Source organism: Tamandua tetradactyla, chromosome 7 (assembly GCF_023851605.1).
Source record: "Tamandua tetradactyla isolate mTamTet1 chromosome 7, mTamTet1.pri, whole genome shotgun sequence".
Classification (NCBI taxonomy): Eukaryota; Metazoa; Chordata; class Mammalia; order Pilosa; family Myrmecophagidae; genus Tamandua; species Tamandua tetradactyla.
The window spans coordinates 88,413,545-88,557,723 of NC_135333.1; the positions used below are offsets into that span (position 1 = coordinate 88,413,545).

Consider the following 144,179-nt stretch of genomic DNA (forward strand, 5'->3'; position numbering starts at 1 on the left):
CTTATTTCATTCAATATGATGTCTCTAAGGTTCATCCATGTTGTTGCATGCATTAGGAGTTCATTCCTTTTTATGGCTGAATAATATTCCATTATAGGTATATACCACATTTTATTTATCCATTCATCAGTTGATGGACATTTGAGTTGCTTTCATCTTTGGGCATTTGTGAACAATGCCACTGTGAACATCAGTGTGCAAATATCTATTCAAGTCCCTGCTTTCAATTCCTTTGGGTACATACCTAGTAGTGGGATTGCCAGGTCATATGGTAGTGCTGTACTTAGCTTTCTGAAGAACCACCACACTGTCTTCTACAGTGGTTGTACCCTTTTTACATTGCCACCAACAATGACTGTGTGTTCATATTTCTCCTCATCCTCTCCAATTCTTGTCATTTTCCATTTTTTTTAAAAATAGAAGCCATTTTAACGGGTGTGAAATGGTTTCTGGTTGTGGTTTTTATTTGCTTTTCTCTTATGGCAAATAATGATGAGGATCTTTTCATGCGCTTTCTGGCATCTGTATTCCTTCTTTGGAGAGATGTCTGTTCAAGTCTTTTGCCCATTTTAAAATTGGGTTTTTGATCTTTTGTTGTTAATTTGAAGGATTTCTTTCTATATTCCAGATAGTAATCCTTTATCTGACATGTGGTTTCCAATTATTTTCTCCCATTGCATAGGTTGTCATTTTGTTTCATGATAAAGTCCTTTGTAGAACAATAATTTTAGTTTTGATGAGGTCCCATTTATTTATGTCTTCTTTTGTTACTTGTGGTGCTTTGGGTGTAAAGTCTAAGAAACCATGCCTTACTCAAGGTCCTGAAATCCCCATGATTTCTTCTAGGAGTTTCACCTCATATGGTAAGGTCTTTGGTACATTTTGAGTTGGTTTTTTTTTTTTTTTTTTTTTTTTTAACATGGGCTGGCACCAGGAATAGAACACAGGTCTCTGGCATGGCAGATAAGAACTCTGCCACTCAGCCACCATTGCCCACCCTCCTTGAGTTGATATTTGTACATGGTGTACAACAGGGGTCCTTTTACTTTCTTACTCTTTTTTTTTTTTACAGAAATAGGGATCCAGTCTTTCCAGCATCTTTTGCTGAAGAGATTATTCCCAATTCAGAGGTCTTTGCCCTCTTCAGTGGCCAAAAATCAGTTAACCATTATATGAAAGTTGACTTATAAACTCTCAGTTCAATTCCATTGCTCTATAGACCTGTCTTTGTGTCAGTACCATGCTAGTTTGGTAACTGTGGCTTTGTAATAAATTTAAGATTGGGAAATGTGAGTCCTCAAACTTCACTCTTTTTTTTTCAAGATGCCTATAGCTATTTGAGGCCCCTTACCCTTCTATAAAAATTTGATGATTGGCTTTCCCATTTCCAGTACAGTGTTGAATATTAGTGGTGACAGTGGCCATCCTTGTTTTGTTCTTGATTTCAGAAGGCAAGCTTTCAATCTTTCACCATTAAGTAATATGTTAGCTGTAGGCTTTTCATATATGCCCTTTATCATGTTAAGGAAGTTTCCTGCTACTCCTAGTGTTCTAATATTTTTTATCAAGAGAGGGTATAGCATTTTGTCAAATGTATTTTCTACATCAATTGTAATGATCATGCATTTTTCCCTTTCATTCTCTTAACATTGTGTAATAATGTGTAATACATTAATCGATTTTCTTAAGTGGAACCAACTTTGCATACCAGGGATAAAGCCCACTTGATCGTGGTGTATAGTCTTTTATTATGCTGTTGAGTTTGGTTTGCTAGCATTTTGTTGAGGATTTTTGTATCTACAGTCATAAGAGATATTGGTTCGTGTTTTTCTTGTGTTATGTTTGTCTGACTTTGCTATGAGGATGCTGTTGACCTCATAGAATGAATTTAGGAGTGTTCCTCCTCTTCAAATTTTTGGAAGAGTTTGAATAGAAATATTTGAATATTTGATAGAATTCTCTATCTATAGAATATTTGATAAAATTCTCCTGAGAACCATCTGCTCCTTTGTTTTCCTTTATTAGGAGGTTTTTGATGGATGATTCAATCTCTTTACTAGAAATTTATTTATGAGATCTATTTATTCTTGAGTCAATTGTAGGTAGTTTGAGAGTTTCTAAGAATTTGTCCATTTTGTATAGGTTATCTAATTTATTGGCATAGATTTACTAAAGGCTTTTCAATTTTATTTATCTTTTCAAAGAATCAACTTTTGGTTTTGTTGATTGCTTCTACTGGTTTTTTGCTTGCCTGTTTTTATTTCATTTATCTCCACTCTAATCTTTGTTATTATCTTCCTTCTGCTCACGGTGGGTTTAGCTTGCTCTTCTTTTTTTTTAATTTCCAGTTTTGTGGTTACATATCTGATTTGAAGTCTTTTTTTCTTTTTTAATGTAAGGATTTAGAGCTATCAATTTCCTTTTCAGCACTGCCTTCACAGCATGCCATAAATTTAGGTATGTTGTATTTTCATTTTTATTCACCTAAATTATTTTCTAAATTTGCTTCTGATTTCCTCTTTAACCCATTGGTTGTTTAACAATATTTCACATAATTTCCACATATATGTGAATTTCCCATTTCTTCCTGTTTTATTGATTTCTAACTTTAGTCTCTTGTGCTCAGAGAATATATATTGTACAATTTCAGTATTTTTGAATATTGAGTCTTGTTTTGTGCCCAACATATGGTCTGTCATGAAAACGATCCATTCAACTCCTGTACTTCTTTATTGATCTTCTAATTGAATGTTCTATCTATTACTCCGAGTGGTGTGTTAATATCTCCTACAATTAATGTAGAGCCATCAATTTCTCCCTTCAAGTCCATCAGTATATGCTTCATATGTTTTGGGGCTCTACTGTTACAAGCACATATATTTATGACTGTTTTATCTTCCTGTTGAATTGTCCCCTTTATCAGTATATAATGACAATGCTTGTCCCTTAAAAGTATCTTTGACTAAAAGTCAGTTTTATCTGATATTAGCATAGCCACCCCGCTCTTTGGTTATACTTGTGTATTTTTTCCATCTCTTCACTTTCAACTTACTTATACCTTTGAATTTAAGGTGAATCTCTTGTAGACAGTATATAGGTGGGTCATGGTTTTTATCTATCCTGCCAATTTCTGCCTTTTGACTGGAGAGTTTAATCTATTTACATTTAAAGTCACTATTGATGATAGAGGACTTCTTTCTACTATTTTGCTATTTAGCTTTTGAATGTTTTGTACCTTTTTTTGTCTCTCACTTCCATTAATACCTACTTTTATATTTATTTACTTTTTGTGTTTTATATATAGAGAGAGTGCCATCTCATGTCTATTTGGATATATTTGCCATCTATTTCCTTTATGGTTACAAATGGGTTAAAATTTAACATTATAAGATCATATTTGGTTTGATATTAACTTATCTTCAATAACATGCATATATACTTTTCCTATACCTCTCTATTCCCCAAGCACTTATTTGTACTTTTTACCACTTATATCTTCCTACATTGCATGTCCAAAAACCTAATTTATCATTACTTTTTATGCATTTGAATTTCAGCACCTACAGAAAGAAGTGTATTTACCAAACACTACAATACAATAATACTAGTATTTTTAATTATCTAAATGATTACTTTTACTGCATGTCTTTATTTGTTTATGCAGTTTTGAACTACTATATAGCATCCTTTCTTTTTAGTCTGAAGAACTCCCTTTAGCATTGCCTGTTAGAGCAGGTCTAGTGCTAATGATTCTGTCAGCTTTTGTTCATCAGAGAATGTCTTAATATCTTCCTCATTTTTAAAGGAAAGTCTCACTGGATTTATAATTCTTGGTTGGCAGTTGTTTTCTTTCCCCACTTTACTTCAACTCACTGCCTTCTTGCCTCTATGTTTTCTGATGAGAAATTGGAACTCAATAAATTTGGGACTCTTTTCTGTGTAACATGTTGCTTTTCTCTTGCAGCTTTCAGAACTCTCTCCTTGTCCTTTGACATTCAATAGTGTGATCAATATATGCTGGCATGTATATCACTACGTGTCAATCCTGCTAGGTGTTCTCTGAGCTTCCTAGCTATGCATATTCACTTCTTTTTGCTAAGTTTGAGAAGTCCCTGTCATTAGTTTTTTGGTCAGTTCCTTATTCTCCTTCCTCTCTTTCTTATCCTTGCGGAACTCCCATATTACATACATAGATGTCCTTGATGGTCTCTTATTTGTCTTAGTCTGCTTTCACTTTTTATAATTCTATTTTCTTTTTGCTCCCTGGCTCATTTCAAAGGACTTCAAGTTCACTGATTCTTTCTTCTGCCAGTTCTAGTCTGTTCTTGAAACCCTCTTGGGCATTTTTCATTTCACTTATTGTGGTCTTTAACTCCAGTAATTCTGTTTGACTCCTTTTTAAAATTTCTATCTCTTTAATAAGAGTCTCAGATTGTTAATTCATTATTTTAGTGATATCCTTTAGTTGTTATTCTTTACTTTCCTTCATCTCTTCAGGCATTTTAAGATCATTTTTTTAAAGACTTCATTTGGTATGTCTACATTCTTGTGTTCTCCATTGGTGGTTTCTGGATTCTTATCCTCTCTCTGTGGATAGACCATCATTTCCCACTTCTTTGATTGTCTTGTACTCTTTTGTTGCACACTGTATATTTTAGTATTTTTAAATGTTAACTCTGGTATTTATTTCCTGAGACATCTGTTTCTTGATTTTGTAACCAGCTGGTGATAACACAGAGATTTTTCTTGGGTTCCACCCTCCTAACAGGAATGTCTGCCCAAGGTGTTTGCAGAATTTTCCCTGTTTTTCTGGGCCTGTGTCTTACTCTGGGCGTGTGCTTGTCAGTTGTTTCCCCAACAGGGGAGTTGTCAGAGACAGACCTCTCTCTTCTAGGTGTTTGAAGCTGCTAGGCCTTTTCCCCAAACTTTCTGCCTCTATAAACTTTTGCACTCTTTTCATTGTCTGAAGCTGCTTTTGCCTTAGAACTAATTCTGGGAAGAGTGTTACCGAGAGAGGACTTAACTGAACCAGTCTTTCTCAGCCAAAACATGACCAGGGATCTATGCAAGGAGCATGGACCAACTTCAAAGTGTCTTGGGGAAGGGATCTATCCAACAGTTCTGGGAAGTTGAGCTTTCCTAGCTTGCCCAGCAAATGCAGTGTTTCAACTATCTGTCCCCTGTGGCCCTGCAGAAGTGCTGTGTCCTATAAATCTTCATCACCTTCAACCTTGGCTGAAGTTGAAACAATTTGCTGTTACCTCCTTTATCTGGAGAGGAATGAAACAATAGCTGCCTTAAGATGTTATGCCTAACAATACAAATTTGCTAATCAAAAGCCATGATCACTTATCAGCTGTGCCCACCCATGATCTTGGGGAAGAGCATTTTTATATCCTTTTCTGTCATCAGTGAGCTAGCCAGGGACAGGGCCCCAAAGGGACCTGCTGTGAGGGTTGGGGATGGACACCAGTAGCTTCAGTGAGGAGACAACAATTTACTGTCCTTTATCATTGTTTATCAGCCTTTTCTTCTTGCTCTTCCCTCAATGCTGTACTATCTTCTTCTGGACTCTGGAGTTTCAAAATCGTTGCTTCAGTCAGTTCCTTCTTGTTTAATTGTTTTGGTGGAGGGCTGACTCCTGGAGCTCCCTCCTCTGCCATTTTCCCCAGACATCAACCTTTAGCTCTGTTTTTGAGAAATATTTTCTCCAGTATAGAATTCACGATTGGCAGGTATTTCTTCCAGCACTTTGGGGTGTCATTCCATTTTATTTTTTTTATTTTATTGAAAATTTAGCTGTTAGTTTTGTTGTACTTTTGAAAACAGTTATCTAGCTTCTACAGCATTCTATTTTTCCTTTCCTTTATAGACAACAATTAAACCCATGTTAAAACTTGTTATTATGTTCTGTATGATATGTATTAGTTTGCCAGGCTGCTATGATAAATACCACATAATGGCTTGCTTTAAATAACAAGCATTTATTTTCTCATGGTTTTGGAGCCTAGAAGTACAAAATTTAGGTATCAGCAAGGCTATGCTTTGAACCAAGGATCTATGGCATTCTGATCCTGGCTTGCCCCAATTCTTGCAGTTCCTTGGATTACATCTCTACCTTCTGTCATATGGAGATCCCCTTCTCCTTGTGTCTGCTCTTTTGGTTTCCACTGACTTCTGACTTTGGGATCCTGTGTGGCCACCTCTGACCTCTGGCTCCCAGCTTCTTTTCTTTTCAAGACCTTCAATAATATGGATTGAGAACCATGCTTATTTAATTGGCCACTCCTTAACCAAAAATAACTTCTCACAAAAATTCTATTTACAAATGGTTTCATACCCACCGCAATGTGGATTAAGATTAAGAGCATGTTTTTGTTGGCCACCTGATTCAATGTACACATGGTTCTTAATTTTTTTTTCTTGGGTTTTCCACCCATTTATTTCTCTATGCTTCTGTTTGGATAGTTTCTTCTAAAATTTTAATCTATTTCAATCTACCAATTCTCTCTGCAGTTATGTCTATTCTGTTTTAAACTCATCTTTTGAATTTGGGATTTATTTCCATTTGTTTCCTTTCATTTAATTCATAATGTCTGCCAACATTCTCAAGCTTAATTCATGTCTGCCAACATTCTCAAGCTTGTCTTTTATTTTTAAAAATATTTTAATTACATTATTTTCAAGTTTGTTTCTGATAATGTCATTATCTGGGTTTCTATTTCTATTTTATGTTTTTTTTCCATTTGTTTCATACACCTGTCTTTGTTGCCTCATGTTTCTGAGCATTCTTTATGAAAAATTGTACAGATAATTTAAGCCTAGAATGGTGTAATCTTCCTTCAGAGAGACTATATTAGGTAGCTAGACGCACTAGAGAGACCATATTAATTTAATTCAATCAGGGGTTAAAGCAACTTGAAGCTGGGGGATCTGTCCCCGCGAAAGTCAATCTCTTTCTGGTTGGACATAATCTTCAAAGTTCCAGTCCCATGCTGGTATGAATATGTTACCAGGTCTTCTTCTCATGGCTGGGCCATGAACACCAATGCTTGTCCTTCCAGTTCCATATATCTATAAAAGTTCTGCTTATTCTCTCAACCAACTTATCGTAAAATAACCTAAAACCATTAGGAGAAAGCTGCCACAAAAAAAAAATGGGCTTATCCTTCTGGTATTTTTTTGTCCTTCTGGATCATAGAACCACAATTCTTAGCAGATCTGAAAGTTTTCTGCTGTTCTATGAAAAATGATGTTCTATAATTTTTGATAGAACAGTAAGTCCAAATTACCTGGATATAATTACTATGGTAGTTAGATTCAGTTGTCAACTTGACCAGGTGAAGGTGCCTAAATGTGTTGTTGTGGATATGAGCCAATGGCTTGTGAACCTCATCTGTTGCTGATTACATCTGTGGTCGGCTAGGAGGTGTGCCTGCTGCAATGAATGATGTTTGATTTAATTGGCTGGTGCTTAAATAGAAGAGCTCAGTGTAGCACAGCCCAAGCAGCTCAGCATATGTCATCTTAGCACTCACATCTCAGTCCAGGCCTTTGGAGATGCAGAAAGAAATCACCCTGGGGAAAGCTGTTGGAACCCAGAGGCCTGGAGAGAAGGCCAGCAGAGACCATCCTGTGCCTTCCCACTTAAGAACAATGCTCAGTTGATGTTAGCTGCCTCTCCTCTGAAGAACTAATGAAATAAATCCCCTTTTATTAAAAGCCAATCCATCTCTGGTATGTTGCATTCCGGCAGCTAGCAAACTAGAACAATTACCAAAACCGAATCTTCTTATAATTAAAAAAAATTTTGCATCCTTTAGTCTCCTTTTATTATATTAGCATTTTATTTCAATAAAAGATATCACTTTACTGCTGTATTTAGACAGAAGAGTTGGTTCTATAACCCATAGGTTCCAGGAAAATTAAAGGTGAGATTCAAATTTATTTTGCTACTTAGCAATTTTTTATTTTGTCTCATTATTAGTTCTTTTTATAGTTACTTAACTCTTCTTTTCCTACTTGTAGAGGGTGTTGTAGATAGTAAATGAGAAAATTTCTGTGAAATATCTTTGTAAATGTTTAAAGAATGATACAAATATAAGATAGTATTACTGTTATATAGTCACAATAATTTATCCTATAAAAACCTTTAAACATATGATAGGGTCTCTAAGAAAGTTTTGGTGGGCAATTCTCTGCAGGGTGGGGGTGGGGGTGGGGTTCATATTGAATGGTGACAATTGACCTAATCAGATCTCCTAGAAAGAAGGATCACAAAGTAAACAAAAAGAAATTGCTTATCTGTAGATGGAACAAACATGATTAAGTAACTTGTCAAAAGCATATAGCTTATGCTTAATGGAAAAACAATAAAGCTAGTAAATAATAATAAGGACTGAATCCAGGATGCTCTTATTCCAAATTCCATAATCTGTCAACTACACCATCACTGATTAGAAAACATATGTAAATCACTTCTGCTCTCCTAGGCCATTCTCCTATGGATGACCCTAGGGGCTCCTCTTGGTTCAGTCTTAGCAGTCTTTGCATTTTCCTGTTTGTTTTTACCCCTCCCCTATTTCTTTCAGCAACTTTATATCTTATGATTACATCTTTGTTTATGACTGCAAAATCTAAATCTCCAGTTTATAATTTCCTTTTAGTACTAATACAGCAATTCCAACTGCTTACTCCAAGTCCAGATTTATCCAACCCTGCTTAGCAATCTCAATTGGTTAGGGACCTTCTTAAGGGAAAAATAACACATCCAAGTTCTAGAATTAATGGGAATTCAGGCTGGCAGGAAATATCAGCTCCCTCCCAATGAATATTTAGGATCTGGAAATAATATACAATCTTTTCACTGCCCCAAACCTGATGTCTGAGTGCTTTGAAATGAACACAGCCCTTAAGTGACTGATATGATCACATTTCAGTTTCCCCCTCAAACCCTTCTGTTCTAGTTTGCTAGCTGCTGGAATGCAATATATCAGAAATGGAATGGCTTTCAAAAGGGAGAATTTAATGAGTTGCAAGTTTACAGTTCTAAGGCCGAGAAAATGTCCCAATTAAAACAAGTCTATAGAAATGTACAATCAAAGGCATCCAGGGAAAGATACCTTGGTTCAAGGAGGCCGATGAAGTTCAGGGTCTCTCTCTCAAGTGAGACGGCACATGGCAAACACAGTCAGGGCTTCTCTCTTGGCTGGAAGGGCACATGGCGAATACGGCATCATCTGCTAGCTTTGTCTCCTGGCTTCCTGTTTCATGAAGCTCCCTGGGAGGCGTTTTCCTTCTTCATCTCCAAAGGTCGCTGGCTGGTGGACTCTCTGCTTCGTGGTGCTGCAGGATTCTCTGCTCTCTCTGAATCTCTCTCTCCAAAGTGTTTCCTCTTTTATAGGACTTCAGAAACTAATCAAGACCCACTCAAATGGGTGGAGACGTGTCATCCCCTAATCCAACTTAACAGCCATTCTTGACTAAATCACATCAACCAGGTAGATGATCTCATTACAGTTTCAAACATACAGTATTGAATAGAGATTATTCTACCTTTATGAAATGGGATTTATATTAAAACATGGCTTTTCTTAGGGGGCATGCTTCCTTTCAAACCAGCACACCTTCACAGAAGGCTGTTCAGCTGGCTCTTCTGCCTAGGTCTGCAAGGCCCAAGTTTTCTGTCAGTTCATCAGAGGGTAGACTGGGGAGTATCGGTTTTGGAGGTCAAGCCTGTACCGGGGGAAATTGGAAACTGGCTGTGGGGAAGAACTAGCTTCTGTAGCCAAATGAATCCTTTTCCTTGGGTTTGATGTTTTTGATTTTTTTTACCTTGGCCTGAAATGTTCTGAATTGCAATAGTCCATGCCATAAGGATCCCCTTTGGACTTCATGTACGTACTTGGACTGGACCTGTGTTTACCCTACCCTGGTCTAGATGACCTAAGACTATTAATTCCTCCAGAGGAGGCCCTATCCATCATATTCAGAACTTTTAGAAACCCTATCACAACTAATTACCCCTGAGACCTTGCTTGACCCTTCTTCTGAACCCTTTCTCTACTATCATAGCCAGTGTCAGGATATTTATAAAGTATTTAGGATGGGACTTGAATGTACCATATTACCTTGTGTTTACTATTTCTTCTCATAGTACTATATTCTCCCAAACAACAAGGCCCAAACCACTTCCTTATCTTTGAAATCTTTCTCCTTTTTTACTCTATAATAAAATATTTGTCAGGTTTTTTTTTAATCTCCAATAATAACTCCCATATATTCCTCCATTACCTGGCTTAGACAAAATATTTAGTTTTATCTCCTTTGTTACTTACCTTCATGCATCCAATGCTCCACATTCACACCTTTGCTTTCCCATGTTCACACCTTTGTTCTAACTAGTCCCACTGATAAGCAACACCCTTCCATGCACTGATTCTGCCTCTATAAACCTATTCATTCTTCAGAGCTAGTTTTATCATCTGTTAAATGGAATTAATATCTACACTGAGAAGATTTAAAAATATAATGTGAATAAAACACTTTAAATGGTAAATATTATTATGTATATTATTATTATTAATACCCATTTCTTCCATAAAGTGTTTTTTAATTCTCCCAAAGCTAAAGTGACTCCTTTCTCTCCTGAGTATCCATGGAGCATTTTTCCATGTCTTTCCTGTGGCATCATCAACTTCCATATTACATTAGTTTATTTTTGTACATGCCTTATCTAATCATAATAGAGTCTAAGCTCCTCAGGGCAGGAGCCACGTGATGGGCATCTCTGTTCCTTTCCCAGTGCACAGAATAGACATTTTATAAATATTTGCAAAAGGAATGGACATAATAGCCACAGTAGTACAATTTTATTACAATTACAAATTAACAATTCCCATTATACCTACAAATTGTATAGTGACTCATTCACCTGGAGGGATATTACCTCATCCTTTTGAGAGAGTTTGCAGGATCTGAGAGACCAGCAAAAACCTGAAGAAGGTGAAGCAGCTGCTCAGAAGAATCTTGAGCTCCCACAACCCAGGAAGGCCGAGCAACTTTGCTTCCAAAGGTAAGAAACTGAGAGGATATTTCATCCTCAGCGAATCTCCTCAATTCCAATAAGAATTTCTAAGACACATCATTATTTTATCAATCACTGTTTTAGTTTCCTAGGCTGCCAAAAGCAAAAAGGTTTGGCTTTTAACAATGGGAATTTATTGACTTACAGTTTTGAGGTTGAGAAAAATGTCCAAATCAAGGCATCATCAAGACAGTGCTTTCTTCCAAAAGACTGGCTGCCAGCGATCCTTGGCTCCTTTGCCATATGGCAAAGCATGTGGCTGGGTATGATGGTCTCTCCTTTCATGTCCCTTCATTGCTTTCAGCTTCTTGCCTCTGTGGCTCTGTCTCTGTATTCATCCCATAAATAAATGCCTCCAATAAGAGCTTTAAGACCCATCCTGAATGAGGTGGGTCACACCTAAAATGAAGTATTCTCACTGAAAGATCCTACTCACACTGGGTCCACATCCACAGGGAGGGATTAATTTTGGCCACATGCTTTTCTGGGATACATACAGTTTCAACCCCTACAACACCACGAAAATAAAAAGGCCAAATTAGGGAGTTTAATAGGAGACTCTGACATAAAACCCCCAGGGGCAGCTTATGTTTTTTAACTTTTACACTGGGAGAAGGGATAAAAGAAAAAATTTTTATGAGGTTTTGAACTACAAGGCATTACACACAGCGGTATGAGTTCTGAATTCACACTATCGGTGTGATACAAAAAAACCATGAGCAGAGAATTTAAATTAAAGTTGCCACAGGTTGATAGTGGCCCTATGGAACTGTTGGAGATAGATATTTCTGTAAGAAAGTCAATCTGGGCCAACAGCAATGTCATAAGATGCCATTGCATATAAGATGTATCCCAATTTTAGAAGTGATAAATTGTGAAAAACATTATCTTAGAATTTGTGCAATCTGATGTTTCCACTAAGTATTGAGAGGCTCTGTATAAAATAAAAACAAACTTCTCCCAAAGACCAATTAGAAATTAATCCTGCCTTCAGAAAATAGAGTCTGAGAAGATGAAAAGTCCTACTGGTACCAATGCCTGTCACACCAAGCCCATTCTGAGAGTATCTGGGGCTTTGGAGGAGATGGCAAAAACCAATTTCTCTAATCTCAAAGGACATCTTCTACCTACCAGTGCCTTAGCTTCAACCACAGACAGGTTTCTTTCCCTATTCGCAGCATAGTGATCCTCCTTTCCTCTATCTCACAGAGCACACAGGAAGCAGCTCATTCTTGCAAGCCAACATTCTACAGTAAGGGACACACAAGCATTTATACACACCCTGGGAGGACTGGACATACCTTGGAAGGATTGGTCAATCATTTTTATATTACTGTGAATAAAACTAAGATCCTAAATTTGGGTATGACAAAAATGAGAGTTCAAATGATACCAGAGAGGAGCAGGAAAGGTGGATATATGTAAGTACAGGTTTAAAGGGAATACTGCAGTAGTGGCCTGTGGGCAACCAGAATTAGTTTAAGGGCTTCAAGTTCCTCCAAAAGGACTGGAAAACTGTGAGACCAGGAGGTGAGAATTTGTCAAAAATAAACCATTGAACTTTGTCTTTTTTTCCCCCAAGGACTCTGGTGGTAGAAGGTAAACAAATAAAAATAAAACCTGCTTGAGAGGACTGTGGTAAGATAATAGGGAGCGCCAGGACTCAGTCATACCAGAATAATTATTAAATAGGCAGGAACTGTCTGAAAACAACTATTCTGAAGCTCTGGAGGCCAGAAGAACACTGTACAGCACCCAGGGAAGAGCCGGAGGAAGCGGCTGATCGATTGTGCTAAAGAACAATAAACTGCTCTAAGTGACAGCTAATGGCGTGCATCCCCTATTCAGGTGGCAGGCTGCTGGGGGTCCAGCCCTTGGTTTACTTGCTGTGACAGAAAGGGGCGTAAAAAATCCTCTTCCTCAAGACCAGGGGTTAGCACAGCTGATCGCTGACCATGGCTGTTGATTAATAACTTCAGATCACGAAGGGCCTGGCCCTGAGGGCAGACAGTGCTTCAACCCACCCAGACAGAGGCCGTGGACACCATCGTTTCAAACCAACCCAGATAGGGAAGGTGGCCGTGGAGACTTAGGGATGCTGCATTACCTCAGGGTTGCGGGAGACAGTTAATTGAAGGGCTGCATTTACTGGACAGGCTAAGGAAGCTCAGATTTGGGGATCTAAACAAGAAGCCCTTCATACCCTTCTTGATTTCCTCCTCAGATCACCGTGGAGCCAATCTGTGCCCCTTTGTGGGTACCTGGCCCTGTTTCAGCTGAAAACAACTAATTTGGGAATGTCTTCATCAGTTTTCCTCTCCTCCTAGAATGTGCCACCCAGCATATCAGCTTGAAACAATGAAAGGAGTGCAAAAAGCTCTAGAAGCAGAAAGTGTGGGGAAAAAGCTTGCTGGCTTCAAACTCTTGGGAAAGGGAGGTCTGGTCTCTGGGAAACAGAGGAGACAAACAAACTCCTGTGAACAGAGGAATGCCTAAATAACTAACAAGCAAAGCCCAAAACAGGCAGGTCCCAAAAGACAGGGAAAACCTCACATACTGCGTTCAACTTGGACAGACCTTCCAGATAGGAGGGCTGAGGCTCAAGAAAACCTGTCTTTTCACAAGCTGCTTACAAACTCAATAAACAGATCTCAGGAAATAAATCCCAGAGTTAATATTTTAAAGCACTAAAATATACAGTGTGTAACAAAAGAGTACATGACAAAGAAATGGGAAATGATGGTCTATCCATAGAAAGAAGATAAAAACCCAGAACACACCAACCAAGAAGATGAGAATGTGGGCAAACCAAAAGAAATCTTTTTAAAAATATGTTAAAAATGTGCAAAGAGGGCCGCGGTGGCTCAGCGGGCAAAGTGCTTGCCTGCTATGCCGGAGGACCTCGGTTCGATTCCCGGCCCCAGCCCATGTAACAAAAACGGAGAAACAGAATACAATAAAACAAGAAAATGTTTAAAAATGTTTCCCTTCCTTCCTTCCTTCCTTCCTTCTATCCTTCCTTCCTTCTCTCTGTCTTTAAAAAAAAAAAAAAAAAAAAAAAAAAAAAAAAAAAATGTGCAAAGAGATAAAGAAAAGTACAGATTAAGAACTAAAGGATATCAGGAAAACAATGAATGAGCAATATGAGAATCTTATTAAAGATATAGAAATTTTAAAAGGGAACTAAACTGAATTAGTAGAGTTGAAGACCACAATAACTGAAATGAAAAATGCCCAGGAGGGTTTCAAGAGTAGATTGTAACTGGCAGAAGAAAGAATCAGTGAACTTGAAGACCCTTGAAATGAACCAGGTCTGGGAGCAGAAAGAAAATAGACTTATAAAAAGTGAAAACAGACTAAGATCTCTGGTATACCAATATATGCATTATAGGGGTTCCAGAAGGAGAAAGAGAGAAAGGGGCAGAAGGAATATTCAAAGAAATAATGTTAGGAAACTTCCCAAACTTAGCCAGACTTGAATATGCACATCCAAGAAGCCTGGGGAACACTGAACAGGATGAGTATGAAGAAATACACCCTGTCATATACTGATCACACTTTGCACTGATGCAAAAGACAATGAGAAAGTTCTAAAGGCTGCAAGAGAAAGGCAATGTGTTACATACAAGGGAGTCCCAACTAGATTGAGTACTGATTTCTCATCATTAACCAAGGAGGCAAGAAAGCAGAGGGTTGAAATACTTAAAGTTCTGAAAGAAAACAGCTGCCAACCAAGAATTCTATATCCAGTGAGCCTTTCTTTCAAAACTGAAGGAGAGATGAAGACATTCCCTGATAAACAAAAGTTGAGGGAATGCATCACCATTACCTGCCCTACAACCAATGCTAAAGGGACTTCTTCAGACTGAAAGGAAAGGACACTTGACAGTGGTTCAAACAGCATAAAGAAATAAAAGCTGGTGGCAAAGGTAATCACTTGAGTAATTATAAATGCCATTATTATAATATTGTGTTGTTTGGTATGTAACTACTCTTCTTACATCCTACAAGTGTTAAAATGCAAATGCATAATAGTAATGATAAAATCTATGTTTTTGGACATAAAATGTAGGAAGATATAAGTGGTGCAAGCACAAAAGAAAATGCTGGGAGGATGGAGGGGTATAGGAGAAGTATATGTGTACATTATTGAAATTAAGTTATCACACTGTTTTTGTTTGCTAAAGTTGTCGAAATGCAGTATAACCAGAAATGGGAAGGCTTTTACAATAGGGATTTTTTAATTTACAAGCTTACAGTTCTAAGGCCATGAAAATGTCTGAATCAAGGCATCATCAAGACAATACCCGGACTCGGAAGACAGGCTGTTAATGACATGAGACTCCCCTTTCAGATAACAAGGCACACGGCAATATCTGCTGGTCTGTCTCTGCCAGGTTTTAGTTGCATTGATTTCAGCTCCTGGCTGCTGTGACTTTCTCTGTTGGCTTTTTCAAATTTTATCTTTTATAAAGGACTCCAGGAAGAGGATTAAGACCCACCGAGGACATGCCTCAACTGAAATAACCTAAACAGAAGGTTCCACTCACAGTAGGTCTACATCCACAGGAAAGGCTCTGCTTTCAGAACATAATCTTTTTGAGGTACATGTAGCTTCAAATCACCACACAAACCAAAAATGATTGTTATATATATATATTGTTATATTGTAATATAAATATAATTTATAATGGTAAACATGGGGTTAAAATTTATCGTTTTATCTATTTTTCCATACAAGGAAAATAGATATAAAAAAATATATCCAGATAGAAATGAGAAGGCATTCGATATGGTACAACACAAAAATCAAATAATTATAAAAGTAGGCATTAACAAAAATTGAGGGTTGAAAAATGTATAGGACACACAAAGGCTAAATAGTAAAATGGCAGAATATAGCATTATCAAAACTGACTTTAGATATAAATGGATTAAGCTCTCTAGTCATAAGGCAGAGATTGACGGAATGAATTAAAAAAAAAAAGCATGCTCCAACAAATATGCTGCTGCAAGAAACTCAATGTTCTAGTTTGCTAGCTGCTGGAATGCAATATACCAGAAGCTCAAGGGCTTTTAAAAAGGGGAATTTAATAAGTTGCAAGTTAACAGTTTTTAGGCCATGGAAATGTCTCAATTAAAGCAAATATACAGAAATGTCCAATCTAAGGCATCCAGGGAAGATACCTTGATTCAAGAAGGTCAGTGAAGTTCAGGGTTTCTCTCTGAAGTGGAAACGCACATGGCAAACACGGTCAGGGTTGCTCTCTTGGTTGGAAGGGCACATGGCAAATGTGGCATCATCTGCTAGCTTCCTCTCCAGCTCCCCAAGAGGCATTTTCCTTCTTCCTTTCCAAAAGTCACTGGCTGATGGACTCTCTGCTTTGTGTTTCTGTGGTGTTCTCTGTTGTGGCTTTCTCGTGGCTCTGTCATTCTCTGCTCTCTCAGAATCTCCCTTTTATAGGATTCGAGTAAAGTAATCAAGACCCACCTAGAATGGGTGGAGACGTGTCTCAACCTAATTCAGCTTAACAACCACTCTTGATTGAGTCACATCTCCAGGGAGATGATCTAATTAAAGTTTCAAATATATAGTGCTGAATAAGGATTAGAAGAAATGGCTGCCTTTACAAAATGGGATTAGGATTAAAACATGGCTTTTCTAGGGTACATACATCCTTTCAAACCACCACACTCAAATTCAAAGACACAAAAGGTTGAAAGTGAAAGGATGGAAAAATATACAAGGCAAGTAGTAATCAAAAAACAGCAGGAGTAGGATATTAACATCCAGAAAAACAGACAAGTCAAAAACAGTTAAAAGGGATGAAGATGGTCATTATATATTGAAAAAGGTGACAATTTGACAAGGAGATGTAATGATTATAAAATATATATGCACATTACAGCAGAGCCCCAAAATATATGAAGCAAACACTGAAAGATTTGAAGGAAGAAATTGATGGTTCTATATTGTCATGGTCAAGTTCATGTGCCAACTTGGCCAGGTGGTTGGTCTGGTTGGGCAAGTGCTGGCCTGCTGTTGCTATGAGGACATTTCATAGAATTAAATCATGATCATGTTGGCTGCATCCACAGCTGACTGCATTTATAACCAACCAAGGGGAATATCTTCTGCAATGAATGATGCTTAATCTAATCACTGGAAAGTTTTTAAGGAGATTCAGAAGAGGCGATCTTTCTTCCTGCTTTGGCTGGCGAGCCTCTCCTGCGGAGGTCATCCAGACCCTTTATCGGAGTCATCAGCATCACAACTTGCCCTGTGGATTTTGGACTCTACGTTCCCACAGTTACATGAGTCACTTTTATTAATTTTATATCTACAGATATTTCCTGATGATTCTGTTTTTCTAGAGAAGCCTAGCTAATACATATATTAATAGAAGGAGACTCTAATCGCCACTTATGATAATGGATATAACATCTAGTCAGATGAACAATAAAGAAATTCAAGACATGGGGTGTGCAGGCGGTTCAGTGGTAGAATGCTCAACCTCCATGTGGGAAACCTGGGTTTGATTCCTGGACAATGCACACCATCCCCCCACCCCCCCAAAACAGAAGTACAGGATCTTGAACAATATTCTAAAGGAAAAAGACCTCACAGACATATATATAAATGTCACCTAACCAAAACAGAGAGTACACATTCTTCTCAAATGCACATGGGTCATTCTCTAGGATAGACCATATGTTAGGTCTCAAAACAATTCTCAATAAATTTAAAAATATTGAAGCTATACAATCTATATTCTCTGAACAAAATATAATGAAGCTAGAAATCAAAACAAATGGAAAAATGGAAAATTCACAAATATGTGGAAACTAAGCAACATGGTCTTGAAGAACCAATGAATCAAGGAGGAAATCACATGCACAATTAGGAAGTATCTTGAGGCAAGTGAAAATGAGTATACCACATGCCAAAAACTTATGGGATGAGGGCGGTGCAACAGTGGCTCAGTGGCAAGAATTCTTTCCTGCCGAGCTGGAGACCTGGGTTCAATTCCCGGAGCCTGGCCATGACAATAATAATAATAATAATAATAATTATTATTATTATTATTATGGGATGTAATGATGACAGTGCTGAGATGGAAATTTATAGCTTTAAATGCTTATATTAAAAAGGAAAAAAAATTTCTATCAGAGACCTAACCTCAAAACTGGAAGAACTGGAAAAAGAAGAGCAAACAGAACCAAAATGAAGCAGAAAGAAGAAAATAACAACAAATAGAGAAGAGAGATGAAATAGAAAAAACAATAGAGAGAATCAGCAAAACCAAAAGTTGGTTCTTTCACAAGATCAACAAAATTGACAAACAATTAACTAGACTTACAAACAAAAGGAGAGAGAGAGAGAATACAAATAATGAAAAACAGAAATGACAAGGGGAATATTACTACCAGCTCCACTAAAATAAAAATGACTATATGAGGATACCGTGAACAACTATGTGCCAATAAATTAGATAACCTAGATGAAATGGACAAGTTCTTAGAAATACACCAACTATATTGACTCAAGAATATACAGATGATCTCAACAAACCAACTACTAGTAAAGAGATTGAATAAGTCATCATAAACCTTTCAATAAAGAAAAGCTCAAGACCAGGTGATTTCTTAGGAGAATTCTACCAAACATTCCAAGAAGATAACTCCAATTCTGCTCAAACTCTTCCAAGAAAAAATGAAGAGAAGGAAACACTTCCCAGCTGATACTATGAAGCTAACATTACCCTCATATAAAAGCCAAATAAAGGTACATAAGAAAAGAAAACTACAGAACGATATCTCTTATGAATATAGATGCAAAAATCCTCAACAAAATATTGGCAAACTGAATCCAAGAGCATATTAAAAGAATTATATGGGCGGGCCACGGTGGCTCAGCAGGCAAGAATGCTTGCCTGACATGCCAGAGGACCCGGGTTCGATTTCCGGTGCCTGCCCATGTAAAAAAAAATAAAAATAAAAATAAAAATAAAAAAGAATTATACACCACAATCAAATGGGATTTATCCGTATTATGAAAGTTTGGTTCAACATAAGAAAAGAAAATCAATTAATGTAACACACCACTGTGCTGGCTTAATCTATTAGGTATTCCAGGAAAGCCATGTTTTAATCTTGATCCTATCTTGTGGGGGCAGCCATTTCTTTTAATCCCGATTCAGTATTGTAGGGGAGAAACTTTGATTAGATTATCTCTGCAGAGGTGTGACATGCCCAATTGTGGGTGTGACCTTATGATTAGATGAAGATGTGACTTCACCCATTTAAAATGGATCTTGGTTAGTTTACTGGAGTCCTTTAAAAGGGAAAACATTTTGGAGAAACCTCAGAGCAGAGCCTACAGAGAGAGCAGATATAGGTGCTTGGAGAACAGTTGCTTCAGAGAACAAAGACACAGATGTTTGGATATGCTTGGAGCCCAGCAGACATTGCCATGTGCTTTCCTATGCGATGTTAAGCAAGCCAGAACCTGGAGAGAGCCAAGGGAAGCCAAGAGATGAAAGCCAGCCCCCGAGAAGCAAAGTGAGGAACCCCCACAGGAACAGAGGCTGAAAGCAACAGAGCCCAGGTACAAGGGACCTCTTAGATCACCCTTCCTTGAGTTCAGGTATCTTTCTCTGGATGCCTTAGTTAGGACATATTTATGGCCTTAGAAATATAAACTTATAACTTATTAAATTCCCTTTTTAAAAACTGTTCCACACAAGGAGCCCAGAATAAGAATGAGGGCCTTTAATCCTGTATAGCTTAATGCAATGCCTGGATACATCCTAGAATATATTAAGCAGATAATCAAAAAGTATTGGCAAAATCCCTTGAGGGATAAGAGAAAAAGTATGGAATTATTAAACTTTATTACCAGAGAAACCCCCTGATATTGGGTCAAGCATTAGGGACACCAAAATCAATAGACCAAGCCCTTGATCTTGAGGCTTGCTCTTTTTTTATTTATTTTTATTTTTTTATTATATAATATATACACAAAGCAAAGAAATACAAAAGCAATAGTTTTCAAAGCACTCTTCAACAAGTAGTTATAGGAAAGATCCTAGCTTGAAGCTTGTTCTTGTAAAACTTATATATGTAGCAGAGAAGCTTAGCCTACTTATAGGTATGCCTAAGAATTACTTCTGGAAGAGCTCTATTGTTGCTCAGATGTGGTCTCACTTTCTCTAAGTCCAACTCTGCAAGTGAAATCATTGCCCTCCCCACTATGTGGGACATGACATCCACGGGTAAAAGTCTCCCTGCTGGTGTGGGAGATGACTCCCAGGGATGAGTCTGGCCCTGGTACTGTGGGATCAACAATGCCATCCTGACCAAAAAAGATAAAATAAGTGTAACAAATAAGCAATCAGTGGCTGAGAGTGTTCAAATAGAGTTTAGAGGCTACTCTGGAGGTCACTCTTACACAAGCTTCAGTTACACATTGCTACCTATCATAACTTGCCAACCCCCAACCAAAACCATTCCAGCCAATTCTAAAGAACACCTAAAGCAATATATAAGATTCTACAAAGGCTCCATGCAGTAGGGTAACTTTCCAGAAACCTACACACTCCAGATGGGTTCCTGGACCAGATAAGTCCTGAAACCTAAAGGGGCCAGCCTCTCCAGAGCATAAGCTAGTTCCATCTCCCTAGCTCACATTATTGACAGCCCCTTCCAACATGAAAAAGTTAGAATGGACATAGTTCAAATACGCCTAAAGAGTGGGAGAAAAATCAAAAGTAATGATGGAGTTATACAGTGAAGGTAGGGTTAACAAAAGAGTTTGACTGCTGAATCATTATGTTGGTATTTCTTTTAGTCTCCAGTATCTTAGAGCAGCTAGAAAAATAACCCAAAATTGTGGAATGTAACCAATACCAAACTGAAACCTGTTCTACAATTAATTGTTGTGCTGTGCTTTGCAATTAATGCTTTTTTGTATATATGTGACTTTTCACAAAGAAGAAAAAAAAGTTGACTGTGATGATAAGAAAAATATTTATTTCTTCTAGTCTCCAATGTTCTGGAGCAGCCAGGAGGAAAAATCTGAGATGATGGTATGGTAGGCCATAAAAAACTCTGGGATCTTTCCTGTAACTACTTATTGAAAAGTGCTTTGAAAACTATTGCTTTTTTCTTTCTTTGCTTTGTACATGTGTTATATTATACAATAAAAAAGTTAAAAAAAAAAAAAAGCCATTCCATTTCTGGTATATTGCATTCTGGCAGCTTAACAAATTCATACAACCACATTAACAGAATGAAGGGAAAAAACAGATAAGCATCTCAATTGATGCTGAAAATGTATTTGGAAAAATATAGTACACCTTCATGATAAAAACTCTTAGAACACTAGGAATAGAATGAAACTTCCTCAACATAACTGGCATATGTGGAAAGTCTACAGCTAATATCCTACTTAACTGTGAAAGACTGAAAGCTTTCCTACTAAAATCAAGGATCTCTTTTTTCCAGATTTTAATTACTTTATTGCATATGATGAAAAAGGGTCAGGATGTCCTCCTCGCACCGTAAAAATTTTCAAGCAAATTCCAATGTGAAAAACTTCCTAATTTTACCTCCAACCAAATTCCAAAAAAGCCACCTGAGATTAAACCAGGAGAGCATTTTATCCCCCCAATAAAGCTGTAGGTTTCCATGTACCAAACACATTTCTAGAGCTAATTTCAGTGCTCCTCTTTTTAAAGAACTAATTTTACATCTATACCACAAAGCATGGAATTTTAAAACACTGTCACCACTGTTATTCAACATTGTACAGGAAGATCTTGCTACAGCAAATATGCAAAAATGAAATAAAAGGCATCCAAATTGCAAAGGAATACATAAAACCTTCTCTGTTTGAAGATGACATGATTCTACTACTGAAAATCCAGAAAAATTCACAATACATCTCAGCTCCCAGAGTTAATAAATGCATTCAGCAAAGTGATGGGGTATACAATAACACCCCAAAATCAGTAGTGTTCCTATACACAAGCAGTGAACAATCATAAGAAGAAACCAAGAAAAAATACCCCATTCCCAACAGCAACTTAAAGAATCAAATATCTAGGAATAAATCTAACCAAAGGTAAAGTAAAGGACTTGTACACACAAAACTACAAAACTCTGCTAAAATAAGTCAATGAAGACCAAAATAAATGGAAGGACATTCCATGTTTATAGATTGGAAAACTGATATCCTTAATATCATTAAAATGCAATTCCAGATTGAATGTAATCCCAATCAAAATTACAACCTAATTTGTAGGAATTTTCTATTCCATATAAAATCAAATTTATATGAAAGGCTGAGTCCCCAAATAGCTAAATCCATCTTGAAAAAGAAGACTGAGGTTGGAAGATTCATATTTCCTGATCTTAAAACTTATTATAAAAATCAAAACAGCATGGTACTGGCATGAAGACAGACATATAGACCAATGGAATAGAATTGAGAGCTCAGAAATCAAACCTCATGTTTATGGCCAACTGATTTTTGACAAGGGGGTAAAGACCATGCGCATTGGGAAAGAATAGTCTCTTCAACAAATGGTGCTAGAAAACTAGATCTCCATTTCCAAAAAAACAAACAGGACCCCTACCACACATATTATACAAAAATCAACTCAAAATGGATCAAAGACCTAACTATAAGAGCTAGAACTAGCAAACTCTTAGAAGAAAACATATAGAAGCATATGCAGGTTGCTCTGTTAGGCATGGTTTCTTAGACTTTATACCGAAAGCACAAGCAACAACAACAAAACATAGATAAATGTGACCTCATCAAATTAAAACTTTTGTGCCTCAGACTACTTTATCATGAAACCAAAAACACAACCTACATAAGGAAAAAAATATTTGGGAACCATGCATCTGATAAAGGTTTAATATCCAGAATATGTAAAGAAATCCTCCAACTTAACAACAAAAAAAGACAAGCAATCCAATTTAAAAATAGGCTAAGACTTGAACCATCATTTCTCCAAAAAAAGGTATACAAATGGCCAGAAAGTTGATGAAAAATGCTCATTATCATTAGTTATCAAGACCACAATGAAATAGCTACCAGTTCACACCCATTAGAATGGCTGCTATTAAATACTTGGAAAATAAGAGCTGTAGAGGACGTGGAGAAATAGGAACACATGTTCATTGCTGGTGGCAATGAAAAATGGTGCAACAGCTGTGGAAGACAGTTTGGCAGTTCCTCAGAAAGCTAAGCACAGAACTACTGTACGACCTGGCCATCACACTACTAGGTATATCCTCAAAAGAAATGAAAGCAGGAGTTTGTATAGATATTTGCGCACTGATGTTCATGGTAGCATTATTCGCAGTCACCAAAAGATAAAAGCAATCCATGTATCCATCAACTAATGAATGGATAAATAAAATATGGTATGTAACCACAATGAAATATTATTCGAGCACAAGGAGGAATGAAGTCCTGATACATGCAACAACATGGATGAATCTTGGAGACAGAATATTGAGTGAAGTAAGTCAGACACAAAAGGACAAATACTGTATGATCTCTAGAATAAAGATTTCCTTGGGATATGGTGGGGATAGGGAATGGGAAGTTAAGGCTTAAAATGTACAGGTTCCTACATGGAATGATGGAAATGTTTTGGTAATGGTTATGGTAACACAACATTGGGAATGTAATTAACAGCCCTGAAATATATATGAATGTAATCAGAAAGGAAAATGTTAAATTGTAGCTTTGGTAGCAGAATAAAAGTTAAAAATAAATCTAGGTAAGTATACTACATAAACTGTGAACCCTAAGTTACATCATGGACTACAGTTAATAGGATAGTTATAAAAATGTCCTATTATCAACTGTAACAAGTGTTCCACAGCATCGCTGTGGTTAAATAAGCTGGTATATGGGAATGCTGTATTTTATATATGGTTGTTCTGTAAACCACAACTTCTCTAATAAAGAAAAAAAAACAAGCTTTCAGTGTGACTTCAGATACTGATCACACAATAGATTACATATAGATATGAATTATTTTCCTGTAAAACTGTATAAATGTTTGAGCTTTTAAATAGTATTTTGCTTAATGATATGAAGATTCATTGACACTAATGTTGACTAGTGAAGATCCAGACTATGAGCTAATACTGGCCCTTTCCCCCAGACATCATTTGACAGATCAGCACTGGAGTTTTATGTGCAGCCTGATACCTGCGATCCTGGAATTTACTAAGACATAATTATAAAAGCACTTCAAATATCTGTGGCAGGGATATTTGCAAGTCAAGCTTACCTATAAAGTAATCATGGCCCAACCTCAGGCTTATCACCATGATGATATATTCATATAATCCAATTTGGTTTTAGAATACATTTTGATACTTATAAAATATGATACCCTATATATAAATGGACTCAAACGAACCATTAAACTAAATCAAACTGATGTAATTCAGTAAAATCTGTTCAGCGTTCCCATTTTGTCCTTTGGAGAAATGAAAACATGCTGGGAAAAGACAGCCTCATGCTCAGACAAAGCACCAACCTAATAAATATTATTTTCAACCTGATTTTCCTAAATCAGAAGAAATTAAATAGTTTAGTTTCAGAATGTTTCTCCCTTAGGGTGTCAGTTGTCTTTCATGTAAGAGCATATATAAGGCATCAAATGATTTAATTAAATAGCATGCTACTGCCAGTCACCTTTAATATTTCCAACTGCCTATTTGACATCTCCATCTGGATGCTCTGCATGATGTTCTAGGTCCAAAACCAAACTCATTATCTTGCTCACTAGCCATACTTACTGTAGATGTTATCTTCATCTGCCTGTATTATCTCAGTAAAAATTAGGGAAGTTTCTAAGGCCAAAATCTTTGGCCTCATTCATAACTTTTCCCTCTTGCTCTCTCAGCTGTATCAACCTGCCCTTATGTATAGTCAAAATGTCTCCCCTTCACGTTGCAACAAAACTAGCATGGGCTTTCATCATATTTCTTCTAAGCAATAGTGTTCTAGTTTGCTAGCTGCCAGAATGCGACACACCAGAGATGGATTGGCTTTTAATAAAAGGGGATTTATTTTGTTGGTTCTTCAGAGGAAAGGCAGCTTAATTTCCACTGAGGTTCTTTCTTTACGTAGGAAGGCACAGGATGGTCTCTGCTGGTCTTCTCTCCAGGCTTCTGGGTTCCAACAACTTTCCCTGGGGTGATTTCTTTCTGCATCTCCAAAGGCCTGGGCTGAGCTGCGAGTGCTGAGATGAGGTATGCTGAGCTGCTTGGGCTGTGCTATGTTGAGCTCTCTCATTTAAGCACCAGCCAATTAAGTCAAACATCATTCGTTGCAGCAGGTACACCTCCTAGCCGACTGCAGATGTAATCAGCAACAGATGAGGTTCACGTACCATTGACTCAAGGCCACAGCAACAGAACAAGGTGCCTTCACCTGGCCAAGTTGACAACTGAATCTAACTACCACACGATAGCCTTTAAATCTTCCACCAATTATTCTCTACAGTGCTATCAAAATTATCTCAAGCACAGATATAATTGTATAAAACACTAATGGTTCTCTGATGCTCAAAGAAAGAAGCACAAATTCCTTAGCTTAGTTTGGGGCCTTCATGATCTGGTCTAAGATGTCTTTCATCTTTAGCCATTACTCCCCATGAACCCTATAATCTAACCATATTGGGCTACAAAGTCTTCCTAACTTTTGTCCAACTGCTTCTTCTGCCTAAAATACCCTGTTCTCTTGTCTTGTGGAAAACTCCCACTCATCCTTCATACATCATGTTTATTTTGCTATTCATGACCACTTCTACCCCTTCCCCACCTGTGTTTCCATATATCTCTATTTAAGAACTGATAGCATTGTTAAAGATAAATTTGATATGCAATCAACAAGTCTTTGGCCATACTCACTGCAGATAGCTACCGTCTATTCTGATTGATTGGTACTTGCTCAGGGAAGTCATTAAACATTTTGTATAGCACCCATGATTAGAGGTATAACTCCAGGTCTGTTTTTACCTTGAGGCTATGAGATTAAAGGCAGGGGCAGGGTATGTTTTATTCATCCTCATTTCATCAGGGACTTTCCCAGGGTCTGCATATATATGTGCCTCAGAGACATTTGGTGAAATGAACAAAATATAGACAACCTTTACAGTAATTTTTTTAAAACAGCATTAATTGGATCTAAATATTTATTTTATGAAGTTTGCCTTATTTATAATAAAATGATCATCAAAGTCTTGGAATTTTTTTTTCCTGGGGCTTTTGAAAATGACCTTCTGAGCTATACTATTGATTTGATAATTTTAGGAGTCAGGTATATACCTCCTTCACACAGTTGTTATGAGGACTAAATGAGATTATGTATTTAAGGCACATGGCATATACTTCACCATAAATAGTAAGCATCGGACTGCTTGGAACTAATTTAAGTTAGTAGATAAGCTTTACATTCTGGACAGCAATCTTTCCAATCAGAAAGAGAGCTGGAAAAGGTAGATGAGGTTCATATTCCCTGGCAGTTTCCCGTTAGAAGTACATATAAGCTGTAAGGATGGACAGCGCGGTCATTACTATGAGCTAGTTCTGACTAATTTGCTGAGAAAGGACCATATGGAGGGTGTCATGTACTTGAGATAAGTTAAAGTCCCAAGGCAGCACTTTATTTGTCAAAACAAGAACTGCTGTTGTTTTATTTCTTTAAGTATCTGCTTTTGAAACACTGAATCCATTTTCAACTGGAATGTATCTTTTACTGATAAAATGTGAAGAGCAACTAGGCAGAACAGTTGCTAGGTTAACTGTTGAGATTGGTAATATAATCATAATGATCTTATTTCTTGTTTCTTTGAAATTATTAGGGCTTAGAAAGGTGATTCTGTGGCAAAATAGGTTGAATACCTCTAAATCATGAAATTTAGTAATGAGTCCAAGTAAACAAAAAGTGTTCCAAATATATACTCTTTTGATTAAATATTATTATTCTACATGTTAAATTCTAACATGGAAAATTGACAAGGAAGAATAATTGATATTATAAAGGGTTAAATTTAGATCAGAATATATATTTACTTTTATTTATATCTAACTTCTCTCCCTCCTCTCTATTTATTCCACCCTCATCAACCTGAGGAGATAAAAGCCTTGTACCATGGGTCCCACAGACAACCAGTATGAAATATTTCTTTGCTGAGGCAAAGAAATATTATATGGGGTCTCTATATGATTTTCAGGATTTAAGTTCGATGCTAGAGTGGCCAAAAAGAGAATTCCAGGTAAGAGCCTGGTGTGGTTTCCTACCTTCATCTTCAGTCAGATACTGTCTGTTTCACATTTTCTGTAACTCGGAATAGTCCAGTCTATTTAACTGTGTCAATAGAGGATGGTCGAGGTGATGAGCAAAGTTTACTTCCAAACTAATTCTAGCTGTCATTTTCTTACCTTTTCATCAGTGAATTGCATACAAGATACAGTTCACCTTACAGAGGTCTGCCTACAAAAGGTATCTTGCCTAGAAGCCTATAAAGAATCAAACCAGATACTTACTTAGATTCTATAATTAAGAATAATTTCAGCCAGAAATTAAGAATAAATTCAGCCAGAAATAGGTATGAATCAAAGGGAAATCTGCATGTTTCTGAAAGATTTCTTGAGACCCTTGCTCTTGCTTATTGCCCTGATCCAGGTCCTATAAATTAGAAGTTTTCACCAAAGCAGAGGGTGTTATTGGCAGAGAAGCCTTAGATTATTTGCTTCTCTTGTCCTTTGATGAAGCTGATATGACTTTCTGGTGTACCTATTGGGAACCTACACACAAAGATACACTTTGGAGTTTCTCCAAATTCAGAGCTGAGATGCATACTGTATATAAATATAACATTGTCTGAAAACCTAAAATTGAGTCTTAAAAACTATGAAGGGGTCCTGGAGGGGGACTAAATTATGGGCAGTCCACCCCTTCAAGAGACAGAAAAACCAAAGTAGTCCTAGGAGGCACAAATTGTTAAAGAAGACAAAAACTTGCTAAATATGTAGAGGGTTCCATTAATCACAACCCTTTAGGGAGTAATGGGCTACTGAGAGACTCTGGCAATTACTTGTTAAACGATCCAATTATAAACCAGAATTTCAAATAGGTAGGATAGATAGATCAATGGGAGAAGTTGGGATCCTGAATAAGTTAATAAATGACTTCTTAAAATACCCTTCCAGTAAATATTTGCTAAGTGAAAGAAGATTGGTTTGGAACTTATTCTGTATTCATACCAGGAATTTTCAGAAAAGTCTGAAAAATAGAGGAAAGGAAGTGACTTTCACAAAGAGATTTTACCTTATTTGATCTTCAGTTAATGTTTCCTAAAGCAAGTTTTATTCCCATATTGTGTTAAATGCCAAGGACAGTATGGCCCTAACTCAAGCAAGAAATGCCCCTGCCTGGCTTCTCTTTGGCTGTAATCTGGCTGCACATTCACTACTCTCTGGGCCTCCATTTCTTCATCTGTATTTTGGGAATAATAATTTTTTTTTACCTAATATGGCTGTTTGTAAGGAACACATGAATTATTATATGAAAAGTGCTTCAAACAATGCCTGGCCTAGAAACAAATTCTAGAAAGCTAGCATACTGTAAAACTCTTAGAAGAAAAATGAAGGGTAAATCTTGATGAGCTTGGATTTGACAATGGTTTCATAGACCTGACACCAAAAGCACAAGCAACCAAAGAATAAATTAGACTTATCAGAATCATAAAGTTTTGTGCTTCAAAGAACATTATTGAGAAAGTGAAAAGACAACACACAGAATGGGATAAAATAATTTTGAATCATATATCTGATAAGTTACTTGTACCAAGAATATATAAAGAACTCTTAGAACACAATAATAAAAAGACAAATAACTATTATGAAAATGGGCAAAGAATATTCCTTCAAAGAAGACATACAAAATGGCCAATAATCACATGAAAAGATGCTCAACATCATTAGTCATCAGACAAATGCAAATCAAAAGCACAGTTACCTATTTATACCAACTAGGCTGGCTTTAATTAAAAACAAAACAAAACAAAACAGGTAATAACAGCTGTTGGCTAGGATGTGGAGAAACCAGAACTCTTATCACTATGTAACAATGTAAAAACAGTCAGGTAGTTCCTCAAAAAGTTAAACAAAGAGTTATCATTTGTCCCAGCAATTCCACTCCTAAGTATGAATGCAAGATAAATTAAAACATGTCCACACAAAAATGTGTATACCAGCATTCCTAGCAGTTATTGCTCATAATAGTCAAAAGGTAGAAACAACTCAAATGTCCATCAGTTGATTAATAATGGATAAACAAAATGTGATATATCCATAAACTGAATATTATTTGGCCATAATATACATATTACAACTTGGATGAATCTTAAAATCATTATGGTAAGTGAAAGGAATAGTCACAAAGGACACATATTATATGATTTCATTTATAGGAAATGTCCAGAAAAGGAAATCTTTAGAGACAGAAAATAGAATAGTGATTGCCTAGGGCTGGGGGGTGGGAGGCAGGGTGGAAATGGGGAGCGGTATTGGTACCAGAAATGATACCTAAAGGGTATGAGATTTCTTCGTGGTGTGATAAAAATATTCTCAAATTGATTGTAAGTGATGGTTGCACTACTCTGTGAATATACTAAAAACTGTTGAATTGTACATTTTAAGTGGGTGAATTGTATGGTATGTGAACTATATCTGAATAAAGCTGTTAACAACAACAACAAAAATAGTGCTGTATTCCCAGTGCTCTTAGTAATGCCTGGCCCAAAACTTGCACCAGATGTGTTTGTTAAGGAAATATTTCTATATAATGACTCAGAATCCTCAAGTAATGCTCATTAGGAGTTCATTCTAATGCTCAGAATGGAATACAGGTTCTTTAAATAATCTTCAAATTTTAATGTTACTTAAGTCAACGAGGGGAGCTTGTTAAAATGCAGATTCCTGGGCCCCGGACGCAGAGACTACATATCAGAAATTCTGGCATGAGGCTCAGGGATATGCACTTCAGCAAGGCCTCTTCTAAAGTGCTATGCAAGTAGTTCCTTTAAGAAACTATAGCAGGCCCCGCAGCAGCCGAGCCGCCCGCCCTCCTTCTCCCCTCCCTTTCTCCGCCGGCCCGCCGCGCGGCGCCCACGCCCCGCAGCAGCCGAGCCGCCCGCCCTCCTTCTCCCCTCCCTTTCTCTGCCGGCCCGCCGCGCGGCGCCCACGCCCCGCAGCAGCCGAGCCGCCCTCCCTCCTTCTCCCCTCCCCTTCTCCCCTCTGCTCCGGCTGCTCTCCAACCACCACGGTGCCCTCTTCCCCCGCCTTCACCGTGCTCCTCCGCCACCAGCCTCGACAGCCTTGCCGCCCTCATCTTTCCTCCTCCAGAACAGCTACTGGGGGAGTGGAGATAATACAGAGCAGCTCCCAGAGCCACGAGGGAGATCAAAGGGACAGCGTACCCCATCCTGGAACGGCTGACTATCTGGGAGAACCAGCTCCGGTGAGATCACCAAGGGGCACGGGCTTTCCTGGGTGGGACGGCAAGCGACCGGAGTCCCTCCCTTCCACCTTCCCAGGCCAGCTGGTAGAATTGGACAGGCGGTCCCCTTAGGCTGCGGCGGCTGGTGCCCCCACCACACGAGGCCCCCCGGAACAACTGAGATAGTTGGGTCGGAAATCCCCAGACTGCGGAGAACAGTGACCGGGGGATCCCTTCCAAACACGTGACTCCCCCGTCGGCTGGGAACAGTGCACTCTCCCGGGCTGCGACAGCTGGCGCCCTCCCGCCACACTTGGTGCCCCGGGCCGACTAGCTAATTTGGCCGGACGCTCTCCTGTGCTGCGACGGCCGGCGACCCTCCCCGCATTCGGAACCCCAGGCCGGCTGGCATTCTTCCAAGACGCTTCGGCTGCCGAACCTCCCCTACGGCGAGAATTTTCCAGAGTTAAAGGACCCACAGCAACTTTCACTGGTGGAACCCACAGACAAACGTGCGCCACGAGCGACACCTACTGGGCAGGATAAGAAAAACAGAATCCAGAGATTGCACAGAAAAATCTTTCAACCTGTGGGGTCGAACACCCGGGGAAATCTGACTAAATGCCCAGACGCCAGCAGAAGATAACGGATCACGCTCAGAAAATTGAACATATGGCCCAGTCAAACGAAGAAACCAATAGTTCAAATGAGATACAGGAGCTGAAACAACTAATGCTGAATATACGAACAGAAATGGAAAACCTCTTCAAAAACGAAATCGATAAATTGAGGGAGGACATGAAGAAGACATGGGCTGAACATAAAGAAGAAATAGAAAAACTGAAAAAACAAATCACAGAACTTATGGAAGTGAAAGATAAAGTAGAAAAGATGGAAAAAACAATGGATACCTACAATGACAGATTTAAAGAAACAGAAGATAGAATTAGTGATTTGGAGGATGAAACATCTGAATTCCAAAAAGAAACAGAAACTATCCGGAAAAGAATGGAAAAATTTGAACAAGGTATCAGGGAACTCAAGGACAATGTGAACCATACAAATATACGTGTAGTGGGTATCCCAGAAGGAGAAGAGAAGGGAAAAGGAGGAGAAAAACTAATGGAAGAAATTATCACTGAAAATTTCCCAACTCTTATGAAAGACCTAAAATTACAGATCCAAGAAGTGCAGCGCACCCCAAAGAGATTAGACACAAATAGCCATTCCCCAAGACACTTACTAGTTAGAATGTCAGAGGTCAAAGAGAAAGAGAGGATCTTGAAGGCAGCGAGAGAAAAACAATCCGTCACATACAAGGGAAACCCAATAAGACTATGTGTAGATTTCTCAGCAGAAACCATGGAAGCTAGAAGACAGTGGGATGATATATTTAAGTTACTAAAAGAGAAAAACTGCCAGCCAAGACTCCTATATCCAGCAAAATTGTCCTTCAAAAATGAGGGAGAGGGCGGGCCGCGGTGGCTCAGCGGGCAGGGTGCTTGCCTGCTATGCCGGAGGACCTCGGTTCGATTCCCGGCCCCAGCCCATGTAACAAAAACGGAGAAACAGAATACAATAGAAAACAAGAAAATGTTTAAAAAATGTTTCCCTTTCTTCCTTCCTTCCTTCCTTCTATCCTTCCTTCCTTCTCTCTGTCTTTCCTTTAAAAAAAAAAAAAAATGAGGGAGAAATTAAAACATTCTTAGACAAAAAGTCACTAAGAGAATTTGTGACCAAGAGACCAGCTCTGCAAGAAATACTAAAGGAAGCACTAGAGTCAGATACAAAAAGACAGAAGAGAGAGACATGGAGAAAAGTGTAGAAAGAAGGAAAGTCAGATATGATATTTATAATACAAAAGGCAAAATGGTAGAGGAAAATATTATCCAAACAGTAATAACTCTAAATGTCAATGGACTGAATTCCCCAATTAAAAAACATAGACTGGCAGAATGGATTAAAAAACAGGATCCTTCTATATGCTGTTTACAGGAAACACATCTTAGACCCAAAGATAAATATAGGTTGAAAGTGAAAGGTTGGGAAAAGATATTTCATGCAAACAACAACCAGAAAAGAGCAGGAGTGGCTATACTAATATCCAACAAATTAGACTTCAAATGTAAAACAGTTAAAAGAGACAAAGAAGGACACTATCTACTATTAAAAGGAACAATTAAACAAGAAGACATAACAATCATAAATATTTACGCACCGAACCAGAATGCCCCAAAATACGTGAGGAATACACTGCAAACACTGAAAAGGGAAATAGACACATATACCATAATAGTTGGAGACTTCAATTCACCACTCTCATCAATGGACAGAACATCTATACAGAGGATCAATAAAGAAATAGAGAATCTGAATATTACTATAAATGAGCTTGACTTAACAGACATTTATAGGACATTACATCCCACAACAGCAGGATACACCTTTTTTTCAAGTGCTCATGGATCATTCTCAAAGATAGACCATATGCTGGGTCACAAAGCAAGTCTTAACAAATTTAAAAATATTGAAATCATACACAACACTTTCTCGGATCATAAAGGAATGAAGTTGGAAATCAATAATAGGCGGAGTGCCAGAAAATTCATAAATACATGGAGGCTCAACAACACACTCTTAAACAACAAGTGGGTCAAAGAAGAAATTGCAAGAGAAATTAGTAAATACCTAGAGGCAAATGAAAATGAAGACACAACATATCAAAACTTATGGGACGCAGCAAAGGCAGTGCTAAGAGGGAAATTTATTGCCCTAAATGCCTTTATCAGAAAAGAAGAAATGGCAAAAATGCAGGAATTAACTGTCCACTTGGAAGAACTGGAGAAAGAACAGCAAACTAATGCCAAAGCAAGCAAAAGGAAAGAAATAACAAAGATTAGAGCAGAAATAAATGAAATTGAAAACATGAAAACAATAGAGAAAATCAATAAGACCAGAAGTTGGTTCTATGAGAAAATCAACAAGATTGATGGGCCGTTAGCAAGATGGACAAAAAGAAGAAGAGAGAGGATGCAAATAAATAAGATCAGAAATGGAAGAGGAGACATAACTACTGACCTCACAGAAATAAAGAAGGTAATAACAGGATACTATGAACAACTTTACGCTAATAAATACAACAATTTAGAAGAAATGGACAGGTTCCTGGAAAGACATGAACAACCAACTTTGACTCAAGAAGAAATAGACGACCTCAACAAACCAATCACAGGTAAAGAGATTGAATTAGTTATTCAAAAGCTCCCTAAAAAGAAAAGTCCAGGACCAGACGGCTTCACATGTGAATTCTATCAAACATTCCAGAAAGAATTAGTACCTACTCTCCTCAAACTCTTCAACATAATCGAAGTGGAGGGAAAACTACCTAATTCATTCTATGAAGCCAACATCACCCTCATACCAAAACCAGGCAAAGATATTACAAAAAAAGAAAACTACAGACCAATCTCTCTAATGAATACAGATGCAAAAATCCTCAATAAAATTCTAGCAAATCGTATCCAACAACACATTAAAAGAATTATACATCATGACCAAGTAGGATTCATCCCAGGTATGCAAGGATGGTTCAACATAAGAAAATCAATTAATGTAATACACCATATCAACAAATCAAAGCAGAAAAATCACATGGTCATCTCAATTGATGCAGAGAAGGCATTTGACAAGATTCAACATCCTTTCCTGCTGAAAACACTTCAAAAGATAGGAATACAAGGGAACTTCCTTAAAATGATAGAGGGAATATATGAAAAACCCACAGCTAATATCATCCTCAATGGGGAAAAATTGAAAACTTTCCCCCTAAGATCAGGAACAAGACAAGGATGTCCACTATCACCACTATTATTCAACATTGTGTTGGAAGTTCTAGCCAGAGCAATTAGGCAAGAAAAAGAAATACAAGGCATCAAAATTGGAAAGGAAGAAGTAAAACTATCACTGTTTGCAGACGATATGATACTATATGTAGAAAACCCAGAAAAATCCACAACAAAATTACTAGAGCTAATAAATGAGTACAGCAAAGTAGCAGGCTACAAGATCAACATTCAAAAATCTGTAGCTTTTCTATACACTAGTAATGAACAAGCTGAGGCGGAAATCAAGAAACAAATCCCATTTACAATCGCAACTAAAAGAATAAAATACCTAGGAATAAATTTAACCAAAGAGACAAAAAACCTATATAAAGAAAACTACAAAAAACTGTTAAAAGAAATCACAGAAGACCTAAATAGATGGAAGGGCATACCGTGTTCATGGATTGGAAGACTAAATATAGTTAAGATGTCAATCCTACCTAAATTGATTTACAGATTCAATGCAATACCAATCAAAATCCCAACAACTTATTTTTCAGAAATAGAAAAACCAATAAGCAAATTTATCTGGAAGGGCAGGGTACCCCGAATTGCTAAAAACATCTTGAGGAAAAAAAACGAAGCTGGAGGTCTCGCGCTGCCTGACTTTAAGGCATATTATGAAGCCACAGTGGTCAAAACAGCATGGTATTGGCATAAAGATAGATATATCGACCAATGGAATCGAATAGAGTGCTCAGATATAGACCCTCTCATCTATGGACATTTGATCTTTGATAAGGCAGTCAAGCCAACTCACCTGGGACAGAACAGTCTCTTCAATAAATGGTGCCTAGAGAACTGGATATCCATATGCAAAAGAATGAAAGAAGACCCATCTCGCACACCCTATACAAAAGTTAACTCAAAATGGATCAAAGATCTAAACATTAGGTCTAAGACCATAAAACAGTTAGAGGAAAATGTTGGGAGATATCTTATGGATCTTACAACTGGAGGCAGTTTTATGGACCTTAAACCTAAAGCAAGAACACTGAAGAAGGAAATAAATAAATGGGAGCTCCTCAAAATTAAACACTTTTGTGCATCAGAGAACTTCATCAAGAAAGTAGAAAGACAGCCTACACAATGGGAGACAATATTTGGAAACGACATATCAGATAAAGGTCTAGTATCCAGAATTTATAAAGAGATTATTCAACTCAACAACAAAAAGACAGCCAACCCAATTACAAAATGGGAAAAAGACTTAAACAGACACCTACCAGAAGAAGAAATATGGATGGCCAAGAGGCACATGAAGAGATGCTCAATGTCCCTGGCCATTAGAGAAATGCAAATCAAAACCACAATGAGATACCATCTCACACCCACCAGAATGGCCATTATCAACAAAACAGAAAATGACAAGTGCTGGAGAGGATGCGGAGAAAGAGGCACACTTATCCACTGTTGGTGGGAATGTCAAAGGGTGCAACCACTGTGGAAGGCAGTTTGGCGGTTCCTCAAAAAGCTGAATATAGAATTGCCATACGACCCAGCAATACCATTGCTAGGTATCTACTCAAAGGACTTAAGGGCAAAGACAGAAACGGACATTTGCACACCAATGTTTATAGCAGCATTATTTACAATTGCAAAGAGATGGAAACAGCCAAAATCTCCATCAACAGAAGAGTGGCTAAACAAACTGTGGTATATACATACGATGGAATATTATGCAGCTTTAAGACAAGATAAACTTATGAACCATGTAATAACATGGATGGACCTAGAGAATATTATGCTGAGTGAATCCAGCCAAAAACTAAAGGACAAATACTGTATGGTCCCACTGATGTGAACGGACATTCGAGAATAAACTTGAAATATGTCATTGGTAACAGAGTTCAGCAGGAGTTAGAAACAGGGTAAGACAATGGGTAATTGAAGCTGAAGGGATACAGACTGTGCAACAGGACTAGATACAAAAACTCAAAAATGGACAGCACAATAATACCTAATTGTAAAGTAATCATGTTAAAATACTGAATGAAGCTGCATCTGAGCTATAGGGTTTTTTTTGTTTTTGTTTGCTTGTTGGTTTGTTTGTTGTTGTTGTTTTTTACTATTACTACTACTTTTATTTCTTTTCTTTATATTAACATTTTATATCTTTTTCTGTTGTGTTGCTAGTTCCTCTAAACCGATGCAAATGTACTAAGAAACAATGATCATGCATCTATGTGATGATGTTAAGAATTACTGAGTGCATATGTAGAATGGTATGATTTCTAAATGTTGTGTTAATTTCTTTTTTTTTCTTTCCGTTAATAAAAAAATAAAAAAAAATAAAAAAAAATAAAAAAAAAAGAAACTATAGCATATTGCAAAGGCAGGAGCTTTGCTCACAGAAGAGGTTATTGAGAAGCTAGAACATTTAAGTTTTTTTTTTTCCTGACAGTTAGTGGGGAGGATAGGAAAAAGAGAGTCTTTCTATACCTGCTCCATGTAGGTTGCAAAATAGTTTAATTTTTTTTTAATCAGCCTTAATTATACATACAAGAAAAATTAGACAATTGAATTCTCCAAAATTGGACACCCATTTTTTATGCTTACAGATGAATTAATGAAGTCATTTTAAAAATAAGTATATGCATTCTGTCATGAGAAAGGGGGAATGCTCCAAATGAAACCTAAATATGCAGGGAAATTAAAACAAAATCACTTCACTGATTCTCAAAGTTTTGAAAGTAGTAGAAGGTTTCTCATAAGACCATCTATTTGAATTTTTTTTTAAATACAATACCCTAAATATAGTATATAAGACTATATACTAGACTGTTATGTCAATAGTCTATAACCACAGTTATATGGGAAAATATATCTGTTTGATTTACATAATAATTTTTATAGCGTCTGTTAATTACAGAATTTCAGCATTAGAGGATATTTTGAAATGCATATTAATTCCATATCTGAAAATCTGGATATATAAACTTTTAATAATATTTGCTATATATACAGTTACATAATATATAAGCTAATTAAATAATGCAAGAGAATATTTTTAAAAATATTTTTAATTAATAAAGGAACTTAGATTCTGGTTATACCATTTTTAATCCCATTGCTCAAAATTTTCACCAAATCTAATAATTTCTCATACTTAATGTGCTCTGGACTTACTGAACCTTTGTCATTCCCAGTGATTCCAGTCTAATCTTTTGTTCTTATTAACTCATACCTGCATTGGTGTTTCAGTTTGCAAGCTGATCTCACTGCCCTAGTCCCTTCTTGCTTTAATTCTACAAACCTTTACTGGATAAAACTTTCTCTAACACACTGCTTTCACCCACCATTTCCACACTTTCCAGAACTGAGCCCATCCTTGACTAACCGGCACTGAGCTCAGACATCATTGATGTGACATTGCTTATTTTACCTAGACAGGGTGGATTCAGTAAATCTGGCTGGTTAAGTGGGTCTCTCTCCCTTCGTTGTTTCCCATATGTTCTTTTACCAGCGCAAAGTGATGAGCCCGCCTCAGCCAAGAGCACATACGTAGCTGCTCTCAAATCCCACTCACCATTTCCCCCAACACCAGCCTTTCCCTCATCGCATGGTTCCAGGCACTGCATCCCACGTATGTCACAGTGAGTTTCACCTCTGTGCTCATGTTTCCCTCACCGAGGGATCTCCTTTCTCCTTCCTTCTAACAACCACAATGTTTCCCACCCGCATTTTCTACAAGAAGCTTTTTCACTATCCTTTCCTGGAGAGCTCTCCTTTTTAAAAGCCACTTAAATTTTGATCAGTATTATATATTTTAGCTTTGATATTAGTTTTTACATGTCAGTTTTATCTCTAGAGTTAGACAAGAACTCTAACCTCTGATTTAACTATATGATTTTTTTCAAAAATAGGTAATACATGCAAAAGATACTAAACTCAAAGTGCAGACAGGTGAAAATGACCCTTCCTCTCCCTCTACTCAGACAACTGGTTACCTTCCTTAAAGGCAGTAATTGATAACCAGTCTTTTGTGTATCCTTGCAGTGCTTTTATGCATATATAAGCATGTATGTATGTAAATAAGAACATCCTATAATTACTCTGTACCTTCTTTCAGTTAATACATTTGGCAATTGTTCCATATCAATATGTATAGCATTGCCTCCTCCTTTTTAATGGATCCATTGAATGAAACTTATTTTATCCCAGTTGAGGCACATTTAGGACATTTCCAGATTTCTGCCCATCAGAAAATCCTGCAGGAGGCATCCTTGCGCATCCAACATTTCACACATGATTAGTATATCTGTAAGATAAATTTCTAGAAGTCACATTGTTGGATCAAAGGTATATAAAACTTTAATTTTGACTCCAAATTGTCTCCATGGAGCTTATACCAATTTCTACGTCCACCAGCAATGTATGAGAGTATCCATTTCCTGATAAGTTCTATTAAACTTCTCCTGGGTCCTTTAAATATACCACAGGTATTACAGAATGGAAACACAGTAACAGCGTCATATGATTTGTCGATTCAATTATTAATCAGTGATATCCTTGGATGACCAGGAATATTAACAAATTGTGCCTATGATATCTATTTATATGTTTTTCTCAAATTGCTCTTCTGCTTAATTTATAGCAAGGGTTTGCAAAATTTTCAGAATGATAATTTGTACCTCTGTTTTGCAAACCTTTCCAAGCCTGAATATAATATGTTTGTGGGACTATACAAACATACACAAGAGTTAAATTTGGAGCTGTCTGTGTTGAGAACAAAGGTGTCATCATAGACAGTCCATTAACCTGTGGATTTAATCAGCCATTAAAGTGGTTTGCACTTTCCTCATGAAAGTTAAAAAAAAAATCATTAAATTGAATTTCAAATTCTTATCTTTTAATACAATGTTATGGCTATTGGGAAAATGAATCTTGACAGAATGCAGTTACTTCCAGGATTATGCCCAGCTAATAAGTTTAATTTCAATTTAAGCACCAAATTAAAATTCTAAAGTTGAATTTGTACACCAAAACCAAATGTAAAAAAATTATCTTCCTTCAACAAAACAAATGTAATTTTTAAAATAAAATATATTTTTGACTGTAGTAAGTAACTATTATAGGAAAGCAAACAAACTTGTTGTCTTAAATAAGTTAATTTATCTATATGAACTATCAGTGGAGACTCAGAAATATTTCTTCTATTTTTCTTTGTGTGCTGTATGGCAGGGGTCACATTTCATTCTTTTTCCATGTGAGTATCCCCTTATTGCAGTACCATTTGTTGAATTTTTTATTGTTTGTTTGTTTGTTTTGCTTGTTTGCTTGTTTTTTGGGAAGTACATGGGCCAGGAATTGGGGCCGGGAATCGAACCCAGGTCTCCCGCATGGCAGGTGAGACTTCTACCACTGAACTACCCTCGCACCCCCAGAAATATTTCTTGAAAATGAGTGTTTTATAGTGAAGGCAAATGTATTGATAAAAATACAAACTTCCCAAGATCTTCATAAGATTTTGTTCCTGTGTTTCCCTTGATATTTTCTATCTATTAATTAGCATTAATATTTATCTGTGCTTAAAGTATACTTCATCATTCATTCATTCATTCATCCATCCATCCATTCATGCATTCTTTTATTTGGCAAATATTTAGGGGTGTCTACTATGTGCTAGGCACTGATCTGGGTAATAGAAAGTAATAGGCTTGGTCAAAACAAGTACTAAAGAAAAAATAAGGCAGGAGGGGGATAGATACTACCAGGAGGTTGTGATTTTGGGCAGGATGACTATTCCTGTCTACAGATACTTTTGGTGGTACATGTCCAAGACAGAGACATATGAGTAAGTCTTGAAAGAGGATTGAGAGCACTCTTGGAAATACCTACGGGCATGTCTTTGGAGGGGGAGGGAATAACAAGTGCAGAGGCCCATGGCAGGTGTGTGTCTATTAAACAGGCTAGTGAGGCTGGGGCAGAAGGAACAAAGATGGGGGGGGGGGTGGTTAGAGAATGATAAGAGATAGTGAGAGTCATTGGAGAGGCCCCATACAAAGGTTTTGCAGATCATGGAAAGAACTGACTTCACTCTGATAGATAGGAAAAACTAGTGGAGAGCTTTGAGCACAGGTGAGACAAAGATCTGACTTCATTTTAATAGCACAACTTTGGCTTTAGTATTGAAAACAGCCTGAAGGAAAGCAAGAAGCAGAGTTGATGGTGCCATGCACGGGGGGAAACAAAGCAGGTGAAGAGATGTGGTCAGATTCAGCATATATGTTGAAGGATGAGCTGACAGCACTTGCTGGTGGATTAAGGGTAGGACATAAGAGAAAGGGAAGAGACAAATATGAGTCCAGGGTTTTAGACCTAGACAACTAGAAGAATTGAGTGGCCAAGTTAGACATACATTCAAAATGCATGAAACATGTCCATTAATTTTATCACTTAAAGTGCAAATGACTGGAAATGAACTGTGAGAGAGGCTAACTGGCTCACCCAAGGTTATGCTGTTAGAAACAGACAAGCTTGGATTCATACTGCTCAGTGTAACCACTGAGCCTGTTCTCTTCACACCATAATGCACTGACTCCTACACACATTTCAAAGTTTGGGTAAGCAGAAGAGCTATACACTGTTTAGGCTTTTGAGCATTCACTTCTAATTTATGAATTTTACATAGATGAAGCTATTTTATTGACCTAATTAGGAATGCATGCCAGTGGTATCACCTGTAATCCAGAACTCGAGGTTCCACATTCTGCAAATACACCTAAATGTAAGACTTTGACAACACGTAACACATTTGAGTGTTAAGGTCTAGTTTGTTATATGCAAGGAGTGATTAATATAAAAATACAACTAATAGGGCTGAAGATTATTTGGGGACTTGAGGAACATAAAACAATGGCTTCACAGTTGATTCTATCATCATGATCTTATTTGCATTTGTTTACTTTGAGCCACCTAGAGCATGCATGCTTTCATCATAGTCTGAGATCTAATGTTTATTCAGTAAGGAATATTTTTCTGAAAAAATGCTAACTTGGTGCTAGATATAATTTCTAAAATATTATATTAATATCAGATTTCCAAATGTTTTGTATCAAAAGAAATACTAGTTAAAGCACTTTCTAAGTAAAATGAATGATTCCTGTTGAAAGCATTACTGGTTCTCATTTAAGTTGCTGATTTTTAAAAAAGAGTTTGACCTTGAGTACAGCTGCCAGTTGGCACAAAGCACATTTGAAATGAGAAGAGAGACCAGGGCCAAAGCAAACACCTGAGTCTACCAATAGTTTTTATGGTTTTGTAAGGCATTCAAGGTTTTGGGTTTGAACATTCCTTCCAAAGGCTGATCTTTGACAATCTCCTATATTCTGGATTCATCAGAATGTTACAAAAATTGGCAGCATCCTTGAGTCCTGCTTGTTAAGACTTGCAAAGCACTAGAGATTTAGGCTGCAATCTTCAGCTGAATTAGGGATATAGGAAATTAGCAATTACAAAGTGTTCTTTCTGCCAAAAATCACATGCTGCTGCCATTACTTTGCTCTGTGATCAGGTCATTTTAATCCTTTGTAGTAGGTAGAACAGTGTGTATTCTACCAACCAAAAGAGAAAATACTTCTTCACTCAAGGGAGATCTTTTCAGCTACCACGTGTAGGCTTATATGCATAATAGGAAAAATAATCCTTTCCCCCCAAGTAAACCTTTTAAAGTAATTTGAAATGCAATTGGCAAAATCTCCTTCACTTTAATAAGATATTTTGTAAATCCACCAAAATTTAATACCATAAGACCACATTAAACTAGGTTTCAAACAACCAAGTGAAAAGAGAAGTCAGGCAATGAGGCAGGAAATTGTATTACTTGAATTTTAAAGTACTGCCTCAATTACTTTTACTCTATTGGTAAGGAAAGTGTGGCTGGAACAACACAAGGTTGTTCCCTTTCATATTGTTGATTAACATAGGCAATTGGTGGGTAAGTGAATAAAATAATCCTATAACTGGATGAGACCTTAGACATCATATCGTCCAACTTTCTTATTTTATAAACTAAGGCCCAGAGGATCACTCACTTACCCTTGGGCGTTTATCTAGTTGGTGCAGTCAGGTTTGGCATTGTTCCCTTATCTCACTGTCTTGAATCAAAGGGAAAGGCCCAACATCCTATGACATTTGGATGCTGATAGCTCTCCTTCTGCTTATAAGCAGAATCTGCACATTTGGAAGAAACTCTGGGAAAAGGGTAGTGTCAAAGGCAAGAAAATCTCATACAGAAAAGGTACTACTTTGATTTTTTCTTATTTTGTTTTTGTCTTTTTCCTTCCATCTGTTTTATGATGGTGAAAGTTCCCTGTGGTGCTACCTCTATCTACTCAGCCACTCAAGCCAGAAACCAAGAGGCATCATCCCATCCCCCAGATCACCAACCCTCATCCACTCTGCTTACTGAATCTCTCTCAACTCTTGCCTTCCCTCTCTGCCCACACAGACACGGCCTGATAAAGGCCTTATTAGCTCTCACTGCAGTACTATAATAGTCTTCCTATTGTCCTCCTTTGCTTCCAATGCTGTATTTTTTATTATTTATTTATTTATTTATTTATTTTCATAGGCAGGCTCCAGGAAACAAATCTGGATCTCCAGCATGGCAGGCGAGAATTCTGCCACTGAGCCACCCTTGCACCATGCTCAGTGCTTTAAGTGGCAAAAATGGCTGGTTGTGTTCCACTTCTTTTTTCTTTTCTTTTCCCTAGTACACTTTTCAGCTTGTTTTGTGGCTAGGTGTAACCAGATGACTAAGTTCTGGCTAATGGAAAACGTATCCGTTTCTGGAGGATCTTCTTAAGAATGCAGTTGAAAGGCACACTTCATCCTCTCCTTCTCTGCTTGGAATGTGTATGCTGCCATTACAGACATCACATGAGGACCTCAGGTGAGACTACAATATGGGAAGAGACTGAGTCTTTGACACCATGACGGCTCTGACACCGTCCCAGCCCTGAACTGGATATCTGCACGAGCTTCTGGAGGCAGCGTTATTTTGGGTTAATGTCACTCAAGCCAATCCTCATCTTTACTATCCAGCTGCCAATCTAAATTCCACAGGATCTCGAAGGTTATATTTCTTAAACAGAGATGTGATCATGCCACCCTACTTAAATGGCCTCCCTATGATCACTTATAGAATAAAATCCACTCTCCCTGTAAGCCACACAGCACCCGTGAGGATCTGAGTCTGAAGGAAGTCGTCTCACTTTATTCTCCCCCTTGTGGTTACAGCTCCAGCAATTTCAAATTACCTTCACCGAACTCATTTTAGCCTCGAGGCTTTTGCCCATCCTGGTTCTCCTGGATGGAAAACTTCTCTCCATCCTTTGAAAACCAGTTTGGGATGATTCCTTCTGTAATATCGTCCCCAAACACTCTGAAATCTAATAGAGTTCATCACTTTCTCTTCCATGTGGCTTCTACCCTGTCCTGACTTCTATTATGTCCCTTACACGATATGGTAATGATTTGTCTATATGTATTTCTTCTCTCCCAGATGATGAACCCATCAAAGAATAAATATTTTTTTCTTTCTGTGTTCCTTTTTGCCTTAGTTAGGGGAGAGGGTATCACCTAGAACTTCAATAATTGTTGAGACCACACCCTTATATTGAACTCTGATGATGTTTTAGGAAAGACAGAGAAAAGACTGAATGAAAAACAGTAGTTTGTTAAATTTAGTTTATATAGAATTGGCAGCATCCTTGGGTCCTATTCATTAGTATTTACTAAATGCAAGGAGCTTAGATAGAAAATTTGAAAATTTAGGCTATAGCTTGTCTATTTCATATTATGTTTTCACAAACCCAGAAGACGGTACATATTCAGGCTACTGGTATTGGACAGAAAAGAATATAAAAGAAATGGCACTGCCTCAAAGATAGTAGATCTGAAGTGTGGGGTTATGAAACCTAATTAATGATTATACCAAATGCAAAATGTTCAGGAATAAGGTAGCAATAAAATGAAAATAAATTTGCTACTATGGCAACTAGCAATTTGATGGAATTTCCTGACTCATGGAATTAACATAGAGAGATTTCTAAATTGGGGGAAAATGGAAGACATGAATGAATTTAGAAGGTTATTATTTTGTTTCAGGTTTATTTAAGTTTCAACTCAGATAATCCAACATAAATGTGAGTTAGCAAGCAAAGCTATAGGGCTAAAGTTGGAGGGACCCCAGATCACAGACCCTTCAAGATGGGATATGAGATCAATATACATCCCATAAACATGTGTTGATCTGAAGAAATATTCCCTCTCCAAAATATACACAGTGCAATGTTCAGAATAGGCCACATTAAACTACATTGTTTAGGCATTTATACATATATGGTAAAACTATAAAGAAAAACAAGGAAATGATTGTCAAAAAAGTCAAGACAAGAGCAAAGGATGGGGTTGAATTTCTTAGAAAGATACATGTGTGGGGCTTCTGGGGTCCTGGAAATATTTATTTCTTGACAGGGATTGTAGTTATACAGACATTTCCTTAAAAGTATTTGTTAGGCTATACATAGTGCTTTTTGTATTTCTGCATATTATATTTCACAATTAAAAAGGATGAAAAGACTATATAACAATAAGTGAAAATCAACCACCCCAATAGGAAAATGAGCAAAAAATTGTAATAGAATCATCATTAAACATATAAAATAATGTTCAACATTATTAGTACTTGAGGAAACACAAGTTACAATGAGATAACATTCAAAACCCATTAAATGTGCTTAAAAAGTGTGAAAATATCAAGTCTTGGCAAGGATGTGGAGAAACAGAAACTCTAAGTGCTGCTGAAAACCAAATTAGAAAACGGGGGCCAGTATCTAGCAAAGCTGTAGACATGTGCACCCGTTAACCCAGAAATTGCTGTCCAAGGTCCATGTGCAAGGATATTCATAACAACATCATCTATATTAGGGAAATTCTGGAAACAACCCAAATGTCCATCAATAGAGGAAAAATAAAATATCCATTTACATTGCAGTCAGACATGAATTAACTAGAACTACACACGTCAACATGAATGAACCTCATAAACATTGCCAAGAAAAACAAGTCAATGGAAAAAAATGTATGATGTCTTTGACATCAAATTAAAAACTCACAAACTATATACATACACGTATACACACACATCAAGGATACATGCAAGTGGTAAAACTGCAAAGGAAAACAAGGAATAAACACAAAATTCAGGATAATGGTTGAGGTTGCCTTTTAGGGAATGGATTGGGGATATCGTTCAGGTTCTATTCCTTAAACTGGGTGGTAGGTATACATCTGCTTATTTTACTTATTTTTAAACTATATACATATTATATATACCTTTTGAATATATGATATATTTCTCACATTTTTTACATTAAAAATAAGGGATCTGCCCTGGCCATGCACCCCTCACCCCCCAAAAAAAAATCTCAAAAAAAAGGAAACTGTCTGATCATTGTTTTGAATTACCAGGTGCCAGTCGCGTTTCCGTAAAGGGATTATGAGTTAAAGATCTTTATGGCAGGAGTATTCCACAGGGAATATTTATAAATAGGCTTTTAGTCTACAATTAGGTTTCAGAGAGTCCAGGCCAGTGTAAATCAATTATTCAGCATGCAGATATGCGCTGCTTGCTTAGCCTGTGGTCCCTGAGCTAGCAGAGAAGTGCTATAGACCAAGGCTGACCCTTAAACAGTCTCTGCTTCTCCTACCCACATTACTACAGGGAGTTGGTACTTTGTGGGGGATTAAAACCCAAGAGAAGATTCAATTTTCCTGCAAAACAAAGATAATTCCTTCCAAACACAAAACACAAGTTTATAAGAAAAGAAAATCAATACTTATTCATTTTTAAAATTAATTTTAATTATAATAGTAACTTATTAATGGTATCAGAAAAAAGGCGTGTAGGGTCATACCAAATTTCAATCTCTTTTAACCTCTTCATAAATCTATTGGAAAAGTATGAAACCAGACCTGTAACTGGGCAGTATGACTCTGGTTATAACTTGGTAATCCTAAAAATTTCTTTAGGGCTTGCATCCAACTAAAAACGAAGTCCACAACCTTTCTGCTAATTGTGCTTGGCCCACATCATACTGACTTTCCTCCAGGTAACACAGGGAGGGAGGGGAAACTATAGAATGAAAGGGCAAGTAGCAGAAAGCATAAGATGGGCCCAGAGGGAGATCATTGATTTTTGTTCATTCCTGAGGTGCCATCACGCTCAGGGAGTCACAGGACCTCCTCTTCTTGGCAGCTGCCTCAGACCCATATTGAGTAGCTTTCTCTCAGGCTTTTTTTGAAGATTTTTCAACCTTATTGGCAGTCAAAAGATTCAGGTTATTTCCTGAGAAGCACCAAAAGTCAAAGACTCTTACTGCTGGTCTGCCGAAACTACCTCATTTGACTGCAGTGAATTTAGACTTTCCTGGAGGCCAGAGCCAGGCCTTTCAACTCACAACTTGGCTTTCAGTCCCTCCTTAAGTCGGTCACTTGAGAAGTGAGCACAGATGGGAAGAGCAAAAGGGAAAAAAAAAAAAAAAAAACAATTGAGAGAAGAGTTCAGGCTTATTTTTCCAAGTAAGTTGCTCTGGTCTTTTTCTTGCTTTATCAAATCTAGTGCAACAGCCCTTTTTTCTCTGAATTTTGGACAGCACAAGTTTCTATCACTTCACACTGAGAAACATCTGGACTCTTGGCAGCAATTTGCCAAACAGAAATCCGCACCAATGGAAATTTCCCATATTACTGTAAAGAGCAGGAAGAAATGGTAGCGATAAATGGGTGGTAAAAACTTCTGATAGATTGCAAAAAGATGTTCCCCTTCTTGAGTCTTTCTAGATTCCATTGTTTACCTTCTGATGTTCTTAGTTATACTACCTTTAACTGTGTGGAGCCCTGATCTAGTGCCAACTAATTTCCTAAAAATATAACCAGATGTACAGTTCTTTTAATGTTCAAAATTCTATCAGGAACATGTGTTGAATATCACAGTAGGAATGTTGCAAAAGTCCTTGAAAGACAAAGTTATCTCTCTTTCAAAACCAGATTTAAAAATCATTCTTATAAAACTACTTTGACATCAGCATATTTGACAACTCGTTTTCATAGTCAGTATGCAAAGGGGGTCTTTTTATTAATAATTCAAATAAGTTCTAGAACAAGATACATAGATTTTTTTTAATTGGAAGGCCCCTTAGCATTTATTTAGTCTAGCCCAAGATGAAAAAATAATGTGTTTAATGAACAAAGAAAGGAAATCCATTATACGTGGTCCTATAGGAGACAACCCTCAGGAAACTGACATTTCTTTTCATTTGCATGGGCAGGCACCGGGAATCGAACCCGGTCTCCGGCATGGCAGGTGAGAACTCTGCCTGCTGAGCCACCGTGGCCCACCCAGGAAACTGGCATTTTAGGAGGTAAGAGAAAAAATACATACAAATAACATGAGGCAGAATATTAAGTGCCTCAAACTCAGTAATGAAATCTTGGAGTAGATGAACAACTCACCTATTTGTGGTGGTATCAAGGTGGGATGAGGGAAATTTTCCTAGAAAAGGTGATACATGATTTGGCTGTTAAAAATGAGATAAAATTTTGATAGGAAAAAGTAAAAATCAAAGAAAATTTCAGATATAAGTAAAAATCAAAGAAATTCCATATATACATGAATATGTATGACCATTGGTAGGTAAACCTGGAAAAGCAGGTTGGTTTTGCATGCCATACTAAGACAGTGCTGACCAAGCAAAGAAAAAGCAAACAGCACAACCAAAATGAATTATATTCTTGAATCATTGCTATAATATTTCCACAAAGCTCTCTAGTTTTAAATCACCATATCTAGTAACAGAGAATCTGCTACTTCTTGAGACTATCTGTCCCAAATTTTAGCTCTTTATTTTCCCTATATTCAGATAAAATTATTTTTCTTATAGTTTCTATTTATTTGTTCAAGCTTGGCCCATGGAACAAAGGAGGTCCTCTGCCAAATGACAATTCTTCAAATACTGAAGTTAACTATCTTTTTCTTTTCTTTCTTTATTTATTTACATGGGCAGGCACCAGGAATCAAACCCAGGTCTCCAGCATGGCAGGCAAGGACTCTCTGCCTGCTGAGCCACCGTGGTCTGCCCTCTTTAAATTTTTTATTTTGAAATCATTTCAAACTTGCAGTACAGTTGTAAAAGAAATACAAACTCATACAGAAAATTCCAGAATACCCTTCCCCACCTCCAGGAACCTGGATCCACCAATTCTAATATTTTGCCACATTTGTTTTATCATTTGTTTGTATCTATGTGCCTATCTATCTATGTTCTGAACATTTGAGAATAGGCCATATACATCACACTCCTTGAATTCATACTTTCCTGTACATGTATTAAGAACAAGAATATCCACTTATGTAACCACCTTAAGTATTTTTTAAAATAATTTTATTGATAAAACTTAACATACCAACATACAAACATTCTTAACATACAAACATTCATACATGATGTACGATATCAAAACATAGGTGTATATTCATCACCATGACCATTTTTTTTGAACATTTGCATCACTCCAGAAAAAGAAATAAAGAAGAAAAAATAAAAAAATTCATATATACCATACCCCTTACCCCTCCCTCTCATTGACAACTAGTATTTCCATCTACCCAATTTATTTTAACTTTTGTTTCCCCCTCTTATTTGTTTATTATTATCCATATTTTTTACTCATCTTTCCATACCCTAGATAAAAAGAGCATCAGACACAAGGTTTTCACAATCACACAGTCACATTGTAAAAGCTATATCATTATATAATCATCTTGAAGACATAAGGCTACTGGAACACAGCTCTACAGTTTCAGGTACTTCCCTCTAGCCACTCTAATACACCAAAACTAAAAAGAGATATCTATATAATGTGTAAGAATAACCTTCAGCATAATCGCTTGACTGTGAAATTTCTCAGCTACTGACACTTTATGTTTTTTCATTTCTCTCTTCCCCCTTGTCATGGTCAGGTTCATGTGTCAACTTAGGAAGGTGGTGGTGCCCATTTGTCTGGTTGGGCAAGTGCTGGCCTGTCTGTTGCTATGAGGACATTTCATAAAATTAAATCATGATCACGTTGGTTGCATCCACAGCTGATGGCATTTATAATCAGCCAAGGGGAGTGTCTTCTGCAATGAGTAATGTTTAATCTAATCACTGGGAGGCTTTTAAGGAGGATTTAGAAGAGACAGTCTCTCTCCCGCTTCGGCTGGCGAGCCTCCCCTGTGGAGTTTGTCCAGACCATTCATTGGAGTCATCAGCTTCATAGCCTGCCCTACAGATTTGGACTCTACGTTCCCATGGTTATGTGAGACACTTTTATAAATTTTATATCTACAGATATTTCTTGCTGATTCTGTTTCTCTAGAGAACCCTAGCTAATATACCCCATTTGGTCAAGAAGGTTTTCTCAATTTCTTGATGCCAGGTCCTGTCCAATCCCAGGACTTCTGTCCCACACTGCCAGGGAGATTTACACTCCTGGGAGGCATGTCCCATGCAGGAGGGAGGGCAGTGAGTTCACCTGCCATGTTGGCTTAGAGAGAGAGGCCACATCTGAGCAACAAAAGAGGTTCTCTGGGGGTGACTCTTAGGTTTAATTTTAAGTAGGCTTAAACTATCTTTTGCAGGAATAAGTTCCATAGGGGTGAACCCAAATATTGAGGGCTCAGCCTATTGCTTTGGTTGTACCCACTACTTGAAAAAATGTCAGAAATTCTCCAAATAAGGAAGTTGAATATTTCCCCCTTTTTCCCCATTCCCCCAAGGGGACTTTGCAAATACTTCTTTATTCACTGTCCAGTTCACTCTGGGATTTATAGGGGTATCACATTAACCTGGAAAAATTCAAAAAATATCTCATGCCCTATTCAAGATTCCATGTACTTATGGTGTTCAACTAAACTGACCATACAAGTTAAATATAGGAAATGCACTACCCAAAACATAAATTTTGCACCAAATAAACATCTCTCTCTTCAGTCTCATACAGAAGTTGAAGTTTTAAAATATGGATGATATCATCCTTTACTCAGTTTCCTGATATATATTAGTCCTATCTAGAGGAGCTTCATTCGTATCTCTACTTGATGTCTGATCGCTTTTTCAACTTTTTAAATTCCTATATGGGGTACTGCAGACTTTCATAGCTTCAGAGCTCTAACTCTGAGTCTCAGGTATCACATAAATACTCGAAGTTTCTGGGAAAGACCATGTTATATGCAAACAGCTCAGTACCTCAGAGTTTAGAATTAATAGTTACACCTCCTGAATATATGTGACTGCTGTGAAAGCTTACAATATAGGCTCCATTACAAGTATATTTATTAAGTGCAAGAAATGTAAGATTGATAGAAAACTTATAGTGTATATTCCAATTCTTTTCATATGTCACACTAATGGCTTTAGCTATCATTTTAAAATCATAGTTCTCATGGCCAAAATATCATCATTTCTTTAACCATTTGTTTTGTGATGTGGCCACGGATCTTTCCCTGTTCTGAGCATTGTACTCTGTCAGAACTCTACATTTCCCAAATTCCCCTTGTTATGGATTGAATTGTGTCCCCTCAAAAGATATATTCAAGTTCTAATTCTTGGTTCCTGTGAATGTAACCCCACCTGGAAACAGAATCTTTGAAGATGCTATTAGTTAAATTGAGACTAAACTGGGTTAGGGTGGGTCCTTAAACCAATATGACTGGTGGTATAAGCAGAGGAAATCTGAACACAGGAGTAAGAGAAAGAACAGAGGGAGCTGGCCATGTGATGGAGGCGGAGATTGAGGTATGCTGCCACCAGTCAAGGAGTGCCCAGGTTGCTGGCCAAGAAGCAGAATCCCTGAGAGAGGCATGGAATGAGTTCCCCCCTTTTAAGAGGGAGCATGGCCCTACTGAATCTTACTTTTGGACTTCTGGTCTCCAGAACTGTGAGACAATAAATTTTGATTGTTTGAGCTAACCAGTATGTGTACTTTGTAACAGCAATACTGGCAAACTAATAAGTGAAACAGCCCAATTGGACACAATTCTGATGGCATTAATGTGCAGTGGAGCCGAGTACTCCCACTCTCATTCTTATTCTAGATATTATAGTTCAACTGATACAGTTTAAGGCCATATTCATTTGGATTTAATTGGGTAGGCAATATAAGGCCATTGAAGGTTTTTAGCAAAAGCTCATAGCTGTTCATGCATTAAGGATGGATTGAAGAAAGAAGATAATGGTGATGGAGAGATTATTAGGAAACTAGGATAATAATCCAGGAAAAAGACAATGAGAGGCTGAATTAAAGTGATAATAGTGTAAATAGAATGGAGATGGATGCAGAGGGAAATAGACACTATAGGGCTTGGCCTCTCATTAAATGGGGCAAAGGGAGAAACCATAGAAACTCCCAAGGTTATTAGTTGGGACTGGGAATGGTGGTCTCAAACAGATATGAGGAAGTCTCAAGGCACAGCTGTCTTCAGGGCAAGATGGTGGGCTTGGTTTTGGACAAAATAACTTAAGAGTGTGGCAGAGATTCAGATTGAAGGAAAATTGGGAAATCATCTGCCTTTAACCCTTGAAACTGTAGATCAGGTAAGATCCTCAAAGAAATGTTTTTAAGGAGAGAAGAGAGCCTCAGGAAACATATACTTTTAGCAGCTTATAAGGTCAGAAAAAGCAGAGAGGAGTGAAAGAGAGGCAGTAAAGTACAGGGCCAGGGATGTCAAGACAAGGAGAAAGTTTTATGACTAAATGTCAGAGAAGTCAAGGAGAATAAGACTGAGACAAAGCTTCTGTGTTTGGTAATTAAGGAGGCATATCATCAAAAGAGCAATTTTAGTAGAGTATCAGGGATAGAAATAGTATTTTAAGGAGCCAGTGTGTGAGTTGGTAGTGAGGAAGGGGAGACAAAAGTAAAAATCAGTTTGTTTTTTTTTTAAATTGCTAGTCAAATTAAAGAGAAGACTAACAGGAACAAAAGAAACTATCTTATTTTGCTAGAGGTGGGGATGGGTTGTTTTGTTTAGGATGGGGAACCATGAGATGAAGGAAATATTTACATATCAGAACCCTTGACTATGTACATGAGTTAAGCTAATTAAATATAATCCCACCCATAGAGTTACTCAAACATAATGTCTAGCATTCAAGTATTCCATTTCAGAACATTTACAATATATTACCTTAGAGGAAAAATGAAAAAAAAATTTTTTTAAAAACACAAAAATATGGTTGAGAAATAGAGAATTGAGACATAGTGGACGGCTTCTTTCTCTCCCTCCTTCTCTCTTTCTCTTTCCCTCCCTCCCCCACACTGGCCCCACACAGAGTCAGGACCACTTCCTAAACAAATATTTTTCTAACTCAATTTTTCCAGGCAAGTGGCTTGATGAACCAAGTTAACTACATATTAACCACAAAATTATTTCATACAGACAGGTAAATTAAGTAAAATATGAGCATTTTCTGTGCCAAAGCCTGATCCCAGTTCCTGAGGGAGCAAGAGCTTTGCATTCAAAAATTACACTAAAATGGGACATTTTATGCCATGATTTATTATTATTATTAATTATTAAAATAATGTTTTTTATTTTAATCATTCTTCAAAAATTCAGATTTCCTTTGCTCACCCATTTCTGATTTCCTAAAATTTCCTGTTTTGTCTCTTTCCCTTCTTTAGGTGGTGAAATTAAAGAGCAAATGTCTATCAGTTGAAAACTTGAATCCAGGGATAGAGAGTGCTTATTAAGCTTGTTTTACTATCTTAGTCTTTAACATAATTGTACCTATTTAAAGGTTTTTGTGTGTGCTCAGTGAGGAAGAGCTCTTATTTCCATTGCTAAAGGCTAAATAAGAAAAATATTGTGGTATTTAATGAAGAAATGGCAAAATTAGAATTTTTCAAAGCAACTCAAATGCTTCTTGTTAAAAAAATGAATAAAAAAGCTGAAAAGGACACACCATTTCTTATAATCGGCCAACTCTACCTGAGGTCTCTGAGGGTGCTAACAAATGCACTTTACCAGCAGTGCTGAATTGCCACTCATAGTTTCTAGAATACACCAGGGGTTTCACAGTCCTGGGCTTTGAACAGTCTCTGTCCCTTTTCCTATAATACTTTTTTACTTGTTACCTGCCTGACAAACTCCAACTGCCATTCAAGACTTAGTGCAGCCAATTACATGTCTATGAAAGCTTTGCTGAGTCACCTTAGCAAAATCTAATCATATCTTCTACATTATTATATGTCCAGCCTCTGGTATGGTGCCTGCCACACACAGAAGTCTAATAATGTTTGCTGAATAAATGACTGGCTGAATGAATGAAGCACTGATGAATCTATCTGGATGTAGGAAAATGGAAAAAGGGAGCCTGGGGCCTGAAATGGCTTTAAAAAATAGTTTCCTAAATGTACAATTTAAATGATGCCCTGCATGGCAGGCTGCATTATGGTGTCAAAAGATACCCAGGTCATAATCTTTAGAACCTGTGACTATTTCCTTATATGGCAAAAGTGACTGTACAGATGCGATCAAGTTAAGGGTCTTGAGATGGGGAGATTATCCTGGGTCATCTGCCTAAGACATAATCACAAATATCTTTAAAAGGAGAGGCAAAGGGAGATGTAAGAAAAGATAAAGCTGAAGTGACAATGGAAACAGGCAGAGAAAGGTGATATGTCCAAGTCCATGAGCCAATGAGTGAGGACAGCCTCTATAAACTGGAAAAAGTAGGAAAAAGATTGTCCCCCAAGGCCTCCAGAGTGAGTGTGACTCTGCCAACCCTTAATTTCAGCCCGTGAAACCTGTTTCAGGTTTCTGACCTCCGTAACTGTAAGACAATAAATGTATGTTGTCTTAAGCCACCACATTTATGATATATTATAACAGCAGCCATAAGAAACTAATACACCATGAAAGCTCCATCCTCCCCTGGACTCAAAATACCCTCACACCTAGCTCTGACATTGTGATGGGAACAGGAATTAGCTTAGGAGCCTCAGGGCCTGTGTTCAAGTCTTGACTCTACCATTTTTAAATCAGACATTTTAGTCAGAACTACTAAATCTTGATTTTTGTAGGGTTAAAATGATGTGGAGTTGTTAAGAGTAACGCATGTGTAATGCATATGGAAGCAATATGTCAACTGTAACATAAATGTAAACTACTATTATTGCTACTTACTCCTTTGGACTTAGGAATTGAAGGCTTCTGGTAAATGTTAGCGAGTCTCATTTGACCATTTATGTTGAGGTTCAGCTCTGAACAGTGCCAGGCACAGGACACCTTGTACATATTCATTGGGGAAATGAATGAATGAATGAAATTAGTTTATTAGGAAAAAATATTTTTCAATAGAATCTTTTTGAGAACAGGTCATGGAAAACGTCAAAACTGGAAGGAAATAGAGTATTTGGAAAGGTTTAGGGCATAGAGTACGTCTATGATGGGAAGGGGAACTATAGTGGTGGCTGATGTGGGAAATGTGTGTTGCCTGAGGAGTGGGTCTAGGACAGAGACCCAATTAAAGCAGATATTTGAAGAGTGTTTAAAGGAGATACTAAGAAGTAATGGGAAAGTGATCAAAGGATGCAAGGAAAACCATAAGTGTGAGTTGCTACAAAGGAAGAGAATGTTACAAAAAAGGAAGGAGGAAATGACTATCTGTGTCAAGTGCTGCCAGTGAGTTAAAAAAAAAAACAAAACTGATTGGGTCTAAAAAAAGTGTTCCTTGGGTTTTCTGACATAAGTCACCAGTGGACAGTTGGGTCGGGATTTGGGGGGATACAGATGGGGAGAACGGGAGACTGGCTCTTTTCCTTTCTCTCTAGTTATTTATGGTGAGCTCCTTCAGCATTTTTTTTAGTTCTATTCCTGCCTTTTATGACTCCATTTCTGACTTGTCTTGCTCTTCCCTCCCCAACCCTGATGCTTTCTATAGCTCAGTCCTTGATATTATCTACTCAGAGCAAATGCATTCCCTTGATAAGTTCATTTCATTCCAAATCCAAAATTATTGAGTCCCCATGTGACACCTTTAACGCTGACCTCCAGCCCAGCTCACTCAAAATGGTTCTCAAGATGCAAACAAGACAAGTTGCATCACCTTCCATGATCCTGCCATGCCCTTTCTTTGTGCCCATTCTTATTTGGCTGTTTTCCTTCTAGAATTAATTTTCAGAAACCCAGAAAAGAACAGGGCCTTGGAGATAAGCTGCAGTAGAAGAGCAGATTACAATGTGTAGGCAGAATCCAGCATCTTGGGAGAAATGGTTAAAAATTCAAAGTGTGCTTGTTAAACAGGAAAAATGGCCAAAGACAGAACAAGGCTCAGTTAAGAGGAAAAAACTTAGGTAGCAAAACTAAACTCCTTTCTCGCCAGGTGAGGATGGATTGTGTATGTGCAAACTGGGCAGACGAGCTTCCCGAGGTCATTGTGGATAACCTGCTGACCATGAGTCAGCGATGCAGCTCAGGAAAACACATAAGCATAATTCCTGCATATAAATATATAGGAAAACCGCAGTAGAACCTGTGAGGAAACTCAGCGATTGTGCTTTGTGGCAGTCAGTAATAAAGTACCCTTTCCAATTCTGGGCTCCAAACCAGAGACGGATGTGAAGAATGTGGACACGCTTCAGGAAAGAACCAGGCAGGCAGAAGACTGAAAGTTCAGGAAGTAATGATGACAAGGAGGTGTTAGAGATATTGATATTTTTCAGCCCAGAACTGAGAAGGATAAGGAGAGATTTACTAAAACTGTTTAACTAGCAAAAGGTCACTTGGAAGATAGTGACCAATGGATCTCCAATACACAAATTAGAGAGTGTGAGAAAGAGCTTTAGTCATCATAAATGATTTCTTAATACTGGCAATTTATTTGCTATAAGAAAATATTCCTTAAGACTGTAAGTTGTTAGAAACTGGAACAGTTTACTGAGGTGGACTTTAAAAGTAAGGTAAACAGGCTTTCATTTCAGGTGATTTTAGCATGATTCTGCCTAAAGTTATGAGCATGGGGAATATATTCATTCATTCATTCAGCAAATGTTTATGAAACATTTTCCAGACCTGCAGTGAATCAACAAAGTCCCTGTCCTTGTGAAGCTTACATTCAAGTAGAGGCAAAAGATAAATAATTTTAGGTAATGATAAGGTCAATGAGGAAAATAAATAAGACAGGATAAAAGAATAGACAGTAACATGCTTAACATATTTTTGTAGCGTGGTCAGAGAAGATCAGAGAAGGTCTCTCCAAGAAAGAAATATTTAAGCAAAGTCTTGGATAAATCAATAATAATAATAATAGCCAATATTTATCTACTAACAAGAAATTGAAGATTGAATAAGGTTAAATAACTTGCCTAAGGCCACAAGCTAGTAAGATTCACAAGCTCTCGCTATCTTTTTTTTTTTGATAATTGTTATTAATATTCATAGTAAATTTAAAGTCATTAAAGTTACAAAAAAAAAATTGTATAAATTTGGGTGGTGCAACACTGGGTCAGTGGCAGAATTCTTGCCAGCCATGCTGGAGACCCGGGTTCGATTCCCAGAGTCTGCCCATGCCAACAAAGAAAGAAAAAAGCCATTCGAGTTGAGATCCTGCTGGATACAAGGCTTTTATGTATTAAATGGGCAGTACCTAAGTAACAGGTGAATTTCTAAGAAGCACCAGTGTCTCTATGCAGTTTGGGGCACCATCTGCCTCTTGGTTTCAAGGCACCACCAAGACCAGGCACCTTGTTGACCTCAAGCCCCGAAGGCAGACCATTACCCCACAGCAACTTAAGTCCCATAGCATAAGCAACATCACAAAAGACACCCGCTCACTTCTGCAGTTAGAAAAGAGCACTAGCCCAGGCAGAGATGGCACTTTAACAGAGCATCCTTCACTGGGGCCTCTGAAGGACAGAGTGTTAGGTCCATAATGGGACCAGGGCATCTTAAGTGGCTAAGGATAGAATCTAAACCTTTTTTCAGAGAAACCCCTGTTTTGTTAAAATACGTCATGTCCTAGGAATCTATGAAAATCTTCCTTGGGTTCACCATTTTCTAATAAGTGTCTAGTTTAAAGGAGGAGGAGAAAAGCTTGCCATGCCTCATTCCTCTTGCTTTCTTTAGGGAGCTCCTTTCTTTCCCCCAAAGAAAAACAATTTCTAAAGTTTTGTTGCCTAACTTATGGCTTGGGTTTAGTCTAGAAGTTGTGTGTTCTTTATACACAACTCCTAAAGTGAAGCCACACCATAATATTGAAATATATTGAAACATAATTGAAAAATATTGATAACAGATGATCTCCCTGTGCTTCACTTTTTGACTAAAACGTAAGATTAGCTTATGAATAAATGTTCTTTTCTCTCCATTCCTTTCTCATCTCCCTAAAGACCTCTGCTATGAAGATTAAAGACAACCACCCGAGTACTTTAGTAAAAGAAAATGTTTTCCCTTTGACCCAGTTTCTCCTCAGTTATTATTCGGTATATTTAGCATGCTCTGAAATTATTTGGATAACTTAAAGCAAATTAAACAGATTTTTACATAGCTTAAAACTAGCTAAAGTCATATGCTGAATTAAATACACAGATACATGGTTTTTATCACTACAATTTCTTTTTTTTTTTTTAAATACAAATAAAAGTTTATTGTGCAAAATTAAGGTCTTCCTTTTCCACACACTAAAGCTAAAGAAAGACTGGATAATTTTTTTTTTTTCCATTCTACAAATGCACTCAGTAATTCTTAGTATCATCACATAGATGTATGATCATCATTTCTTAGTACATTTGCATCGATTTAGGAAAAGAACTAGCAAAACAGCAGAAAAAGATATAGAATGTTAATATAGAGAAGAGAATTAAAATAATAATACTAATAATATATATATATATATAAAAAGGAAAAAGAAAAAAAACAAAAACAAAAGATACAAACACACAAACAAACAAAAAACCATATTTCAGGTGCAGCTTCATTCAGTGTTCCAACCTAGTTACATTACACTTAGGTATTATTGTGCTGTCCATTTTTGAGATTTTGTATCTAGTCCTGTTGCACAGTCTGTATCCCTTCAGCTCCAATTACCCATTATCTTACCCTGTTTCTAACTCCTGCTGGTCTCTGTTACCAATGATATATTCCAAGCTGATTCTCGAATGTCGGTTCACATCAGTGGGACCTTACAGTATTTGTCCTTTAGTTTTGGGCTAGACTCACTCAGCATAATGTTCTCTAGGTCCATCCATGTTATTACATGCTTCATAAGTTTAGTCTGTCTTAAAGCTGCATAATATTCCATCATAGGTATACGCCACAGTTTGTTTAGCCACTCGTCTGTTGATGAACATTTTGGCTGTTTCCATCTCTTTGCAATTGTAGATAATGCTGCTATAAACACTGGTGTGCAAATGTCCGTCTGTGTCTTTGCCCTTAAGTCCCTTGAGTAGATACCTAGCAGTGGTATTGCTGGGTCGTAATCCATTCTGCCATTCTATGTCTTTTGATTGGGAAATTCAGTCCATTAACTTTTAGTATTATTACTGTTTGGATAATATTTTCCTCTACCATTTTGGCTTTTGTATTATATATATCATATCTGATTTTCCTTCTTTCTACACTTTACTCCATACCTCTCTCTTCTGTCTTTTTGTATCTGACTCTAGTGCTCCCTTTAGTATTTCTTGCAGAGCTGGTCTCTTGGTCACAGATTCTCTCAGTGACTTTTTGTCTATAAATGTTTTAATTTCTCCTTCATTTTTGAAGGACAATTTTGCTGGATATAGGAGTCTTGGTTGGCAGTTTTTCTCTTTTAGTAATTTAAATATATCATCCCACTGTCTTCTAGCTTCCATGGTTTCTGCTGAGAAATCTACACATAGTCTTATTGGGTTTCCCTTGTATGTGACAGATTGTTTTTCTCTTGCTGCTTTCAAGATCCTCTCTTTCTCTTTGACCTCTGACATTCTAACTAGTAAGTGTCTTGGAGAATGCCTATTTGGGTCTATTCTCTTTGGGGTGCGCTGCACTTCTTGGATCTGCAAATTTAGGTCTTTCATAAGAGTTGGGAAATTTTCAGTGATAATTTCTTCCATTAGTTTTTCTACTCCTTTTCCCTTCTCTTCTCCTTCTGGGACACCCACAACACGTATATTTGTGCGCTTCATATTGTCATTCAGTTCCCTGATCCCCTGCTCCAGTTTTTCCATTCTTTTCCCTATAGTTTCTGTTTCTTTTTGGAATTCAGATGTTCCATCCTCCAGTTCACTAATTGTAGCTTCTGTCTCTTTAGATCTACCATTGTAGGTATCCATTGTTTTTTCCATTTTTTCTTCTTTGTCCTTCACTCCCATAAGTTCTGTGATTTGTTTTTTCAGATTTTCTATTTCTTCTTTTTGTTCAGCCCATGTCTTCTTCATGTCCTCCCTCAATTTATTGATTTGGTTTTTGAAGAGTTTTTCCATTTCTGTTCGTATATTCAGCATTAGTTGTCTCAGCTCCTGTATCTCATTTGAACTATTGGTTTGTTCCTTTGACTGGGCCATATCTTCAATTTTCCGAGCGTGATCCATTATTTTCTGCTGGTGTCTGGGCATGTGATCAGATTTCCCTGGGTGTGGGACCCAGCTGGTTGAAAGGTTTTTCTGTGAAATCTCTGGGCTCTGTTTTTCTTTTCCTGCCCAGTAGGTGGCGCTCGTGGCGCTCGTCTGTCTGCACGGCAGTCGGCCCGGGAAACCGCGCGTGGAGGCGGGGGTCGCTGGCCGCCGCGGCTTGGGAGAGTGCAGGTCCTAATTGCCCAGCTGGCCCGAAACGCCAAGCGTGACGGGAGGGCCCCGCTATCCAACGTTCCCAGTCAGACCAGGGAGCCACGTGCGTGGAGGGGACCCCAGTCACCAGCCGCCCCGGCTGGGAAAACGCGCGCCCCTCGGGTATCTCACCGCAGCAGATTCTCCCTGCCCGTTCAGCTGTTCCAGAATGGGGTACGCTGTCTTTTTGGTCTCTGTCGTGACTCCAGGAGCTGTTTCGTATTGTTTCTGTTTCTTTAGTTGCTTTTCTGGAGGAGGAACTAAGACCCGGGCATCTTACTAAGCTGCCATCTTCTCCGGAAGTCCTCTTTTATTTTAAAAATTTTTCTAATTGATTAAAGACACTGAATTCTAATTTCTCTTAAATGGTGCTCATGACTCAGATACTTACATCATTCTTTTTCCCTTCCTCTCTGTCCCTTTACCCAATGCGAAGTCAAGTTATCAAGTGCAAAAATGAGGGAATTCCTACGGTAAAGGTCATTTTTCTTTGAAGTCCCTAGCACAGGACCAAAATTATGAATATTTTTTATTACTATTTTGGTTTTAGATTTGGGCAGGTTTGCAAATGACTTACACTAATTCTATTTAGGTAAATGTTTATATTACAGCAGAATAAAATAATTTCCCATTCATTTTTCTAGCTCTCACATTACCCTCTTTCTCTTTATAATAAAATTCCATGGGGCAAAAAATTACTCACATTCCTCCATTTTCTGCTATTTAGCGTCTACCTGAGCCATCCTAAGGACACTGATCCTGATAAGATCCTCTATAACTTATCTGTGGACAAATTTAGTTGATAGACCAATGATCCCATGGGAATTTGAATATACTTATTTCATTCTACCAGGATTATTTGTACTTTGTTCCCACACTTTCCTTTTTCCCCACAGTAGGCACTAAGTTTATCTTACAGTCTTATTTATCTCAGTGTCTAGTATCACTGCAAGAAAAGCAAAATATCATTAGTGGGAATATGTTACTATCTGAACTTTATGAACACTGAAATGTTTGAGAAGAACTAGAGGCTAAAAAATAGTATGTTGAAAATGGAGGGCCATAAGAAGTAATCACAAGAATAATCTAAACTGAAAAGAAGTCTGTGAAGCACTTAAGTGTCTTCCATGCTCACAACCCAACATAAATCTGGGAAGAATTATACTATGCATGTCAAGTAAAATCAACACTTCTGGCCTCAAGTAAGTGTATCAGAGAGAGATGTATTGGCCAAAGGTAATCAGTGGGAAGTGAAATATAAACAAAGCCAACCATAGCTGAGGAAGCATAGCAGGAAGTTCTGCCCCACAGTGCACTCCCCACTACTAATTGAGAATGGCCTGCGTTTTGGTGAATAAAGGCTAAAAATATGAATGGTGTTCACATAACATGGACATCCAATAAGTGCAGGACTGAGAGGGATATAACTAAGCTCTGTATGAACGCAATATGATCTTACCTAACCAAATAGTTATTTTTAGAGAGTCCATTCCTTAAAATTATAGAATTGGAAGGTGTCCTTAAGATATCCTCAAAATGAGGGAAACTGCAGTGTAGGCAATAGTTGATAACACAAATGTCTTCTGGGGCCAGCAGGTAAATAAATAGGGAAAGTTCTTTAGGGAATGGTGGGTCATATTTAGCAGGCATTCCAACAGAAAATATTCAAGCAAAAGAAATATTATAGCATGTGCTGGTTACCCAAGTATCTTTGAACTGAACTTAGTCTACTGGCTGCCCTGTTGGAATCTCTGGAAACAATTAAAACATGGGTTCTAGAGTAAAAACAAAACAAAACAAAACAACCTGGAATAGAATGCTGGTTCCATTACTTAGAAATGTGTGATCCTAGGCACTTCATTTTTGTCACATGTAAAATGAAAATAATGATACCACAGAGTCATTGTGGAGATAAATGAGATAAAGTATACAAGCATTAGCAGAATGCCTGACATGCAATAAGCAAATAATAAATAGTAAGTTCCATGATTGATAGTATCACAGTTATAATCATTATTAACTTAATCCAGTGGTTTGGGGGGAAGAGTCTATATTAAACCAAAACTTGTTTGCTTATCCTATTAGCTTTCAGAAAAACTTCCAGTAAGAACATTTATATATAACAGTATAAAATGGCCCAATCTTTTAGGAAATCAGTATTTGTTTCCTACTGATGCTATAAGAAATTACCAAAAACTTGGAGGCCTAAAACAACATACACTTATTATCCTTAAGGTCCTGGAAGTCAGAAGTCTGACATGGGTCTCACTGGACTACAAATAAGATGTTGGCAGGGCTGTATTCCTCCCAAAGGCTCCAGGGGGAAATCTGTTTCTTTGCCTTTTCTGCCTTCCAGAAGCTCCTGCTCATGACCCCCTTCCATCTTCCATAGCTGGTCATGGATTCTCGTGTTGCGTCACTCTGGCACTGACCATCCTGCCTCATTCTCTCACTTCCACAAATCCTCGTGATTATATTGGGTTCACCAGATATGCAGGATAGTCTTCCCATCTCAAGACCTTTGATTTAATTACATCTACAAATCCCTTTTGCCATGTAGAGTAATACACGCACAGGTTCCCGGGATTAAAACATGGTCATCTTGGGAGGCCATTATTCTGCCTACCACAATGACAATTCTTAAGGAAACCTCAAAGTGTGATCATTTGATCTAATAATCTCATTGGAGGAAATTCATTCTAATAGTTATGATATCTTCCACTTATTGAAAACTTTCCATTATTCAGGTACTGTGTTAATTAATTTATATGCTTTTTCTCATTTAACCTTCAACACTGCAAATTAGGTACTATTCTTGAAGAAGCTCAAGTTGGTAGTGTTGAGTGAGCAGTATTATTTAGAAGGAAAACTTATTGTGATGTAGATGAGAAAGTTACCAACATTAACTAGAAGAAATAAAATGGGTGAGGTCAGTAGATTCAGGGTGAAAAAGTGAAACGTTGTCAGTGAGACCTTGAAGAGAAACATAAAACAAGATGGAGACAATAGAATTAGAAAGCTTACATGACTTTTGGTTGCCTTGGTAATGGAGGATGGGGAGAAGGTTTCTTATGATTGCCACATTTAAATAAAGTAAATATTCATTACATGTTGAACAAGATGTGGCTGAACAAGTTATGGTTTATCTAACTCCAAGTTGAGGGAAAAATTTGGATTAAAATTATTAGGGGAAGAATTTGGTTAGGTATAAAATAATTACTTCATGTCTACAGGCTCAGATATTTCATGGGGACTACAGACCTTGCATACGTGCTACTGATTTTGTCCTTTCAATGTAAATAAACCGAATTCTTTGTGCACCTCATTGCCTCACCTGTCTTGTCCCTGATCAGTTCCCTACAGTCCCAGAGAGGGATGAGATAGTATTCAGTTAGTATGTTAGAGCTGCATTTGAACTCAACTCTGCTGATTCCACATTTCACAAAGATTGATATTTCCATAGAGGTGGAAGGGAGGGCCCAAATACAACCCAAATCTTGGAATAACATTTTCCTCAAACACAATTAAACAAATAAAAGTGACAGACAGTTGATTTGGCCACCCATAAAATAACTCAAGTTATCAGCCTATATATGGTCATGCATTGCAGTATTATTTATAATGCAAAATGACTGGAAATCATTGAAATACCCAGAAACAAAGTAGTTGTGTAAAAAATTATGATACAACATTTGATGAAATAATAGAGAGCAGGGTTGGCAAAGTAGGATAGGTGGGCCAAATCTAGTCCAATGCCTATTTTTTATGGCCTGTAAGTTAAAAATGGTTTATACATTTTTAAATGGTTGAAAAAAAATCAAAAGAAGAATAATGCTTCCTGACAAGTAAACATTATACAATATTCAAATTTAAATATTCGTAAATAAAGGTCTATTTTGGAACGTAACTATGCTTATTCATTTACATTTCCTGTGGCTGCTTTCATTGCTACAATGACAGAATTGAATAGCTGTGACAGAAACGGTGCTGCTCACAAAGTATATAATATTTATTATCTGTTCCTTTACAGGAAAAGTTTTCTGAGCCTTAACATAGGGCCTTAAATTATAAATATAATTTATAGCAAAGTAGAAAAAGACTATTTTCCATAAAAAGTAGACATCCAAAGACTGCATCAACATGATACTATCTTTGTTGACATTATGTGTGTCAACTCTGCTGAAGTTGGAGTTGACTGAAAGGGAATATGTACAAATGGAAAGTGTGAAACAGTCAAACAGCCTAACTGGATGACTTTTTTCTTTTTCCATAATCCTGTAATATAACAATATGGGAAGTCTTTAGAAAAATATTATCTAAACATTCCTTTCCCTTAAATTCCAACACAATAGTTAGAAAATAGTGTGGGAGATTTCCAGTGTGAACATGGCCATCTACATTTAATCATCTCCCATCTCCTGGAAACAATACAAAAACAAAGAGGAATGGAAAATAAAACTGATGACTTCATTTTTGGTGAAACTTGAGAAACAGATTCCAAAATATTTTGTTAAGGATGCCAAAAACAATTGATTTGTGTAAGAAGCACTTACCCTAAAAAGTACATCTTAAAGTAAAGGAATACACCAAAGATGGACAAAAGCTATAGCCTTTGGCTATAAAATTTAGCAAGTAGATAGAATAGGATAGAAGGAGAAGCTTCCCTTAAACCTGTTTAGGGTCAAAGATAGAGGACAGGGTACCTGGGTGGTTCAGTGGTAGAATGCTCCCCTTCCATGCAGGAGACACAGGTTTAATTCCTGGACCATGTACCTGAAAAAAAAAGATAGAAAGACAGCGAAGCTACATGAGGAACCAGAGACAAATCATACCTGCAGGAAGAAGTCTGGTTTCATGGCAGCTGAAGGGAAGAAACTTTTGCTTTGTAAAAATCAGCTATCCTTGCTTTGTGCCATGGTCCTTTCTAACCTCCAGGAATTTCTTGCTGATTGAGAAAACAAGGATTATTCCCATATGAGTAACTAACTAAATAAATAGGTTCAGCATTTATAGAAGAGGAAGGGCCACAAAATATTAATATAGGTATTCAGAAAAATGATGACAAACTGGCAGGAGAAAACAAAATGTGAGCTGGCAGAACTCAAGAAAGAAATAGAATAAAAATATCATCACAGAAATGAAGATTAATTTGTGAGAAGTACAAAGGTGAATAAACATTGGGGAAAACACACTGAAGGAAATAAAAATGAGGAAAGCACAAAATTAAATGGAAATAAAGAGTTATAAATTAGAGGGATAATTATAGCTATAGAAGTTAGACAAGGAGGTCCAAATAAGCAAAATCAGGTAAAAAAAAATCCTCCTCCGCCCATTAAAAAAAGAATGAAACAGAAAAGTTATTTTAAAATATAATAAACACTTTCTGTTGTAGAAAACAACTTGAGTTTTTGTATTAAAAGTGCCCACGTGTACCAGAGAAAATAGAACTAAACTGATCAACACTGAGACATCCTAGTCATTTTAAAGATAAAGAAAAACTCCTTTGGGAAGCCAGGTGACAAGATGAGGTCACATTTAAAGAGGGAAAAATATTTCTGGCCTCAGACCTCTCCACAGAAATCTGAATGCAGATGACAACGGATTAACACCTATAAGATTCATTCAGTTGGCCAGTCATTCGCTTCACAACTCACTGTTGACTGCCTACTTTGTGTCACACTGCTCCTGGCACTAATGATATCACAATGATGTAAAATCAGGTAGAAATCCTTGCCCCAATAGAACTTGCAGTCTGGAGAGAGGAAAATGGTGAACAAACAAGCAAAATAAGTATCTTACTTATGATACATGCCATGGAGAAAAATAAAGCAGAGAAGAGGGATAAGGCATGCAGACGGCTGTGTTACTCTTGTGAACAGAGTGTCTTACAGAAGGTAACACAAGGACAAATCCCTGAAGGGGAAGAGTAGGGCTGGGCTACAAGCATACCTGAGGGAAGAGCCCAGGGAGCGCTGAGGTAGGCGTGTGCAGAGCACCCGGACTGCTGAGGGAGGCGTGTGCAGAGCACCCGGACTGCTGAGGGAGGCGTGTGCAGAGCACCCGGACTGCTGAGGGAGGTGTGTGAGTGCTGAGGGAGGTGTGTGCAGAGCCCCAGGAGCGCTGAGGGAGGTGTGTGCCTGGCAAGACTACTGTGCCTGCAGCAGTTATCAAAGAGGAGATGAAGTCGGCAGGGTAAGCCTAGTAGGCTTCCAGGAGTTCGGCTTTTCCTATAAATAAGTCACTGGAAGATTTCGATCAGAAGAGAAACAATATCTGACTTTTAGTAGGATTACATTTAATGTCAGGGGATCAGCTGTTGTGAGGAAAATAAAGAAGAGTAAAAGGTCCAGAAGGTTTCTTATAATGTCAATTTTTGTCAAAGGTAAAGAGTATTAAGCTATCACTTGCATTACTTAGGTGTGCGTTCTTTGGTTCAAGACTAATTACACTTAACCATGTGATCTGGGCTTCAAAAGTGTTCAGAACACAGACTCACTTTTTTTTAAAAAAAAAAGCAGTTTTATTGAGTTATATTCACACACCATCCAAACCATCCGAAGTATATAATCATCACATAGTTGTGCAAACAACCTCATGATCAATTCTAGAACATTTTCATTACTCCAGAAAATAATAGTAAAAAAGAAAGCTCAAATCCTCCCACAAAAATAGATTTTACAGAACAAGTTACCCGTATCCTCTGTCCAAAGGCAGATAAAATGGCAAGCGTCCCCATGCCAACAAATTGCTCTTGCAACTGAAACTTTCTTGTTGTTCTCAGTTGCTATAAGGAAAAGCTGACTCCTATAGACCATAAGTAAATAATAGCATTACAATAGTCACAAGAGATCCAAGAGTCTATTGAGTCTATTGAGATTTGTTCACACAAACACACACACCCAACACACACATCAAAGTAGGGTTACTGACACATCTCCATAGGCCGACCCTTTTCATTCACACTTTTCATTTTTTCCTATCCCACTGGGCACAGAGCTAAGTGACAGTCTCTGTTTTAGTAATAACGTGGCTTTGATTTCACAGTGACCTTTCAAAACTCCCTCAAAATACAGCTTTTAAAACTGTCAGGCCCTAAGTTTTCAATTTGTGTTTTTCAGGCTTTGAAAGCTATCATCTTTCCACCATAACCCAGTAGCACAAACTCGTCAAACAATCTGTCTTGAATAATAATAAAGAACAAAATGAGCACCTGGAAGCCACCATTTACACCCCTGGGACCAGGAACTCCCCTCCAGCCTGTTTCTGTATCTATAATGTCAGAGACAGCACTGAGCAATCTCTCTTTACAACGGGCCGCACGCCTCACTGCTCGGTCCGTTAAACGTACTCTTTTCAGACTCCCTGCTGACTCCTTACCGTCCTGCCATCATCTGAGCCTGGGCCTCAGCACCAAGCCATGCCCAGGTGACAGTCCAGAGAAAGCTGCAGACAAGCGCGAGTCAGTGCTGGGCCCTCTGCCTCCCCCTGGTGGTAGCTTCCTCCTGCCCAGGCCATGCACAGAGCCAGTTTCCTAATGTCAGCTTTCAAGTGCTGTGAATTTAAACCTAATGATTTAGACCTCCTCACAAATTAATCATTTCTCTTGTAGTTTTCCATGAAGTCCCCCTACCTTACCGAATGGAAAAGAAAGTGAAGACATACTTATCTCTTTTTTCCCTTTCATTGTACATTTTTCATCTGTCTGAAAGTGCATGCAAATAATTTCAGGTCCATTTAAACTGCCTAAGAAAAATATGTCAGAAAAATGACTATTCACTTAGCCTTTAAAATTTAGAAACAAGTAACATCAATCCCTTTTTTAAAAAAATATATGAAGGGGCCTTCTTGGATCCTGGCAATATTCTATTTCTAGATACGGGTGCTAGTTAGGCAGGTGTGTTAAGTTTGTCAAAATTAATAAGACTGCATTCCTTTGATAGCTATATTTTGCATGCATATTATATTTCAACAGAGTTTTTTTTTTTAAGTTAAATCAACAGACAACAATTTCAATTTGCTACTTATTTTTCCCCTTTTCTAAAATAGGTATAACTCATTTCCATGAGAGTAGGGGTTGTTATAAAATTTTTGTGAATTTTTATCAAGAATAATTTTCATTAATATACCTAGCGATTCTCCAGACTGAATATCCTAATAGCATTGACTGGAACCTGAAAGTTTTGTCCTTTCCCACGGGAAAGGCAATGTATAATATTTAAAAGACAGAGCACAATGGAGACTGGAAACCTTATTCTATAATCTTTTAGTAAGTGTTGTACTCTACTTAACTACATTTCCATGTTTATTGCCAGTCCAGGAAGTTCTACTCAGATGACAGAACTTATAGCCTTGTAACCAGAAAAGATTGCTCCCATGTAACCATTACCCCATCCCTGAAACCTCAAAACCATATTCTGAATGAGCTTGAACTTTGCTTGGTAACACATCAAATAATGGCTTTTCTTGATAAAGGAGATTAGTTTTATGATTCCTTTAAAGGAGTCTTTAAATGCAGTCATTTGAGAGAATGTTTGATGTACACTTGTACAGTATTTATAGAATCATAGTAAATTAGAAAGTCTTGTAAAGAACATTCTACAATTAAAAAACAAGCAACTCTTCCAGAGAACCCAATTTTCTGCATAGACTACAATCCCATGCTACCCTTTTTCTGAGCTGATACTACAAGTGGAAATTTACATACTAACAAGAGGTTCAGGTCAAAATCTACTTGTCAGTGTAATTTATTCCTTTCCAGGGTCAGATTCTTTCTCTGTAACCACTCCTCACAATGGACAGTAGCGTATTGTTACACTTCTCTGTGCCCTTTTCCTTCTTTCTTTCTAGTGAAATGGCTTTGAAAAATCCAAATGCAGACGTTGTTAAAAGAACAGCTCCAACTCCTATGATGACTTTTTCTCCTAAATGCCATGTGCAACCATTAGTCAGTTCTTTTGATGGGTAATTTTACGTCACAAGAGAAATGTTAACACGCCCTGAATGTCTTACAGGAGCTGGGAGAAAAAGACAACCCTAGAGAAAAGCACTGGAGAGAATCACACTTTACAAACTTGAATTAGGGAAAATACTGTTTTGGGAGAGCCCCTCACATACCACACGGTAAGTTTTCCATGTTCCTTCTGAAACTGTGGATTTCTCTCATTTAGAATCACTAAAGGACACATTATCCACAGATTATCCAAATGTGCATATGTTTATTCCACAGTGCATACGGTAAAAACTATGTTTTATTGCACATATTCATGAGCGTGAATTTAGATTAACTTGGGGAAATAGATTCATCTTACTTGCAGCCAACCCTTGTCTTTTCAAAGGCAAGAGATGTTATGAGATGAAATTTTAATACAATGACTGAACTGCATATATTAGTTTAAGTTGGCTCCTGATAGGTTTTGATAAAACCAATTTTGTGCTTTCAGAATTCACCATTATTAAATCAGGTGCAGCATCTATAAATAATATGGATTTTATTTTTGTTTGATTATTCAGACTCTATGTTCTAAAACGAGTTCAGAGACCAGGTTCTAGCTCTATCACAAATTAGTTTTGTGATCTTCAGTATGACTGTAAGCAATCCAAGCTACCATTTCTTCATCTATAAAGATTAAAGCTCCTTCAAAACACTAATAGTGTGCAATTTTTAAGACCATATGTAGTAGGCTGATAATGGCCCCTCAGAGATGTTTATATTCAATTCCCTGGGACCCATGAGTATTACCTTATATGGCAAGAGGGGCATTGCAGAGCTGATCATTAAGGATCTTGAGATGGGGGGTTATCGTGGGTTATCTGGGTGGGTCCAATTTAATCACAAAGGTCCTGAAAAGAGGGACACAGGAGGAGTCAGAATCAGACGTGAGGCACAGCAGTGAAGGAAACAGAGATCTAGGTGAGGAAGCCACAACTCAAAGAATGTCAGCAGTCTCTAGAAGCTGGAGGAGGCAAATGAGCAGATTCTTCACCGGAGCCTCCAGAAGGAGCCAGCCCTGCTGACACCCGATTTTAGCCCAGTGCAACTGATTTCAAACTTCTGGCCACCATGACTGGAGGAGAGTAAATTTGTGTTGGTTGAAGTCACCAAGTCGATAGTGATTTGTTACAGCAGCCATAGAAAATGAATAACATGTACTAGAGAGAAGCATTTCTGAATGGAGTTGTGATGAGCTCTGAGGACCCCCTCACTGGTGAAATGATCATAACTAGTGTCAATGAAAGAAATAACCAGGGGGATTTTCTGAAAAGGCAAGAATGAGGTTTTACTGAGCAAAAGCCACAGGCAATGTGGAGTGGTCTCAGAATGGAGGCCAGTTCAGAGAGTTGCAGTTTGGAGGAAGTTTATATGGCCACTCCTGGATAGGAGAGGAGGCAGGTATGAGACACTGGAGCAGAATGTCTTTGGGCAAATGGTTGACTAATCAGCAAGCCCCAGGAACTGAACATTTGGGAAAATGGTTGTTAAGGAAAATGATCATTAATTAGCAAGCGGGGGGAGCAGACATTTGCGCAAAATTTTGGCCATCTGGTGAATGTCAACAGACTCTCTGTCACCAGCTTTGACTAGTTTTTCTCATGGGGCGGAGGTCTTTGTTGCCACTGCAAAGGATCATTGGTATGTCAGCTCAATGAATCTCTTTCTGTTCTCTGTTTCCTGTCTAAAATGGAAGCTTAACCAAACCACGATAGTTAATATAGTCATTACCAATTCCATTTTCACACTAGTGAAATTATGAAAATGCAACCATTTAAAGCCTCTGGAAATTGTCCCAAGGACAACAGCAAATGGAGAAACATTTATTCAAGGAAATCTACTAAATCTTATCAAGGACAGTGAGAGTCTCTTTTATTTGAGCCATGACCTGGTCTTGGTTTCCCCATCTCTAGCGCAGTGTGATGGAAGCTCTACTCTAATTGGGTGTGGCCACAAAATGAATCCCCTTTCCCCTGTCAAGTCTAGGGTTACAGTTTCTCTTGATGTGGGACATACCATTAACATTTCTCATCCTCCCCAGTTCCATGATGCAAAAGCTCTATTCCAGTCATGCATAATTGAAAGATCTGGGTCTGCTTTCACCTGTGTAGCTCCCACTTTTCGGATAGAAGATTTACCTCAAGTGTGGCAGGTCGAGAACCCTGCCCCCCACGTGTTCATGGAATGAAGGTTTCATACCAGGAAAGGCAAGCCAAGAAAATGAGAGACTACCAATGCTATCCAGTTCCCTGGTCACTGAGCACAGGTGTCACCCTGATAGAAGCACAGTGCTGCCCCTCCCCCAGCTCTGGAGCAGTGATGCAGAGTTTCTGCCCAGGGGGAGAGGCAGGCTATAAAAACAGCTCTGTAGCTCTCCCTTAGGGGGCTGGTTTTATTTGGAACAGAGTGTAGGGAGTTGCAAGCCTAAGGGCATTATCAAAAACAGGGGAATTTTTATGGTGAGCAATTAAGAGGAGACTAGTATCTTCTTCCTGATAGCAATAAGCAAAATGATAGGTCAGGTAGAAGTTTAACAGAGTACAGGAAAAGAGGCATCTAAGAAAAGCCTTTCTGGAGTTGGGCAAAAGCTCAGAATAGTTCTCAAAGACTATCCCTGCAAAAGGGCCTGAATTTAATTAGGACATTCTGTGGAATAACTTGTGCCTCAGGGCTTCTTATAAGCTATGAGTGATCAGCTAGCAAACAGTGGAGGCTGATAGCTGATGTGACACCAACACTAGCAAGCTGGCCTGAAGTTTATTAGGGAGATTAAAGAAAGACACTTAAGCAGATCCTGACTAAAACCACCACCATTCCTGGGAAGGGGGGTGGAAAGGAGTGGTCAGGTTGACTCTGGGTAAGCCCAACTATGCCTTCCAAAGAGCAACATCAGATACTGTGCGCCTGGGAGAAAAAAACTTCCCTGAATTAGTCCAGCCAAGTCACTGAACATATAAATAAGCAAAGTAAACAACAAGCCCTGAAGAGAGGATTAGTATGAGAGTTGCTACAACATTTTATCTTTTAAAACTATAGTTTCCAACAAAAAATTATAAGATCTAAAGAAACAGGAAAATGTTACTCGTACATACAGAAAAGAAAATTGAACAGAAACCGCCTTTGAAAGGGACAGTATCTTGGACTTAACAAAGGGCTCTGAAGCAGTTATAGACGCTTTCAAAACACTAGAGAAAACCATACTTAAAAAATTACAGAAAGGTGGCTCAGCATGTAAGAATGCTTGCCTGCCATGCCAGAGGATTTGGGTTCAATTCCCTAGTGCCTGCCCATGTTAAAAAAAAAAATACAGAAAGGTATGATGACAGTGTCTTATCAAATGGGAATATTAATAAAGAGATAGAAATTAGAAAAACATAGCCAAAAGGAAATTTTACACTTTGAAGTATAGCAACTGGAATGAAAAATTCAATAGAGGACCTCAACAATAAATTTAATCTGGAAGAAAAGCGAGCCAGTGGAATTTGACGATGAATTAATAGAGATTATGCAGTCTCAAGAACAGAGAAAAAAGAAAGAATGAGGAAAAATAAGTGGAACTAGGGCTGGAGAGTCTGAGAGGAACTAGGGAGTGTCCCAACCCAGCTCTCGGAGAGCTCGGGTCGACGCAGGCTTAAGACCAAAGAACACACTAGGCAGAGAGATATGAAATTTATTGGGACATAAGAACAGGAGAAGATTCTTCCATAGGGCAGCTGGTCGGGAAACAGAAGTCAGTGCTCTGCAAAGGGGCGGGGGAGCACAAGGACTTAAAGGGTTTAGGACAGAGTATGAGAACAGTTTCAACAGGATCTCATGACACAGGGGTTTGTTATCACATTTATCAAGGGAGGGGAGCTTTAAAGCTTTGTCTGCAATACTGTCTGTACATTCTTTCCTGCCCTGAGGAGGTCTGTTGACGTTTAACTTCTGTCCCCGTCATTGTGGGTGGCTACGTGCAGTAACTTATTCTCGGTTTGGAGGGGGCCAGGCCCTGGGTCTCCACAGTCCACCCCCACGCAGCAGACAGTTACACTGACCATAGGACAGACACTGCATCCATATTCCACAACTTTTCCCCAGAGGGGGCAACATACGACTATCCATTGTTTCTGCCTCCAGGTTGCCATCCAGCTTGTAAGGGCTTTGTGAACAGCCAGGCTGTCAGTACAGATAGTGCCTCTCCTGATTCATCCACTGTTACTATCCATACTGCTCTTACCTCAGCCCATTGACTGATTTGCATAGTGGCAGTGGCAGTCTCCTACCATATAGTGTCAGTACTGAGTTGTACTGCCACAGCTGCCCATGTGGGAGACTGACCACTAGTGTACCAATAGGACTCAGGAATGGTACCTGTGCCTTCTGTAATGAGCATTTCAACAGCTATTTCAGGTGCAGTGACTTTAGCTGTTGAATCTTCCATATAGAACACTGGTCTGAGAATCTTCTGCATTTCTGCCCTCAGAGGGCTGGTAGTGAAAATGTGCACTGTAGCAGATAGGCTTTCCATTTGGTCAGTATGCTTAGATGGGCACTGCCAGAGCATGGCTTAGAAGGCATGTCAGATATCCACCCTTTAATAGGGATGGCTATTGTTCTAGTTTGCTAGCTACCAGAATGCAACACACCAGAGACAGATCAGCTTTTAATAAAAGGGGATTTATTTTGTTAGTTCTTCAGAGGAAAGGCAGCTAACTTTCCACTGAGGTTCTTTCTTACATGGGCAGGCACAGGATGGTCTCTGCTGGCCTTCTCTCCAGGCCTCTGGGTTCCCACAACTTTCCCTGGGGTGATTTCTTTCTGCATCTTCAAAGGCCTGGGCTGAGTTGCGAGTGCTGAGATGAGGAATGCTAAGCTGCTTTGGCTGTGTTACGTTGCACTCTCTCATTTAAGCACCAGCCAATGAAGTCAAACATCATTCATTGCAGCAGACATGTCTCCTAGCCAACTGCACATGTAAACCAGCAACAGATGAGGTTCACGTACCATTGGCTCGTGTCCACAGCAACAGAACTAGGTGACTTCACCTGGCCAAGTTGACAACTGAATCTAACTACCACAGCTATTTTCAAGGTGATTTGGCATCTTTGTTGTTAGTTCTTCCACTTGCAAAAAGGTATTATATGCAGCACACAATTGCTTTTCTAGGGGGCTGTATCTTAGTTTTGCGCCTTTCCATACTTGTGACCAAAAACCAAGGAGTATTCATTTAGAATGTTGCCTCTGCCACAGATCTCACCCAAAGCCAATATCAGTGCTGGCTACATCCAATTCATAGGGCGGGTCTGGATCTATACCCCCAGTGCTTGTGCTTGTGCTATGGCCCTGTTTGCCTTTTCAAAAGCAGCCTGCTGGAAGCCCTCCCATTTCCAAGTATGACCTTTTATAATTAGCATATACAAATGTTTTAACATTTCAACCATGTGAGGAACAAAGTTTTCAATACCCCAAAAAACCAGTAGTTGTTTGGGCATAGACTTTATCAATTATTGCCGAAGGAATAATTTTTGTCTTACTCAACTGTACAACACCCAAATATTTGACAGAACGACCAAGGCACTGTAGCTTGTTGCGATTAATTGCCCATCCTGGACTCTCAAGGTGGGATAACAATGAACCTGAGACTTCTTTCAGTTCTGAAAGTGAGTTACTGGTTAACATGACATCATCAATATACTGAAATAGAGTTACACCTCAGGACTTTTCCACTTAGCCAAATACTTTGCCATGAGACCGTGGCAGATGGTTGGGTTATGTGAACAGCTTTGTGGGATCCTGGTGAAAGTCCTTTGTTCTCCTTCCCAGGCGAAGGTGAAAGCAGGTTGACTGCCCTTATTTAAAGGACTACTAAAGAAAACATGAGTTAAATCTTAAACAAAGTTATAACAACATAATTGATTGCTAATTATTTGTGGTAAAGAGGAAACCTCTGGATACAAAAGTGGTTTTACTTTATCCTCTGCTTCCCAAACTTCTTCCTTTTTCTTGTCTTCAACATCAGAAGAAGAATCTATGTGATCCCAAGCTTTTGAGTCCCAACCCAGATTAGTTGGTATTCTCTAGACTTGAGCCCAAGGCAATTTACAACTTCTGACTCAGGTATATCTGCACATCTCCTTTTAGTTGCCCTAGTATCTGTTGCAAAACAATTGGCAACCTTTCTGGAGTTTGCAGGGCATCCTCATACTCTTGCCATGATCCCTGTTTGTCTAGGAGGGCAGCCACTTCTCCCCACATGAACAATAGAGGATTTCACCCATGGGTAGTAGTCCTGCTATCGCTTTCAAGACAGCAAGCCCACCAGAGTTTTCAAAGGGTGTTCCCATACTCTCACAGTGGTTCTCATCAATCTAGGAGGGTAGCCATCCCTCTCCAGATGGACTATATAGGCCAATTTAGAATGACCCCCCCATGGATTCTCCCTTCTCAAGACTCATGCCAACTATAGCTTTGGCTCTTTGATCTCCTGGCTGGCTTGCCAATTGTTCCAACTCAGCTGTTGAAGAGTCTTAAGACCAAAGAACACACTAGGGAGAGAGTTAGACATGAATTTTATTGGGACTTATGAGCAGGAGAAGATTCTTCCTGATGGCAGCTGGTTGGGAAATAGAAATTAATGCTCTGCAAAGGGGCAGGGGAGTGCAAGGGCTTATAACGGTTTAGGACAAAGGTGTGAGGACAGAGTTTCAGCAGGGTCTTATGACACAGGGGTTTGTTATCAACATTGATCAAGTGAGGGGAGATTTTATGCTTTGTTCATGATATTATCTATACATTTTCCCCCCTCCTCCATGAAGAGATCTTTTGTCCTGGTCATTGTTGGCAGCTATGTGCAGTAACTTATTCTCATTATGGGGGGAAGGTGGTCCCAGGCCCTGGGCCTCCATAGGGAGTGTCTGCTGATGGGTATTGAGTTTCTTTAGGGGTGATGAAATGTTCTAAAATGAGATTGTAGTGATTGCACAATTCTTTGAACATAGTGAAAATCATTGACTGTATCACAATAAAATTATTTTTAAAACTCATTAGTTAACCAAGACCTCACTTTGTAATAAAATATCAGTTTAATTAAAGAAGTGGTCTTAAATTTCAGTCTTTTTTTTAGTTGTTTTTTTTCTGTTCATTTGTTCATACAACAAACATTTGTGGGACCCCAGGTCCTAGAAATACTTAACAAAAGATAGTTTCTGCATCTATTATTGTACTTGTTATATGGTAGGTGCTTAATAAATATGTTTTGAATGGGTGGATAGATTACCATAGAAGAGATTTAGTGAGTACAGGAAATAATAATATTCTGTTAACTTCTATAAAACTGTATCAAGGTTATCAGCATTTGAATTTTACCAAGCCTAATTAACATTTATATGTTATATATATATATTTCTTTTACAAGTTATGAATTATTAAACTAGTAGTCTGACAACAAAATAAGAAAACAGCATCAGCAATATCATTAGTTGATACAGTAAGCTAGTGCAGTAGAATGGTTCTGGAGCTTATCGTCAGAAAACACAGGGTTTAAATATTGGTTCTACAACTTACTACCAATGTAACCTGAGATAGGCTATTTAAGCCTCAGTTCCTTCATCGGTTAAAGGGGATTAATAATATCTCCCCTACCAAGCAAAGATTTTTAATAATGTATATTTAAAAACCAATACAGTGTTCAATAAATGGAAGGTATAGTTATTAAGTTGAAATCAAAATGGATTTGCCGTAATTTAGCAAGAATATAATAATTGTTTATACTATTATTTGTCCACAGTGGCAAACATTTTACATGTATATTTGTTATGCCATGTCATGTTTTGTGATAAACAGTAAAGGAAACTCTCTGAAACTGCAGGGTTTCATTGAAAATAATTTGAGATACACAATTTAGAAATTAAACAATTGCTGGAAACATGGCCTTACCCATTGAGGCTTCTCTGCTTTCCACTCTAATCTTTTACTGTTGATTAATAATTATATGATTATTACTTGTACCACCATTTGTAACTATAATAGGACTTTTAATTTTCTTTAAGTAGATTGGAATTACTTATACTAAAAAAAAATTGTGATTGTCTGAACAAGAAATTCTAAAACTCAATTCTGCAACCCAAGGACTTTTTGCTCACTGTACAATCTCCTTATTAATCCAACTACCAGGCTTCATCCAAAACTTAAAATAGATGTAAATATTTTTCTAAGTTTAATTAGAGTAAATCTTATGGCTCAGGTATCATTTAAAAAATAATAGATGTTAAAACAAAGAAGCCAGGGTAAGAAACCACAGCTTGTTTCATCTGGGGCCATAAGATTAGGAAGTTCGTTATACGCAATGCCCTCATTTTGCTTTGGCCATCTGTGCTTCAGCATTAGAGGTGAGAGAGGATAAACATTAGCTCTATTCACCAAATATAAGTTTTTTCTCCTTTCAAAAAATCTATAGCATGAAGGTTTATCTTTCTATCTCATTTCTCCCCTTCTCACTTCAGAAAAAGATTGAGAGGCTATTTCTTGAGAATTTTCATTTTGAGTCAGCGCTACCCTAGTTTATGCACAGTGGATTTATTTCATTCTGGCACCATGTCTCCTATCTGAGATCAATCATAACCAATTAGAATAATATATATCCTGCCCAGGATTGTATTTTCAAAGGTACTAGTTAGTCATGTCATGTCTAGCAAATATTTTTACTACTAGACTACAGTACTAGACTGAGTACACAGTCAGTGACTCAGCAAATTCAATATGCCAGCACTGTTGTAGACATTGAAAGTATAGCCCAAAGTCATTGTCTTAAAGGAAGCTTAGTATTCCCTCACTAATCAGCTTCTCAATGATCTTATATTCTATTGGGTAAGACAGAAAATAAATGTGTAAAAATAATTTTAGATTGGGATCAGTTATATAGTAAATAAATAAGTTATGATAGAAATAGAGTATTATAAATTGCACTATCATTTAGAATTATAATGGAATGAGCAAGAGAAGCCTTTCTTAAAAGAGGACATTTGAGTTAAATCCTGCATGACAAGAATTTTTCTTTGCAAGCTATATAAAGAACTGGAAGAAAGGCATTCCAAACAGTGGCCCAGAAATGATTAAAATCCTGACATCTTAGGACGTCTGAAAAATAAAGAAGAGGCCAGAGTGGTAAGGAAACAAAGGAAAGAATGGCATGAGATAAAAAAAAAAATAAAGACAAAAGCCAGATTTTATAGTGCCATATCAACAGTAGGGCAGCAGATAAACAGGGAAGAGATAGGATCTGGTTTACAAATTCCTTTTTAATAGCAAGGAAAATGTTTCCTGAAGTTCTGCAGCAGATTTCCCTTTTAATTCATTGACCATAATTTTGCTATATGCATATTTATATTTTTAAACCAATTTCTGGCAATAGGAATTTAATTCCTATGATTGAGGCCTAAGTTTCACCTGGATGTACAATCACCACTGAAAACCATGGGCCTCAAGTAACTGCACAAAATCAGGGTTTTGTTATTAAGGATGAAAGGAAAGATGGTTGTTGAGTTGGATAGGCACCTAATAAAAAACGCCACTGACAATATACTTTTGTTATCCAAGTGGAGGTGCAAGCAATCCACTGATCATATAAGTCTGGACTTCAGGAGAAGTGTGTTGGATAGATGGCAGTTGGAGACATCAGCATATAGTTGGCAATTAAGGTCATAGAATTGGATGAGATCATCTAGAGTTGTGATTGATTTAGAAGATAGTCAGGTATTATGTTCTGGTACATCCCACTATTTCAAGATCAGGTAAAGAAGGAGAAAGGAACAGAGGAAGGATTGACCAGAGCTAGGTACAAAAGAGTGTCTCAAAAGAGAAAAGTTTTCTAAGAAAGGACTGGACAATTGGGTCAGTGGTTATTAAGAGGAAGGAGGCATACACATGATCTAGCAGTGATGACATTGTTGGTGTCACTGACAAGAGCAGATTCTGAGAACTGTTAAGCAGAAACTTGATTAGAGTTAACCAGAGAGTGAATAAAAGCTGAGTAAGTGAAGATGGTATGTAAGCTATTCTGAAAAGGTTTGCTGTGAAAGAAAATGGAGAAATATGGTAGAGGACAACACCCTGAACACCAACATGTTCAAGGGAGAAGTTTTTGTTTCAGTAATTTGGGAGATTAGAGAACAGATCTGTATTTTGGTGGGAATGACCTAATTCAGAGGAAGACATTGAGGCTGTACAATAGAGAAGGTTGAACTATAAGAACAAAATTCCTTGGAAAGGTGAGAGTGAATAGGGATCTAAGGACAAGTGGAAGAACTGATCTCTGAAAGGACCAGGCACATTTATTCCATTTCAAAAAGGGAGAAGGTAGAGAGAGTATGGAAACAGAGATTTGTGGGTATATAGACTTCATAAAATGAAGGCTTTCCTGTCTGATAGCTTTGATTTTTTTTTTTCAATGAAGTATGAGTCTCGGTCATTAGATACAAATGGGGAGGGAGAGAAAGTGGGAGGTTTGGGGTGAGAAGAAATATGAAATCATCATTTCAAAGACTGAAAGGGAACTGTTTTAGAGAAAGGTAGTAGGACTCTTTGGCAGTACTGAGGGCCTATTTGAGGCTTGATATCACAAACTTAAAGTGCAGCCAAGCAGACAATTCTGAAATAATCTTTGCTGCAGGCACAGAGACGATGGCTAGTTGAGCACATGGAGGGTGGGGATTTAGCCAGGCAAGTTCAAGGAAAGTGAAACAAGAGAATTGAGTGTGCTTTCAAATAAATGACTTCACCAATGGATCATGAATTATAAGCTGGGTGAAAAGAGAAGCAAAGTTAGGAGAGGAGCAAAAATTATGAAAAGTGATAGCATCAATGGATTGTGAATGTCAATAAGATTAATGAAAATTGCAATGGCAGTGCTAGAGTTAAGGTTGCTAAGGAGATGGGAGATCATTAGAACAAGTTCCCACTTTGAAGGTTTAGATTGTTCATACATTATTACTTTGCAATTCCTGTAGTGATTTTAAAAAGATCGAAGTACCTGCTGAGCTCAGCTTGCTAACATAGAGCACAATTACGTGTGGCTAAGAAGCAGCCATGTGATCAGGGAGTTGGTAATGTGCTGATTCGGCATTGGCCTGGTAAAATGTGCCACATAACGTTAGAGCTGCACATTAGGACAACATTCCAGCATTAGGAAAAGAGCTTGGGCTGGAAGTCAGAGCAGTCTGATTCAAATCCCAGCTCTACATGTAGTGGCTATATAAATCTTGGGGCATATTTATTTCTTAACCACTCTGAATCCTGGATTATCATTTTAAACTGGGATAATATTACCTTCTTCACAGGGTTGTTACAAACATTAAGAAGGATACTATATGTAAAGTGTCTGGTAAATAGCAAGTTCTCAGAAAATATTACCCACTGTAAAAATACAGTCATGTCCTTAGTTCTGTGTGACAGTTTTGTATCTATTTGGGGAAGCTTCACATAACCAGCAAGCAAAGAAAAGCCTCTCCTTATAGGGATATAATGGGTGAGGATGAATTCTGGGTTGGTTACCTAATAATTTTGATGATAGGATTGAAGGCCTGTTTGTTGGCTATTGACTTGCTAGAAGTTTAGAATAAAATCATAATATCTGGATAATAAAGGATTGAACAAGTGGCCAAAACAAAATTCCAATATTAGCATGCTGCAGAATATTTTCAGATATTAGTAGCATGCTGTAAAATGTTTTCAGATATAATGGTCTGGTGACCTTAGAAAATACCTGTAAAGTAGGTGAGGACTCAATGAACTTAGAAAGATTAAGTGCAAGACATATTTTTTCTGGCAACTTTGCATTCAGGGTAAGTATTTCCATTTTAAGTATTACAAATTTATCATTCAAATAATATGAAAATGTCAAGTAAAAAATATGAGAGGAAGTTAACATGTCTAGTCTAACACCCACCAACCAAGAGAAAGCAAAATGCATTTACTGGTATTATGAAATGTGAAAAAATTTAGATTTTCTTCTGATTATTTCCATCATTTTCTAAAATGGTAGGATAGGTTTTTGGTGCTTTTATATTCAACAGATCATGGGATCATGTCCACAGTATTATATTATCTACAACAATAAATATTTCTTTTATAGAATTTTCACAATCCAGCACAAACCATTTTTAGAAGTGGTAACAATATAAGTAAAAAGATAAAATAAAATGTATAGTTAAATCTGTGACAGAGGTTCTGTGTCCATCTCATTTACTCTTTTATTCCTAGCATGTTGCATAGTTCACTGCACACACAAGTCATTTAATAGATACTTTGAATTAATAAATCAATTAATTAACTTTATCATCTTCTGAATTCCCACTGTTTCATACCAAAAAAAACCCCTTTTACTATTGTATTTAAATGAATTTAGGTCATTTAAAGCCTTGAAACTGTGTAAATTGTCTCCATTTGACCAAAATGGTTCTTCATGACTCTTGTGGACTGTTGAAAACAGTCAAGTTCATAACAACTATCAAATTATTTCAACAACTGCTAAAAGTAGAGAATTTAGAATAAATTTGAGGATGGTGTTACTCTTTCTTTCTTTTATTTTTCTCTTGGTTTACTGTATTATGTTTCATTATTGCTACCAGAAGGTATAGATTTAGTTATTCAAGAGAGAGAATGTAGGTTTTAGAAATACAAAGATTTAATTTTAGTGTAAAAGTAAGGCATATTTATTGGACAAAATTTGTAAAACATAGGGAAGCCAAAAGAAAAACATAGAAATCACCTATAATTCCACTTCTGAGATACCTCTGTTAATACCTCTGTTAATACTTTAATTTTTTCCTCAGTTTATTCTATACATTCCTGTTTATTTTTACAATCTTGGGATCATGATAGATAGATAGATAGATAGATAGATAGATAGATAGATAGATAGATAGATAGATAGATGATAGATAGATACAGATACACACACATATATTTCCACACATATACACACAATTTATAACTATATTTTTCACTTCACACTAAATTGTATACAGGGTTACCTCCAAGATATTGTAGGTTCAATTCCAGACTACTGTAATAAACAAATATTGCAATAAAGGGAGTCACATGAATTTCTTGGTTTCCCAGTGCATCTAGAAGTTATGTTTACACTATACTATAGTCCATTAAGTATGCAATAGCATCATGTCTACAAAAACCAATGTACATACTTTAATTTTAAAATATTTTATTGCCAAAAATGCTAACCATCATCTGAGCCTTCAGCAAGTCATCATATTTTTGCCGGTGGAGGGCTTTACCTTGATGTCGATGGCTGCTCACTGATCACAGTGGTTGTTGCTGAAGGCAGGGGTGGCTGTTGTGATTTCCTAAAACAAGACAATGAAGTTTGCTGCATCAATTGACTCTCCTTCCATGAAAGATTTCTGTTTGATAGAATTTTACTCACAGAACTTCTTTCAAAATTGGAGTCAATCCTCAAATCCTGCTGTTGCTTAATCAATTAAGTTTATATAATAGTCTAAACCCTTTGTTGTTATTTTCAACAATGTTCACAGCATCTTCCCTAGGAGTAGATTCCATCTCAAGAAACCACTTTCTTTACTTATCTGTAAGAAACAATTCCTCATCTGTTAAAGTTTTATCATGAGTCACATCTTTAGGCTCCAATTCGAATTCTAATTGTCTTGCTATTTCCACTACATTTGTAGTTACTTCCTCCAGTGAAGCCTTGAACTCCTCAAAGTCATCCATGAGGGTTGGAATCAACTTTTTCCAAATGCCTAATCATGTTGATATTTTAACATCTTCCCAGGAATCATTAGTGTTCTTCATCTACCGTGGTGAATCATTTTCAGGAAGTTTTCAGCTGGTTTTGCCCAAATCCATCAGAGGCCTCACTATCTATGACAGTTACAGCCTTTTGAAATGTATTTCTTAATTAATAAGACTTGAAAGTTAAAATTACTCCTTGATTCATGGGCTGTAGAATGGATGTTGCATTAACAGGCATGAAAACAACATTAATCTCATTGTACATCTCCATCAGAGCTCTTGGGTGAACAAGTACATTGTCCAAGAGCAGTCATATTTTGAAAGGAATCTTTTTTTTCTGAGCAGTATGTCCCAACGGTGGCCTTAAAATATGTTTTCAGTCATGTTGTAAGCATGTACTGTCATCCAGGCTTTGTTCTTCCATTCATAGAGCATAGGCAAAGTCGATTAAGCATAATTCTTAAGGACTCTAGGATGTTCGGAATGGTAAATTACCACTGGCTTCAATTTAAAGTCACTAGCTGCATTACCCCATAACAAGAGAGCCAAACTGTCCATTGAAACTTTGAAACCGGCCATTGACTTCTCTTTAATATGGATGTCCTAGATTGCATCTTCTTCTAATAGAAGTCCATTTTATGTGCATTGACAATCTGTGTTTAGTGTAGCCACTTTTGCCAATTATCTTAGCTAGATCTTCTGGATTACTTGCTGTAGCTCCTACATCAGCACTTGCTGCTTCACCTTGAACTTTTATGTTATGGAACTAGCTGCTTTCCTTAAACCTCATGAAACAAACTCTGCTATATTCATCATCTCTTAGTCTTCTTCATCTCTCTTAGTCTTCATAGAATAAAAGAGAGTTAGGGCCTTGCTCTGGAGAAGGCTTTGGCTTAAGGGAATGCTGTGGCTGGTTTGATCTTCTATCTATTTCACTAAAACTTTCTCTATATCAGCAATAAAGTTATTTCACTTTCTTATCATTCTTGTGTTAACTGGAGTAGCACTTTTAATTTCCTTCAAGATTTTTACCTTTGCATTCATAACTGGGCTAAGTGTTCGGTACAAGGGGCCTAGCTTTTGGCCTATGTCAGGTTTCAACATGCCTTCCTCACTAAACTTAATCACTTCTAATTTTTGATTTAAAGTGAGAGATATGTGACTGTTCCTTTCACTTGAACACTTAAAGGCCATTTTGGGGTTATTAATTTGCCTAATTTCAATATTGTCGTATCTCAGGGAATAGGAGGCCCAAAGAAAGGGAGAGAGACAGGGGAACAGCCAGTTGGTGGAGTAGTCAGAACATACACATTAACTGATAAAGTTTGCCATCTTATATGAGCACAGTTGGTGGCAGTCCAAAACAATTACAATAGCAACATCAACGATCACACATTGCAGGTCACTCTAACAGATACAATAATAATGAGAAATTTTTAAATCCTTAAGAATTATCAAGACATGACTCAGAAACACGAAGTGAGCATGTGCTTTTGGGAAAATGAGGTCAACAGATTTGCTTGATGCAAGGTTACCACAAATCTTCAATTCGTAAAAAATGCCACATCCGTGAAACGCTATAAAGCAAAGTGCAATAAAATGAGGTATGTCTGTAATGTTTTGCTCAAAAACAACATCTCAATTCATGCCATTTTCATTACTTTAGAAATTTCATTTCCACATACTTGAAATATATCCTTGTTACATATCAGTCGTGATGACAAATATGTTAATTTTCCAAAGTGTCAGGTGTTAATAAAATAGTGCAGTAGGGAAATGTGGTAAGTCAGTTAATTGCCTGATGGGAAAAATCCAGCATTTATTTCTCATTTAGTATACTATATATGGACTCTGGAAATGCCAATGCTTCATGCGCTTGCTGGAAATTGAATTTAGCTTCCTCAGTCCTCCTGCAAATCTGGCACACAGAGCTGTAGTAACACAACCAGCCAGCTTTTGTTAGCTATGCATTAGTGGAAGGACAGGGTCGCTGCCTAAGTTGCCTGCCCTTGACTGAGTGAGCTGCCTTGGGACACTCAGCATGAGGTGAAAATGTGTTTCCAACTCACCCAGAGGGGCATTTTCCCCTGAGATTCCTTATCACAGCCTGGCAGTGATCTAACATGCTTGTAAGAGTTTTAGAGGCTCACATCTGCTTGGTAACCCAATTTAATCACACAGAAAATTTATTTTGTTTAATTTTACCTTATAAAATTAAAGCGAGCCTGCAAGCAAAGGACCTTTGGGGATTATTTCCTAAGTGAATTCTTTCTACATTCCGTATCAGGATAATGAGTGTAGCAGGCATTATAATGATATGTGTATGCCGTGGGGTCTATTCTTCATCTTCCAATAGTACATGCCGCATTTTTTATTTCTTAAATAATTTGACAAATATATACCAGGAACTGTACTAAATGCTGGGGAATTTTAGAAGGAACTCAGCATACTTCTCAAGGACCTCAAATTCTAGAGCTGCACTGTTAAATACTGTAGGAATTAGCCACATGTAGCAATTTAAATGAAAAATTGTAATTGATTAAAATGAAACTTTAGTTTCATTTAGATGCATGAGCCACATTTCAAGTCCTCAATTTTCACATGAAGCAGGGCTACCATATATCTGCAGCACAGATAGAGAACATTTCTGTCATTACATAAAGTTCTACTGGACAGTGCTGGTGGATTCACTAAGAGCATAACAAGTCTGTCAATAAATTGTTGCTGAGCCTGTCGTTTTGGATCCATCCTTCAAAACATTTTATGAATCACCCTTGTGGTTTCCTAATTGTAGAACCAATATGCTAAGGAAGCTTAAGGAGATATTTAGAAGAGTATGATGACTAGTGTTGCTCATTGTTTAGGCAACTGGTCTCCAAACTTTTTCTAATTGTACACTTCTATCAATTAAAATTTTGTGCAATCACCTCCAATATCAGCATAAATATCTATAAAATAATTAATATGAACTATTATCAGCTAATATTTCAAGACAAAGCATATACTTAGAGCTCATTAATGGTAGTTGATTCAACTCCACATTTCAAATAATCTTCTTGATCATTTTGAATTTCAGGGGCCAACTTCATATTGAATTAAATTATCTTATTTTTATTTCAAAATGTAGCTGAAAAAGAGGTTTGTCTTTTTTTCCCTAGGACTAGAAATGTCAGCACCACAATTTTCTCTTTCACTTGTGTTTACTCTTCATCTTCTGTCCACACTCCTTTGCAGGCCTCTTTTCAGGCCACTTGTCCATTTTGTGAGGGTAAGCTTAGTTAACACTAGTAGTGTAACTTGGAAGTCCAATTTCAGTGGGAATATTTCGAGGGCAATAGTCTATAATAGGCAGTTTCCAAGAACCAGTGTGTGCACCACTGCCAGCCACACAAATTGTGGAACTCTTACTCTTCCATCAGAAGGTCTCACAGTCAACAGCTCTACATAGGGGACAAGTGAGGGTACCATTGCCAATACACACAGTAAATATTAGGAAAATATATTTTCTTGCCTTATTTTTTTGCTAAATAGAAATAGAAATACTAGTTTTAATATTTTCTTCCTTCAGCTCAACACATCATCTCATAGGGTGCTGTTGAGACCACTCATTTAGAACCACAGTGGATTGTTTCCAACGCTGTCACATAATTTATGGATAGTTTTCTATTGGCATCAGTTTTATCTAAAAGTGTGTTTATTTATAACTTTTAACTCCCCTTAATTTAAAGCAACTTACAAAAGTCTGTACATGCCAAAAGATTTTTAAACACAACAGAAGCATGCCTGAGATGCTATATTCTTGGGCCACAGATTTGGTTATTAACTTCCTATCACCCAGTGTAAACTGAAACACACAAATCACAATAGAATGATCTCCATTTTACATAAGGAAAAATGCAGGTTTAAAAAATTTATCAAAGTGATAATAACTAGTGCGTGATATCAAAAAGTGAATCCAGTTCTATCTGATCCCAAAGCCATTTGTTTTGGGAAAAGGCAAAGTATAAATAAATATATTCTTAAAATGGGGCAAACAATATTCTTGTAAGGATTAAATTAGACGTATATAAAATACCTTTCCTCCTGCCTGGTATATAGTAGGTATTCATTGTAGTTGATTTTCCTTTATCCCCCACCAGACTGAACTTCTTAAGAGCAATGACTTGACCTTACTTCTCTTTGTGGTCTCAATACCTTGCACACACATAATAAGTGTTTATTAATGTATTTTGAATAAGTGGTGAACCAAAAACTAGGAGAGACAGCTCTGGTCAAGGTGGTGGGGGTAGCAGGCCCACCTCCAGCTCACCAAGAATGGGCTAGTTGTTCATAGTTATATGGTAAGCGGACTTCAATGTTTCTAAGTGGGTCTGAAAACATCCTACTTTTACTTCCTGAGCACCCCCTGATCTCTCACAGCCGTCTCCAGTTGCCTTTGACTCTCACCTGCTGCACGTTTGTCTTTGATTGTTCTATCTTCCCAGTTTACCTAGGTTTATAGTATCTATCTCCCACCCCCCACCCTACTAAACAGTCTTCAGTTTTCCTGTCAAGGGACTTTCAGTAACCAACCTGACTCCTAGGATGGTATTTTTACTTGTGATTTTCTCAAAGTCCCTTAGAGGGGATGCTGGGTTGGGCATGGTGATATCTTCAACCAAAGACATCCAAAGTCCTTGGTTATGCATTACTCCCTGGCTTTGATTATTACAGTAGGAGAAAGCAAACTGAAAAATATGCAGCAAGGAAACACCAACCATATTTCAAAGTGAGATCATCATTAAGTAAATTCTCTGAGGTTTTATATTATGATACATTTCTAATACAGGATAAGTAGTGTGTACAATTAGTGATACTAATGATTAAGATCAACTTTAGCACTGCTGGACTTCTACTTCTGTGGCAGTGGCTATATTTATATGTAAATGGAAAGCTCTTGCAAATAAGTAGATTAAATAGGTAAACTTTCCCCATGTAATTTTCATACACCACATTTGCTTCACAAACTTCTTTTCTATCAGTGCAACTAACTAAATCCTTAATCTGTGAAACTCCAAATGAAATAATTATTGAATTACCATTTAAGAGAAATGTGACTGATGAATAAAAAATTCAGTTGGGAAATGATGCTGTATGGATTTGTATATATGAAAATAAAATTAGAATAATGTTTTTCCCAGTTAAATATGTCTTCTTATATATTATACTGCAATGAACTGGATAAAATAGATTTTTAATTCTTTAAAATTTCTTTTACAGATGTGAATGCACCTTCCCTCCTCCATGGAATCAAGTCTCTCATAAACGAAGTTCTTGTTCCAGTGTTGTTACCAATTTGCAAGGAGAGAGACCTTGGCAAGTCCCTTGCTCCCTCTTGGACCTTTCTTTACCTGCCTGTCTAATAAGAGAATCAGAATATGTTATTTGTAAAGCCTCCTTCTAGCTCTATAGTCTCAGATTCTGTGACTAGAGAAGTAGTTTTAAAGTATATTATTCATCATTTTACTGAAAGTTATTTTTTAAGCTATATGAAGCTTACACATTTTTAATTGGCCAAGAAATCAACTGTGTATTCAGAAATAAAAGAAAATCCAATCCACAAATCTATCTCTGCAAACAGTAATTATAACAGAAAAGCACGCCAGGCATAGACCCCGAAAAGGTTTCTACAGGGTGCCTTTATAAATTGTACACTGATTTTCTTAACTAAATGAGGGCCTTCAGGTTATGCTGTGATTTTCAATATGATGAGAGAAAAGGGTATATTCAGTAAATTTCTGTAGTCGATTCTGCACAAGTCATTCTGCATATACAGCAAGCTGAATCTATTAAAAGACAAAAATCCAGTCATCCACAGTACCTTCACAAATTTTAGCAAATGTGTAGGTTTAAGAAATACAGTATGCTGGATTTATTAGAATTTTTTTAAAACCTTGAAATTACACTGAAGTTTGAACTAAAAGTGAATTAACAAGCAATATATGAGATGAGCAGACCCTTTCCATGCTGATTGCTGATTTGCTGAGAGACAAAGAGTAAAGTGGTTTGTTAGCTCCTAACGGAGCAATTAGGTAAAAGTGCTGCAATTTACCAAATGTATAATGCATGATGCCTCAGAAGGAAGAGTTTCAATCTGTGCAAAACAAGTCAAAATAGTGACAGATATTTCTTGAAGGGATACTGACACAATTCAATATACATTCTATGTGTGTGTGTATATATATTATATATTTTTTTAAAGTTCCCTTTCTATAGGACGTTAATTTTGAGACTATATCTTTCCTCAAAAATACAATTTCTTTAGTGCTGATGAAAATGCCATATTACATAATTTAAAATTTTTATGACCTAAATTCCTATGTATCTTCCTTTTTCTATAGAGCAATATTTTTAAGGCACTTGTTGCCAACATGTTTCACCTTTATACATGGAAAAGAGAGAAACACCATTTAATGAGCCTGGAGGACATTTCAAAATTACCAGCAATCCCATCAAGCCAGAAGTACAGCATTCCAGACCTGGAAATTTCCTTCTAGAGCTGATTCTGCAAGTCATTAAAAATTAAGGAGATGACATGTGGTGAGAAAATTGGGCAGTGAAAACATACCATGCACTCTAGAAGGCTGGCTTTAAAAAAAAGGTTATCATTGGAATTTAAGGAAACAATGGGTAGAAGTCACTCCCCAGAGTGGATAGATAAGTGCCTATCAACAGCAGAAAAGGAGGAGCCAGAGGAGAGGGAGATTTTGCCTGTGCTGGAAAGAGGACAGAGGTGTGAGGGAAATGGTGGGGAGAGCTGGGGGTGATAGCTCAGCACAAGAGGTGGTGTCAGCCTTGGGGGTGGGCTCTCCTTTCTTTGAGATAGAATATGAAAAGGAGAGACGGAAGGAAAAAGGAGCTGCTATTTTTTGAGCTGGGCACTCTTCAAGTTACTTTCCAAAAATGATACATTTAGTCATTGTAAGCACCCTGATAGACTGCATTCCTCATTTTACAGATGGGCCTTTAAATAATGTGCCTACTGCAGCCCTTTAGTAAGTGAAAGATAGAGCATTTTTGGTTCTAAACCCATGAACTTTTCCCATTTCACCACTCTGTCTCCCAAAGAAAAATGACAAGGGGCCAGTTTAGAGTCATTGTGAGTACAGGAAAGAAATGAAGGGTGAGACTGACAATCGATTACTTTGTTTCAGTAATTGAGAGGACATGGAGCTGGAAGTTTAAGGAGAACACAGAAATTTTCACAAATTAGTCTCTAATATGGCTTAGAGTCACCTTAATATGGCTCTTTCTGAAACTGTGACCAAATAAACTTTGAAATAAAATCCTGTTTGCTTTCAAGATGCTTTATCTTTATATCTGCCTGATTTTCAAAAGGCAATGTTCTTGGCACTGTTTCTCTATCCCTCCTCCCCTCTGTTAGTGGTTAAGAAATGGACCCAAAAAGTTTTATATAAAGGAATATTCTATTGAAATTCTATTAAAGCCATTAACTATCACCCAATTTATTTGTTGTGCTGGTTTGAAAGGATGTATGGACCCTAGAAAAGCCATGTTTTAATCAAAATCCCATTTTATAAAGGCAGAATAATCCCTATTCAATACTGTATGTTTGAAACTGTAATCAGATCATCTTCCTGGAGATGTGATTAAATCAAGAGTGGTTGTTAAATTGGATTAGGTGACGACATGTCTCCACCCATTTGGGTGGGTCTTGATAAGTTTCTGGAGTCCTATAAAAGAGGAAACATTTTGGAGAAGGAGATTCAGAGAGAGCAAAGAAGAACGACATAACCATGAGAAGTAGAGAGCCCACAAGCCAGTGACCTTTGGAGATGAAGAAGGAAACATCTCCTGGGGAGCTTCATGAAACCAGAAGCCAGGAGTGAAAGCTAGCAGATGACACCGTGTTCGCCATGAGACCTTCCAGCTGATAGAGAAGCCCTGACTGTGTTCGCCATGTGCCTTCTCACTTGAGAAAGAAACATTGAACTTCATCAGCCTTCTTGAACCAAAGCATCTAACATTTCTACAGACTTGTTTTAATTGGGACATTTTTTTGGCCTTAGAACTGTAAACTAGCAACTTATCAAATTCCCCCTTTTGAAAGCCATTCTGTTTCTGGCATTTTGCATTCTGGCAGCTAGTAAAGTGCCTAACTTATAACAAGGTACACTACAAGTTGGCAAATTCAATCAAATTGTTTGAGAATAATATTTATTGAGCACTAACATTTATTGAGCAACTTAACCAGATTCACCTGCCTATGCAATGATAGCGGAACATACCAGGATAGTAAACAGTAAATAAAGAATCATTAAGAACAATAATGGCCTGGAAAGACTTTCTTTCATGCTAGGACATAACTTGTTTCAGGACATGTTCAGCTAGGAGAGCCAGGTCCAGGGACCAGCCAAGTAGGAAAGAGCTGGCAAGGACTACCGCTAGCAAGAGGCAGCATGAGGCCTAGGCAATGGGTCAAGCTAACAGAACTAATAAGCAGAAAAGAATGGACCATGTTCTTGTGCAGATGCAGTGCAGGCATGCTGGGACCTCAGCGGCACATGCCAGCAGGTAGGTGGCAGGGAGGGGAGGAAACAAGAGCTGGAGAAGGAAATAAAAGCCACGGCCGGGAAAACTGACCCAGCTAAGGCACTCGCCTCCCAGAAAGTAGCCAAAAGCCTAAAATACGCAGTCAAAAGTGGGTGTGAAAAAAAAAAATAGAGGAAAAAAGAGTGGGTGTGGCCAATTTAAGTTTGAATCTAGTCTTCATAGATACCCAGTAGGGTACCAAAGCAACAAGAACTCAGAGTCTGGGGGTGGGGTAGGTGGGTGGCTGTTGATGCAAAGCAGCTTTCTGGGTCCAAGGGGTGAGCCTGTTTAAAGTAAGACTATAGATGAAGCACAGGACTGAGCAAAAGCTAGGTAGGGTGACAGGACCCAGTCCCCCAAATGAGCTGAGATTTAGATATGGGCTTCAGGGGACTGAAATGTTAAACAAGAGACCAAAGCTTAAACATATTCAGACAGAAGGGGCCAGCACACCACAGTGAGATAGAGATCAATCTCAGATTTCTGGATCTCTCATCTTCAGCTGCAAGACTAATTCTAGAATTCCCGTGCTGAGGTTGAGCAGGAGGAATGGGAGAGGACAGAGACACCTGCACTCTCTGTCCAGGTTTGATTGGCATAGGTACTAGCCCAAAGTGAAGCTTAAGGGGAAATGCGTCAGCGAGTCAGGGGAGGGAGGCTGAGGAATGTGGGGGCAGAAGGAACACAAACAGCTTCTGCTTTCCTTCAGGCTCCCTGTTAGGTGTGGTAGGCAATGACAGCAGCTTGAAGGCAAACCCTGGTGGGGACTTGGGGCTTGGGGAATGAGAATGCTTCCTCAGCTTCGGGGCCCAGGCATTGTGGGAGAGGACATGCCAGGTCAGCTGTCAAGGCACCTGGGGCTCAGATCACCTTTCACCGTGGCCCTTCAAAGCCTGGGGTCATGGAACCAAATTAGGGAGGAACAGTGGTGATCCCAGTTCACTGCCCACACAGTGGCCCCAGAAGCACATTCTAAGCAGGATCTCCTGTGTTCCTCATTCCAGCCCTTTTGGGGTGCTGGCACTGGCTATCGATCACTCTGCCTAACTGTTGCTTGTGGAACTCTGGGAACTATTTTAAAATACTGTATTTGTACATATTTTTTAATCCTCACCAGAATGTGTTTTTTTAATAAGGATTAAGCATGTTTTTAAATTAACAGATATTTTCTGAGCGCCTCCTATGCACAGAGCATTCACTTTCAGTGTGCATTCACTGAAAAGAAAGATCTTGACCTACTCGTTTCTATGCATTTTCCAATCAATAACATTTGAACATCTATTTAATGCTTCTCTATGCCCATAGCATCCCTCCTCCCCACACAGAAAAGTCTTCTGGGAAGATTTTAAAAATTAATCATTTTTATCAGCCTAACATCTTAAAACATCCTCGTTAGGTTTGAAGGTTTACCAGAGTAAATCCCTCTTTCCACAATTCTCTTTGCTTTTATTTGCCATACAGCCTCAAGATTCCCTGGCTTTGGAAAGAAACCCTTGCTAGCCTGTAATGAGATTTCCCCGGGAAATGTCCTGTTTTCTGGAAAATCGCAGCAGGAGGTTGCCCACTTCCTTTCTAGAGTCCACCAAGGGGTGGGAGGGCAAAGAGGTGGATTTCAAAGACCTTGGATTAAGAGAAGCTGCTGATACCACAGGCACTGAGAAAGCTTCACCCCTCTCTTCACAAACTCCTACACCCGGGGTTTTTGTTCAGATGTGAGGCCAAACTGTCTCCACTGCTTAATTTCTAACCAAACAGAATCACATGCAAAGATGTTACAAAAACAACTTAAGAAATGATGCAGTATGTCAAGATAACCTGAACAAAATAATATAAAATGGTAAAGTATTAAAAGAAGACAAGTTTTTTAAAAATGAAGTTAAAACTTTGCTCTTCCGACAACTAAAAGACAGTTAAAAAAAAATAGTTGCGCATTATTCTGAGCTGTGAAAGAAGTAATACGAAAGAAACATAAATGAGCTCATATCTAGGCTAGCCTGGAAGTTAAAGGAAGCAAAGAGACCTTGAAAGAGGCAGATCAATTCTGTAAACTGGTAATAAGCCCAGGACAGTGTCAAGAGGATGTAAATTATAATTTGCACAATCCCCATTCTACAATTAGAACTCCAAAGATTATCTCATGTTAGTGTAAAAATAGTCTGTACATTTCAAAATAAATTAATTAATGTAGAAAGGAAAGGAAGAAACTGTGAATTCTGCAATTAAAACAAATCATTTTCCAAATCTGAAAAAAAATTACAGTCAGGCTTATTTGCTTATTAACATTTTGACTTCAATTTTCCTGGACTTTTTAGAATGTGAGTAGAAATAACCCTTCAAAGAAGATATATCATAAAATCCTTTGTGCAGATCCCAAACTGTGCTACCAATTAACTGACTAATGGGACCTTCTGGAGGGCTGCTGTGGCCTGCCTCCGTACAGGCTGTAATGTGAGAGGAAATGGACTGAAACAAGGTGTGCCGCCACCCAGAACTCGTGCTAATGCGATGGAGCTCACGTTGTCAATGCTCTTTGAATTGGAAAGGACCAAAAAATGTTCCCGTGCAGGGAAGTAATGGGGGCAGGGGCGTGGAGGACTGAAAGTAGAAAAGAGAGATCTGAGCATAGGGCTAGAGTCCAACTGCTCATGTGTGAATAGTTTTTTCCTAATGTTTCATCAGAACTGTTACAGGTTTCACTTTGCCAACTGTTCAACTCCATGAGGTTCTCAAGGGCACTCGATCCAATAGAGTTGAGTTCCAATCTGAGCTAGCGAGATTAACCCAAACTCAATAGGGCATTACTCTGAGAGTCTGAAGATTAACCAGCACTTACACCAAAACAAGGCAAAACGAGAAAACCCTAGGGGGGAGAGGGCAGCTCCAAACCCTTACAATTTTATCTATGTGGCCTAGAATCTTGATTTCCAACACTTTTGTGTCAACACCCTATTTATTCAACCCTGACTATTGTTGTAAAAATAAACATCACTCTGTTGCTGCATACAGTGTTTATAAAGCACCTCAGAGTCATTTGCGGAATATTATCTTCCATGAAGGCAAAGAAAGCAAACAGTTCAATTATAATCCGTGCTGAATGTCGATAATCGAAAAGGCAGCAAGCACGCTTTACCACTGTCGTTGCAGAGGCTTCTTGAATCACAAAAATATGATGCCAATGTGTAGGTCAGCAGAGCTGCCAGGACAGTGCCCGGCTCTTTATGAGACAGTAAAGAACAAACACAATCCGAGAAGAACACAGGAATTGCCACTCTGGGTGGTCCATGTGCATGCTGCTCGGTCATCTGCTTCCAGGACACCCTTGGCAGGAAGGCAGTGCTTGTCTGGCCTTCCTAACTGTAGGGCCGTTTCCTTATTCTCTTAACCCCAGAAGGGACCTCTGCTTATAGACTCCTTAGCAGAACATACCCTAAAGACCTTTAGCTTCTCTTAGTTGCCAGGAATGGCTCTGCCATTTACAAATCTGTTCAAATCCTTTCCAAATCCATTTATATTTTCCTCCATTACTACCTCCTGAGGTCATAAGTCCCATAAAGGAAATTGCCGGTGAAACTGTAAGCCAGAGAGTGAATTTTTAAACTTCCTTTTCTATGTAAGAAACATCAAAATACCCAAAAGGCATTATTTAGATCAGTTAAGCATATTTGGAAAACTTCAGGGAATTTACCCAAAGGAGCTGAAAAGTAGAGTCCAGATAGAATTTAAGACCCCAGATTTTGAGGCCTTATTAAAGGCGCTGTGAAATTTTAAACACTGGAACAGGGCTGATATCTCCCTTTCCTTAGCACTTATCCCAGTATTTGGTAAACGGAAATATGGGTCAGTCAATATTTGTTAAATCAATGAATTACTGAGCATATTCATATATAATCAGTCTACCAGGCCTAGTTACAGGTAAATTAAAATAATATGGTTCTCTTAGAAATTTAAATTTTTTAGCACTTCCCTCTTTAAAAAATTTCCTATTACTAATGTTAATCTGTTTTATTTGTCCTCAGTAGCTTCTACTATCTGACATAATGTATGGGTTTATTTGTTAGTTTATGGCTTATCTCCCCAGCTAGAACGTGAGCCTATGAAGGCAGTAATTTTGTCTGGTTGTCCAAATGTTAATACAGTATATAGTACGCATTCAATGAGCACTTGTAGATTGGTGAAGGAATGAATTTTCATCCACATGTTATCACCAACTCGGATTCCCCAGACGCGAAATAAGCACCAGAGAGAGAGCAAGACCCAAGCGAAAGGACTCAGGAGTCCAGGGAGGCCAACCAAGAAATCTCAGTTCCACCACTGCAGATGGCAAAGTCCGCTAGGCCTGGCTAGCTTTTATTCTAAGTCCCTTGCCCAACTTCTCTTTTGCAATGTGTTCTTATTATTGACCTGTATTTCCAACCATCCAAGAGCTTAAAAACATTGACATTTAAAAAATAATAATAATAAAATGTTCCTTCCTTCTCCTTTAATAATCATGAGAGTTAGAGAAACTCCAGTGTTCAGACAATCTGCTGCCATAGTAACAATAGCAAGCTGGATTTCTCAGAGAAGGGAAGAAACCAGTTTTTTTTCAGCTGATCTACTGAAGAAAATAATAGTCTCTCTTTTTTTTATACTTGTAGTCATTTAAATGCCACCTCATCCCTTAAAAAACTTAGTGGCCATTTTATTCATGATTGTTCTGTAAACTCACAGCTTCTGTAAAAAAACAAACAAAAAAAACCCTTAGTGGTCATTATAAAGTATGATTGCCTGGATGTTTAATTTTCCTGAAGGCCTTGCTTTAGAAAAAGTACTTTTTTATCAGTAAGTGGAAGATAGCATCACCTTTATCTGTAGCTCCTTAATGAAGAGAGATGATCCGTCTTATTTCAGTTCTATAGATGGTAAAGAGAGCTATCACATTATAGGTATCTACCTCAGCCCAAAAGGAAAATGACTGACATAAACTAGCAAAACCGCAATTAAAATGGGTCCAATCATAATCCAAAAATTGTTCTTAAAGGTCTTCAAACGCAGTCCTTTTCTTTCTTTCCATTTGGTTTGGTTTTCCACTGATTCCATAAACAGCGAGACTCAACATGGATGCCTATTAGTGGGATGCGTAACAAACGAAGAGGGGGCATAATTGAAGGAAGGGTGAGCATTCATAAATGTTTGGAACAATTTGGATTCTAAATTGTTCTAAACACTAAATGCCGTTTTGGGACAACTATCCATAATGCTTTATTTATTTGGGGGTAACATATCTCACACTCTAAGATATAGTCAGATTCTAAAAATCAGTGAAATTTTTCAATGTATTTATTGAAGTAGCATGTGGCACAAAAGAATATTAAAATTTCTGTTTTAACATGAAAAACATTGGCCTTTATAATCATGATCAAATATTTATATTTTTTCCTGCCATATTTTAAACTTTATGAGGACATGGATCATGTTTTTTTCTTTGTTTTATCCAACAGTCAAGAAATGTTTACTAGTTGATTACTTTCTCTAATAGATGTTAAAGGCCAAGTGTTTTATTTTCTTTGAAAAAATGTTTTTTGATAAATTATTATTTCTCCTCAAAAAATAGCACACATTTATTTTAGAGAAATGAAAAATAATGAAAAATGAGAAAAATGAAATAAACATGTATTATTTTATCACCCAGAAATATTCTACACTAATAACATTTTAGTAGATTTAATTTACTTCGTCTCTCTTGGTATGTATAAAATACACTTTTAAAAAGTCAGAAACACAAAATTTCCATCTTTCTTTGTATCCGGCTCCTTTCATTTGACAGACGTGAACCATTTTCCGTTTACGTATGACAGGCACAATATGAAAGCAAGGGGTAAAAATGGAGCACCCTATATTTTAAATCAGAATTAATTATCAATATGTGCCATGTTTCTTTTAAAATGTATTTTAAAAACCACTCAGCTCTTATTAAAATCTGAGGCAATAAAAAATAAGAATCTGAGCCAATAAACAGAAGTGCCTGAAGCTCTGCTCTTAGGTACAAGGGGAAGTTCTTCAGGTTTTGGTGCACATTTGTAGAGTTCTAGTCCCCTGCTCTTCCCGCCTCAATTCCAGCTTGTCTTTTCCTCAAGGAGGCTCCAGTAGAAGGAAAAGACAGAGAGCTGCCTATTCCATCATTTCCTTTCAGTAATCTGAATATGCAGCGGGGATGCACAGCTGCTCTGAGCCCTTCTTCTGACCATATGCGAGGTCAGTGCTCCAATCAGAATCGACACCAGCATTATCAGTGCAGTGGCTCTGGCTCGTAACACTGTATCCTCTCCTTTGTTCAGGAGCCATTTCACTTCTTGCTCTTAGGTGGGTTTGTTTCTTTTTAAAGCCAAAGCTTTGATACCCTTTAAAATAATGAAATGATTCCACCATACCTTATGAACTATGAGAAAGTGTAGTTTTACAAAAGAAGGTATATGTCATTGTTTCTTTTATTTAAAAGAAAAAAGTTACGTTTTCTAATACATCTGTAATTTTAAAAAACTAAATAGAAGTTTGTGGACTGAAAAGGGTATTTTTCCTCTCAGCACTTTAAATGTCATGTGAATTTAAGATATGAAACAGAAAATGTAAACATTTGATCTTATTGTAGTGTGACCAACCATCCCGGTTTGCCTGGGACAGTACCAGCTTAGTGGCAGTTTCAGGGGCAATAAAAGACCCACATCCTGGGGAAACTTCATTCCCAGGCAACCTGGGGTGGTAGTCACCCTATATATTGTTCAGCAGGTAAATTTTATTTGTCAAACAACTCATGTTCATGATGCTGGTGGCACTGACTATAGAGCAGTTTACGCAAATCAAAATTTGGCCCACTTTGTCAAATGTGCCAATAGCCTACTGTGGTCACTCTGGAAGGTATTTCCAGCCCTCTACATTTCCAATAAGAATATGTGATGTGAAAAAAAAAAGTTAGTAGTCAAAAAGTCCATTTGTTAATGTATCAATAAAACAGCAATTTGACAAACTTGGGAAGGTTTTGTTTTCCACTGCCCTTTTCTTTTCGGCTATAGTTCATTTTGAATTGAGTCAAAGCCTGAACAATTTCAAACCCTTTATGTCTTTAAGATATTATTTTTTCCCCAAAATATTTGGCACTGTAGTCTTTATTAAAATAGTATCTTCCTGTAGTTTCACAGAGCTTCTTCTCTGTACCAATTCAAGGTATTCAACAAGAGGCATGAGTGAGAAGGTGGGGTTTTCATAGTACCATAACTGAAGAACACCTGCCATCCTTTTGCCTATCTGTAGATAATAACCAACCCCTGGGAGGCTTTCTTCTTTTCTTTTTTTAAACACATTTTGCTAGCAATTTGTCCTCAAGCTGTCCTTCCCTTGATCTTTTGTAGAAGCTAACACTATGTGATTTGGTGACCACCTCTTCAGGTCATCCTGGAGATGAAGTCTATGTGTCATGCAATTACCAACATCTGTGGGCACAAGCCACATTTTGTTAATATGAAAATTCATTACTGTTCTCATACAGGGCACAGAAAATTTCATACAGCTGTGTGTTAGTTAGATTCAGTTGTCAACTTGGCCAGGTGAGCATACCTAGTCTTGTTGCTGCGGACATAAGCCAATGGTACGTGAACCTCATCTGTTGCTAATTACATCTGCAGTCGGCTAGGAGGCATGTCTGCTGCAATGAGTGACGTTTGATTTAATTGGCTGGTGCTTAAATGAGAGCGCTCAATGTAGCACAGCTAAAGCAGCTCAGCATTCCTCATCTCAGCACTAGCAGCTCAGCCCAGGCCTTTGGAGATGCAGAAAGAAGTCACCCCGGGGAAAGTTGTTGGAACCCAGGGGCCTGGAGAGAAGACCAGCAGAGACCATCTTGTGCCTTCCACGTAAGAAAGAACCTCAGTGGAAAGTTAGCTGCCTTTCCTCTGAAGAACCAACAAAATAAACCCCCTTTTATTAAAAGCCAATCTGTCTCTGGTGTGTTGCATTCCGGCAGCTAGCAAACTATAACAAGCTGGAAAGAAGTTTTTAGGTTTTAAGAAAGGTCCAGAGCACTAATGCCTGAGGGTTTGAGCATCTAGAGAATGGAAGCTCCGTGTTTTTGGTGAATGGCACCCATATCCTATAATCTGTGGCCATTTCATACTTCTGAATTTAACTTCATCCTGAGCTTGGGAGGCACTGACAAATTTTATGCTGATAAAAATATCAAAGCCTTTTTTTTTTTTTACCCATTTGTCAAATCAAGTTTTGAATTTAAACAGAGACCTTAGTTGAATGGCAACCAAGAAATATCAGCCACAGGACTGATTGTGTTTCATTTTTAGAAAATATTTCAGGGGAACAACTATATCATCCCTCCAAGAGACTTTGGATTTTGTTTGTACCTCAAATTAAAGAGTCACAATTTTAATGCCATGCTTGTCATCCCTGCCAGACTGGTGCCCTCTGGGGAGCTGGAACAGCCTTATTCATCTTGGCTTACCCACACTCTTAATAGCCTGGCCAATAAATGTTTGATAGATATATGCATTACTGAAACATAAACTATCTTAGTTCAGGATTAAGTGGCTGGATGTGCTGAGGGAAATCCTGTAGTGTTTCAACCTATTTATTCAATTCAAGCTGAGAACAATAGTACCTACTGTGCTGGTTTGAATCTGTATATACTCCAGAAAAGCCATGTTCTTTAATCCTCATTCAATATTGCTGGGTGGGAGCTTCTTTATTGTTTCTATGGAGATGTGACTCACCCAACTGCAGGTGGTAACTTTTGATTAGATGGTTTCCATGGAGATGTGTCACCACCCATTCAAGGTGGAGTGCTTACCGGAGCCCTTTAAGAGGGAACCATTTTGGGAAAAGCTCAGTGCTGACAGAGCCCACACAGCCAGAGACCTTTGGAGATGTAGAAGACCAAGGAAGCCTTATGAAATGAGGAGAGAAATGCCATGTGCCTTCCCAGCTGAGAGAGGTGTCCAGAAGCCACAGACCCAGCAGACGCTAGACCCGTGCCTTCCCAGCTGACAGATGTTCCAGATGGTATCAGCCTTTCATGAGTGAAAGTAACCTCTTGTTGGTGGCTTAGTTTGGACATTTTCATGGCTTTAGAACTGTAAACTTGCAACTGTAAACTTGGACATGGGCATGGATTCACGGACAAGCCAAAGTATTTGATGCTTCAGTTCTTGATTCTCAGTTAAGATTCTCAAATTGCTGGGTTTATATTTCTGAAAGACTTTCTAGAGCAAATGTGCTATTGCATCTTGCATAAAGGGTAGAAGTGTGGGAAGAGAAGTAAACATCTCCATGCAAACGTATCATTGCTCCTATGACAGGTGAGGGATAAAGTTCAGAGGGAATAACTTGCCGAGGCTTCCAACGAGAAAATGTAGAGGAACCAGAGTGTAATTTGGCCAAAGGAAGAAGTCAGGGAATGAAGTCCACATCTAGACACACCTCCTTTCCATCATTTTCCTAATAAAATTAATGCAGAGTCCCAAATGCATAATACCTTTATATACTATAACTCTTTGACCATTGTGGTAATAAATCACTGATGATAAAGGGAATATAATATTATTCTTCTAAATGGTACAATTAAATGCAATCGATATAAAAAATGGGATTTTTTATAATTACCTTTTCTAAATTGATGACTTACTTTGATACCTGTTCTTAGCTTGTGAAAATTGTCATAAAGCTATAGTTATTACAGTTGAAAAATTGGACAATTCAAACAATTATTAAGACTTTGTCCCCAGATTGTTTAGACTTGTTTTTTTAACTTTCCAAAATGGTTTTAAAAGTTATTTCAGGTTTCTAGTTCATAATACCTATCTCTTTTCAAAGAGTAATTAATTGCTATTTTTTAATCCTCAATCCACTATTTAGGGTTTTAACTTTTTTCTTATTATGTAAAAAATAGCACACAACAAATGTAGTCAGTGCACTTTAGTCAGAAGAAGGAAAAAACAGAATAAAACTCTAAAATTTAACAGAGAGAACTTTAGTCAACATTTTGGTATATATTCTACCACTATCTCTCCATATATATGTAACATACATATACACATACATACATATATATATATGTAGTATATATTTGTGTTTCTGTGTTTCCAAATATTTCTATTACAAAAATGGGTTATGCATTATAGTCTATTTTATAGCCCTTTCATTTAATTACAAATATACTTCATTGTTTTAATGATTCCATTTAATAATTATATATATAATAATTTACAACCAGTACCCTATTATTGTTTATTAGATGATTTGCCAATTTCCTGTCACTCAGTTTCCTAAACAGGGCTTCCATTAACCCATGTATATGAGCAAGAGGAAGCCAGGGCTTAGAGCTTGGTGGCCAGAGCACCAGACAAATATTAGCCTTACTCATCAGATCCTACACTCTTAAATTTCCAAAAGTAAACTTGAAATGTTAAAGAAAAATAAGCATAGAATCTCTCTAAAATGGCTAAGCCTTTTGAGATTTTCAGTCATTTTGTGTTGTCAAGAGTTGCCAGACAGCATGTATCTACATCTTTGTTTTTATTAAATGCCCTTTACAAGATTTGTCCATATTGAGCAATTAAGTTCTCTGTGGAAGGGTGGCTTATAATTTTTCAAAACTGAAAAAAGTACTGTTATGCCTCACAGGTCACTAATCCATGTGGTACTCTGCGTCCATGACATCACACAGGTGACAGTGATTTTAAAAGTCAGGTGACGTCATTTTTCTCTTTTGCAACATGAAAACTGAGAAAGAAGCCTTGTGTTCTGATTCTTCTTCTTTTTCTACAGATGAAGGAAATGACTGTTCATAATATCTTCCCCCAACCTAGCAATAATGGCTCTCAAAAGCCCAGAATGCAGCCATTGTTAATAGAAACATGACTGCCTTTATGTATGAAACAATTGTGTTATTTTTTTTAATTTTACAATCAATAGAATTAAATGGAAGTCTCTATATGCCTGGGTTAAGAGCTGCCTTTGGAAAGACTGGGAGACCAATTTCCCAGGAGACAGGAGACAGTTGACACTGACCTCTAGCCCGGCCGCCCTGGTCCCAGCGCTCAGTTGCCTCCTCATGGGCTCCAACTGCAGCTCTTCTGATGAATGTACTATTGTTGGTCTCTTCAGAGAGGAGCTGTTCAAGAAAAGGGAAGATTATTTGCAAGGGGGTAGGAAGATTTTTCAACAAAAGAATGGAATGAAGTAATTAATTTCCCTCTATAAAAGCGCTAGCATTGCTGCCAAATCTTCAGGCTGAAACAGTTAAGGGAAACAGTGACTTTTCTTATACAAGTCAAAGTCACCTGTGGCCACTGACCAGTCACAGGTAGGGTAGCTCTCTTCTTTACCCTATAAGGATGGGATGTGTGAGTGACTGAGATTTCTTAGGAAACTTATCTGTTGCAGGTCAGTAAACCTCAATACTGAGATTTCAGAGAGCAGCTCTTCCCTTTTTTAAAAAACTGGAAAATAGACTGCTATCACCGTTGTAAAAGAGGTCCTACTTGAAATGGAATAAGAACGTCTCCCTATTTCCTCTTTCTCTAGGTTTAAACTAACCACTTGGCATTTGTCCTCAAGCCAGATGCTTGGAGTTCTATATCCAAGTCTCACAATCTTCAAGACCTTGTTCCATGAACAAGGAATTGTACCCACAACAAACATCTGTTCTCAGGCATAGAGCGTAGATAAGTAGCCAAAGAGGATGATGCACGCAAAGCCAGTATTTCATGGATCTGCTGTATTCATTCTTCACACAGTTGAGTGGTAGAAGACTACTGCTGCAAGGATTTATGAGATTGTGTATGACATGTACCTGTCATACTACCTCAAAAGTGTATGTATCTAACCTGAATATCTCACTCCAATAGCTATAGCTTTATGAGAAACTGGAACAAGGCTAAAATTTGGGCAAGAAGCCAATGCGTGCAGTGAATAGAGGGAGAAGTTCACACATAAAATTAACCCCTTGGCTGTCATCTCACAATCCCCTTCCTTCGAAACTTAACAGTTTCATTATCTTAAAATATTATCAAGGAGTGAACCCCAATGTAAACTACAAACCATAGTTTAAAAATATTATCAAATAACCCCTTAGCAGACATTACTTCAAAGATATGGAAGAAAAAATAGTGAACAGAAGGAGAAAAGGAGCATTATATCCCTGTTCCCTTACTAGGAGACCCAGAAGTCATATTAGCATATTAAAGTTTCATCTTGGGGAATAGTAAGGTAAGGGAAAAAAAAAGTCATACACACACACACACACACACACACACACACACACACAAAATGGAAAGGATGACAAATAGGGGAAGCCAGAAGGCATTAAAGATAAACTCACATTCTTTGCTCACTCAAGAAATAGCAAGAGTTGAGAGGGTTAGAGGCCCAATTGTCAAATTCCTTAGCCAAGTTTTACTGAGGAATTTTTTCCAAATGATATACATGATCTTGTTTTACCAGTGTACCAGAAAAGCTGACCTTTATACAAATTTATTAAGCAGATTTTCTCACAGACCTCCATTAAAAGAAAAGAGATACATTTCCTGGGGTAGGACTAGACTTGCATATAGCCTATTATTTTGGTATAAAGAAAATCAGCCCAAATTTTACCTCCTGTGTGATCCAGGGTATATCTTTTCCCCTAATGTGGTTTCAGTTCTCTCTTGAAAACAGGGGTAATAAATAATAATAACACCCTACCCCAAAATGATTATGATCACATAAAATAACTTAAGTGAAAAGCTCTACTAGACTGTCCCCACCCCGAGAGCCTTGCTGCCCATGGTATGTCCAGCACTGTCTCAGGGTCTGCCATATGATGTTCAGCACATGGCATATATTTGTTGAACGAGTAAATCAATGCTTTATAAATTCTAAACACCTGAACAAATTCTTGTTTGAATTCTGTTCATTTTTTTTTTATATACCTTCAGAGTCTTTCATAGCAAGGTTCTAAAACATTCAGATTTCTGGATATTGAGCAGTTCTTCTGAGCTGGTTTGAAATTGTTACGCACCCTGGAAAAGTCACGTTCTTTTAATCCAATCTTGTGGGGGCAGAAGGTTCAGGGTGGAACCTTTTGATAAGGTTGTTTCCATGGAGATGTGGTCCTGCCAATTTAAGGTGGGCCTTATTTCGTTTACTGAGATTTTAAATGAGCCAACACAGGGAAACATTTTTGAGAAAGCTCATGTGCAGATATTTGGAGATGCTTGGAGTGTCAACAGAGATGCTTAGAGAAGCCATATGAAACCAGGACACAGACGTTTGAAGAGAAGAAATCTCCAGACCCGGGGCGGATGCTAAGCTAAAACCCAGAGTTTTATCCTAGAGAAGCTAAGTGAGGGTGCACAGATGCTTGGATAAAAATCCACTAGAATCAGAAGCTAGAAGCCAGGAACTAGGAGCAAGTTCCTCAGATGCCAACCACATTCCTTCCCATGTGACAGACATTGGCCTTTCTTCAAAGTGAAGGTATCTTCCTCTGGATACCTTAATTTGGACATTTTTAAGAACTTAGAAATGTAAACTTGTAACTTAACAAATCCCTTCTATAAAAGCTGATCTATTTCTGGTATATTGCATGTTGGCAGCTTTAGCAAACTAAAACATCTTCCAAAGAAAGAACAGTTAGTATCCTTAAATTGTTCAAAAATAATAATAAGGCAGGTCACGGTGGCTCAGCAGGCAAGGACGCTTGCTTGCCATGCCAGAGGACCCAGGTTCAATTCCCGGTGCCTGCCCATGTAAAAAAAAAAAATAAATAAATAAATAATAATAATAATAATAATAATAATAATAACCTGGCATATATTGAGTGCTTACTGTTCCATGCGCTTACTCATTGAATTCTCACAATTCTCTGTGGGACAGCTATTACTATTACAACTATTTTATAGACTAGAAAACTGAGGTACAGAGAGATTAAATAAATTCTCAAAGATCACAGAGCCAGAACCCAAACCAGGCCAGACCCTCACCCTTAACTGCCATGCCTTGGCACCTCCCACTGTTCTTAACATCGCCTCTGTTTTTCGCTAGAGAAGATGTTATCATGCACCAGCCCTGATGGGAGGTCTGGGGAGCCACTGGTGCATTTTATCTGAAGATCCTTTTTGCTTTAACTATTCTCACCTACAATTTGTGATAAAAAATAATGAGCAGTTTTTATCAGAAGATAGTAATGTGGAAAAAGAAAAAAAAACAGGTATTTTTTTTTTTTTTGCAAGATATGTCCTAAGTGGAAATGAAATTGAACATACTTGAAATTGAGGGAATGTATCAGGAATAACTCATAAAATTAAAAAGGGCTAAGTCAGTGGACTCATGTACTGATCACTAAGTCATACTGGAAAATCTGACAAGATAAAGAGGATATGACTGTAAACATTGCTATTTTGAGTTCACAAGAGCAAAATGATCCAGCATCATAGATGTAGTCATCTGTGGAACAGAAAGGGCCTCTTCTCTAGTTCATGAACTAATCAGTGCGGAGGTGGGACAGCAAGTGGTCTCTCTCCCCTTGGAGTAGGAGGGCTCCAAACATTTCTGTTTTGACAGCTGGATCCATGCTAGGCACCACCCATAGGGGGCGTGAGAGGGATCCTGGAAAGCTTGGGAAGGAGAGGGCAACTTGTTTCTTTGGTCTGCTTCCTCGTCATCTTGGCTGCTTCTTAATCCTGTGTGTATCTCCTCAGCAATGGTTTTTCACTAGCAGGTGTTATTCCTGTGGCAATTGATTAGAGTTTCCGGATTCTCCCCCCGACTTTTCTAGCAGCAGCTTTAAATCTCACTCGCAGAATTACCACCACCAGCCCATCACCACATCCTCATTAGAAAACTGGCTCCCAACTATGGCACTTCCTCCAAGCTCTTAAGTGCTAATAACTCTAAATCCTTGTCTCTGTTCCCTCAGCCCTTGCAGTGGGAGCAGCCCTAGCAGTAACCTACAGTTACTCTTTCTGTGTTACCTTAGGGTTCCATTTTGCTTTTCAATTCTCTGATGCCCATGTGACCAATCTTTGTTAAAATATCTGGTGTGTTTCTGATCTTCTTTTCTGGACCCTGTTGGAACAGTTCCCTTATCTGCCTTCTCTTTCTTTAACACCTACTCTCCATACCCCTCACCTGTCACTTGGTTTTTGCAACATTACATTATTGAGGTATTTTGTTTTTTTAATATACGCCTGCTGATTTTCCACTTAGACACAAATTTCTGGAAGCACAGAGAAAAGCTTACAGTGTTTGGATTGAGAAAGACATGGATTTAAGACCTGGTTTCTTCATTTCCCTAAAATAAGTGATTTTGATCAAATTATTTAACAACCTTATATATCACGTTCTCATTTATAAAATGGTGACAATGATACCTGTCTTGTGGTGGTGCTGAGAGGGTATAATGAACATGATATCTATAAAGGCCTTAATCAGAGCACTCAGTACATAAAGGCATGCAATAGCTATTTATTTATTTGTGTCTGTACACAATTGTCTAGGACACTGGCTTGTACACAGTAGGCACTGAATATATACTTGATGGTGATGATGATGATTTAAGGTTTGCATGTGTCTGTCTGTGTCTGTGTACCACACCATTGGATACTGGTTTGTCCATAGTACCACTCAATGAATATCTGTGGGAGACAATAATGTAATTTTAGACTATTTGATAACTAACCCATAACACATCATAGTTCATTTGTTGTGCGTACTTACTGAAAAAATAGACTGCTCTGCTCTGCCTGCATAAAGTCCCAGACCATGCTGTTCTCCCAAAGGTCTGATTCACTTCCGTGGGTGCACCATACACAAACAAAGCACTGGTACAATGTGTTTGGGAAAAAATTATCCATTGAGGTGCCCCTCTGATAGGAAAGAGATATAACTGTCTCCAGATCATATTCCTTAAGGAAAAACATTGATATGAGCTTAAGACTTTCAATACCAACTCTCAATTTAGATGAAAATGGCAAGCATGCACCACCTACAAGTCACAGGAAATGCGAGCAAACCAGAGGACAGCATAAGTAACAACCCCGAGGACAGCATAAGTGTTCTGGTAGTGGAACAGCAGAACGTGAATTCCTGCAGCCTTTCAGTGTGTCCTTGAAAAACCTGAAAGCAGAGCTGCATGTTTAATCATGGGAAAGGAATAATAGAGATCAGGGTGCCTGGGGACAGAGCTCCACCGAACTCTGGCAGGCTCTCCTGCATGCAGCGTAGCATAAAAATGTTTTATTGTCCCTGCAGTTTGCGTTCCTTAGATGAGGTCCATTACACACTGAAATTAAAAGTAATTAGAATCCTTGAAGGGTATGAGGAAAGCTTCCTCACCTGTTTCATTTAGTCTTTAGAATGTATCTATACCAAACAACAACAACATGTAACCAGCTTATTCATATCTGTATTTATACACACTAAGCGCATTAAGAGATTGGACAAATAGGGCTACCTGGTTGTCACCACAGAAAAGGTATGCTGTCAAAGTGAGCTAGTTCAGGTAGGTGACATTCATTTGTGATCTCAGAATAAATGCTGGTTCAGGAGTCTAGCTCTGCTAGTTTAAAATATGCTGCCCTTCTCCCTGGTGAGGTCAGTCAAAGATGTGTTTTGTAGTGAAGCTTTAGTGTGCATTAGTATCACCTGGAGGGTCTGCACAGACTGAGGGGCCTCACTCCTAAGGTGGAGTCTGAGACTGAGTTCTTATCTGGTGCTTAAGCTACTGGTCCAAGGTCCACACTGAGATCCACAGGAGTAATTGAATCAGGAGTAGAAACCCATCTCTTTACCCTTACCACAGAGTCTGGTACATAGTAGGTACCAGTAAAAAGAGCATTGGATAAGTGAATAAAATAATAATAATAATAATAATAATAATAATAATAATAATAATAAAACACAGGAAGGGAAGAAAGGTGGGAGGAAGGGTTTCTCTGCAAGAAGACCTGATTGGCCAACAGATGATCTGAGTTCTAATCTGACTTTGTCTTCTCAGCAACAAATTTCTGACCTAGACTCTCAGATCTTTCCCAATCTATATTTCTAAGTTTATTCCTAGCTTAAAAGGAAGTATGCCTAGTGTATTAGTTAGGGTTCTCTAGAGAAACAGAATCAACAGGGAACACTCACACATATAAAATTTATAGAAGTGTCTCATGTGACTGTGGGAAGGCAGAGTCCAAAATCCGCAGGGCAGGCTGTGAAGCTGACGATTCCGACGGAGGGTCTGGACGAACTCCACAGGAGAGGCTCACCAGCCGAGACAGAAAGAGAGCCTGTCTCTTCTGAATCCTCCTTCAAAGGCTTAGAGTGATCAGACTGAGCATTACTTATTGCAGAAGACACTCCCCTTTGGCTGATTACAAATGGAATCAGCTGTGGATGTAGCTGATATGATCATGATTTAATTCTATGAAATGTCCTCATTGCAACAGATAGGCCAGCACTTGCTCAACCAGACAGGTAGGTACCAACACTTGGCCAAGTTGACGTATGAACCTGACCATGACAGTCCACCCCTTGTCAACTAGGCAGCTGTATATATATCACTTTAAAACATACCTACTTTCTAAATAAAAAACATTAAAACACATTTTTTTTCTTTCACCTAACAATACTCAACTGTCCTGCGTATAACTGGAAACACATTAAATCTCTCCAGAATAAGGTGCAAGTCCTTGGGTAATATTCATTCTTAAACTTGATATCTTACAACTTAAATAGTATAACATGAACAAAACAGCATTACAGTCCTCGTTTCTGTAACTGATCACGTGGTCATAGTTCATATTTATCACTACCTTCCTCCACTAACCATTCCATGTTCCCTTTACCCTCAGCAAGCACTTCAGCTGGCCGTGGTTCTTTGCCTGGTGGGGTGACCCAAACCTTCATTTCTGAAGTTTCAGAACCATTGGTAGTCCTGCCTAGATTGGGTTGTTGCAGCTTTCCACTGATTTTAATCACAGGGCATGGTAGTACTAAAAGACGCCCTAGGGGATCTCCTATATTCCAAGAAAACTCTTCTTTACCCCCATTATGTAGTTGAAGTCCTACATCCCCCTGATAGTCAGGGTCAATCACCCCAACCAGTAATGTAATCCCCCTCAAGGCTTGTTGATCCAGGGGCATGAGTAGCCCAAAGTGACCAGGTGGCACCATTCCCCGAGGTGACCAGCCAGCTACACGGTGGCAGGTTGATTACATTGGACCACTCCCTTCATGGAAGGGGCAGCCATTTGTTCTGATTGGAATGGACACATACTCTGGATATGGGTTTGCTCTCACTGCATGTGATGTTTCTGCCAAAACTACCAACCATGGACTTACAGAATGCCTTATCCATCATCATGGTATTCCACATAGCATTGCCTCTGATCAAGGAACACACTTCACAGCAAAAAGTGTGGGAATTGGCACATGCTCATGGAATTCTCTGGTCTGACCATGTTCCCCATTATCCAGAAGCAGCTGGATTGATAGAACGATGGAATGGCCTTTTGAAAACTCAATTATGGTGCCAACTAGGTGTTAATACCTTGAAGGGCTGGGGTAATGTTCTCCAGGAAGCTGTGTATGCTCTGAATCAGCATCCGCTTTATGGTGCTGTTTCTCCCACAGCCAGGATCCATGGGTCCAGGAACCAAGGGGTGGAAATGGGAGTGGCACCACTCATTATTACCCCTAGTGGTCCACTAGGAAAATGTTTGCTTCCTGTCCCTGTGACCTTGAGCTCTGCTGGTCTACAGGTTTTACTTCCAAAAGGGGAAGTGCTTCCATCAGGAGAAACGATAATGATTCCATTGAACTGGAATGTAAGACTGCCACCTGGTCACTTTGGGCTACTCATGCCCCTGGATCAACAAGCCTTGAGGGGGATTACATTACTGGTTGGGGTGATTGACCCTGACTATCAGGGGGATGTAGGACTTCAACTACATAATGGGGGTAAAGAAGAGTTTTCTTGGAATATAGGAGATCCCCTAGGGCGTCTTTTAGTACTACCATGCCCTGTGATTAAAATCAGTGGAAAGCTGCAACAACCCAATCTAGGCAGGACTACCAATGGTTCTGAAACTTCAGAAATGAAGGTTTGGGTCACCCCACCAGGCAAAGAACCATGGCCAGCTGAAGTGCTTGCTGAGGGTAAAGGGAACATGGAATGGTTAGTGGAGGAAGGTAGTGATAAATATGAACTATGACCACGTGATCAGTTACAGAAACGAGGACTGTAATGCTGTTTTGTTCATGTTATACTATTTAAGTTGTAAGATATCAAGTTTAAGAATGAATATTACCCAAGGACTTGCACCTTATTCTGGAGAGATTTAATGTGTTTCCAGTTATACGCAGGACAGTTGAGTATTGTTAGGTGAAAGAAAAAAAATGTGTTTTAATGTTTTTTATTTAGAAAGTAGGTATGTTTTAAAGTGATATATATACAGCTGCCTAGTTGACAAGGGGTGGACTGTCATGGTCAGGTTCATACGTCAACTTGGCCAAGTGTTGGTACCTACCTGTCTGGTTGAGCAAGTGCTGGCCTATCTGTTGCAATGAGGACATTTCATAGAATTAAATCATGATCATATCAGCTACATCCACAGCTGATTCCATTTGTAATCAGTCAAAGGGGAGTGTCTTCTGCAATAAGTAATGCTCAGTCTGATCACGCTAAGCCTTTGAAGGAGGATTCAGAAGAGACAGGCTCTCTTCCTGTCTCGGCTGGTGAGCCTCTCCTGTGGAGTTCGTCCAGACCCTCCATCGGAATCGTCAGCTTCACAGCCTGCCCTGCGGATTTTGGACTCTGCCTTCCCACAGTCACATGAGACACTTCTATAAATTTTATATGTGTGAGTGTTCCCTGTTGATTCTGTTTCTCTAGAGAACCCTAACTAATATACTGTCCTTCAAAAATGAGTGGGAAATTAAAACATTTTCAGACAAAAATTCACTGAGAGAATTTGTGACCAAGAGACTGGCTCTGCAAGAAATACTAAAGGGAGCACTAGAGATGGACAAGAAAAGACAGGAGAGAGAGATGAGGAGAGGATATAGAAATGAAGACTATCAGTGGAGGTAAAAAGAAGAAAAATGAGATATGACATAAAATCCAAAAGCAAAATGTTAGAAGAAAGTGTTGCCCATACTGTAATAACACTAAACATTAATGGGTTAATCTCCCCAAATCAAAAGACATAGACTGGCAGAATGGATTAAAAGCTATATAGCTATATAATCATCTTCAAGAATCAAAGCTACTGGATTCTTCTCTCTATTTACACCAACACACCAAATATTGAAAAGGGATATCCATATACTGCATAAGAATAACGTCTAGAATGACCTTTTGACTCTATTTGAAATCTCTCAGCCACTGTAGCTTTATTTTGTTTCATTTCTCTTCCCGTTTTGGTTCCAGAGGCTTTCCCACTCCCACAGTGCCAGAGCCCAGCTCATCCCAGGAGTCATGTGCCACAATTCCAAGGAGATTTACACCTTTGGGAGTCATGTCCCACATTGGGGTGGGGGGATAGTGAGTTCACTTGAGGAGTTGACTTAGAGAGAGAAGGCACATCTGAGCAACAAAAGTCATTCTCTGGTGGTGACTCTTAGGCATAACATAAGTAGGCTTAGTGTCTCCTCTTCAGGAAGAAGTTTTGTAAGGGCAAATACTCAAGATTAAAGCTTTGCCCATCAAGTTGGCAGTCCCTAATGCTTGAGAGAATGCCAGAACTTCCCTAGGTGGGGAAGTTAAATATTTCCACATTTTCCACCAGTCCTTCAATGGCACTTAGTAAATACTTCTCTACCTTCAATCCAGAGTACTCTGGGGTATGTTGGGATATCACACTAAACTGTACAAGCCAACAAGATTTCACTCCTTGTTCAGGGTTCCATGTAATTATGGTGTTCAAATAAGCTGACCATACTAGTTAAATTAGATAGTGTGCTACAGAGAATATAAATTTTGCACCAAATAAACATCTCTTCCTTTGGTCCCACACAGAAGTTGTTTTAAAATATAGTCAATATCATCCTTTACCCTTTAGTCTGATTTATCTTAGTCCTAACCAGATCTGCTTCATTCATATCTTTTAATGATGTCTGATCAATTAGGTTTTGCACAAAATAAACCTCTCTACCTTTGGTCTCATAGCATAGGTGATTGTTCTAGTTTTCCAGCTGCTGTAATGCAACACACCAGAAACAGACTGGATTTTAATAAAGGGGGAATTATTTCATTAGTTCTTCAGAAGAAAGGCAGCTAATTTTCAACTGAGGTTCTTTCTTACATGGGAAGGCACAGGGTGATTTCTGCTGGCCTTCTCTCCAGGCCTCTGGGTTCCAACAGCTTTCCCCGGGGTGATTTCTTTTTGCATCTCCAAAGGCCTGGGCTGAGCTGCGAGCACTGAGATGAGGTATGCTGAGTTGCTTGGGCTGTGCTATGTTACACTCTCTCTCATTTAAGCACCAGCCAATTAAATCAAACATCATTCATTGCAGCAGGCATGCCTCCTAGCTGACTGCAGATGTAATCAGCAACAGATGAGGTTCATGTACCATTGGCTCATGCCCACAGCAACAGAACTAGGTGCTTTCACCTGGCCAAGTTGACAACTGAATCTAACTACCACAGTAATGTTAATGTATAGGGTTTTTTTTTTAATATTCAATTTTATTGAGAGAGCTGTATATCTCATTTTTTCAGCTTTTTAAACAGTTGCTATATGGGGTAATGCTGACTCTTATAGCTGTGGAAATCTAGTTCTGAATCTCAGGTGTCACATCATTACCTAAGATTCCAGGGAATGACCTGGTTATACACAAAGTGTTCAGCATCTCAGAATTTAGAAATAACAGTTACAATTCAGGAATAGATGTGACTGCTGTAAGAGCCTATGCTTTAGGGACCTTTACAATAGGCCTTCCCCTGATTACCTATGCTCTCAAGTTCAATTCTCAGAGTCTGTTCATTATAAAGAGTCCACATTAAGGAGGTATTACAATACTTGTCATTTTGTTTCTGGCTTATTTCACTCAACCTAGTGACCTCAAGATTCATTCACCTAATTGCATGCCTCATAACTTCATTCCCTCTTGCAGCTGCTTAATACTCCATTGTATGTATTCACCAAAGCTCCCCATTCCATTTCTCAGTCAATATACCCTTTGGCCACTTCCATCCATTGCAAATCATGTATATGGTTTTGATTTGGGGATAAGACTGTCTGGGTTTGAATTCCATTTTCATCACTTATGAGCTATGTTACCTTGGCCAAATTACGTATCTCTGTGTGTCTGTTTCTTTATCCATAAGCACTCAACTCACAGGAGTGTGGTAGGGTTTATAATAGTTAATATATATAAAGCACTTATAATAGTACTGGTCACATGGCAATCAATATATGAAGTATAGTATTCATATACTAGTGTTTATTATTGTTGTTATTATTACTATTATTATTATTATTATTAGGGTGATGATGATGACATCTATCACCTATTTCAATGCCCGATAGGTGTCAGACAATCACTATATATTTGTTAAATGAATACCAATATCCCATACTCCAGGAGATTTTAGCAGTTACCATATAGTAGTTATTACTCCCTATAAATGAACTTCTGAGTTCTTGCTTTTGGCCTTTGGATAGCTTCTTACTTTTCTCAAAGCACCAAGTTCTATAACATTTATTACTACCTCTCAAAATACCTGCCTATTGCTAGCTCAGTGATGTTATAGTAATATGGCTTTGATGTGCTACATAAATACAGAGAAATAAAGTGAAGCAAAACCCTGATATTTGTCTTAAATGGTTGACAATTTTCAGTTCTCATAGCTGAATATGATTGAGATTTAAGTGAAAATAACTAGGAAGAACTTCTGCATTTGACTTTGAATAAATACCCTGATACTTCCAGGAAGATGGCTGAATACAATAGCTCAAGCTTAGCCCTGCTCCACAGAAAAGTTAGAGAAGGGACAGAAGGGTGACTGAGGTGGCAATTCAGGAGTGTGACTGACCTGGGAGAGCATTCTGTACCACATGTGCCAGCCCTGGTTGCAGAGGCCAGGAATTGAGAGGCAGAAAGCTGGAGCCTGGCATGGAGGCACAGAGCTACAGAGTCCACAGGAGTGCATGGACAGGAGCCTGGGATGAGGAAGTAAGCCAGGCTGTGTTCCTTGGGCATGCTACCCTCACCAGTGCAGTCCCGTGACCGGCAACTCACCCCACACCCCACACACCTGAACTCTGTCATCCACTCCCATTCCTCATGCTCCAGGTGTCCCCACCCCACCAGCCCCCAGTGCCTGTATCTGTCCTCAACCCCCACCCCAAGGGCAGCCCAACCCACCTCTTCTATACCCCTCCCAACTAATACATCCCCCTCCCTGTTCCCTGCAGGCTGTTGCCAGCGCATAAAAGCTGCGGGCACTAACATCCTACCTAGGTTACCCCTGCCCCACCCCATCCCCCACCCATAATGTTGCACAGCCTCACTCTGTCCTGCCTGAGCTCTGCACATCTGTTTACAGCACTCCCAGGTCCACACACGCACATGGGCCCCCAATCACGTCATTCAGCTCTGGGAACCGCACTTTACAGCAGTCCTAGAACTGCACATCTGCACAGCCCTCAGCCACACTTCCCAGCTCTGAGAAAGTGCTGACCTGTGCAGCTGGGTCACATCTGCCCCCAATTCATGAAGGCATAATGCCAACCTGCTGCCACAGCTGTACACATGCACACAAAGGGCCCAGTGTCTTAGACCAGGGCACATCAAGGTTAAGTCCCCCAGACCGGTGTACCCACACAGCTACATCCTCCCTGGCTGCTGGGCACACACATTCACAAGCATCAGCGTAATATCCCAACCTGCACCCATATCTACCCTGAAACAAATCACTACACTGAGTGCCCACCCTGTGCCCTGCTCCCTGCTGAACAACCATCCCACAAACCCAAGGCCTTACACTATTGAAAGAAATCAACTCCCAAACTAAATCAATCAAGATATTCACATACCATGAAGACAACAGAAGATCACTAAGAATATCACAATGCAGACAGATATAGCCCTGCCTAATGACCAAATTAAAACATCAGAGGAGACACAGATGTTGGAACAACTAATCAAAGATGTTTATACAACTCTACTTAATAAAATAAGTGGAACATAAAATGACATAAAGGAGATAAAGAAGATAGTAGAAGAGCATGAAGAGGAATTTGAAAGAATAAATAGAAAAATAGCAGATATCACAGAGATTAAAGACTCTTTTGACCAAATAAAAAACACATTAGAGGCACATAACACCAGATTTAAAGAGACAGAAAAAAGAATAAGTGATATAGAGGAAAGGATAATTAATTGACTTTGAAGACTCAAAACAGCAAATGGCAAAAAAGATGGAAAAAAATTGAATGGGAACTCAGAGAAATGACAGACAAAACAAAGTGTACAAATATAAAAATCATTGGTGTTCCAGAAAGAGAAGAGAGGAGGAAAGGGCAAGGAAGAGTAGCTGAGGCTATAATGGGGAAAAGGTTCCCAACCCCCATAAAGGACATAAATATACAAGTCAAAGAAGCCCAAAGAACTCCAAAAAGAGTAAATCCAAATAGGCCTTCCCCAAGGTGCATACTAAACAGTCTGTCAAATGTTGAAGGGAAGCAGAAAATCCTGAAAGTGACAAGACAAAAACAATCTACTACACACAGGGAAATCAAATAAGACCAAGTCCAAACTACTCAACTAGCACCCTGGAGGTAAGAAGGCAGTGGTATGATGTATTCAAGATCCTGAAAGAGAAAGACTTTCAGCCAAGAATTCTGTACCCAACCAAAATGTCCTTCAAAATTGAGGGAGAGATTAAAGTTTTCAGACAAAGATGTCCTGAAAGAATTTGTCAACAAGAGACTGGCCCTACAAGAAATACTAAAAGGAGTTCTGCTGGCTGAAAAAAAGACAGGAGAAGGAGGTCTGGAGAGGGCACAGAATTGAAGAGTACCAGTAAGGATAATTTAAAGAATACAAAGAGAAAGAGGGAAAATAATATATAGATCTGACAAATAAAATTTTAAAAAAAAGATGGTGGAACCAAGAATCGCATTTTCAGTAATAACTTTGAATGTTAATGGATTAAATTTACCAATTAAAAGATACAGATTGGCAGAATGGATTAAGAAACATAATCCAGCTATATACTACTTACAAAAGACTCATCTTGGACACAAGGATACAAATTGATTGAAAATGAAAGGATGGAAAAAGATTTTCCATGTAAGTTGCAACCAAAAGAAAGCAGAAGTAGCTATACTAATACTAGACAAAATAGACTTTAAATGTAAAGACATCATAAGAGACAAAGAAGGACACTATATAGCAATTAAAGGGTGTAATGATCAGGTTCATGTGTCAATTTGGCCAAGTGGTGGTACCTGTTTGTCTGGTTGGGCAAGTGCTGGCCTGTCTGCTATGATGAGGACCTTTCATAGAATTAAATCATGATCACATCAGCTGCATCCACAACTGATTCCATTTGTAATCAGCCATGGGGAGTGTCTTCTGCAATGCGTGATGCTTAATCTAATTACTGGAAGTCTTTTAAGGAGGATTCAGAAGAGGCAGGCTTTCTTCCTGATTTGGCCGGCGAGCCTCTCCTGTGGAGTTCATCCAGACCCTCCATTGGAATCGTCAGCTTCAGAGCCTACCCTGCGGATTTTGGGCTCTGCGTTTCCACAGTTACGAGACATTTTTATAGCTTTTATATTTGCAAGAGTCCCCTGTTGATTCTGTTTCTCTAGAGAATCCTAACTAATACAATTTGGTACCAGGAGTGGTTCTTAAGAAACAGAATCTTAAAAATGGGTTTTTATGAATGGTTTTCTACTCTGACTGTACTCAAAGGCACTAAGAACTCTGATTCCCATAATCAGAATGACACTCCCAATCTACGGAGTGACTTGGCAAAAGAGATAGTCAAAATATCACCATTCAATTCTCCTAATGCTTCTCTTGTATGAAGCCAGGCTCTGGGGGATAATGTTTTTGATACCTTTACAGAGTTTTGTAGAAATAAGAGGTATAGAGATGTTGGTTGGTTGTTGTTAGATACACTGTATACATTAAGGGGTGAAAGGGATGGGCTTAAGGCTTCAAACGAGAAGCTTAAGCACTGTCTGACAGATGTAGATGTTTCTATGAGTATCCTGAAGGAAAATCTTATTTCTGGTAGCCATAGACTTGAAAGCTCTGAAAATCAGACCAGAATATTATTTTTAGAGTAGCGACTTTACAAGGTAAACTGAAATCTCAATGTTGCATGGTGTCTGCCATTAAAGGGAGGGCATTGGTTAGAAAGGAGTGGGACCCTGAAAAATGGGATGGTGACATATGGATTGATAATGATGTCAGGGGTGAGGTTGAAACCCTAAGTCATGCTGAGTCTTTTCTAGATAACCCTGTAATAGTCTGCCCTGAGGGCACAGTCACCCCACCTCCAGCCTGCCTTGAGGAGTTGGCCACCCAACCTCCTCCTGAAGGGATTAGCCCTAGAGTGATTAATCCTGTTTCACCAGATGAAACTGCAAATGCATGCCCTGAAGCAAATAGCTTGGAAGATATTTCTAGTTCTTTTCATGACCCACTCCCACCACCCCTCATTTCTTCCAGATCTATAACTAGACTAAAGTCCCAACAGGCCCCTAAAGGTGAGATACAAAGTATCAACATGAGGAGGTACATTATACTGCAAAAGAGCTGTGTGAGTTTTCTAATTTATATAGACAGAAATCAGGGGAGTATGTGTAGCAATGGATTCTAAGCATGCAACATAATGGAATATAAGGGTGGATCAGGCTGAATTTATTGAATTGGGCCCACTAAGCAGAGATTCTGCATTCAATGTTATAGCTCAAGGGGTTAGAAAAGGTATTAACAGTTTGTTTGGATGGTTAGTTGAAATATGGATCAAAAGGTGGCCAATTACCCAAAGTTGAAATGCCAGAACTGCCTTGGTATAATGCAGATGAAGGGATCCAGAGGCTTAGAGGGATTGGAATGTTAGAGTGGATTTCTCATGCAAAGCCTGTTCTTACACCCCAGGAATGTCTGGAGGATGCACCTTTTACCAGAACAGTGAGAAATAAATTTGTGAGACTAGCACCATCATCCCAGAAGAGCTCTGTAGTTGCACTTCTCTGTAGGTCAGATATTACTGTAGGAACTGCTGTCACTGACCTGGAATCCTTAAACACAATGGGTATGATGTGATCCCAAGTTGGTAGAAGCCAGGTGGCAGTACTTAATCACCAAAGACAGGGTAGACGTGGCTATTATAATAGACAGTGAACTCAAAGCAGGAGTTAAAATAATCTGACTCACAGAAATTTGTGGCATGGGCTAATAATCATGGGGTACCTAGAAATTCAATAGAAAGGCAGTCTACTAAATTCTTATACAAGCTGTATAAACAAAAGAGTTCTAGGTCAAGTGAACAGAAATCTAATCTGAATTACAAAAACACAGAGTCATGGCCCCTTAATTAATTTCCAGACTTGAGACAGTTTACAGACCCAGAGCCCCTTGAATGAAGGGGAGGTCAGGTCCCTTTGGGGAAGGACCCTGTTACACTGCCCTATATACTGTTAATCTTCCACAAAGCCTTCCCCAAAGAGACTGACGGCCTTTTACCAGGGTAATTGTGCACCGGGGAAAAGGAAATGATCAGATATTTTGGGGATTATTAGACACTGGTTCAGAAGTGACATCAATTCCAGGGGACCCAAAACATCACTCTGGACCACCAGTCAGAGTGGGGGCTTATAGAGCCCAGGTGATCAATGGAGTTTTAGCTCAGGTCCGTCTCACAGTGGCTCCAGTGGGCCCCAGACCCATTCTGTAGTTATTTTCCCAGTTCCAGAATGTATAATTGGTATAGACATACTGAGCAACTGGCAGAATCCCCACATCGGCAACTAACTTGTGCAGTGAGGGTTATTATGGTGGGAAAGGCCAAGTGGAAGCCATTAGAACTGCCCCTACCTAGCAAAATAGTAAATCAGAAACAATACCGGATTCCTTGAGGGATTGCCGAGATTACTGCCACTCTTAAGGACTTGAAGGATGCAGGGGTGGTGATTCCCACCACATCCCCATCCAACTCTGCTATTTGGCCTGTGCAGAAAACAGATGGGTCTCAGAGGATGACAGTGTATTATCATAAGCTCAACCAGGTGGTAACTCTAATTGCAGGTGCTGTTCCAGATGTGCTTGAGCAAATCAATACATCCCTTGGTACCTGGTATGCAGTTATTGATCTGGCTATAGCTGCATACCAGGTATAGCTAGCTGGTATGCAGTTATATATAAAATAGCTATTTTTTCTCGATGGCTATTAGTAAGGACCACCAGAAATAGTTTGCTTACAGCTGGGAAGGTCAGCAATATACTTTCACTGTCCTACCTCAGGGGTATATCAACTCTCCATCTCTATGTCATAATCTTGTCTGCAGGGACCTTGATCATTTCTCCCTCCCACAAGACATCACACTGGTCCATTATATTGATGATATCATGTTGATTGAACCTAGTGAGCAAGAAGTAACAACTATTCTAGACTTAATGGTAAGGCATTTGTGTGTCAGAGGATGGGAGATAAATCCAACAAAAATACAGGGGCCTTCCACTTCAGTGAAATTTCTAGGTGTCCAGTGGTGTGGGGCTTACAGAACACCTTATCCATCATGGTATTCCACACAGCATTGCTTCTAATCAAGGAACATACTTCACAGCAAATGAAATGCAGGAATGGGCACATACTCATGGAATTCTCTGGTCTGATCATGTTCCCCATTATCCAGAAGCAGCTGGATTGATAGAACGATGGAATGGCCTTTTGAAAACTCTTTACGGTGCCAACTAGGTGTTAATACCTTGAAGGGCTGGGGTAATGTTCTCCAGGAAGCTGTGTATGCTCTGAATCAGCATCCACTATATGGTGCTGTTTCTCCCACGGCCAGGATCCATGGATCCAGGAACCAAGGGGTGGAAATGGGAGTGCCACCACTCAGTATTACCCCTAGTGATCCACTAGGAAAATGTTTGCTTCCTGTCCCTGTGACCCTGAGCTCTGCTGGTCTACAGGTTTTGCTTCCAAAAGGGGAAGTGCTTCCATCAGGAGAAGCAATAATGATTCCATTGAACTGGAATGTAAGACTGCCTCCTGGTCACTTTGGGCTACTCATGCCCCTGGATCAACAAGCCAAAGAAGGCGATTACATTATTGGCTGGGGTGATTGACCCTGACTATCAGGGGGAAATAGGACTGCAACTACACAATGGAGGTAAAGAAGAGTTTTCTTGTTATATAGGAGATCCCCTAGGGCGTTTTTTAGTGCTACCATGCCCTGTGATTAAGATCAGTGGAAAACTGCAACAATACAATCCAGGCAGGACTACCAATGGCTCTGAAACTTCAGGAATGAAGGTTTGGTTCATTCCACCAGGTAAAGAACCACGGCCAGCTGAAGTACTTGCTGAAGGTAAAGGGAACATGGAATGGGTACTGGAAGAAGGTAGTGATAAGTATGAACTACAGCCATGTGATCAGTTACAGAAATGAGGACTGTAATGCTGTTTTGTTCCTGTTATACTATTTAAGTTGTAAGATATCAAGTTTAAGAGTGAATATTACCTAAGCATTTGCACCCTCTTCTGAAGAGATTTAATGTGTTTCCAGTTATATGCAGGACAGTTGAGCATTGTTAGGTGAAAGAAGAAATGTGTGTTTTATTGTTTTTTATTTAGAAATTAGGGTAAAGATGATATAAGAAAGGAAAACTACAGGCAAATCTCCCTAATAAACATAGATGCAAAAATTCTCAATAAAATATTAACAAATCAAATCCAACAGCACATTAAAAGAATTATACACCATGGCCAAGTGGGGTTTATACCAGCAATGCAATGATGGTTCAGGAGAAGAAAATAAATTAATGTAATAAAGCACAGCATAATCTCGATTGATGCTGAAAAAACATTCGACAAAATTCAGCATCCTTTTTTGATAAAAACACTCCAAGACATAGGAATCAAAGGAACCTCAGCATGATAAAGGGAATATATGAAAAACCGGGATCCAGCATCATACTCAATGGAGAGAGACTGAAAGCTTTCCCCCTAGGATCAGGTACAAGACAAAGAAACCCACTGTCACCACCATTATTCAACATTGTGCTAGATGTTCTAGCTAGAGCAATCAAGCAGGACAAAGAAATAAAAGGCATCTAAATTGGAAAGGAAGAAGTAAAACACTCATTATTTGTAGATAATATAATATGAGACTTGGGAGATCCTGAGAAATCTGCAGCAAAGTTACTTGAGCTAATAAACAAATTCAGCAAGGTGGCGGGATGTAAAATTAATGTGCAAAAATCAGTAACATTTCTATACACAAGCAATGACCTAGCTGAGGAGTCAGTTAAGGAAAATATTCCATTCAAAATAGCAACTAAAAGAATCAAACATTTAGGAATGAACTTAAATAGGGACATAAAGAACTTGTACACAGAAAACTACATAACATTGCTAAAAGAAATCAAAGGAGATATAAATAGGTGGAAAGATATTCCCTGCTCATGGATAGGAAGGCTAAATATAGTTACGATGTCAATTCTCCCGAAATTGATCTACAGATTCAACACAGTACCATTCAAAATTCCAGTAACTCACTTTAAAGACTTGGAAAGGCTCACTACCAAATTCATCTGGAAGGGAAAGAGACCCTGAATAGCTAAAAGCATCATGAAAAAAAAGAATGAAGTGGGAGGATTAACACTCTCTGACTTTATAACCTATTATAAAAGCACAGTGGTCAAATCAGCATAGTAGTGGCACAAACATAGAAGCACTGACCAACGGAATTGAATCGAGAGTGCAGAAATAGACCACCAAATCTATGATCAACTGATTTTTGACAAGGCCCCCAAATCCTCTGAACTGGGACACAACAGTCTTTTCAATAATTGGGCATGGAAGAACTGGATATCAATAGCCAAAAGAATGAAATAGAACCCTACACAAAAATTAATTCAAAGTGGATCAAACACTTAAATATAAGAACTAGCACCATAAAGCTTCTAGAAGAAAAGGTAGGGAAACATCTTCAAGACCTAGTGACAGGAGGTAGCTTCCTAAATTTTACATCCAAAGCAGCAGCAGCAAAAGAAAAAATAGATAAAAAATGGGAATTCCTCAAAATCAAATGCTTCTGCACCTCAAAAGATTTTGTCAAAAAGGTGAAAAGGCAGCCAACTCAATGGGAGAAAATATTTGGAAATCATATATCAGACAAAGGTTTGATTTTCTGTATATACAAAGAAATCATACAACTCAAACAATAAAAGAACAAACAACCCAATTACAAATGGGCTAAAGATGTGAACAGGCATTTTTTTGAAGAGCAAATACAGATGGCTCAAAAGCACATGAAAAGATGATCATTTTCTTTGGCTATAAGGGAAATGTAGATCAAGACTACAATGAGATATCACCTCACAACTATAAGAATGGCTGCTATTAAACAAACAGGAAATTACAAATGTTAGGGAGGATGTGGAGAATCCTCTTATGTACTGCTGGTGGGAATGTATAATCGTGCAGCCACTGTGGAAGACTGTTTGGTGGTTCCTTAGGAAACTGAATGTCAAGTTGCCCTATGACCCAGCAATAACACTTCTTGGTTATTTCAGAAGAGCTGAAAGCAATGACACAAACAGACATTTGCACACTGATGTTCATAGCAGCATTAGTCACAATCACCAAAAGGTGGAAACAAACCAAATGCCCATCAACAGACAAGTGGATCAACAAAATGTGGTATATGCATATGATGGAATATTATGGGCAGTAAGACAAAATGATGCTCTGAAGCACATGACAAGATGGATGAGCCTTGAGGACATAAAGTTGAATGAAATTAGCCAGACACAAAGGATAGATACTCTATAATTCCACTTTCATAACCAGTATAAGGATATAATCAGAGGCTTATAATACAGAATATAGGGGACTTAGAGATACATAGAAGCTAGGGATGGGTGAACCATTAGCTAATGAGGTTGAACTCTGATGTAAGGGAGTAGATAGGAGTGAAGGTGATTCTGTAGCCTAGAAGTAATATTACCATACTGAAGATGACAAGATTGAAAGGGGTTGTATAGACCTACATGTCCCACCAATTCACACTAGAAATATGAATTAGTGCTCATAAGAATTACTTCAAAGATATGATTCTTGTATAAAGAGTGTTTAAATCCAGGGTACAAGGGAAAACTTCTACTGCATGCTATGAACTATGTTCAAAAGGAAACCATCAGCACTACCACAGCAACAGCAGAAGTAAATGATGGGGTGAGGGACAAGAGTTAAGAGGAGGTTTAGATTTCCTATTTGGCAAGGGTGTGTTTATTGGTTTTCTTTCTCTTGGGAACAATGAAATTATCTAAAATTGAGAATGTTGATGGATTGTGGACTTTGGGCCTTCTACATGATGCCCGATGAATGCAGGTGGTTGAAGGATGCACTGATGGAGAAGTAGATTGGCGAACAATGGTGTATACTTATGAACAAAGATTGTGCTGCTATGAAAAGGAACAAAGTCATGATGCATGCAACAATGTGAATGAACATGTGGGGCATTTGGTGAGACAAAATAAGCCAGAAACAAAAGAACAACAATGGTATGGTTACCTTTAGAAAATGCTTATAAGAAAACAGGGGCCTAGATTGCAAGCTTTTAGAGCAGACACATTAAGTCCAGAGTGGTGATTATGATTTCTGGATTTTGAGAGGCTGTTTTATATATATAATCTGATATTTAGAGATAAGAATGAAGCCAAACAGATAGGGGTTAAAATCATTCAGAACTTAGGGGTAAGGAAGACAGTGTCTATATTTTAGAACCACACATACTCTTTGAGACCAATGGAAGAAAGGTTTATCTGATCCGGAATTGAAATTTTCTGTGGTGCATAATATAATTCAAACTATCTGTATAGTTCATTTGAACAGCTGAAACACAGGAAACACAGAATAAGAAAGAGGTCCTTTTATCCTGTATAAATTACTGTAATGCCTGGAAACATCCTAGAATATATTAAGCAGATAACCAAAAAGTATTGACAACGTCCCCTGAGGGATGCGAGAAAGAATATGAAACTATTAAACCTTACCATCAGGGAATCCCCTGATTCTGTGTCAAACTTTAGGGACACCTAAATTAATAGGCCATGCCCTCAATCATGAGGCTTACTCTGATGAAGCTTATGTAGGTAGTGGAGAAGCTTAGACTACCTTTAGGCATGCCTAAGAATTACTTCCGCAGGACCTCTTTTGTTGCTCAGATGCGGACTCAGTCTCTCTAAGCCCAACTCTGCAAGAGAAATCATTGCCCTCCCTCTACATGGGACACCACACCCGGGGGTGAAATTCTCCCTGGAAACATAGGTGAGGACTCCCAGGGATAAATCCAGACCTGGCACTGTGGGATCAACAATTCCATCCTGACCATAAGGGGGGAAAGAAGTGTAATTAAAATTAGTATCAGTGGCAGAGAGAATTCAAATAGAGCTGAGAGGCTACTCTGGAGGTTGCTTTTACACAAGCTTCAGGTAGACCTTGCTACCTATGATAACCTGCCACCCCCCAACCAGGACCATTGTAGCCAATCCTAAAAAATACCTAGGGCAATATATAAGATTCCACAAGGGTTCCATGCACTAGGGTAACTTTCCAGAAACCTACAATCTCCAGATGGGTCCCTGATCCAGATAAGCCCAGACTCTCTAGAGCATCAGACAGTTCCATCTTCCTACCCCATATTAGTGACAGACCCTTCCAATATAAAAAAATTAGAACTGCCATAGCCAAACATCTCTAAAGAGAGGTATGGAAATACCAAAGGTGATGGTGGAGTTATACATAGAAGATAAGATTTAACAAATGAATATGAATGCTAAATCATTAAATTGATGTCTCTTTTAGTCTCCAGTATTTTAGAGCAGCTAGAAGTAAAAACCTAAAATTGTGAAATTGTAACCCATGTCAAAGTCTGAAAAATGTTCTACAACTAATTGTGGTGCTGTGCTTTGAAATTTATAGCTTTTTTGTTTACATGTTGTTTTTCACAAAAAAAAGAAGGCAAAAAAGTCGATTGTGATGATAAAAAAGTATTTAAACCCTCTAGCCTCCTATATTCTGGAGCAGCTAGAAGGAATAATATGAGAGGATCGTATGGTAGCCCATGACAAACTCTGGGATCTGTCCTGTAACCACTTATTGAAGAGTGCTTTGAAAACTATTGCATTTTTATTTCTTTGCTTTGTATATATGTTATACTATACAATAAAAAAGTAAAAAATAAATGAATACCCTGCATATCAATTGAAGGCAATGACCTCTTATTTTACTTATCACAACAACTTAATAAAAACCCTTGGAAACCCAAAACTTCACTCATCATTTCTTCAAAAAGTGGCCCATTAACAAAGGATTCACAGTAGTGCTTATGAAAGTGAAAGCTGTGGTTTATTCGCCGACAGTTAAATGTCTACCTGAGCTCTTTAGCACGTGGATATTGAATATTCAACAATGTTCTGAAATTTCCAGGGCTGCTGCTTGCTTCAGCACTTTAATTCCTAGAATATGCCGGGACTGCGCATTGGCGTTCACATGGACAGCGCAGTCCTGTAGAAAGCCCCTGACATACATGACCCTGTAACTGGCTTCAACTCCTTCAGGGGCTGTGTGGTTTCTTTGCCTTTTCTGATGTTCCAACTTTCTCTTTCAACTTTTGCCTTTGTGGATTGAGGATGATCAGTTATCTGCAAGATTTATAACCAACAGCTTTGATGTCAGACAAATGTATGGTATCAGCATTCTGCAATTCAAGAAAATTCTCTTTCTCTTTTAAGATGAAACATGTTTTTCTTGCTGCTGACTGCTCACTTTGATATAATAAAACAAACTTCAGTTCTCTTAGAGGGGAAATTAAAAAAATATATATTCTTATTGAGAAAACTTCACACACATACATTCCATACAATGGCTAACAATATCATCACATAGTTGATACATCATCATGATCAATTTTTAGAACATTTGCATCACTCCAGAAAAAGAAATTAAAAAAAAGAAAAAACTCATACATACCATACCACTTACCCCTCCCTCTCATTGACCACTAGTATTTTCATCTACCCAATTTATTTTACACTTTGTCCCCCCTATTATTTATTTATTTTTTTTATCCATATTTGTTTACTCCTCTGTCCATACCCTGGGTGAAAGGAGCATCAGACACGAGGTTTTCATAATCACACAGTCACATTGTAAAAACTATATAGTCATACACTTGTCTTCAAGAATCAAGGCTTCTGGAACACAGCTCAACAGTTTCAAGTATTCCCCTCCAGCAACTGCAATACACCATAAACTAAAAAGGGATATCAATGCAGTGCATAAGAGAAACCTCCAGGATAATCTCTTGACTCTGAAATCTCTCAGCCACTGAAACTTTATTTTGTCTCATTTCTCTCTTCCCCTTTTGAAGCGGGGAAAATTGTAAGTCAGTCCTCTATCTCAAGATGGAACTTGATTTGGTATAATGTCCCTAATGTCGCTAAACCACCATGCTAAGTCAAAAAGAGTTCACTCTTCATACACCTAAAACCCACAGCCACTTATGTTTCAACAGAAAAACCACAAAACACGAACTACTAGAGAGTGCTTTCATTTTGATGTGACTACCTGCTTACTGAAAATCAGATTTAGCATACAATTTATACTCACATGTCTCCAACATTGGGTCTGTCCTTGAATCTCCTGAATGAGGTAAAGTCAGATCTTATTAATATTCCTTATTAATATAATGAGGATAGCCTCATTATACTGCCTTGTCAGTATAGCAATGGACATAGGACATAGAGCTGGTGGGTGGAGTACTGTACAATGTAAAATCACACTGTGCTTCTTTTAGGGCTATTGCATGAAGAACCTCACAAACGATCATTTTCATGGCATTATCTAGAGCTGTTCCATCCTAATTGCTAGCTCCTAATCATATGTGGCTAATTTTAATTAAAATTTCATTTCCTCAACTGCATTTTCTCATTTCAAGTGCTCAATATCCACATGAAGCTATTGAATTGAACAGAATAATTCCATCATTGCAGAAAGTTCAATTGGACAGAGACTTGGGGTTTATAGGAGCCTTAGAAGAGGTAATCAACAGTGCTGGTTTCCTGAGGACTGAAGGATTCCTGGGTCATGGGCTTTTCGGTGCTCAGATTGGATTAGTATGCTGACGGGGACATTGGTCACCTTAAGAAGTCATTTAGTGCAACCATATGTCTTATACAGATATTCCTTCTGCAACATTCTTGCCTTTGCAAAGTTCTGAGCCTGCTAGCTCTGTTATGTTATATATTAATAGATGTGGGTGAAGCATGGAGTATTTGGAGAGCTGTAGTAGACTCAACTAAAGGAGTAATTGGGAGCTCAGTTTCTTATTTTAATCAAGAGGTAGAAAGTCCACAAAGAGCAAGACAAACTATTCAAGCAACCACAATGAAATGGTCATATCCTCTGAGAGGGAACACATTTCATAAGTGGCCTACAAAGTTATTGATGAAATTATTTCTTTGCCTTCCCTTGAAGTCTAGCATCAAAGGCTCATGTTTGTTAGAGAAGACTGGGCTATTTAGTGGTAATTTGGAGTCCCATTGTCATGTTAATAGGCAACATTCTGGTTGAATTATGTTTCTATAGAAGAAATAACTATATATTTTTGGAGTCACTGAATTTAAGAACTCAAAGAGCACTGAAAGATGTTCCAGTCTTCAACTTTAAGTTTTGCAGAAGAGGACCCAGAAGACTTAAATACCTAAATGCCTTACCCAGGATTCCACAGTAAGGGAGAGTGCCTCAGTTGTCCGTACAAAAAGCAAGAGCAGAAAGCAAAAGTCTAAATTTCTGCAAAGAAAATTAATGGCATTTTAACTGAGTGCTATATTTTTATTACTTCTCCATGATTCTTGTATTTAGTGTTGCTAAAAGCTGTTTTATTTTATATTATTTCATGTTTGACGTGGCATCCTATTGAGAAAATTGTTAGCAAACATGGTATTAGTAAACATGGTTTGGAGAGCACCCAGAATTAGCACTGTGTTAAATAGGAAAATAATTTAATGCTGTCATGTAATGGCAGTGGGATAGCAGAACTACTCCAATCTTTTTTGCTTCAGGTTCTACATCCAGGAGAGTGATCATTTAACGAACAAAATTTAACAACTATTGTAAGGGGGAAGTGAAGCTCAAGACAAGTGAGGAAATGGTTAGAGAATCTTAAGGACTTCTTATAGACAATTAAAATGCTTTCAGACTGAGTCAGACCTATAAATTCAATGCTAGCTCCAACACTGTGTGATCTTGGGTAACTCATTTGATCCCACTCCACCTCAGCAAGGCTGTCTGTGAAATGGGGATTATAGTAGATCCTAGCCCATAAAGGATAGATAATATATATATAAAGTGCTTAGAATAGTGTCTGACCCATTTAATGTTCAATAAATGTCATTAATTATTATCATTAAATTACATAACTGATTTCAGGTCTCCAGATTCAGATGAATTATATTCCATGGGGATGAAAAACTTGCAGAAATATTTGTTGAATGATAAATGTACTATATGCATTAATGTCTGGCATCTGTAGTTTATGATTACTGCCTTAATCAATGACATGAAACACCTGCATTCAACACTTGCTAGAGCAGTGTTTCACAAATGTCAGCCATTTGATTACCATCTTTATTAGTTTCCCATTTCTACTATAATGAACTACCACAAACTGAGTGGCTTAAGACGACACAAATTTATTCTCTTACAGTTCTGGAGGGAAGAAGTCTGAAACAACTGATATCAAGTTGTTTAGCTGTATAATTAAAAGGAGGGGCATAAAAGTACTTTGATGCAGGCTCCACAGTGGAAGGACTAGTTTAGCATCTACATTGATGTAGTATAGTTAGATCCGCAGACCATCAAAAGACTGCTGATAGAATGATGAACGATAAAAATAGATTTCAGTAGCTACGATAATTTTCTGTGATGAGATGGAACAGAACAGAATAGAGTTATAATAGTGTCCAGGTGTGAGGCAATTGAGACTGGATCTTACTGACAATTCATTTAAGACAGTACACCAGGAAACCAAAACTGCAACTATATTGAAAGGAAAAAAAAAAGTCTTGGCAAAGAAATGACATAATAGAACGCTTGGCCTGAAATTTCCTTTAGAGAAGATGGGAAGCTTACCCATAAAACCCAACTTGAAGAAAATATAATGCAAGTAAAGTTTAGTCTTTCTCAATCCTTCAGCTCCACAGATAGGGGTTACTTCCTTGTTTTATCCCATTTCAAGGAATAGGAATTTAATCTCCATGCCTCGAAACCTGGTGGTGTTTCAGATTTTGATAAAGGCACAATTTTCCCATGCTATAACTTTAACTGAATGCAGATCAGATCTTTTAAAATTCCAAGGTTTTATGCCGACTTGTAGTCCTAATTTTTAACATATGTATCCACATAAGCAAACTGGAAAATATGAAATAATAATACATGGTAAAGCTTAGTACTAATACATTCATCATTCAAATGCATCATATAGAATGGCCATCTTTTAGGCATCTTTTTTTTTTTTTTTTTTTTTAAAGGGAAACATTTTTAAACATTTTCTTGTTTTATTGTATTCTGTTTCTCCGTTTTTGTTACATGGGCTGGGGCCGGGAATCGAACCGAGGTCCTCCGGCATAGCAGGCAAGCACTTTGCCCGCTGAGCCACCGCGGCCCGCCCTCTTTTTTTTTTTTTTTAGGTGCATGGTCCAGGAATCAAACCCAGGTCACCTGCATGGAAGGCAAGCTTTCTACCACTGAACCACCTGTGCACCCTTTCAGGCATCTTAGTACTCTGTGTTACAATATAATATCTTTGAATTGGACTTTACTTAGTATATGTCACCAGGAACATCATAGGACTTCTTTTGCTAATTAGCAGCAATTATAAAATATAAAAATGGGTGAATCCACAATATAATTTAATTTTCTTCAAAACTCCTAAATTATCTGAGTAATTGAAAGAAATCGAGTTTGAAAAAGGCGGGGATGGGGGAGGTTAGGAATAAGAGAAGTCATGTATGTGTAAATTTGTTTTCCATTAGTTTTCTTTTTTCTATTTATGAAACTTTTATTTCACTTACCTCAACATTAATACATGTGTTCTTCACAATTATGCTTGGATGGTTCATGAAAATTTCATAAGACATTAAACAAAGCTAGCCATCCTCAAGTTATTTCCCTGCTGGCAATTTTTACTGCTCATGCATGTTAGGCAAGTATGGAAAAAAATTACAAAAGCAAAAAAAAAATCTATGAAATGTTAAATACATGTTTTTTTGTTTGTTTGTTTTACTGCTGTTCTTGATATACATGAAATAATGGATATCAAGCAACTGATTTTTACTGCATCATTACTTATACATTTGTTCTCAGGTTGCCTAAAACATTTAAATACAAATAAAATGGGTGTAGCAAAAATAATGAAAGCAAACAACAGACAACTTTACAAATAATGGAATAATGAACATTTCTGCTCTTCTCCAGAGTAAAGTGGGTCACAACTTTGTCTAAAGGAATAATTGTCAGCTATGGTCCAAGGTATGCACACTGAGGCTGTGTTTTCCACAGACACACCTGATTTAATACATTATATCCATGGGATATCGATTTCTACCACAGCCTTGAAAGTGTTCCAAACCATAAAATACTCACAATAACTACACTTGGATTGGAACCAATTATTCCTTTTATCTCCCACAAGTACAAACCAATATGTAGGCAGCTTGCTTTGCTTTTACCTGGAAGCAGTATAACACTGGCCCTTGTGAAGCTACAATGCCCCAAAGGTACTATGCCAAACATTCCATATCCTCATATTGGAAACCTAAAAATGAAACAGATAACTTTCCACATGTTAACTGGCTCTACTCCCTAATATTAGATGTGAAAACCACATGGGAAATACAGAAATTCAAATAAAAGTAACATAAAGCTGCATAAATCATAAACAATAAACTACTTGTGGGATGACATTAGTGACAAATGGTCTACAGTTTAAATTCTAGAGTAAGGCAGACAAAAGTTGGAAAGCTGGTTAATTTTCTCCTCCTCCTGCTTCAGTTTCATCTCCTTGGGTATTCGATGTCCACAATGTCAAGTTGTGACTCAGTAATTGCATAAGTATGTTGTCTTTGTATGACTCTTCACTTAAGGCATCAAGTTCAGCAATGGATTCATCAAAAAGTGTCTTTGCAAGAGCAGTCTTTCTTCAGGGAGTTCATAATCTTGAACATAGAAAAGTTAAGGGTTAGACCCAGTCTGATAGGATGCAGTGATTGCATTCCCTTTTTGCTGATTTCAAATGCTTCTTGGTATGCTTGTTGTGACTGATCCACAATACTTTTCTTGTCATCACCAGCAGCAACCTCAGCCAAATAATGATAGTAATCTTTCATCTTTCAAATAGAGGACTTTGCTCTCTGCTTGTGAGGCATTGAGGATCAAGAACTTTTCCAAAAGAGGCAGTACATCATTGCAGATATCTCTCAGCTAATTCTCAATTTTCTCTTTGTATTCTCAAGCAACCTGCTGTTTCTTCTCAGCACCTTGCATCTTTTGCTCAATACTTGAGATGACCTTCCAAGATGACCTGTGAGCTCCTATAACATTGTTATAAACAATTGAGAGAAGATTCCTTTCCCTATTAGATAATGCAGCTCCTTACTCAGGTACAGAATACATGCAGTCTGCCATGTCATCATATCACTCAGCCTGCTCAGCCAGTTTGGCCTCTGCACCAGCATTTGGCCTCTGCACTGGATGTTCTGTGTCTGGAGCAGACGGTGGCAGATGGGTGCAGCTCAGCAGTCTCTATTTTCCACTAGTTTTATTATTATTATTATTATTTGTTGTTACTAGTGCCATGATAATAACTAGCCCTAAAAAGTGTGTGGTCTTAGTTCTCAGGAATCTGTGACAAATACCATACAATGGATTGAATTAAGCTACCAGCATTTATTGTCTCACAGCTTCAGAGGCTAGAAATCCAAAGTCGAAGCATCAGCATAGCTATGCTTTCTTTGTGAAAGAAGAAGTCTACAGCATTATGGAGCTGGTTTGCTGCAGTCCTTGGGGTTCCTTGGCTTGCATACCTGTCTCCAATCAAATGGATTGTGTCTGCTAACCCAAATGACTTCTGGATTTTGGCTCTCACCTTTTCTGACTGTTTCCAAGTTTCTCTGCTTCTGAAGAATGCCAGTGATATGGATTAAGGTCCACCCTGAATCAGTTGGGTCACACCTCAACTAAAAACAACACCTTCAAAAAATCCTATTCACACATGAGTTCAAACCCACAGGAATGTGAATTAAGATTAAGAATACATCCTTCATTGGGGTACATAATTCAAACCACCACATGTGTATGGGAAAGGAAAGGGCAGAGAGAGGGGAAAGAAGCATAAAAGTTATCAGAATTATTTGTGAATCATCTGAAAGTATTATGTATACGTATAAATAATGGGAAAAACATACCTGTAAAGTCTTCAATCATGGATTTGATCTATAATTCAGTAACTAATGGGATTTCAAAAGATCATTTTGCATCTTGGCAACATGAGAGAGGATGTCTTTCCCAAGTCCAAGCCCCCTTGCTGTACTAGCATTTGATGTCTCAAGTGTCAAGCTTCACTTCAATAAACTGCTTTGAAACACTCGAAAATGTTGGTCTTAAAGACTACCATCTGATAAGAAGCAAGTTAATGAACAAGAGGAGTGAGGAGTAAAGAGATTTTTAATTCAGATTTTTTAAACAAAATGACATCATCTTCAAAGAGATAGCAAGCATGTAGGCATTAGTAAAATATCATCAAGGCCTCTGAAAATGGAAAAAGCAGCAAGAAGGCAATTAGAACTTGGAGTTATCTAATTATTAAATGGTGCCTGGAAAGGAAAAAGACTCTTCCAGTCCGATTACTAGGAAGAAATGGAAATGAGCAGCAAACAGGACTAAATCATAATTTTTTTTCATTTTAATATCAATAGGGGAAACATTTTGTTCATAGGTAATTGCTATCACCTACGAGAGATAATTTAACTGATGACAAAAAGCTTGTTACTCTAGCCTTAATTTGATCATTGACTAATTCTGTTTTAACAACTATGATATAATGACTGTTGCTATTTGCACAGCTGGAGTGAAATATCTTCCTGTATAGCATAAAGTCACTTTTAGTTTTTTTGTTTTTCCATAGCAACAATTACCAGATACCCTTAATGACCTAGATTAGATGACTTCCAGAAGTCCCCTGAGCTCTAAAATTCTTTGAGTTTATGAGGTACAAAAGCATATGAAGCTTTCCATAAAAATATCTACCTGGAGATGCCTGTTTCTGGCCAAGGTACAGTAACAGAGAATTGATTTCTTTTCATTTTAAACAAATAGAAAATACATGAATAAATTGTTTTCAGATACTGTACAATAGACAATCCAGGAATGTGATCCCTGAGAGAAGGAACACAGGGTGAACCCTAGGGTTGCATTAGCTTACTACCTAGAAAGAATTTCCAGATCACAGGGCAGGGAGACATGACCAGAAAATGGTGGCCTACCTGAGTCGTTGAAGAGACAGAGACAAGCATTCAAGATTACCAAGTGACCAGAGTAAAGTACCAGAGAAAAGAGAGCTACAAAGACAGAAAGTTCCAGAAATATTCAGAGGGTTCTCCTTCAGTCTTCCAAGCTCTATACTAACTAGTGCACCCATGTGAGAAAACTACCCAAGACAAGGAAAAAGCCAACAGAAGGGAGTAGGTGAACAATCCCTAAAGCTCACACAAGGCCAGGAATAGTTTGTGAACCCACCAGCTGAAATTAAAAGATCTTGTAATTCAGGGAGCTTTGAGTAGACTTCAGAAGACCTTAGTAGGGGGTCATTAACCCTAGACCAAAAGTTGCTCTGGATTCACTATAACAAAGCTTAAAACTGAGTCTCTAAAGGAACCAACTGATTCCAAGAAATTTAACTGTATGCTGACCAAAAATCCAATGTTTTCTAAAGGAGCACAACAAAATCCAGCACCACTGGTTGAAAATTCCTAACGTCTAGCATTCAATTAAAAATTACCATTCATTCAAAGAAATGGGAAAAATATACTCATAACCAAAATAAAAATAAATCAAAGAAATATACCTAGGAATGAAAGAGATGATGGAACAACAGATAAGGATGTAAAATAGCTAGTGTAAATATGTGCCATATGTTCAAGAAGGTTGAGTAAAACAAAATCATGATGAAGAGAGAAATGGAATACATGAAAATACACAAGTGGAACTTCTAAAGATGAGAAATGCATTCTTTGAAATGATAAACCCATTGCAAGTGCTTAACAGAAGATTAGAGACTGCTAAAGAAAAGATCAGTCAAGTTGAAGACACAGCAACATAGACAATCCAAATTTAAATAGGTAGAGATAAAAAACTGAAAATTGATCTTTGAGAAAATATCAAGTAGTTTAAAATATGGATAATTGGAGTCTTGGAGAAGATGAGGGAGAGAAGGAAGGAGATAAAATACTTGAAGAAACAAGGGTTAAATATTTTTCAAATATGATGAAAACTAGAAACCCATAGATTCAGGAAGCACAACAAACCTAAAAGAGAATAAATAAAGAAAACCATGTCAAGGTATATCATAATTATGCTAACAGCCAGCAATAAAGAGAAAATCTTAAAAGCAGTCAGAGAAAAATAGACACACTACATACAAAGATAAGAAGGACCCTTTCCATTAACAGTGCAAGCCAGAAGACAACAATGCAACTTGCTTCAAGTACTGGAAGAAAAAATACCTGTCAACCTAGAATTCTACACCTAGGAAAAATATCTTTCAAAAATGAAGATGAAATAAAGATTTTATCAGTCAAAAATGAAAGATAACAGACTGCACTCCTTTGATATAATTTGAATTATTTATGAAAAAATACCCCAAAACCTTACATTACTTGGAAATAGCAAAGAGTGGCTTCAGTATTTTTGAAATTTAAAGCCTTTCCCTTTCCCACCCAACCTCACATACAGCACTCCAGAGTGGATTCATATTAAATAATGCCATTGTTTGAGGTAAATCTGGGTATTCCTCATAGGAAAGTGAAAAATTGTTGCAGGATTATCTCATCTCACCTATTATGCTTTACAGTTTCTTAATTATATTTCTGTTTTCCTACATGTAAGCTTCAGCTTCTAGCTCACAAGAGTTTCAAAAGCATCTGATAATCACATTTCAATTGAAGATTTTTTGGAACTTTTGCTCCAGAAAACAATGATTCCTCTTTTTTCTAAGCCTCATTTTGTAGAAAGATGAGATAACAGGCTTACAGTGGCAATAAAAATAGATTTTGGTGATGTTGCATTTGATATTTAATTTTGGGTTCAAACTTCCATAAGCATGCAGGATATAATTGGGTAGCAATTGTTATTCAACTTGATCTTATTTTATAGAACCACCAAGAGATTGAATTCCACAAAGTTATCAGAACTCATAATCTAGCTATTCTAAATACAATGTTGCAAGATTGCCAACAAGAGAAGCTTATAGAAAGTCCAATCCTTTGTGGCTATTATAAACTAATTACAAAAAAATAGTGTAATAAGATGGCTTAAAAATGAATCACATGTTTTCTATAGAAAGCTATTTGTGAGAAGATTGCTACTGCATGCAAGGTTCAGATTGACACTGAAGGAGAACCTTTCTGAAGATACACACGCTGCTTTTTCTCAGGTTTGTCTTAGTAAGGAATTTAAATGGTTTATGTATTGATTTTAGGTGAGCTGCCTGTCAGAGGTAAGCAAGAGTCACTGATTTTCTTTTGGAATAATTAAGTAGCTATACTCTAAACTTTAGAATGGCAGAAATCACTAAGTTTGTTATCATAAGTTCAGCCCTTCACATGCTCATCCTTGGTCCTTGTATAAACTATTTTTAAAACATGGATGAGAGCAGTATCATCCTGGTTTCATAGTTTTACTGAAGGGTCAGGCTCCTCTTCTGTGATGTTTCAATGGGGTGTTCAAAATTTATTGCTTAGAGATTTTGTTTTCGCTTATAATAATGCAAATTTGTTATCCTCTATTTCTAGAAATCAGAAGTCCAAATTGGGATTGACTGGGCTGAAATGAAAGTGTTGAGAGTTGACAGGGTTGTAACATACAGGTACTAGAATTTATGTGTTTCTGTGTCTGCTTCTCACCCTCTAGTTCCCTTGAGAGATTGTGTGCTATTCTCACAATGCCTGACATAGTGCCAGCAACATAGAAAATGCGACAATGGATGAATAGATTCATCAGTAACCAAGCCTCCACTCAGCTTCCCTGAGTTACATAGCATTGCCTTTAGAAACTGGCACTGATAACTCCTGGACAGAAGGAAATGCAGCCAATGGCTCATGTGTACAGGGTTCTGGGGACCAACTGAACGCTTCCTATAAGGAATGAGAGGACAGAACCACTAAACAATAAACACCTTAAGAACTTGTTCTACCAGCTTCAAGCTGCTGATGAGACAATACCTTCTGTTGTTGCAGCTGTATTTTTACTTCACCTGACTATTCTGGAATTCTGTCACCTTGTCTCTTTCAACTGTGTGTCCTAATTGCACAATCATCTCCTATATTTTCTGCCATCACTACCACCACATTGTGTCTGCTACAAAGAGAAGTCCCAATTCTATTTCTGTGGTCCATGTCTGGGAATATCTACTTCAGAAACCTTAGGAAACTTGCATTTCTCTCTTGTTAGTCTTAGAATTGTTCTGTGGTTTATTATCGGATATAATCTATCTTTAATGCTTTGATCCTAAATTTTCCCTTTGTTTGAGGGCCTTAGCAGAATGTTTGTTTATTTGTTTTTTTGTATGCTGTATGGTGGGGTCACAGTTCATTATTTTTCCATGTGAGAATCCTGTTATTACAGCACCATTTGTTGAGTCTTGTTTGTTTGTTTGTCTGGGAAGTACATGGACCAGGAATGGAACCCGGGTCTCCGGCATGGCAGGTGAGAATTCTATCACTGAACTACCCTTGCACCCCCAGCAGTATGTGTATTTTACTGTCACTTTATTATTTTCTTTTTTTTAATCTTCTTTTAATTTTGATTAGCCTTCCTTCCTTGGTCTGCTTCAAATTTCATGTTTCTTTACATATCTGTTTATTTAATTCAACTCAATTTTACAAATATTATTGATTGACTAATCATGTTAGGCTTTGTGGTAGACCCTAGGAAGATAAAGAAGTATAAGAAATGATATCTGTACTAAAGAAGCTAAGTCTAATACATGAGATTTAAAATATTTACTTTATTCTCATTTTTCTTGGCTGTTCCACAATAGAGCATGTTATATTTTCATCCTGAAAATACTCAGAGGATATGTATACCTCTACTATTGGCAGAGTGTCTGATCATTTAGGGTTCAAAAATGAAAAATGAAATCACTCTATTTCAAACACAAGGGATTTAGCACTGGGAGTTAGTGACTTATCAAACTCCTGGCAGGGCTAGGGGTATAAAGATCACGAGGCCCCTGCAAGATGTCAGGAAATCTGGCAGTGCAGAAATATCAGGGAAGCTGTCTTCATTGACTTTAGCTGATTGAAGCATGAAAGTGATTGATTCTCAGGAGGATGCTTGGAAGTCACTAGAAAAGTTCACATGAACCATCTGCCTATCTCCACATGCCTTTCCACACCCGCCACTGGAGAAGTACGGCTTTTCCTTTTTTTTTTTTTTTTAACCTCTTTCAGTATTTCAAAGAACCTCTTCTCAAAGAATTTAACTTAAAACCTTCCTAGCAAGGGATTCTGGGATGCATAGACCCTAGGTTTCTCCTCTGTAATGCACGGGAGATTGTGGAAAGGGAGTAGACAGGAGGTTGGGTTGAAATTTGCAGTCAGGGACATGTCAATTTGGCATTTTTTGGTTCTTTGATAAGATAGTATATAACTATAAATATCAAGTATTCAGCTTCAATTTTACACTCCCAAATAAATTTTCAATGAAATTTCTAATATTTATATCTTTAATAATGCATCTTACTGTTTCCCTTACCAGAATAAAAAAATACCTTAAGGAGTTTGAAGGTAAATTAGACTTAAGAAAGTATTGATCAAACTAGTATTTGTTCTGAAAAGAAAATGTATTTTTTAAGGGAAATAACCCATGTATTGGCAGATACCACCATTCTTATATGTTGCAGGTGGTGTGGCACAATGGTTAAGTACTTGAATTCTGGAATCAGAAATCCAGAGCTCAGATCTCATCATTTTCACTTTCTAGCTGTGTTGTCTCAGACCAATTGCTTAACCTCTATAATCTCAATTTTCTCATCAATAAAACCTATTCGTTAAAGTTATGAGGATTAAATTAGATGATGCTTATAAACTACATTATCTAATTTGAGTATTTTTATTATCTTTCTTTCCAATCTTATAATTTCCATCCTAATCCACATCTAAATCACCTCTTAACTCATCCTTCCTCAATTGGATCCTTCCTTCAGCCCACCCAACAAGAAGTGGCCCAATAAATCTTCCTCAACTATTGTTTTGTCATCTCATGTCCTTACCCATAAATCTCCTGGGCCATTGCCAAAACCTCCAGACAGCCATAACCTACCTTTCTGCATCTTCTTACACTCTCCATGCACAGATGCTCATTAGTCTAGAGGTATATATTCCAGAGTCCCTTGCACAAAATCCTCCATTGCTCACATTTGGAATCAATCACACCTCTTTTCTGATTATCTGGATCCTAAATTTCACTGATGGTCAAGCTCAAATCTTTTCTCCCCATCAAGCCTTATCAGACCACTGCATTCTACAGTGATTTCTTCTTAACCAGAGGACTAAAGATTTTACTGAGCTCACTGAATAATATTCTGATTTCCAATATATTTAACTTTACTTGTATGTTTATTGTTATCTTACTGAGAAGATAAACTTACTGAAGTCAGGGCCCATAGTTTATTCTTCTTTGCATACTTCTTTATAGCCACTCACAGTAACAATAATCTAACTATGTCTTGATACCATGACAGACACTTCATTTTGTCTTATTTAATTTGCCCCATGACTCTTGAGAGAGGGACTGTAATCACCAACTTTTCAGGTGCTAAAATTTAAGTACGGAGAAATTAAAACACAGAGTTAGTGAGGAAGGTTTTGAACCATATAGGTATCTCTGATTCCAAAGCTCATGAAATTCATTAATATTTTGTGGATTGATTGAACATGCTGTTTTGTGATATCTTGCCAGACACATATATGAATTTTTGCTTTTTATTGTCAAAGGCCCCCAGGAAACCCAAGTATAGGATTCATTTTAGAAATAATGTACACCTACAATAAAACCAATTTCCTAATCCAAATTTTTTTCTAATTTGTAATCAAAATCTATAAACAATCAGAAAAGCATCAAACATATGTTTACTTAGCTACATGGGTTGTTTGGAACTGAGACACTGGAGAAGAAACCACAGAAGGCCAGGTGACATCTTTGTGTTCGCCATTAATTCTAATATTAGATTTAATACCAGGATCAATGTATTAACTCGGTTACCACTGAGTTAACTAATGTATTAAAACTCAGTTACCACTCTTCCCTGATGGGTTTTATGACACTTGTCTCACATCCCAGCCAAGAAGAGGAACATTGTTATTTATAGCATTTTAATAATATATAAAGATCAAAACTAAGGTAGAATATCAAATGTTGAATACTAAATGAAGTTTTAGTGTGCAACAGAGACTTTTTAAACCTTGTACCTCTCAATCTGAATGCATTTATAAAATAGGGTGGGAAAGTAGGAATGTAGTGGTTTAGAATAAACCTTGTCCAATGGTCATTATAGTTTTAAATTCTTTAATCAGAGAAGTATATGAACTCTTTGAGCTTTACTGAATAATGAAATACTGTTTAATTTAAAACAACTTAACCATTCTAGGATGTTTAACTAACCGTGCTGTCTCTGTCATCCACAGTGAGAAAAATTGGGGAAATTCAATACTGACAAAGAATTTATAATCCAAACAGGATAATATTAAATAAATATCTTTCCTAAAATGTACTTAAAATATAAAGAGGCCATATCTTTATTTTATTTTGTTCTATAAAATTATAAATGCATCGGAAGGAGATGATTATTTGAATGCACATTCAGTTGTAAGTAAAAGCATTTGTAGTCTTCAGGCCATTTCTTTCAAATATGATCCAGTGATCAGAAAGAATTGCAAATGATTGCATTTTAACTGGAAACACATTTCTGTCCAGAACTGAGCTTCAAAGCATAAAAAAAGCCATAGTGGTGTCCCCTGGTTTAGTTTCCATCTAGGGCTCTAATTCCAACCTCAGAGATTATTCTGCCAGACTTCTGATTTAGCAAAGATCCAGAAAGTCAAAGCCAGCATGTTGTTGTAGGCTGTTTCATGCAAAAAATAAAATTGTATCAATGATCACTTTTGCATTTTATAGAATGACTATTTAAATTGATTATATGTTAACCAAGAGCATTTGTAAAATTCACAGCTCAGAGTTAATCTGGCTTTATCCCAGGGCACCCAGTCTGAAAAGTGATTGCAGGCACTCTTGAAAGGGCAGTTAGCAATGGCCTATAACGGAAAACAATCTGGAACAATTAAATTTAGCTTGATTTTCAAATTAAGAAATATATCCCATGGTTGCCTTTCCATGTAAAAGTTTTCTTCAGCCCATTAAAAATGCTCATCTTTTTTCTGATCTTCAGTTATTGTTTCTAGAATGAAATTGCCAGGAGCAATAAGGATAAAAGCAGGGAAAAATGCAAGATTTCATGCCAGGAATTATTTGGTGATAAAAAGCACCTAAAGGCTTTTCTAATTCCTCTTACTTCACAGCTACTTGTACTGAGAATTTCTGCTTTCTGTGACCAAGAGAAAATCATGGAGTCATAAATATAGATGTCTTGATGAGAGAGAAAAAAGAATGGCTTTGTTGGTCCCTCAAAGTTTGATGACTTACTATATTTAATGGGACATGCATGCTCCTTTTTTCCCTTTAGTCTAAGTATACATGAATCATTTGACATGAATCTCTACTCCTGATTTGATTCTTACAGGAGAATTCTAATATTTAATAACAGTAATCAGAATATTTAATAGAAAATTTTAAAAGGATGTGATGTCTTGCCCAGGGCTTTTAAACTTTATTTGCAAGGCATGAAAACTGAAAGTTTATAAAAATAACAGAGTAAGATCTTACTATCTCTATCTGTAATCATTCAGTGACTTCTCATTACCAAAACATTTTCTTCAGCAAGATAAACGGGGAGAAATGCACTAAAGGAAAAATCACAGTATGAATCATAAGAACAAGTTGGTGTCCTTAGATGACACAATCAGTCCATTCCAATCCACTCCATTTCATTTATTCCATTCCCCTCCATTCCATTCCATTCCTTCCGCTCCCCCTGATTCCATCCCATCCCATCCCATTCACCTATATAATACTTCCTACATTTTCTAAGCACTTTACATTGTCACTTAATCCTCATGTCAATCACATATAGTAGGCACTATTATTAATCCCATTTTACCGATTAGGAGAGAGGTTGCGTCACTTGCCCAAGCTCACACAGTTGTGGAGCCAAGAGCTTGAAGCCCTGGGTTCTGGCACATGTTTACTGAAAACCCTCAAAGTGCTTACAAGCACCCTCTACACAGAGACCATCAATAAAGGGTGTTTGATGGCACGGGTTTTAAGAGCAGGTGGTAAAGTAATTTTGGATTTAGTTGTATAAAATTTATAGCTTACAGACAAGTTTTCAGGTTTGTCTTATTCAAAGGTAAAATTTTAAATCCTGCCATCAAATCTCTAGCTTTATTTAAGAAAAGAAATGTCCATAAGCCATATAACTTGTCTGTGTAGCTTTTCTCATTAGCATGCAATAGCAACAGTTGATCTTAAAAACAGCGCTAAGTGAGAAAAAAAGAAAAAAATTATAAATGTGTCAGCATACCTTTTCGGTAAATTAAAAATATGTCACATAAAATGATAATATGTACTTTATAAGTACATAGACAAAAACATATAGGATACACAGAAAATACATCAGAAAAGTTGCTCATGGGAAGCAGGGAATAGGAAAGAACAGGGATAAAGGAGAATAAATAGAACAGGATCATAGCCCGGTAGGGATCAGTGATCATGGGGTACATTGAACTGAGGCTTGTGATTAACTTACCCCTCTAATCCTGAGGGCCAGAAGGGGAAGGAAGTATCTACCTATCAAACTGTTTATCCACACATATATAGATTCCTTTTATCTAGTATTTGTTAATGCCAACAAAAGAAAGTGAAACTGTTTCTTGTGTTGCTGATAGTGATTGGTTTTTAAATCTTGCATAGCCGCAGTTCTCATGTGTTTAGGCACAGGACATGATACACTCTAAAAATTATTGAGGCTCCTAAAGAGGTTTCATTTATGTGGGTTATGTTTATTGTTATTTATTGTACTAGAAATTAAACAGAGGATATTTAAATATTAATTAATTTTTAAATAACAATGGCAAATCTATCTATATTATAAATAGCCTGGTTTCAAATGAAAAATAACTACATTTTCTAAAAAATTTTAGCAAGATGAAGAAAGCTGCTTCTGCATTCCCTATGTTGCAGTGTGTTGTTTTGGTTGAAGTCTATGAAGAATATCTGGTCTCACATAGATATGTAATGGGAAAAGGAGGAGTATTTTAATAGCATTTCAGGTAATTATGGGTATTTCTCTTTAATACTTCACCAAAACTTGACAAGTATTAGTTTCTTAAAGGTTAGTTGCAGTGTGGTATCTGAAACTACATCAATGAATTTTTCTTTGTTACATTAAATCCATTGGTCTATCTTACACCTTGAATAGGTCTTTTTGTATGTCATGCATTGGTTATTTGAAAAATAAAGGTTCATGGAGTTATGTAGATTATGTTGACACATTAAACAATTTAAAAAAAACAATAAAAACCTGTTTATATCACCACAATCTAAACAGAAAAGCCCTTTTAAGTTTTGGAAAGCTTCAAGCTCAATGAGTGGATATAGATTTTTACACACTTCTAATTTTCATTACAAAGTTTGAATTTTATCACTGGCCTACTTCATCCATTTTCTGATGAAAGGAAAGTTTGTTAGCCTTTTAAGTAAAATGTTGTTCAACTTGCAACTCAATTGCTTTTCCTGGATACAACCATTGTACTTCGGCATGCAGAAGAA

The 144,179-nt window shown here is 37.9% G+C and overlaps 1 protein-coding gene and 1 pseudogene across 1 annotated transcript; both read right to left on the reverse strand.

Moving 5' to 3' along the window:
• Positions 1 to 6,038: 6,038 nt before the first annotated feature.
• On the reverse strand, positions 6,039 to 115,355 carry LOC143690526 (uncharacterized). The gene is made up of 6 exons (XM_077168223.1): positions 115,217 to 115,355; positions 114,739 to 114,865; positions 102,741 to 102,843; positions 65,068 to 65,137; positions 48,035 to 48,074; positions 6,039 to 6,288 (listed from the first exon to the last, which is right to left on the reverse strand). The coding sequence occupies exons 1-6, from the start codon at positions 115,239 to 115,241 to the stop codon at positions 6,039 to 6,041; spliced, it is 615 nt and encodes a 204-aa protein (XP_077024338.1). The 5' UTR covers positions 115,242 to 115,355.
• Positions 115,356 to 131,985: 16,630 nt separating this feature from the next.
• Positions 131,986 to 133,442, reverse strand: LOC143690527 (14-3-3 protein zeta/delta pseudogene; annotated as a pseudogene).
• Positions 133,443 to 144,179: the final 10,737 nt, after the last annotated feature.

Excerpts from the sequence above, each read along its gene's own strand:
- LOC143690526 (XM_077168223.1), bottom strand. The coding sequence starts at position 115,241 with ATGTGCAGAGCTCAGGCAGGACAGA. Across the intron at positions 102,844-114,738 it reads GGTACAGAATGCTCTCCCAG|CTCCTCTCTGAAGAGACCAA; the intron begins GTCAGTCACACT and ends TTTCTTGAACAG. Across the intron at positions 65,138-102,740 it reads CCAGGGCGGCCGGGCTAGAG|GTACATGGTCCAGGAATTAA; the intron begins GTCAGTGTCAAC and ends TTTTTTTTTCAG.